Raw genomic sequence first — 139,997 nt, 5'->3', positions numbered from 1 at the left:
ATATCTATGTTCATTTTGAAAAAAGTTCATGTAAGATATGTTTTCTTTCAGCTCTAATCTACGACCACCGATTAGCCAGGACTATACTGAACTTGTTTTGAAAACTTTTTGACTAACAAGCTGAACTAAAATTTTCTTGTACACTGTTTAATCAGTGTACGTCTGTGTAAATAATTGCTGCACGCATGCAATCGGGTAACTGTTACTAAATTTCATCTACATTATGAATGAATGTAAATTGAATGCCTCTATACCTGGACGTACGCATTGTGATTGCAGGTTTTGTCTCGTATAACATGCTTGTATAAAATTTATCAATTTTGGGAGTATAGGTAAATGGCGGGTATTTGAGAAATAATGCATTTAATTTCAATTCAATTTATTTATTACAACCGCTATCTATATTCAATTGGGAGTTTCCAAAAACTTATTCACAGGTATACATGTAGTTGTCTAACTTATGCGATACCTGGTGGCGCCAACATTTAGGCAATCCAACATACAGCGCGGTTTTCATATTGCTAGTGTGAAGGCGTGATTCAATTTTAAATTAAATTTATCGGTACGGTTGGGTGTCTAATCTACTGATCTGCTGAACTATTCGCAGAATAACTGACAATACTATCGAAGTAAGCATATGTATAATATAATATCACTCAATTCTACATGTATTTTATGTTAATTGTTCAACTGGTAGACAAAAACTGTATACGCCGTTACAGGGCAGAATATCTAGAAGTAAAAGTTACGGTATCAAACTCTTTTTATCTGATCAGTTAAAAACGCTTTTTACTTACATATGTTATGAACGGAATATTGATAGAAAATAATCCGCCCGCTGACATGGTGAATTTATTTTGGCACTGTTTGACTGAAAGCTCTCGCAGCTGAAAATATGCGACGAATTGATACATGTACTTACAGATCAAAAATTAGAATATTATCCAGCTTGCATTCAGCAAAACAATTAGTCTTACTGACCTGTCGATTGAAACCTGCGTCAGAAATATCGATCCGATGCAGCATAATGCCAAACTTGTTAGCCTGCGATATGTACAATAATAAGAAAACATGTCTACATCACAATTCAATAACTTTTTGTCAGTAATAACTTCCCAGGTAGACCGGTTTCCTACCTCAGCTGATAGATCGTCACAGCTTGACACGATCAACCAAGATTTAACGATAATTTGCACGAACGCTGAGAAGTGGAAGGCAATAATTATGTAGCGGTTCAGATCATTTTCGTATTGGGTAAATTTTGTCACAGCTAGAACAAACGCATTTTGCATACACAACGGCACCGTGACTAAAAGCGTACAGACCAAGTGAGGCCAAAACGCGCAGTTAAGATCAGTCGCAATATCGCAAAAAGATTTGTGCATTTGCCACAAGAAATTTACATCCGCCAAAATTTTATCCACTTGTGATTTCTGCAATTCACGATATGATCACGTTAATTTATACAGACTACTTGAGATAATCGGAAGAGTAATGAATTGCGCACCATTAGTCGTGGTCGGTTCATAAGCCCCATAAGTTCACGATCCTGTCCCCCTATTAGAGAAAATCGTGAACGCATCAGCACACTCGCATCAAAGATATTTCCCATTTCGTACAAGGCGTTGTTGATTCTCTGGAATCTGATTCGGATCTGGCGAATAAAATCTGACAAAATGATGTCGGCGATCACAAGCTGAATGCGAGACACGATGATCTTCATCGCATAGATAATCCAAGCAATCAGCACACCTGGCGGAGTAGTGTGCCGAGTTGAAAAGGTGAGAATGGTGGTACAAGCGATCATTGCCATGGAGAGGAAAACTTCCAGTCCCGATAGCCAAGGGTGTTGTCCGCCAAGGCATTCGCTTTTCCCGGAAAATTTGAAAGCTTTCATGTCCTCGTCAACGGCAACGAGGCTTACCACCGTTTTGTGTACACTACGCGCTCCTCGCGTTACCCAAACGACCATCAACGTGAGGTTGGAAAAAAACAGAGCAATATCGGCTATGAAGAAACATCCACCGTCATTTGACCCTAGACGAGACAATCGGATGTATTCGGTTGCGATGGTGTAACAATTCAAAACGAAAAGGAACAGTACGAATATCACAGGATGAGCAACCCTCCAACCCCGCCAAACTTGGGCTTCCGGTACTCCGATGAACCACACAAATAAGAAAGACGGCCCCAAGAAATCTTTCACATGAGATATCCTCGCGGTTTCCATCGATAACTTTATACTGAATGGTCTTTATACGAAATATCCCGTGAATTGTTTCCGTTCGCCCGCTTCTTATACGTTCTGTATCTCACCCCCTTTCTCGTATAAGGTGAAACATAGCAATCAAACAGAGTGGTGTGAAACTCTCCTTGACATTGTACACCTTGCTTCTCGTCGAAAAATAATTTCCTAAACAATTATCAGGCCATCCGGGTGAAAATGTGCGGCTTTTTACCACAAGCTCACGTGCTTCTGCTTTCCGCGGGTACTTACTCCACTCGGGCGTGAAACGGCGACACTCTTGCGACACAAATGGCTCTTTGCTTTTCTCTGCATACAAAGAATCCGCTTGAGCTCACGTCACTTGTGAAAGGTTGGTATAATACGCACCGGAAAAAATCGTGAGGCAGAACGCATTCTTTGAACCCCGAAAATCGAGCGGGTTCAATTTGAGAAATTGCCTGACATGCAACCGACCGACTTTTGTATGTATAAAATATGCATACCCCGTATAAACTGGAGCACAGGTACATACGGTCTGATCTCACTGTACCTCGACCTGCTTTACGAACCCAAAACCCTGATGCATATATTTATACCGGTGAAAAATGTCCAGGCAATATGGATGAGACGAGAATAAAGGCGTTCAATAAACGAGCAGATGAAGGCCATTTCTGCGACTAACGCAGGTGTGTAAAAACTATACCCACATCATAAAACGAATAAAATTATACTAGTCTCGGTGATTTGATGTTGAATTCTATTCTTGGCGTATACCGGCTGCCCCAGTTAGTCTACAGTATCCGAAATTCATCCTCCAGTTTAACTGCTCTGGCTGACATCGTGGATCATTATTTATCTACGAAAAATATACGGATCACGGTAGAGCAAAAAAATGGGAGGAGACCAATGTCGTGACGATGGCAGTGACCGAATCGGGAGCGATTTCGCTTTCGATGGACAAGCTCCAAGGCCGTTTCGTTGACTGTACAATCTCTGTTAAATCCATGGATCGAGCTGTGGCATTTTCTACGTGCGCAACGTGCAATTCGGTGATTGTTTGATCGATTTGCTGAATTGTTGAGCTCAGGGACTGATTAGCTTTTCTCTGAAGGAAAATTTCGAACGTCTATACCAAAACCGTAAGAAAAATTCGTGGACTGGGAGTTAAATGTCGTAGAACTACTTAATTATCTACTCTTTTTATAGAACAGATTTTTCCCTGCAGGTCATTTCGTCACGCATTGAATACCACAGCCTTGCCGAAAATTCGATTGCGTTACTAATAAGCAACAGGGGGGCTTTTCGTCACGATTATGTATCACACGTACCGGAGAAATTCGGTGGAATTCGGTGTTACGTAAAGGACTGCAGGTATTATATGAGAAACGCGTTTCCAACGAGATCAGATCAGATCACGTAACACTAATTATCCCCACATGGCGCAGCGGAAAGGAGGGCGATAGAGTTTCGTTCACGAATCTTGCGTGTTTTGAACGAGAAAATACGAAAGTGTCGGATCATGATCTACATATGCAAACACGGCGCGAAGCGTAGAGTGCGCAGTTCTTAAAGCGACTAGATCGGAATTCCAGAATCCTTTCACGACGTTCAAGGTCAAGGTTGCCATAATACTTGCTTCGCATTTCAAATTTGAAAAAAGAAACTTGTATCCTTTTCACACAACGTTCAAATTCCACAGAGGAATCGAATCAGGCTTGGCGAATTACGAAGATCGTGAGGAAGTGATTCACTGGTATTTTCAAAGACGGTGCGCATGGATATACCTGGCGAAGACGAGGTGAAGAGGTGGACTCACGACGATGGGTGTGACCTAATGGTAGCAAGGAGTATATAAGCCGAGCGACTCGACGCGCACCGGGAACAACCGACTTGAAGTGAACCAGAACGGCAGACACCATGGGTCGCCTCATTATAGTGAGTAGAAAAACGGCGAGAGGAGTGATTGAGAAACAAAGAGGTGAAAACCGGGGGCCATCCGCATTTGCGATTTCGTTAGTTTCGCGTTTTTGAACCTTGAGCATAGACGAGAAATTGAATCGCACGGTCACCTGTTATGCGAATAAAACGAACCGATCATGTGTCGATGAAAGTGAACCTTTGTGAACGTGATCGAAGGCTGTGGTCCACGCTCAACGCCCACTCTACTGATCGCTACGGCATTTGCCTTGCCCATTGACTGTATTCCTTTGTTACAGGTATCGTTTGTGCTCTGCACTCTGAGCTCAACCAGGCTGATACACGCGCAGTACCAGCAGCCTTACCAAACCACGACTCCCGTACCCATACTCAAGCAGATTGACAGGTAATCGCCATGTGTAATGTCTCGTACCTGTTATTGTACAGCGCATTTTTGATGCTGGAAGCGATTGCGACATCGTATCGGTGATCTGTGGAAATTTTCATGCTGAAACAAGGATTTTCTTTCCTCAGGCACAACGAGGACGGTAGCTACAGTTACGGGTACGAAGCAGCCGATGGTTCTTTCAAGATAGAATCGAAATATCCCACGGGGGAAGTGTACGGGAAATACGGGTTCGTCGATGATACGGGAAAGGTTCGAGAGGTCGAATACGGCGCCTCTAGACGCGGTTTTGAGCCTGCTGGAACCGACATCAACGTTCCTCCCTCCACCATCCAGGGTAACACTGTCGCCGGTCCCAACGACCCCGAAGACGACGGACAGTACAGGGAGGATCCTTCCGTCTATTATACTGACCCCAAGTACACCAATGGAGAGTACTACAGGCCGATACCGAAGAGGACGAACTACGCGAAACAACCGAATTATGAAGCTCCAGAGGTCTACAATCCAGCGCCGCAAAGGTATGTAAAAACGTTTGAATAAGTTAGGAATTTGGATTCGATGCTGGTGCAGAACGAGCCATGTATTATATGTATAATCGTGATTTTGGTTTTCCTGCCGTAGATACGACACACAGTCTTCTGTCTACAACATCCAGACGAGAAATCATCCCGCTGAACAACAACAATACCAGTCTCAGTATCAGCAACAGGATCATTCGGCGGACTATCGGTACCAGGGACAGGGATCATTTCAGTACCTCAGTGATCGATTCTACAATCAAAAACGTCGCAGCCCACAAACTGTTGGTGCAAATGACAATTATTTTAGCAAATATGTACAAATGGAATGAATAAAAAGATATTTTGCGTAACAATGTAGTTGATACATTATGACCAAGTCGGCCTCGTAACTAAATCTACTGTGGTTGAGGAACCTGAGATTCTAACATGTGTCATTGTTGTTTTAACGAGTAATAGATGCTTCTTGTTGAGATTTCGACAAAATTAGTCGCGAAAAAAGATGTGAAGGGTATTCTTAAAATAAGACCTCAATGCCCTGATTGCAAAAAATCGAGAGGTTTCCTTCGTAACGTTTTCACTGTTGATCCTTCGTTCGTGATTTTGCGACTCTTGGTCCCACGCAATTTTCGGTGAGTTTCCTGGATTCGTACAATACCAACTAGCCATATGATGATTATACGAATTAAATCTAAAACAAAAACTTTGATGCCTCTAAAAGTAAAAGGCTGACTATTTTATTTTAGATGAAAATTTTTCAGATCGTGAAAAATGCTGAATTCTATTGTAACCTACACGTTATTGACGTTGCAAACCTAAGATCAAGTATTTTCGGCTGAAAATATTTGAAAAACAGTACGGGAAACCCCTTTGCATGTTTGGCGAAAATTTTCGCGTTTTGAAAAGTGCTGGAATGAATTAATTGTGGCGCTATTCCGACGTGATTTTGCAAGAGAAATCGATTGGGCGCAGTCACGATACGCTGCGATCAACGCATCGAACGTTACAGCCACAAAACGGAAACCTGAATTTTCGACATTTTTCAGCAGGTGCTTTTTCCTTCGTCGTTTCTCTCCTGTTGATCCCACGCTCTTTTCGCTGCGTTTTCTGAGTTCCTTGGGGTCCAATTGGTCGGGAAAGAGTCATACCAATCAATTCTGAGACCAAAAATTTTCGGCTCGAAAAATGAAGAAAAAGTAAGGCTAACCCCTTTGCATTTTTTGCGAAAATTTTCGCAAATTTGAAAAGTGCTGGAATAAATTCTTTCATGCACTATTCCGACGTAATTTTGAGAGAAAAATCGATTGGGGGCATTTCCAATACGCTGCGATCAACGCATCGAAAGTTACAGCCAAAAAACTAAACCTGTGATTATATGAATCCTTACGTAATGTTTTCGATGTGTTCTTATACTAAAAATATTCATTGCTGTTCCAGGTACAACCCGAGGTGGTTATCGGTGGATGTTCGAGGTGGTTGGCGATTGTTGGTGGTGGTCAGAGGTGGACGAGGAGGAGGACGAACGAAACTGAGTCTCAAAGCCCTGTTGATGTACAAGCAGCTATTCGATAGAAATTATAGTTCATAGTTTACACAGCCCATTGCATGATATTTCATTATAAATACGTATGTTTCAATGTATTGAGGAATAATTTATCAAATATCCAGAGGTCATGTGCAAATAATAAATGAATTGATTCGACCGCAGTTTGATGTATTCATTAGAGCTTTCACAATAAATTTAAGCTTTGTTACTTCTTTTATTTTATTATGGATAATCAAAAACATTTCCGACTATTCGTGCTGTGGAAGCATGGGGATTAAACCAAATGTAGCAAAAGATTAGAAACAGTGTATGTAGAGTACGGGTATTTTTCTAATAATGCAAATAGAATAGAACACCACGCCTTGCGAATTAGCTTTCCAGACAGAGATGAATGATGAATTTTAAGGACTGCATTATCGTTGTTCAATACTCTATGCCTCATGGAAAAAGAAAATCTGTAACGATAAAATTGATGCACGGGATCATCGTTGACTTTAACTTTTGAAATGTCCTACCATTTCCGAACACCTCCAACCATCCTATTTACCTACATTACTAGATTAGCTATGATATGAAAAGAGAAGAATTATTCATTTCGAAATGGGATTCTATTCGACGCGCGCTCGATGTATTCCATAACATTAGTCTTCACAATTATTCCAACAACTTTTCATTTGCTCTCTCGATCTTGAATTTTCATAGGCATAGAATCGAAACGCTGTTTTAGCTGGTCGCAAGTGAAGCATCTGCGTTGGGTGGAGAAGCGGAATTGTTTTTCGAAAAGTATTCGGATGGAAAAAAATTCAGAGTAACTGCAATACATAACGGATGCGCTAATTCTGAACGAGATGAAATGGATGCTTCGTACATGAGACAGTATTTAACGCTGCGTAGTGATTTAAAGACCTAGAAAGGTGATAGGGAGAGAAAGAACGACGCTTCTTAACACTTCGAGTGTATTTGACCACACATTTGAAAGATACGAGCGAAATTTTTCATCATCCAACTGTCGCAGAACGGCAGCGTTATTAGCCGACCCGTTCACTGAAGAATACATCTTCAGTCAACGGCTGACGATCGAAGGGCCTGGCCGCTTGAGTCTGGAATCGGCAGGAGAGATAAGGTGTGTATTTCATGTATGAAATGTGAGAGCTAAAATCATTATACATCATATCGTATCATCATACATCGTACATCATACATCATCATACATAGTATCAAAGTTCGAAACCAGAGTTCGGATGTCGGATGTCCAGAAAGTGACGTCACCAATTCAAAATCAGCTAGTCGAATTCCTCAGTCGGGAAACAACCGCGCAGTAGAGCGGACGGATGAGAGTCGCGCTCCGCAAATCTCGAGTACCGGGTTCTCAACCTCTCGGATCCCGCGCTTCGGGTCCGCTACGTATTTCGAGTACCGGGTTCTCAACCTCCCGGATCTACAATAAATTATTTCAATTCGTTTTTCGCGCAAGCCGAAATTCAGTAGCTGTCAGTCCGCTAATAAAATTTCTCGACTTCCACGATAAGCGCTCCGTGGTTCCTGGTTCATGTTTACAATAAATTATTTCAATTCGTTTTTCGCGCAACCCCAAATTCAGTAGCTGTCAGTCCGCTAATAAAATTTCTAGACTTCCAGGATAAGCGCTCCGTGGCTCCTCGTTCATTTTTACAATAAATTATTTCAATTCGTTTTTCGCGCAACCCCGAATTCGGTAGCTGTCAGTCCGCTAATAAAATTTCTCGACTTCCAGGATAAGCGCTCCGTGGCTCCTCGTTCATTTTTACAATAAATTATTTCAATTCGTTTTTCGCGCAACCCCAAATTCGGTAGCTGTCAGTCCGCTAATAAAATTTCTCGACTTCCACGATAAGCGCTCCGTGGTTCCTGGTTCATGTTTACAATAAATTATTTCAATTCGTTTTTCGCGCAACCCCAAATTCGGTAGCTGTCAGTCCGCTAATAAAATTTCTCGACTTCCAGGATAAGCGCTCCGTGGCTCCTCGTTCATTTTTACAATAAATTATTTCAATTCGTTTTTCGCGCAACCCCAAATTCGGTAGCTGTCAGTCCGCTAATAAAATTTCTAGACTTCCAGGATAAGCGCTCCGTGGCTCCTCGTTCATTTTTACAATAAATTATTTCAATTCGTTTTTCGCGCAAGCCGAAATTCAGTAGCTGTCAGTCCGCTAATAAAATTTCTCGACTTCCACGATAAGCGCTCCGTGGTTCCTGGTTCATGTTTACAATAAATTATTTCAATTCGTTTTTCGCGCAACCCCAAATTCAGTAGCTGTCAGTCCGCTAATAAAATTTCTAGACTTCCAGGATAAGCGCTCCGTGGCTCCTCGTTCATTTTTACAATAAATTATTTCAATTCGTTTTTCGCGCAACCCCGAATTCGGTAGCTGTCAGTCCGCTAATAAAATTTCTCGACTTCCAGGATAAGCGCTCCGTGGCTCCTCGTTCATTTTTACAATAAATTATTTCAATTCGTTTTTCGCGCAACCCCAAATTCGGTAGCTGTCAGTCCGCTAATAAAATTTCTCGACTTCCACGATAAGCGCTCCGTGGTTCCTGGTTCATGTTTACAATAAATTATTTCAATTCGTTTTTCGCGCAACCCCAAATTCGGTAGCTGTCAGTCCGCTAATAAAATTTCTCGACTTCCAGGATAAGCGCTCCGTGGCTCCTCGTTCATTTTTACAATAAATTATTTCAATTCGTTTTTCGCGCAACCCCAAATTCGGTAGCTGTCAGTCCGCTAATAAAATTTCTCGACTTCCACGATAAGCGCTCCGTGGTTCCTGGTTCATGTTTACAATAAATTATTTCAATTCGTTTTTCGCGCAACCCCAAATTCGGTAGCTGTCAGTCCGCTAATAAAATTTCTCGACTTCCAGGATAAGCGCTCCGTGGCTCCTCGTTCATTTTTACAATAAATTATTTCAATTCGTTTTTCGCGCAACCCCAAATTCGGTAGCTGTCAGTCCGCTAATAAAATTTCTAGACTTCCAGGATAAGCGCTCCGTGGCTCCTCGTTCATTTTTACAATAAATTATTCCAATTCGTTTTTCGCGCAACCCCGAATTCGGTAGCTGTCAGTCCGCTAATAAAATTTCTCGACTTCCAGGATAAGCGCTCCGTGGCTCCTCGTTCATTTTTACAATAAATTATTTCAATTCGTTTTTCGCGCAACCCCAAATTCGGTAGCTGTCAGTCCGCTAATAAAATTTCTCGACTTCCACGATAAGCGCTCCGTGGTTCCTGGTTCATGTTTACAATAAATTATTTCAATTCGTTTTTCGCGCAACCCCAAATTCGGTAGCTGTCAGTCCGCTAATAAAATTTCTCGACTTCCACGATAAGCGCTCCGTGGTTCCTGGTTCATTTTTACAATAAATTATTTCAATTCGTTTTTCGCGCAACCCCAAATTCGGTAGCTCTCAGTCCGCTAATAAAATATCTCGACTTCCAGGATAAGCGCTCCGTGGTTCCTGGTTCATGTTTACAATAAATTATTTCAATTCGTTTTTCGCGCAACCCCAAATTCGGTAGCTGTCAGTACGCTAATAAAATTTCTATAACTTTATAATCTTCTCATAATCTTTCTGGTAGATTATATCGATAAAAAAATTATATCAAACCTTACACATTATTTTTGATTTGTTCTCACGCTGAAAATATTTATTAGTATTCGGGGTATAACTCGAGGTGGTTGAAGGTGGTCGGAGGTGGACGAGGAGGAGGACGAGGAGGACGAGGATTTGTGCTGGGTGAGTAAAACACTTTTATAATATTTGATGGCAATTATAATTATATTTCATCTGAAATATTACAAACTTGTCACGTTTACAATAAATTATTTCAATTCATTTGTCGTGCAAGCACATATTCAGTAGCTATGAATAATCTTATACAGTTTATTATATTATTAATTAATTAATTAAATTCTTATAATATTTAATGGCAATTGTAATTATATTTCATCTGAAATATTACAAACTTGTCACGTTTACAATAAATTATTTCAATTCATCTTTCGTGCAAGTACATATTCAGTAGCTACGAATAATCTTGTACAATTTAATATGTTATTAATTAATTGATTAAATACATCAATCCTTACACAATATTTTCGATGTCTTCCTATACTAAAAATATTCATTACTATTCCAGGTATTACCCAAGGTGGTCGGAGGTGGACGAGGAGGAGGACGAGCTGGACGAGGAGGAGGACGAGGTGGACGAGGAGGAGGCGGGGTGGGTCGTGGGAGAGGACCTCTCCTCTCCTCAGAGGAGAGGAGGGGGAGAGGCAGGGAAGGGGGAGAGGTGGGCGGGGAGGGGGAAGGGACGGGAAGGGAAGGGGAGGGGAGGGCGGCGGGGAGGGGGAAGGGAAGGGATGGGAAGGGGCGGGGAGGGGGGTGGGCGGGCGGGCGGGAGGGAGGGAGGGAGGGTGGGAGGGAGGGAGGGAGGGAGGGCGCAGGAGGGGGGGGGGGGGGTGTACTGCTCCATTGACTCTAACGGGCTCGCATTGACATACGTCCTCCGCTCTCTCCCTCCCTCCCTCCCTCCCGCCCGCCCTCCCTCCCTCCCTCCCTCCCTCCCTCCCTCCCTCCCTCCCTCCCTCCCTCCCTCCCACCCGCCCGCCCCCCTCCCGCCACCCTCCCCTCCCCATCCCTTCCCTTCCCTTCCCTTCCCTACTCCCCGCTGCCCTTCCCTTCCCTTCCCTTCCCCCTCCCCACCCACCTCTCCCCCTTCCCTGCCCCCCCCCCCCCCCCCCCCCCCCTCCTCTCCTCTGAGGAGAGGAGAGGTCCTCTCCCACGACCCACCCCGCCTCCTCCTCGTCCACCTCGTCCTCCTCCTCGTCCACCTCCGACCACCTCGGGTGATACCTGGAATAGTAATGAATATTTTTAGTATAGGAACACATCAAAAATATTGTGTAAGGATTAATGTAAATAATCAATTAATTAATAATATAATAAATTGTACAAGATTATTCATAGCTACTGAATATGTGCTTGCAGGAAAAATGAATTGAAATAATTTATTGTAAACGTGACAAGTTTGTAATATTTCAGATGAAATATAATTACAATTGCCATTAAATATTATAAGAATATTATTTGATCAATTGATAATACAATAAATTGTATAAGATTATTCATAGCTACTGAATATGTGCTTGCACGAAAAATGAATTGAAATAATTTATTGTAAACGTGACAAGTTTGTAATATTTCAGATGAAATATAATTACAATTGCCATTAAATATTATAAGAATTTAATTAATTAATTAATAATATAATAAACTGTATAAGATTATTCATAGCTACTGAATATGTGCTTGCACGACAAATGAATTGAAATAATTTATTGTAAACGTGACAAGTTTGTAATATTTCAGATGAAATATAATTATAATTGCCATCAAATATTATAAAAGTGTTTTACTCACCCAGCACAAATCCTCGTCCTCCTCGTCCTTCTCCTCGTCCACCTCCGACCACCTTCAACCACCTCGAGTTATACCCCGAATACTAATAAATATTTTCAGCCTGAGAACAAATCAAAAATAATGTGTAAGGTTTGATATAATTTTTTTATCGATATAATCTACCAGAAAGATTATGAGAAGATTATGAAGTTATAGAAATTTTATTAGCGGACTGACAGCTACCGAATTTGGGGTTGCGCGAAAAACGAATTGAAATAATTTATTGTAAACATGAACCAGGAACCACGGAGCGCTTATCGTGGAAGTCGAGAAATTTTATTAGCGGACTGACAGCTACTGAATTTCGGCTTGCGCGAAAAACGAATTGAAATAATTTATTGTAAAAATGAACGAGGAGCCACGGAGCGCTTATCGTGGAAGTCGAGAAATTTTATTAGCGGACTGACAGCTACCGAATTTGGGGTTGCGCGAAAAACGAATTGAAATAATTTATTGTAAAAATGAACGAGGAGCCACGGAGCGCTTATCGTGGAAGTCGAGAAATTTTATTAGCGGACTGACAGCTACCGAATTTGGGCTTGCGCGAAAAACGAATTGAGATAATTTATTGTAAAAATGAACGAGGAGCCACGGAGCGCTTATCGTGGAAGTCGAGAAATTTTATTAGCGGACTGACAGCTACCGAATTTGGGGTTGCGCGAAAAACGAATTGAAATAATTTATTGTAAACATGAACCAGGAACCACGGAGCGCTTATCGTGGAAGTCGAGAAATTTTATTAGCGGACTGACAGCTACTGAATTTCGGCTTGCGCGAAAAACGAATTGAAATAATTTATTGTAAAAATGAACGAGGAGCCACGGAGCGCTTATCCTGGAAGTCGAGAAATTTTATTAGCGGACCGACAGCTACCGAATTTGGGGTTGCGCGAAAAACGAATTGAAATAATTTATTGTAAAAATGAACGAGGAGCCACGGAGCGCTTATCCTGGAAGTCTAGAAATTTTATTAGCGGACTGACAGCTACCGAATTTGGGGTTGCGCGAAAAACGAATTGAAATAATTTATTGTAAACATGAACCAGGAACCACGGAGCGCTTATCGTGGAAGTCGAGAAATTTTATTAGCGGACTGACAGCTACTGAATTTCGGCTTGCGCGAAAACGAATTGAAATAATTTATTGTAAACATGAACGAGGAACCACGGAGCGCTTATCCTGGAAGTCGAGAAATTTTATTAGCGGACCGACAGCTACCGAATTTGGGGTTGCGCGAAAAACGAATTGAAATAATTTATTGTAAACATGAACGAGGAACCACGGAGCGCTTATCCTGGAAGTCGAGAAATTTTATTAGCGGACCGACAGCTACCGAATTTGGGCTTGCGCGAAAAACGAATTGAAATAATTTATTGTAAACATGAACCAGGAACCACGGAGCGCTTATCGTGGAAGTCGAGAAATTTTATTAGCGGACTGACAGCTACCGAATTTGGGCTTGCGCGAAAACGAATTGAAATAATTTATTGTAAACATGAACGAGGAACCACGGAGCGCTTATCCTGGAAGTCGAGAAATTTTATTAGCGGACCGACAGCTACCGAATTTGGGCTTGCGCGAAAAACGAATTGAAATAATTTATTGTAGATCCGGGAGGTTGAGAACCCGGTACTCGAAATACGTAGCGGACCCGAAGCGCGGGATCCGAGAGGTTGAGAACCCGGTACTCGAGATTTGCGGAGCGCGACTCTCATCCGTCCGCTCTACTGCGCGGTTGTTTCCCGACTGAGGAATTCGACTAGCTGATTTTGAATTGGTGACGTCACTTTCTGGACATCCGACATCCGAACTCTGGTTTCGAACTTTGATACTATGTATGATGATGTATGATGTATGATGTATGATGTATGATGTATGATGATATGATATGATGTATAATGATTTTAGCTTTCACGATTCATACAAGAAATACACACCTTATCTCTCCTGCCGATTCCAGACTCAAGCGGCCAGGCCCTTCGATAGTCAGCCGTTGACTGAAGATGTATTCTTCAGTGAACGGGTCGGCTAATAACGCTGCCGTTCTGCGACAGTTGGATGATGAAAAATTTCGCTCGTATCTTTCAAATGTGTGTTAAAATACACTCGAAGTGTTAAGAAGCGTCGTTCTTTCTCTCCCTATCACCTTTTTAGGTCTTTAAATCACTACGCTGTTTTCGCTGCGTTTTCTGAGTTCCTGAGGGTCCAATAAATCAGGTACGGGTCCCTTGAATCGAATCCGAAACAAAAAATTTTCCGCTCAAAAAATGAAGAAAAAGTAAGGCTAACCCCTTTGCATTTTTGGCGAAAATTTTCGCCATTTTCAAAAGTGCTGGACTAAAATAATTATGGCACTATTCCGACGTAATTTTGCGAGAGAAATCGATTGGGCGCAGTCCCAATACGCTGCGATCAACGCATCGAACGTTACAGCCACAAAACGGAAACCTGAATTTTCAACATTTTTCAGCAGGTGCTTTTTTCCTCGTATCTTCTCTCCCGTTGATCCCACGCTCCTTTTGCTGCGTTTTCCGAGTTCCTTGGGGTCCAATTGGTCGGGAAAGAGTCATACGAATCAATTCTGAGACGAAAAATTTGTTGGTCAAAAAAAAAGGAAGGTTAACCCCTTTGTATTTTTGGCGAAAATTTTCGCGATTTTGAAAAGTTTAGGATTAAATTAATCGTGGCACTAGTCAGACGTAATATTGCGAGAGATTGTTGATTGGGTTCAGTTACAACACGCGGCGCGCAGCTAATGAAGAGTTGCAGCCTCAAAACTGATGACTTCATATTGTAATTCTTTCTGCTGCTGGTCGTTTTTCCATCATTTTCCTGCTGATCGTTCGATGCTCTTACTGCCCCGTTTCCAGATTTTTCGCAATTGAACTAGTCAGACACGAGTCAGACAAATTGAATTTGAGAGGAAATGTTTTTACGTCACCAAAGAACTTAGGTCATCCATTTTGGGTTATCACTAAAAATTCTCGCAAATTTCCAAATATTGACGTCGTACTACGAAAGGAATAGACTAGGCACAGACTCAATTCGCTGCAGGCAACGGTTGAAAATTTATAGCAGAAAAACGACAGACTAGGTTTTGTAATTCTTTGTGCTGCTGGTCTCTTGTTCGACAACTTACCGCTGATGGTCTGATGCTTTTTCAGCCACGGTGCCCGAGTTCCCGAAGGTTCAATTAACCAAAAGAGGGCCATATCAATCGAAACTGAGACTAAAAGTTTTTCGCCCAATCAAAAGTGTGGCTTGAATCAAGAATTGCCGCCGAAAAACGACGATTCTTCTCAGAATATCCTCAGCTGTACGTTCTCTGCTATTCTACACATTTATCCCGCATTCCAGAGGGTCTGATACATCCTCAAGAATTGCAACACAAGCAAGGATTAACTTTTGAACAATAGATCAGAACATACGGCCAATAGACATGAAATTTACGATATGTTTTGGAAAAGGTTGGAAAGAAAAATCACATTTGCATAGCTCGAAGTTCTATTCATTTATTATGCTCTTATTATAGTACAAATGTTTCGGCGTAAGTGTGTAGTAATTCAACATACTGACCAATAGAAATCAAGCGAAAGACATAGAGGCCTGCACGAATTCGATCAAACCTTATGCAAGAAATCTAATCATTATATGTGCAAATAAGTTTTAATATACATTGTCTCAAGTAGGACACGGAAAATACTAAATGAAATACTTACAGTAAAACTTCTCTCAACGGATATCTCCCAACAACGGAGTTATGCTCACAACGAACAGACGAAAAGTCTCCATGAGTACACGTCAATATTGTTCTGAATAGCGGACAATCCTTAATAACGGTCAATATTTTTAGTCACGAAGATATCCGCTGTTTGGAAATTTCACTGTATTGTTACAGTTTTGAAATGTGTTTTAGGTTCTGGCCTGCGTACAGCAACAACACCCCTCTGCAGGAACGATGTGTGATGTTTGGTTTGCATTGAGTTTATTATATCTGACGTGTATTAAAATTAAAAGAACATCGATTTTTACCGTTTTTTTTTCTCGCGTTTCTTCAACTGTTGGTTGTTTCCTGTTTCGGATTTCTTCTCTATACTTTCCAGAATCCAACTGTCTAGAAAAAATGATCTCAATTGATTCTGAAACAAAAAAATTTTCTCGTTGAACACAACAAGGCTTACTCCTTTGGATTTTTGGTGTAAATTTTACCGATCTTGAAGAATGCTAGCGTTCATTCCTTTATGCTCTATATCAACGTAATTTTGCGGGAGGAATCGATTTTACGCTGTCCAGAGTCGCTGCTAGCAGCGGCTTGGAAGATACAGCCAAAAGGCTGATAAATTTTCTAGTACTTCCTTAATTGCTGTGCAACGTCTCGAAGTCACGTCCGTAACAGGTATCGCAAGTCTGCGACCGACAAGTGAATTGCAAATTTTTTTCTAGCAGTAAAAGGATTTCGTTAGTATCCAGGGATAGTCAAGGTTCAACTGCTTATCACATTAATAGGCTAGTGCGTTTTGTCGGGAGGCAAAAAAATCACCCGAGTATTCAAGTGCGACAGGCAATACCGCTTTTGCTTGAGAGTAAGAATTTTGCACCAACTGCTTGTCGGTTTTCTTCCGCGATTTTCACAGTGTATAATATTGCAGCAAAGAAATGTCAGACAATCTGAAAGATTTCTTTGCGGTTTAAATAATCGCGTAACAACATTGTTACAGTTACGCTATAAGTACGAAAGGGGTGGCAACTTAGGCGAATTAACGAACACCGTGCGTGCATATTACATAAAAGCAGAAAGCGGCGCAACGCCTGTTCAAGAAGGCGACTGAGATTCATATGATCAGAATGCTCCGACGTTTCTCCATACATCAAATATATGTTATACTAAATTCAACCAAGTCGCTCTATATAAGTAAATGTCAGGGTTGTCTAGACTTCACGAGGCTATGCTGTGCTGTTAGCTGTACCCCCGAGGCCCGAGGAATCTAACGTGTCAGAAAGGCTGGGCAGGCCTTGCATTCTACAGACAGTACAGGAAGTTTCGCAACTCATGTCTGATCTATAATAGGAAATTTCCAAGAATTCGGCTATTCGCTCGAGCGAAATACACGAATCGTGTAACGTGACCCGAATCATCAGGATCTGTGAAATCTGCCCTAATGGATCTTGTTAAATGGAATAGAAGTGAAAGTAATTCTCAGAAGTACCAAGACACGATTACTTAAAGTTCTCCTCCCTATGCTGATGGAACTTATGACACAAAAGACAACTAGTGCTTCCTCCATTCCTTGTAGAATTGGTAAAAGAATAGCCAGGACTAGAGATTTAAAAAAGCATCCGACTTCGAGATGCTTTTCTACGATGAACAGCGTGGTTACCGTCCAATGTCTATTATCCATTGAAAACAGATTTTTACCCGGTATTAATTTGGGAAAAAAGTCAGAAAGGGGGTTCGATTTATCGAGCTACCGCAAGCCGCGCGCTCTCTCCCCACTCCGGATATGCCGCTGGAGGCGTGGTGGCGTCCTTGCCGCTGGACGAGTCTCTAGGAAACGAATCGAAGTTGCTACACCAAGATCTGCCTTTCATTTTTCTCCTCTCAATGTCACCGCGAGGTCTGCGTCACGGAGGACTGGCCGGGTTGAACTCCCCAACGCGGATATCCAGAGCAAATAAACTCGAGAGGTCTGCAGCTCCGTAATTGCCATACCAGACTGGGACTCGAGTACCTTGAATCGCTGAAGATGAAACCGTTTGGTCAAAGGGTGATAATGAGCTGCCCTAGTGGTTGATTCACTCGGCATAAAATTTTAGCCGATTTTTTGCAGCTCGATGATCTCTCACCACGCCTTGAACAGGATGTACCTACGATCGCAAAATGCACTCTCATGATCCTGATTCCATGCTCATTGTCTGGCGCGTTGTGCTCTGAACCGGCTCGACTTGACTGCGACAAGGGAATGAAGGATATTCCCGACGATTCAATAAAACGAGATTTAATACAAGGATCCAGAATCGCCGAGGTGAAATCGGCCGATTGTTATTCCCTTCGTGCACCAAAGCGTAGGCCCTTCATCTGGACACTGTGCACGAACATTTCAATTTTTACGTAAACCCTTCAGTTACGAAGTCGCATTATAGGTGGAATGTACAATTTGACCAGAGTTCAATTTACACCATAGTATCGCATGGCGAAGCACGACGGAGAAATAAATATGCGGCATGTGTGTATACCCGGAGTGACTTTAGACTCTTATTCTGCAAACCGGAGTAATTCGGATCAAGGTCGTCAACGCTGTTCCTGGCTTGACCAGACCCGTGTTCGACACGTGATTGAAAGGCGGGGCGACAGTGTTTCTAGCGATTTTATTTCCACTCGGTGTATTGTTATTCGAAAAATTCGACGGCGAGTACGTATGATAGTGTGCAGGGAAAAAGTACTTATGGGAAATAACTGACCAGAGCGCCGTCACGAATGTCGCGCTCCGACGATTGCTGCAATTATCATTACGCCAGAGTTCATTAAAACTGACAGCATTGTGCGCATTACTTACGCATTCTGAAGAAAGTCAACAGCGTCAATCCAAGTACCGGTATATGTATAACGTAACTAGGATGTAATCGCATTCAATATTACCACTGGAAAGTGGGGAAAGTCTGGCGCCTTGAAGGTAAAAGTGCCCTATCGATCCACTGGACGGTCGTGTATGCGGAATAAAAATGGCTTTACGCAAAGCCCTTTAACGTCCTTGTCAGTCAGACTGATCAAAATTTCCAGAAAAATCCTATTTGAGAACGCTTGAGACTCTAATTGATAACTCTAATTAAAATGAGTCGAACTCGCAAACTTACAACCGTTCTGCAAATATGCAAATTTCCTGAAACAATATTCATTTATTCATCCTTGCAATAAATACTTTCATTTGATGGTGGTCAATCAGCTGAAACAAGTTGACCAGTCATGATTTGAAGAAGTCAAATTTCTTACTAATGTTCTGATTAGACTAGATCCGAATCCCAGCCAGATCTAATAATCTAATTTTACACCGATCACCCTGGTCCGCCGAAGGAACCGTGACATTCAATGTCGTCAGACCAATCGCACAAAACTCACAATAGATAATTAGCAGCGGTCACGCTCGTCCGGTGGCTGGCGGGCCCCATAGACTCTGAACACTTTTATAGCATTACCGCAAAAACTGGGTTACACTTGCACGCGGAATAATCAAAGTGCAAGTAGAAATGATAGACAGTCATCGGACGTCCATTGTTGCGATAGTCACTGAGGTGTGTCGCGTAGCCACCAAGAGTTTAGCCTCTGTGCCTTCTTTCTGTCGTAACTTCTTTGGTACCGTGGCCAAAGAACGAGTCAGCGCACGGCGCGGCGCTGAAAGACACAAAACATCGATCAAAGAAAGTGTGGGCTTGAATCGGATCTATGTAACAGCTGTAAGGTACCTGCGTTATCTGAGTAGCAAAGAGCGGTTACGTGATATATCCGTCGTGTAATAAGTTCGTGCAGCTTTTAGTTTCGGCAATTGGTTTGGCACGGAGACCCGTTGATGCCCTCCAGGCTACATTCTGCCAAGCAGGCGAGCCGACCTTTGCCCAACGAGCTGCTCAGCTCAGGACTGCATTGTCGAGTCGAGTCAGTCGGTGGAATATCGCCGAGTGTTTTTATCAGCGTCCTTTCTCTTTCTTGGACCGCTAACTCCGCGCCCCGATCAAAGCCAGGCCGCATATCGAAGGCGTAAGATCTGTCTTATGTAAATATAGATCTATCGCCAAAACAGTTTTTTTTTCTATCTTTTTTCTGCGTAACCTTTTTTCGCCATCTCAGAGAAAAAGGAAAACGAAAAATAGCGATAATTTTACCATTTATTTACGAAGCGGACAGGTACCCACCGTGCTCGATTTTCACCTGTTCTACTTTCTTCCATGAATTCTGTACCGGTCGGACGATCAGTCTCTGTCCGCTGTCCATTTTCACGATAGTAATTACGAGCACCAAAACCCGGTGGTGAACCAAAAAATGAAGAAGAACAAACAAGAAGCCATATTATTTAGCGGAGAAACCGGAAACGCCAAGGAGAAAATGAGACCGAAATTACTTAGGGTTGTTCAGGTGGAACAATAACGAACGTAGAGACGCGACGCACTCGAGCCGGAAGTATACGCCTGATATATGCTGCAAGTACCGAAGCGGCTAGTGAACTAAATAAATTGAACGCCTTAAAATCCGGTTTGTTAGATCACTTAGCAAATGGCAGTGACTACGTACCGTCCAAGTGGTTTCTACTCCAGAGGCGACGACCTTACCTTGCAAGAAATTTTTAAACCATGGGGTATAAGGTGGATTGAAAAGCGATAGACGATAAGCGATGGGCGTAAGGTGTGTAGAAAGTGGAAGGTGGCGGCTGAAAAAATTCACCGATTTCAGATCGAGTATAGATTTCACATTCTTCCGTATGCTGATGAATGTCAGGTAACAATAAGCCCTGAGTATATCGATGTCAGGCTGGTCACCGCAGCTGGCAAATTCTTGATAGAAGTTAAAAATAATACCATTAGAAGAAAAAATACATAACCGGTATTTTCTGTACGGTAAAATATTACATGGTGTAATTTTTCCTCTCGCTCTCAGCATCGTCGTTATGATAATAATTGGCTCAAGGATGAACCATCGATGTGAGCAACAACCAGCCGTGATTTTCATCGGGGTCAATTGCGGACCCGAGGTATAATTATTAATTATCACCTCTCGACGGAGTCGAAAAGGTCATAGGAATTAGACGGCTTCCTCGGATACCGAGGAGAAGCATCGATGCCAAGTCATCCGTGTAACCGTCGAAGCTGTTCCTCCTCACCTAGTCAACTAATTACGAACGGTCCACTAGAGATGACTCGGCTTGATTTTAAGGGGGGGAAAAAGGGACATTGCATCGAGATTCGGTACGACGAATTTATTACCCTAGAGCCGGGCAGGTGCGCGAACCAAAATATGGGGCCAAAATTGAGGGCCCGAAGTGTGGTTACGAAGTGACAAAGCGGGCGGACAGCCGGTGCAAAACCGGGAGTCCAACAGCAACAGTGAAAGTCCCCGGAGCCGTCGGGGATGGCGGGAATGGCGGGGTCGAGGGAGAAGTCTAGGGTATATATGAGGGGACCCCGACCGATTGCAGGCTGATACACCAGCCTGGCTGCCAATACACAAAAACACACACATACACTGCAGGCAGACTGGACAGCATGCGGGCCCTTGCAACGGTACGTACCAATTTAGTGTCGCCGGTATATCCATCTCAGCGTGAATTATAATTAATCGCGTGTGCCAACGTCTTACGCTCGCGAGATGTTCGCCGTCTATAATATATATATAACCACCGCGTGTGAGTGTGCAAAATTATTGTGCGGAATATACAGAGCGACGTACGTTCAATATGCTACCGTTCGGAGGACAGTGACGATGTTGGAACGGTTCTGAGACGTTGAGGTGATCGGTATGGGGAATTTTGTTACGAGTGAGAAGAGTAGAAATTCAGACGCTTTGTAATGTTCGATTCTAAAACAACAGGGAATCCAAAATAGTATGACGTACGACGTAGTGCGGTATATCAAGCCTCAACCTCGTGAACAGATGAATTTTCTCTAAAATGATTTCGTTTCTGCCTGTGTGACTTATAAGCGAACTCTTGGTAGTATCGAATTAGTCATACAAGATTCAAATCATTGTTTTAAAAACTTGTTTGCACACCAATTGTTTCTGTTAATTCGATGATCGGTTTCTTTTCTAAATATAATAAGATACCGCGAAATATTGAATTTAAATACCACTGGATTTCAATGACTGAAAAATGGTGTCAATCTGACGTTTTTTCTGAATTGGTCAAAGTTTGTTTAACCCGATCACATCGATTTTCCGATTAATTGAAAATTATCATTAGACGATGATATTGAGGATTTATGGTCCTCGAGTAATGATTGAGCAAACGAGTGATTGAAAGTTAATTTAACACGACGAATCGAGTCCAAGTGTTTCTCTTTGCGTACATATGGGCAAAAACGATAAGTTGTAGTTTACTTCGAATCGGTCGCGGTCTTGCGCACGACCGCAAGCTTACGTAAGTTCGTTCGCTTTTACATTCCGTGCACCGAGTACATGACTCCTACGATTAAATATATTATTTTATCTGGCTACGAAAGCTCCCCGGTTCGTTCGCCGAGTAAGACCCGCAATTGAATGATCACCGCTAGCACCGTGGAACGTAGTATTAACCGTAGTAAAACAAGAGTAAAAGTAACATCGCTATCGCGATGAATAACGGATTAAACGCGGTGAATCAATGACCGGGTGAGGATAAATAAATCAGACTGAATCTCTACGGCGCGCTATAAATCTCTCAATAAATAAATTCAAACGTGTTATCCACTGAGCAAGTTATTCCCGTTGCAGCGTTGAGGTAATAAATAATTCATGACAAAAGACCGTTCCACGACACTTGAATCGACATCGAGTAGGCGTCTCCAGAAAACGATAACCGTTCGTCAAAACCGTTTGCTTGGCAAATTTTTATCGGCAGTTGCCATTATCCCGACAACGGTGCGACGATGGGCTGGATGTACGTATTTTTGGTTACGAAAATTGTCAGCCTCGAATATGGCCTGCAATGCCTCGTACTGACCGCGTGCACGCTGACTATCGGTGGAATAGTTTTAACAAGATTGCAGAGCGTTCGAGGTGCGGGTGAAAAAGCGCGTTTCGCAAGCCAAAAACGGGTAACCTTCAAACTCGAAAATGGGAGTGACCGCAAGAAAGGGGTAAAACACCGTTGACGTCATTAACAAAAAAAAGTAAAATAAACGAAGCCCAATCGCGCGAGGAGAGAAGCTCGGAGTAGCTTTGATAAATTAGCAAGACCCTCTTCTGTCGTCGCGACACGTCTTCGGCCGAACCTGTAAATTTTTACGTGGCAAAAACTTTCCGGGTAAATAAAGAATAGAAAAAAAAAAAAAATAATAAGTTGCACTTAAGAATCCGAAATACGTTCAACCCAAACGGCAGCATGCTGACCCGCCTATGCTGCCCGACGAGCACCAGCATCCCGTGTTTCCTGTGGGAGCTCCTCTCCCCGACGTCGACGATGACGTACTGCCTTTTAGTCCTTGTTTCTTACCTGCTTCTGAAGGGCGGCCGAGACCTTTGGTTCGAAGATCTCGTGTCCGAGCGTCGGAAGCTTGAGGCCTCATGCCCCAGGGCGCAGCAAGGTCGCGACAACTGCGGACTTCCAATAGCTCCGAAAATCTGCTGCCGCACAACGCCTCAGGCGCCGAGCTTTTCAAACTCGATGAAAAACCCTCTACAATCCCCCATGAATCCTGGTCCGCTGGGAAGTGCGCGCGGTCCTCTTTCCATGGCTTCCTCGCAAGGTCATGCGATGACGAAGAACACGTTCTCGAGAAACGCTGACTGCGCTAGCAGCTGTGCCACGAGTCTGAAGTGGTGACAGTGCGATGATAATTGTAGGATTAGCGTTGGTTGAAAATCGATTGGACGACTCGTAGCGTTATTGAAAACTGAAATTCCAAATTGGTGGAAAGTGAAATTTCAAAATCCTAAACTGTTTACAATTGCACGTGTTGGTTTATCAGGTTCAGGTCGCATGAATTATAACGTTTCGATTACGAACGGTTACTTCACTGAAAAGTAAAAAAAAAAGAACAAACGTAGATCATGGAACTACAACTCAAACAATAACCCGTGTCTCATTATTTTTCCAGATAGTGGTGGTGACCTTGGCCGTGGCGTTGGTATCCGGCCAGCAGTACCAGCAGGGTGGAAACGCATACGGCGACGAGTACGCGGACTACGAATCGCCGCGACCGGCGCACCCGACGCCGCGAAGTTACGCAGCAGCGCCGGCGCCTGCGCAAAGAGCATCAGCGCCATCTGCGCCGAAGCCGACGCCAGTTGCGATCCTGAAGCAGATAAACAGACACAACGAGGACGGCTCGTACACCTACGGTTTCGAGGGTGGTGACGGCTCATTCAAGATCGAGACTAAGCTGCCGACAGGCGAGGTCAAGGGCAAGTACGGATTCGTAGACGACACGGGGAAGGTCCGCGTCGTCGAGTACGGAGCGAACAAGTACGGCTTCCAGCCCTCCGGCGAGGGCATCACCGTCGCACCCCCGACCCTCGTCGACGAGACTACGAACAAGGAGGGCCTCCACAACGTCAACACCAACTACCAAGACTACTCCGACTACCAGCAACCCGCTCCCGCTCGGCCCCAGATAAGACCCACCCCCGCCGCCGCCTCCCTTCGCCAGCAGCAGGCCTACGAACGTGCGCAGTTCGCCCCCCAGCCCCAACCCCAACAGCAGTACCGTCCCCAGCCCCAGGCCCCGGTCCAGCAGTACCAACCTCAGCAGGCCCAGACCCAGGCGATCTACGCACCCCAGCAGAACCCTCGGGCCCGTATCCCAACCCATCAAGCCCCCCAGGCCCCCGTCTTCGCCCACGCTGCCCCCGCCCCACTGCCCCAGAGCCGTCAGGAAATCGGCTACGCCACCAGACCCGCCCCCGTCCACCAGGCCCAGGCATACGATGAGCCTGAACCCGCTCGCCCGCAGTTCAACTCTCAGGGCCCCGTTCAGTTCAGCCCCGCACCAGTCTCTGCCCCCAGGCCCCAACCTCAGGCTCGCAGCCAAGGCGGCGGTATCCTCGACCAACTCGCGAGAGACTACGCGCTTCCGCAGGGAGGCGCTGCTCCGCTTCACGACATCAGCTTCGGCTATTACTAGAAACGAAGGACGGGCTCGCGTCGATGAGAGCCAACGGGGAAGCTTCTTTGGAGCTTTGTACGGATGGCGAGGACCCCGCTAACTACTTCTCGCGATCTTGTCACCGAAATACTCGCAGAGCTCGCCCGTCTGTCACTAGGTTATTTTAATGTCTAATTAAATCTAAATAAAGAGAAAACGAACGTATTTTCCGAGTACCAATCATGATCATTATCCTTTTTCTCCCTTTGCAGTTGATAGGAATTAGCATAGCTATACGACAACTTCTATTTGATTCTCCACATATCAATGACTGGATAGTGGGATTAATAAAATGTTGAGAATCCATCACGTGTTAGATCGCTTGTTGGTAAGACTTGCAAAAAGTGTCCTCAGACGTAAAGACACACTGTATCGCAGATATTCTGACTCAGACAAATTTCTAAGACAAGCTATGCGAATTGCACAACGACACCTCTTTGCGTCCAGCTTTCTCACAAGGATAGTCTATACGCGTGTAAAATCTTGGCTTCGTTGCATGCCATGATCGTGTATGTACATACATACAGAACAGTTTGGAGTAATTATATTCTTATCGTATACCGTAATACCGTTTCCCGAATAAAGTATTTTACTACTGAGAATGGGGTGAAATTGAATTACGCAACTGTGACTTTAAGAAGGCTGATTCCTGCGCCATAATATGTATGACTTATTTAATTATTCGCAAACTGAAACGATGCATATGCAAACGGACGTTCCGGTTTCACGCACAAGTTCAGCAGCGGCGAAAGCTGGGAATGTTGTTACGCAGAAAAAGATATAATTCTCAATTCATTTGTATTACTACAGCCTTTTATTCTGAAAACAATTTTTACCAGTTAATGGCGAGCAAAAACTTATCGCAACTCGAACTTATGTCATCGCAGCGCTCCGCGCTGTTTATCCGGCTTGATATGCGCGTTTCGCTCGATCTTAGCTGGTACGGATTATAGAGAATACGAGAAAGGTGTTTGGGTGTGGTCGGCCCGCTGCGAGCTGAGAAATGAACGCGTAAATCTATCTGGCATACTACGCAAACACTTCAAGCTAAACCAGATTACGTTCACCTTCACCGCCCTGGAAATTCTCTCCATTTTATCGTCTGCAGGCACGTTGAGTCGGCCCCTGGTAAAACCACTCTGGTAACCGAAAGAAATGGGGAAATCGAAATTATACCTACTCGTTACGCAACGTATCGACCAAAATAATATGTCCCAAGGCCCTGATTCATTTCATTTCGCAATTTTTGTAGCTATCCGATTTTCGGCATGCTGGATTATGTTCTATTGCAGAATTGGCTTTTTTTTAAATCCATACAAGTTTCGTTTCACCATCAGGGCAGACATGAATTCCCTGGAGGTGAACATTTTCTCAGTAACTCGACCTCTTCAATGCGTCAAGGCATTTTTTCATTCACGTTATTTGACGATCAACATCTGATAACAGTTCTACAGCAACCGACAAATTGCTATTTTTCCCACTACTCGTCCATACTTTTATATTCCTAAGCCCAGCTACGAAAACTCTGCTCAACGATCGGTTGAATTCTATAAAATCTACTTTTTTGAAGCGCGAGATTGGTAAAAAAAATTGAACCATATATAGGAATAAACTTGGGACATAACGACGGTCCAATTACTTTGCTAAAAAATATTTATTGCTTAGCTACCTATTGACAAACTAAAACGAGTTGAAAACAGTTTCGATTTTATTCTTAAAATAGTTACAAATTGGCTCAATCACTAATGCGCTTGCATATAGACAACTGAAGTTACAGTTACGTAGGTTTGGTTGCATCCGCAAAGGAGTATCAACGCCTAAAATTACTGTATTTCGCTAAATGCCTAATGTCTCAAAAAGTGACGCAACGCCGTATTACCGAGCAATAATAGTGCGACTAGGTATATAAGAAATACTGACAAAAAGTTCCCACGACTAAATGTCATTGCACCACGACGAATTTGTGACCTCGAGTAATTTTACCCACCTGTATGTGTATATTTAGAGTTGTTTTAATTTTCAAATACACATATTATGTACACAGGTTTGCCTAAAACCTGAATTATATACCGAATGAACGAAGCTCTCACACTTTGCATCGCCTAAAAGAACGATAATTAACGCCATTCCGGTTCTCATTGGTGTGGGATAAATCGGTTAATTAACAAATTTTTAAGCGTAATATTAAATTGCGAAATTATACTACATGCAACGCAAAGAGTTTGAAAGGCTTCAACTCGATATTACAGATAGAGCAATTTCTCCGTGCAATTTTCTTTTTCATTTTTTGTCGGAATATATAGCTGCGGGAATTTCTCAATTCTGAAATCGAGCCGATGTCGACATACGGGTCGCTCGGAAACGCGTAGTTTGCATACCGGAGAAAGAGTTTTCACAACTTTTACCGTAGAATGCTGAGTTATGAGGTGCGACCATTTTTTCCCTTTCATTCTCTTCTCTTCCTGCATCCTTGGCATCGAGTCAAAGCCTCGTATGGCACGATTCGGCGACTTCGTTTCCGTAAAATTGACACCTCGAGAAACTCGCAAACAGGATCTTCTGATTACCTAATTGCGAGCAGTTGTTAAAAACAATTTTACAAGAATCAGAAAATACGAGAGTACAATTGCTAGCCAGATTGCAGAGAAAGCTTAACCGTATCAGAGAGAAGCGAAATTTTTCTGGCAACCTTGGAATCTGATTTCATCCTGAATTTTTATTCGATTTACGTACCTTTGGAAATTGTTCGCATAATCAAGAATATTCAATTTCAAACTCCTCAATGTTCAGACTTCGAGCCCTGAAGCACTGCGAAAGAAACAGTTTCCCAATTCGCAGAACTTGATCCGAGTAGCCAAAATTCAATAATTCCTGAAATCAACAACGTATTAATGAAAGATAAAAATCAATGAGATAATACGAAAGTAGATATTGATCGCTTCTGATTTTTCCTACTTAATTATTTTACTCACATTATGGATGTTTCCATATTTTCCATCAATCCAATACTTGCTCCACGAGGCATAAGGAATCGATTTCTCATTTTTCGTGGTCAAATCCGAGTACTCAACACCCACGTTCCAAAGCCGAGAACAGGATTGAGTTTTTTCATTCCGCCCATGGATCATAATTCCGGTGTATAAATCTTTCCGTTCGAGGATATTAATCAGATTATCCACGGGCTTCGAACGGCCGTACGGCGCAGAGAGGGAAATGCCGCGTCTCTGAAAGAAGTCCAAATTTAGATCCTAAGCAAGTAAATCAGCGCGTGTGATCTATGCTCGATGAAGGCGGAGGATAGTTTGGATCGAAGAATAGCTGCAGCGTGAGGATTTCAACACCACGGGTGTCCCGCTGTTTGTTATATTATACCGATGCGTAGGAAACTCGTTGAAAGAACATAATAAACAGTTAAGACTGCATGCACTGTGCGATTTGGCAACATACACACATAACACTGCAAGAAATTTCTACTATTTCTGGTTACTACACAGTTCTTGACTGTATTTTCATCTTTTACTTTGACCGAAAAAATTCCGCTCGATGTTCGAAATAAAAATGAATTCTCCACTGTTGATTCGATATTTGTTAGTACAACAATAAATTAACGTTGAGATCTTACTTGAAGAAGAAACAATTATCAAATTAAACGAACGGATTCGATATTAGAATGGCCAAAAAATTTAGTACCGACAACGATATTCACACTAACAATAAATAAATAGTTACTTGTATTAAATTTTGTCGTAATTTCAACAATATTTGAATCAACCACCAATGACGAGTAAAATTTTTTCTCTGCGTGAACAATCCGAGAAGTTAAAAGTCGAAACAAAGACGATCGATGATAAACTATCAGACAAAGTACGTAGACATAAAGCACGCGCTATATTGTATCCTGTTCTGTTATTCAGGTCGATGGGCTGCCGCCCATGATGTAACTCGGATTCTTGGCATCGACTCGTGCGCTCGCATACAAAGGTAAAAAGAGAGAAGAAAAAAAAATAACAATAATAAGAATAAGAAAAACCAGGCCCGGCAGTACGATTAGGCTCTCAGCATATCGTGCCTTCGTTAAAATCGTCAGACCCGGAAGCTCGATTTTCTATCCGGAAATATCGGTTTATAACCGGGTTAAAGAGGCGGGTAAAACCGTGACTCGACCTTTGAACTCCGTCGTTATTCGATCGTAGGCTGTTAGTTTAATACAAATGTTAGTTTAATCCAGAGGTTAGATTCAATAACGAAGAGTGGCTTTGCGTATGTGAACGGGACAGCGACTAAATATATGTCCAAGGCCAGAGGAGGAATCACATCCTGCCAATTAGTCGAAACGGTATTAAAAAAGACAATGAATTATGAGCTTTGGATAACATTCGGACGTCGGTCTGCCGGTGCCTTGAGGCTTTTTCTCATACTCCGCAAGCAATTTTCGACTCCATCAAGCGCGGAATGTGAAATAAGCAGATTCGCACTTCGTTTGAAAGATTAAAGGCGGACTTTGAAAAGGCAAAAAAAAGTGTTCAAACCGTTTCAAATGATTTATTCAAAGATGTTTGATCTGCGTAATTTACACTTTTTGAGCTATTAGAAAAAAAAAAAAAGAAACTAAGGATATCGTTGTATAAGAATGTCAGTGTCACAAACACTTTGACGTGCTTCTCGGAGAGGCGTAGGAGGAGAAAGAGGAAGATCGATGCGGTTGCGGCAGCCGAAGGCGAGGAACAGCTGATCCTGAAAGGTGAATCTGTGAGAGGGAGCATCTCCACATTCATTCACATCGAGTATTCATTGACGGGTCGAAGCGCCGTGATTTGATAGTCGTGTCTATAACGAACTCGGCGTTGTAAAATCAGCTGGCGCACAGTGAAAGCAGCGGCACAAGCGAAGAGCAAGCTCATTGTCAGCTGACGCATCTCCCCGTGTAAATCTGCCCCGGTGGAAGGTGTAATAGAATTTAATCACCAGGTTAGCGGGCGTCTGGTTTCGTAATTTCTTTTGTCTAAAAAAGTAAAAAATTACGTGAACAGCCCAATTACGCGACTGCGAGGTAACGAGTTCGGTTCAGAAGTCGAGTTATACATCACAACCGCGCTTTCCTAATTCTTAGCGAATCCCAAAGTGGCTAATTGACCAATCGTCTTTAAACGATAAGACGACGAATGTCGATCGCTTGAATCTGAAACTCCTTGTATATGCACATGTACACGGAATTCCACGATGTGTAATATAGATAGTTTTGCAAGAAGGTTGACTCAATGTGGGCACGTGAAATGAGACGCTGATACACGCCGCCGCCGATCATACGCGCATGGGATAGTTGTATGAGAAAAAACCTTGAAAGGTCGTAGCTGGTACACTCGGCGCAGATTTACTCCCAGCCCGATGACACGCCTACCACTTTTCTCACGATCCTATCTTCGATACCATTGACACCCGCCTCTATCTGTAACTAATTCAAAAATAACAGCAACATATATTATCAAGGATATTTTAATACGTGCCGGTTAGGACTGAACGATGGAAAATCATCATCATGGCCTTGTCGCCGTTTTTTCGTATCATTATACTATTGTAGTAGTTCAAATATCGTGAGACAACGTGTACGTACTGACATTGTCCATGAGCTGCAGCAATCACTGTAGGTATTTTTATTTTTTATTTTTTGTTCTATTACAGCTCTACAAAATTTGAGCCCGGTCAAATTGAAATAAAATTAGCCCTTATCCCTTCACGTCAGGGTAAAGTTGACCACGGAGAAAGACGACGCCATTCGTAACATTGCGATGTGATTATTTTAACTAGATGAACTGGATTTCGTATTATAGCCTGAAGAAAGAAAATCATAAACTGTCCGAACCTCGTTCCAGTTTCTTGATCACAAGCCATTGACGATACAGTTGTTTATTGCCGACAAACCAGAATAACTCGGTGATTGCCAAATGGCAAAAGAATCGTTGGTCTGGCTTTTATTGCAAGTCACCAGATTCGTTAATTTTTCTCGATAATTGACGATTGTCGTTCTCTCTCGGTATATGTACAGCACATAAATATGACAAATTGTGACAGGCGACCCATAATTCTAAAGACTGATGTCATAGACCCGGAAGCATGACTCGCGTAAAATGTACATTTCAGAAAACAATTACATCTTGTCCCCTCGATCGGGTCTTCAAATTTACCACGACTGGGTGAGAGCCATGCGAATGAATTCCAGCTGCACCTGAACCCACAAAGGAGTGCAATGGTCCTCGTTTGATACCCAAAGCTCGTTCGAGTCGACGCAAGCATTTGGCAATGCGCGTGGATGGGTTTGGCAATGGCCCTGCCATGGCAGTGCGGATGTGTTTGCATGGTTAAAAAACGATGATACAAGCCGGATTACGAGAGGAACGTAAACGCAGAAGGCACAAGCCACGGACAACGGTGCTTGCGAAGGCAGGAAGGTAAGGAAGGCAAGGTACACGAGTGTCGGAGCATTAATACCCCTCCACCTTACCCCACTCGAGGCAAAACGCTCGTGTAAGTTATAAAGGACCAGGTTCGCGACTTCCCGCTTGCACTTACTCAGTGAAACTCTCAGATACCCGTTGCCCGAGCCCATTTAACCACCATGAGGATTATTCTACTGGTGAGTACCCCCGTCTTGGGGTTGAAATTCTTTTCATTTCCCTCGTTATTTCATCTTTTTCATTTTTTTCCTTTATTTCTTCTTCTGTATTTTTCGTTCCCGTTTTGTCTTTGCCTCGGACAATATTGTCGACCATATTCAAGTTTTTCACCAAAATTTATCGTGCCTCGCGACGAGACTTTTGCCGTTATATTTTAAGCTCGAGTTCTAAAACGTTAAACAGCTTAACCTCGTCGCGCCTGTCAGCTGTAATAAACGTGCCAGAAGATTGCCCCTGTTCTTGCCGCTAATTAAAAGCGTCGCCAAATATTTTGTGCTTTATGTACAAAATAAGGGTATGAATGAAATAATATAGAACCGGTTGAGAAATAAACTGTAATACAACCCACGCTGCGAAACTGTTCGCTGTTCTCCATTCGTAATCACGGTCACGAAGGGTACAAGACTTGGTAATTACGCAATCACCTTCCACCTTAACTAATATCATCCATACTCTGGTTTCCATTTGTTGTCGTAATCGAGTGAAAATCGTTAGGCTGAAAGCAGAAACGTCGAGTTTCAAATCGATTGATATTTATAAGCATTCATATAACGCGTCCCATATATAGGTCTGAAAGAAAGTTATACTATGAATTATTTCACGCATAAGAGAACTCGTGATAAATTTAAAACAATTCTTATATCTTATGCAAATTGAATTCGATGTCTAATTGCGCAACTGCGCGGTTAAGTATGTTCGATACAAGTAAGTTGAAATTAAAGAATACATACCAACGAAGTCTGCCACATTTCATCGATTCACCTCTCACTCGATGTAATTTCGCCGATTTAATTTCCCCGGTGAAATATACATCCAGGCCAGACTAATTTTGTTAAATAAGGGAGTTCTTATAGCTGTATAAACAGTTGAAAATTTTCACCGACTCTAAGAGGGTGCACACACCCCGAGTTTGCTGAAATTTGCACCACTTAGAATTAGTTAAAATTATAGCAACACACGTATTATGAACACGTGTCGATCGCAGAAAATCGTCGCGACACATCGGCAAGCTTTTTAACGAGGCCTAGTTTCATCTTAGAAACTAACCACGGAGAAAAGTGAAACATTTTCTGCGAAAGCGAGGCTAATATCAGAAATGCTTTCTTGAATAGCAACCTGCATCGCGACAAATCGACATCAATACCAAGCTGCCTTGTGCCTATCTCGCGACTTTCTTCGCGCCACTGTCAATTCACGCGGTGTTTCACACTGGAAACAATGCTTGTCAAAATCGTTCTCTGGTTAAACACAGCCACTGGTGTTCCCCGATCGATTCTTTCTCCGTTTCGAATCTCTTGTACAGCCCGAGGCTTCAAAGTGATCGGTATTAGATTTCAATCTGTGGGTAAACAGTAGTCGAGGCAATTATTCTTTCATCTGGTAGCTGCTACTACGACATCGTCCGTGTTCCGACAATGGGACAAGTGCACCACAGGCGATCGGTTCCAGTTCGTAAATCTCTTGCCGAGGGCTATAATACGGAGTGTAAATAGTGGTAATTGGCACTCTTGCCGATCAACGATCGCACAGAATCGGGGCTGAACAATCGGTGATTGATTATCATACCAGTCGCAAAAAGATCCGTTTCACATTCGGCACTTTGCGTGATTCAAGGGTGACCTGGAATACAGATTGCAAAAAATCAAGGCTCCAAACAACCGATTGACATAGCAATTAACGATAAATTTCTAAATCGGCGTGGTTTGTAACCTTGAGGCCTTACGTCCGAGAGCATTTCCGTTGAAGGGCTTTGACCCTTTGACCCTTTGGCGTTGTAACCCGGAATTCACACTGTGTATGGTTCGGGTTACCTGAAAATCGGCACGAACTCTGATGCTTGTATTGATCACGGAGTATCGTTTCCAGTCTCAATGACAAGCAGAATTACACCGCAGTAATGCACCTCGGATCACCTTGATTTATATCTCAATCTCTTTTTAACGCGATCCCAGGGTATTTGTTTACTATTCTTCACGCTTCGCAGCCCGCAGCCTCTAATCGAACGGCGATTTTCACGCCATTATAATCGGCCGATCAGGGTTTGCAGCCGGTCCTTTGATTGTTGAGGCACTTTCCTTTGACGCTAAACGCAAACCGCGACAAAAAATCACCGCGGCTTCTCATCTTCGCGGTTTCATCTGCACTTTCCATCGAATTATTGTTAATCAATAGATGGAAAACGATCGGCAATCACGGGGAACGGATCGGCGGCATTGCGCTTGAACTTGACGCGCCGCAATTATAGCAACTTTCGATTCTTCCAAGAAGATAATTTTGGAAAGCCTCATCTTTCGACGAGTCGCATTTCCCATCGATCAAAACCCGAAGTGTTGCTAACTTGATCAACGATCGGTTGTGTCGTAACACCGGCAATGTGACTCAGTACTTGACTCTCGCTTATTATTTTACATACCGACGTGAACTAAATAGCGAGGAGTTATCCGCCTTGAATATATATTCGTACATCGGTTTCACTGTCCTCAAATAATTCCGTCACTTTGACAGCATTGCGATGCATCGCATTTCGTTCGATTTTCAAGCCGCAATCGATCGGTTACGACGGTGAACACGAGCCAACCTTGATCGTGTATTGATCACTGATTTTTCGAGGTCACTGCTGGATCTAACTCGGATCATACTATTTACACAAGATTGTTCTAGACGCTGAACAATTGCGCGAAATACAAGAGGCTTAACGATCATCGCTGGGCCGATCTGCTCGAAGGCGTGTTCGGTCCGTCTATTTCACTTTCATTTTACCGTCCTTGTCGGTCGACACCGAGACCGTATACCTTGGTGCTCCCAACTCTGCCGAGGAATATTCCAGAGCTCATTTATCTCAGATTGGCTACGATCATTTCTTGACCGTAAAAGTGCGCAATGGTCGTCGTGCTTCGATTTTTACTATACATTGCCCAACGTTGGTCACACGAACATGCATTTTGCACGCTTGCTTCAGGCAGTACCCGGTTTAATTATACCTGTAATAAAATCGCCGGACCTCTTTTTCCGTCCTCGATGCATATCCAGCGTTCAATTTTCAGACGATTCCCATACAACGGTCTCCGTATTTACCGGTTACATTTTCCCCGGTTTTACATTCCTCTTACTTCTCCGCCACGTTCCGGTTAGGAAACAATATTAGAAGTGATTGGTTACGTGACTAAACTGAAAGAACGTGTCGTCGAACCCTTCGTTCGAAATCGATGGATATCACCGACTCGCTTTTTCTTCGCGTCAGTTAACAATGAGTTGGGAATATTCCGAAGGTTAGCCTGAGATGACCACGAGCAACGGTCAAGATCTCTTATTTCAAACAGATCAAATTCGACGATAATGGTTCATTGTAATTTGAGCATCGTCATAATTGCGGGTGCTTGTAAAAAAAAAAAAAAAAAAAAACTCGAGGCGACTTGTAAATTGACTTGAATTTAACAAACGACCATTAGTAGTCAAGGAGCCTTTTTTGGCCTCCTTCGTACGTGCCGCAAGGCGTCGATCGAGATTTCGCTCTGTGTACAAAATTTGAGCCTCTGTAATTGGCGGTTACAAATTAGGTGTGTAAACCGCGGGTGATGACTTATCGTCGTTTAATCGCGACCGGTAAATTCTGATCGTTCGGCATCAGTGCCACTTGCACTGTAAAAAATTATCGTTTCGTTTCAAATCCGTACGTACTCCCGCATATCATACTTCAATTCGTACAAATTGCGATCAAGCTCATGAAAATTCACTCAAATTTCATTCCGCAAGAAATTATAATTCGATCATAATTGGATGTTACACTGCGAACGCGATCCGCAGACTGCCACGACGGTTCAAGGCGATCTAGTCCGCCGGATCCGAATCTCACGCCGGTCTCGAGGTGCCCTGCGGATTCGGGTCAGCCGAGCAAAGCGGTTACGCAACTGCGAGGCAAACTGGCGCAGGGCGTTCCCACCGCAGGAAGTATGCGGCCGACATTGCGCGGTCACGATTCTCGTTATTACACGAGTATGAAGAATTGTGGATCGGCCGGGAGTGCCGGTCAGGAATTTTCGCGCTCTCAAAACAGTGATCCTTTCAATTTTCCGCAGGTGATCCCAGTCTGCCTCCTGGTCCTCTCGGAAGCGCGACGCGTTCCGCAGAGCCGACAGCGAGTGGAGGAACGTCAGGTGTACTACGTCGACGAGGATGAGGAGGGTGCGGGGGTGGAGGAGGAAGAATCCCCGGTCGTGTACCAGCCCCGAACCCGGGCGCTTCCGTCGCCACGTTCAAAGGACACGAGCGCCTCGAAACCGCCGCCCGTTCAGACCATCCGCAACTACAACAAGGTGAACGACGACGGCTCCTTCACGTTCGGCTACGAGGCGGCGGACGGTTCGTTCAAGGAGGAAACCCGGGGCACGGACTGCGTGGTGCGCGGAAAGTACGGGTACGTCGATCCGGACGGCAACAAGCGCGAGTTCACTTACGTATCCGGCAACCCCTGCGACCCCAACGCCCCCAAGGACGAGGACGAGGAGCCGGTCCGCGGACAGCCCGAGGACGACGTCTCAGGGCCCGCAAATTACCCCTCCGTCAGACCCGTCCAGCGACCCACGCGCCCCACCTACGCCCCCACGACGCGGGCCCCCACCACCATCTTCCAGACCCAGTACCAGATCAGCGACGACGACGAAAGCCAGGAACTCGAGGACGTCAGGCCCCAACCACCCCAGCGCCGTCCCCCCGTCGTCTCGATTCCTCGCCGGCAGCATTTTACCCAACCACCTGCGACCCCCGTCCCACGTCCAACCGTCTATCAACCGACCACCCCGCGATACCAGGCCCCGACCACCCCCGCCTCTACCATCTATCGCGCCCTTGAGGCGACCACCACCCCAGCCCCCCAGCCTCAGACCTACAGGCCGCAGTTCGTGCCCGCCGTCGCCATCACGCCGAGGCCCCATGCGGCCCAGGTTGCGGCCCAGTACGCCCCCGTTGCGCAGACTGAGAGGCCCGGCGTGATCTACGCCCCTGGGCCCGGGCCCCAGACGGTTCGTCACCGGAGTACCAGCCCCGCACCGATAGGTGGCGACGACTTCGCGGCGGAGATTGAGCGGTACGTCAACACCGTGGGACTCAGTCCCAGACCCGTGAGGCCCACGCAACCCGTCCCGCTGCAGAGCCAAAAACCGAAACAAGCGCAGCGCGCCGACCCCATCTACCAGTCGGAACTGGTCTTTGACCCGGCAACCGGTCAGTACAATACACAACTTTATCAGACCCTGCCGCAGACGGTCGGAGATTTTAGTTTGAGTCACAAGCTGCAACCGTTTGTAGCGCGGCAACAGCTCGCTCAAAGACAGCAGACGGAACAGGAGCCCAGAGCCTCCGCGGCGTCGGTTTACAGGCAAAGAGAACAGCTGCCGCAAACCGCCGCAGCCGCCCCCCAGCCACAGGCCGCCATATTCAGGCAGCAGCAGGCCCAAATTTTTCAACAGTCCCAGCAACTCTACGCCCAGCAACAACGCAGACAGCAGCAGCCTCATCGGTTTCAACTTCTAGAGTCCCAGGAAGGTTCTCAACCCTTTTACTACATCTCGCCGTCCCCGTCAGCTGGTAGCGATTCTTCCTCACTTTCCGCTGGACAGATTGATCAGTTCTTGCGCGGTGCTTCCGCCGGGTTTTAGTCGCGTTCGGGCCGCTTAACTGACGCGTTTTGACAAAATTTCAGTCTTTTTTTTTCTTTCTTTCTTTCTTACATGCAACGGTAGAACTACGTCGGATCTTTAACGTACCGTGAAATAACGATGCATCGACGTCAATCGCTCTCATGCGGAGCGTTCGATGAGTTGAAAACTCTTATATATAACATACACGTTATAAAAATATGATTCTATTTCTCCATTATAATTTTGATACTCTAAACTTTGTGATCTTGATCGCGAAACAGAGTCAAGCTTCGCCGGTAAATATTATCGACGCGAGCCGATCGCGACCTGCGGAAATCGATTTGAAACATTCTCCAGCGATCATCTTTAGCACGATTTATGGAATCAGCCAACGTGATGGAATCCAACGATCGGTGACGAGTGTTTCCGTAAATTCTCGTATAAGGAACAAACGCAGTGAGAGCTCTCACCTGACGCAATGCACGGCTGCGGCAAAGATCACGTTAAAAACCGATTTCCTTGTTACATTACAGGTATAACAGCAACAATTCCGGCAATATATCCGTGTAATCCCGACGTGCGGTAATATAATTTACGCACCGCTAAGCGATAAGAATTCTCACGGGGCGAGAATTAAATCCGAAAAGAATTTGCCGAGTTTTCTATTTTTTTTTTTTATTTTTTTTATTTTTCTTAACAATCCACACAGTTTCTTCTTCCTCCTCTTAATTTCTCGGGATGTTGTTTCGTACACGAAGCTACGTAATACATGCCGAATAGTGGATGTGGGTCACGGTTGTTGCCTCAGGATCATGCACCTCTCTGCAAAAGAATTACGTCCTCTTTCCAAACAATTATAATAGGCGCATACATACTCACAGACTTCCTCTGATCCAATCTCTGGACTCTCGACTTAAAACTAAAAAGCCGAGACGCGTTGGCCGCGATCTTACGCAATATACAATTCGCGTCGCGAACGCTATATGCAAGCCACTCTGCCCGCCTGGCTGCCTTTATTAGCGGACACAGGGGAATAAAGAACCCGCTCTGTGTACCCTATAATACCCACGGTACAAATGCAATCACTTTCATTGGCGTGGCTGCAGCTCGTTAAACAACATTCTAACAACGATTCGCAACCGGCGCTGAACCGTGCCAGCGGCTCAATTCCATGCGAAACGGTGCAGCTGCTGCATTTTCCTTCGAATGAAACGGAACTGCCTTCTCCTGGCGCAAAAACTATCGCTTATTAATCCATCCGTCCATCCATGCATCGATTTTTCTCATTTCTTTTTCTTTCCTTCACTCCCTTACTCGTCGGTTTTATTTTCTCTCTTCATCTCACACGCAGCACCAGACTTTACGGCTTTATTTAATCGACTTTCTATACACCTGTATATATATTATACAAACATGACAAAGCTGATGTAACAATTTCCAACGATGTATACACTTTTGTCATCCGCATACTACATTGTACATAGTTTTTAATTTTTAATAATAGGTCCACCCTAATTCTCTTATACACAGCGTATTATTATTACCATTATTTTTATCATCAGTGATAGTTGATATTTTTAAAAAGAAACGTACGCGAACTTATGGCGAAAACTCGATGATTGTATAGCTTTGAACGAATTTTCGCGTTATGGTGATTAATGTTATTATTATTATTTTTATACTGTTTGTATGTATTACGATCGTAAGTGAATAAAATGTTATTACAAATCTGAGAACACGCGTTATATGTGTGTACGTAACGTACGGAATAATAATTGGTTGATACAGTTCACCATTCGCGCTGTCTTGTCAGTTGGAGGTAAGAAAAAAAATAAAAATTGAGCAAACAAGGTAAGTGAGAGTGTAAACCTGGATTTTAATTGATCCGTTAATTAGCAGTTACTATGTATTAATGCTTTGCAGAAAGAAACGTGTTCCATAATGTACAGATCCTGATTATCGTTTCCATTAAAATAAATTATTTTTCCTCTATCTCATTTTCGCTACCGACGAGCGAAAGTTCGGAGGCGAGTTTCACTCCCTCGCATGATCGCCGCGTTGTCAAAATAGAACGAACGAATCGACAACCGCACGAGTAAAAGGGAAAAACAGTATATCGAGCACCGGGAATCGATAGACGGTATGAACGTGTTCGACGGTGCAGCATAATGCGGAAGTTACTTCCGTGATAACAAGGTAGAAAAATAAGAAAGTCGTCGAGCAAGTTATAGAGCGTGCCGCTAATCTGACACCTAGTCATTTCTTATTAGGGGGCCCACAGGCATCGCTCTGGTTATCGGACGGGGTCCGCTTTCCTCGTCGTTCGAAACAAAAGTGAAACTAGTCATATCCTAATGTCCGAACCGATAAACAAGTTTCGTGAACAATTTGCAGGGGGCGTCATTCTTCGAACAGCCTACGAATCGGATTTCATTACGTTTGCTAATGGACGTCATTTTTCACGTCGTTGTCTTGGCCTAAACACGCCCAATTTAAAACCACTCGAGCAATTACACGGGTTAACGTTTTTCATTTCTGCCAATTCTATTCTGCTCCGGAGAGGCCTGATCGCGTGACCCACTGAAACACCTCGGAGCAATTATGAATTACGTAAAATGGTCGTTGACCAAGGCGAAGCCCGAGTCGCCTCGTAATTCTACGACGAATTCCGGCACGCTTCGCAAAATTATATGTGTATATGTACATGTGGAAGAGAGAGAGTGAAAAATGGTACTGAAATAAAGGAAATTATCGCTAAGCGGCTGTCGATACAGACAAATCGTGTAAAAATTATACAGGAAAATGATTTACGTGTGTTAATTACACATCGTACAAATGGGTCTCGTAACACTTGGTTACCACCCTCGGAAGTACGTTGGCGCTTTTACCTGAAAGAAATTTGCCTCGTTACCCTGCCGCTGCATTAGCGTGTGCATGTGTATCTCGATCCTTGTCTGATTATGTAATTAGCATTTTTCCTGCTATGTAACACCTCTATAATCCCGGTTTCTAGTTGTGTTCAACCAGTTACATGAATTCATGGATCGTTGTTCCCTGCAAAGGAATGTTTATAGAGACAGGCAGATTTTCATTAATTAATCACCGTTTTCACATCTGCACCTGTTTTTCCTTCACAGTGAAATTCTTACCATTTGTTCACACCTGTTAGGCCCGTATTGAAACGGCTACGTGATAATTATTCCGCTCGTCCCACAAGTGAAACAATGGGTCGTCGATCCGGACAGTGAATTTTGTCACCGCAATAAGCTACGTGATTCACAAACTTAATTAGGCCAAAAGATACGGTCGGTATACAAACGAATGTTAATCAATCGTAACGGTTCGTCGTTAGAGTTTCTCCCGGCATTTTGCACGTTTGTATTTAAAAGGTTCAAGTTTGACGAGGCGGTGAAGTCAATAGTAGAAAACTTCTCGTTCGGAGATTGGCCTGCAATGCAAATGTAGAGTGAAAAATTGCGACTTGACAGACTGGGAAGAAAGACAAGATTGTTATGGCTGAAAAGAAGACAAGTTAGATTTCAAATTGGTCTGACACACAAGTTTCGAAGAAGAAAGGGGACTGGTAACTTTTATTTCGAAAGTCAACATAACGGAATGATTAATCCTCACAGTGCTAACACGCGTTGAATCGATGAACTTCAAGTTGATTTCTTTCGCGTTTCACGATCGACTGTTAATTGAAATCTAGTTATTGACCGTGAGATTAGTCTGCTGAATTGAATAAATCAGCTGACCAGTGAGCTGACAATTTGCAACTCATGGAACTCTCCGGTCTATGCGAGAAAGCGAGAAAATCCGATTGCAAATTGAACAGAGCAGTCGAGCTGTTGAGGAAACCTTGACATTGAGGATCTGGCAAATGTAGGCCAATATGCAGCAGCAGGCACGCGTGACTGCAGAAGACTTGGCAAAGTGGTGTATATATGGAAGTTTTGTTGAACCGCATCCACTCAGCGCAATTCCATTGCCAGCGAAAGCTGCACACAACGTTTATACCGACAGTCGTCTGTACTTTCTAAACTTCAGCGTTATTTCGTTTCACGTTTATCTCGTACGCGTGTTATTCCCAAAACGACATCTTTCCTCTAGTTATTTTCTTCCGAGGAACCAACAAGTTGCTATTGCAGTTACCAACAGATATGCGATACAGAACTGGTATCCAGTTCGCAAATGCACGCTCTGCGAATACTTTCTCGTTTGTTGACCTCGGGCATAACTTGTTTTTGCAAATTTACCCTTTGACAAATGATATACATTCGCATAGCGCTTAGCAATTTTCTCAGACTCTGCATAACTCGGTACTGTAATTTTTTTAAATTTCTAATCACGAGAAATTCAACGGACTCTTTTCAAAAATCTTAAAAAACGTGGGTGTCCAAATTATCCGCAAAATTTCCACCTAAGAATTTCAACACTTTAACAGGTACGGGTAGAATTTTTGCAAAAAATTAACAGACATCTTGCATAAAAATAAATTCCAACCGTTCAAAATGTGGGACCTTTCTGACTTGGGCTTGAAAACAAAACTCCCTCAATGATTTATGACCAATAGTTCAAATTTTTCTCACGCTTATCTGAAACCGTTTGAAAGCTGTAAAGATAACCTGTCCCTTTCATTTTCCAGACAAATTTTTTCACCCGGACCTGATTGGAAGGGAATTTTTTTCTTGACTGATGTATCGAGTAGACTTTTTTTTCTGCAACCTTTGCTTCGCTACTCGCATTAGTTGTAACACCTACAGCTACTTTTAACGCAACATCCTTTGGCCGCAGGTAAATGTTGAGCGGAAGTGAATGCTCCTTCTTACGCGACAGGGACAACTAATATGTGCAGTATCCGTGCAGGTGACCCAAATACGTCGTCGAGATCGTCATGTCATATGATCACGTCGTGTGCGTATAAGCATGCTAATCTAAGGAGAATCGGACTCGCCAGATATCGGTCGTAAAAATCACGTACCGTGCAAGAAAGCCTTTCCATACCTACGCGTGCATTGCGATACTCACTGATCGCCGTCTTCGCGAAACGAAAAATTAGCAAGAATTCGATGTTAGTAAGTAATTAATAAAGGAATAAAATTCCCGTGACTGTATTATTTTTCCTATTACTCAAAACCTTAATACACATGGCGTCTTTGCAATTATAAGAGCGCGAATAAATAATTGATACTTTCTGCCAATCAAATTGCAATTATTCAATCGTCAGATCAAGAAATCTAAGAATCGATTTTTCGACAATTGCAAAGAAGGTTTAACGTCAAGACGCCAAAGGCATAATTATTAATTTCATGCGATTTTCACGTTTCTAGTGCCTTACCACTAATTTCCTTACTCTAGGCAACCCAATTGGCACGAATGTAACGCGGGCAGCGATCCACGAGTCACAATATTTATTCATTTGCAAGAGATTATCGGCGTGACGTCATTACTCGCTGTTTTAATGTATCGAATACGTGAAATTTATTCAACTCTTAAGATCTGTGCGTTTTTTTTTCCTTTCGTAGACACTGATGAGCATTAACGATTCCGGTAACTAAATTTCTTGGTGAAAATAATCGGAGGGAGTTCTTATCACGATTAAATTATTCGAAAGATTTTGTGTACAGAAAAATTCATGGGTTGGTAAAAACGATTGGTCCGAAGTCGCTCCGAATTCAAATGAATGGAAGGTTGGTGATTTTCCTGAAGCTCGCAATCAAGCAAAGTCAAATCAAGGTCCGGAGGAACGATTTGTTTCAAAAGTGATTTAATTTTAGGCCGAGGTATTTCTCACCAGATGCAAATTTCTTCGACATTATCTTTATAACGATCGCGATAGCCTTCGGGGACTTTAATTGTTTCGTTTATTTTTATCGCTGTTTCTTAAACACTTCTCCAAATAAAAGAAAAGGAAAGATAATAACAAAAAAAATTAATATTTCTCTCACAGAACACAGTAATAAGTTCATAACTTCAATCACTCTGCGGACTTTAACGCTCTATCCAGTGAAATATTGCAAATTGTGTAAAAAAAAAAAATATCAAACGGAAACTCGAGTCTTTCAACTATTCTTCTGGATATTTGTATCGTTGGGTAATTTAGTAGTCGACATTAACGTTGTATTTGGTAACTTACAGTACACGTTATTCGTCGCATGTAAGTTTGGTGAACTCAGTTGTGACTTACGAGTGGAGAGCGAAGAAGGAAGAGACGGATTCTAGTTCCCAGAGAAACGGGCAGGAATGTCGGCCACCGTATTTGTTTTTTAAGTAGATATGAGGCAGCTCGGTACAAGGCAACGCGAATGAATGCAATTAAATAGGTGTGCCGCCTTCGTACTCCAGTAATAACGCATTTTCTGTGGTTATGATGAAGCTAATAACGAATGCCTTCGTGTATTTGCCCGGAGAATAATTAAAGCTTGCGTAATGCCCGAAGAAATTTAATTGAATTGAAAAAAAAACCTGCAGGATGTAAAAAAAAAAAAAACCCCGCGAGAATATCAAAAGAACTCCGTTCAAGACGATCGATCTTTTTTATTAGCAAATGTTTGCACAAACATCGAAAATCGCGAAGCGATAAATGTTCCAACTTTCGTAAACACTCGACTCGGAAGCATTGATTCATTCTCGTGAGTTTATTCGGAAGGAAAAGAAACCTTAGATCGTTTTCGCCAAGTACCTACCAGAACCTACTGTTACAGAGCTCGCGAAACTGCTTACAACTCGAATAAGGCTCGTGGTAGGTACTGTAATAACAGAGCAAGCATTGTGACGCAGAAAACGTAACATAAATTTCTCCACCGCGGCAAAGAGACATCGACTACTGTAGGAAGTGAAAAAATAGAAGAATAGAAATGGACAATAAGAAGAATGAAAGGAGATCGGACCAGACGACAATTGAACCGTGTGAATAACGTTCTGCAATTAAAAATGTACCACGAAAAATAAACATTCATATGTTGTTGCTATTTTTTTCTCTTCTGTATTTATCTATTACCAAATCTGCTAAGCTTACTCAAGGCACTCACACTTCGGGACTCGAGGAAAAAAAATACATGTGTTTGGAATCGTCAGTTCCGTATGAGAACTCGTTAAAAGCGTAAAAACAACGGGCACAGGAAGTGGGAAAAGAGCAATTTCTCTGTCGTGAAGTATGAAGCGGCCAAAGTCGATAAAGTCGCTGTCCAAACGACATGCCAAAGGAAAATCCGGGGACAATGGCTTGCTTTACGTACTCGAGATACAATTTGTATCATGTATCAAGTGACGGGAGATGCTGCGTATAAGAGTGTGTATCCAGCACGGTACATACGAAGATCAAAAGAGATAACGAAACGCGAAAAGGAAATTGCGTGATATAATAATTGTCGTGTGGGAGTAGCGGCTGAGGTCTGCTAAGGTTCTTTGCTAGGTATAAGAACTACGGCACAATAAGAGTATTGCACACTATGGGAACTATTGTTACAGATTTTAGTCTACTACTGTTCTACTCTGCTATATACAGCGTAGCTTTGACTCCCACGTGGCTTTCACTTGTCCCCATCGCAACCTTTCAGCGTCTAAATCCTCAATTCTGAATTCCTACTTATGTACATTTATTTCACTCTTTCTTCATCCGTTTAATCTCTTTTCACAGGTCTGTATACCGGTCTCTCACCTGGCCCCGCCGCCATTGTATTGTCTCCTTATTATTTTTGGCATCAGCCTTTTTCTTTTCCAGCTTGATCAAACGAATGTTTTATAATATACAACTTTCAAGATGATCGCTCACGGACTATGCGAAATAATCAAATATCGTTCAACGGAAACCTAAATTACAGATCTCACGATAAGAGATCTCGGCACCGATGGATAAGCATCGTACAATCGGTGCTACCGAACAGATCGATCTTGATTAAAACTATGCTCCATGCTAGGACACCTGGGCAATCGTGTAAACGCTTTTAGAAGAAAAAAAAATAATCAAAATACATGATCGTCATCAAGGTTGTGATTCGGACCACGTCGTGAGTCATTTAATGATCAGGTAAAAAGATTTTCGGACAATCTTGAATCTCACAAACTGTTCTAGTCGATATGATTTTCTCACTGGGCGTTGGAAAGCGGACAAGAATTTTTGATACATGTCACACTAAGAATCGAGGCCCAGGTACAAACGAACCGTTGAAGCCAATTTGTTCCCCTCCCATGACGAACAAGTATTTCTTGGTAAAATTTGAACCTCTGGGTGAAAAAGTCGCAGAGAAATACCGCGGTATGGATATGAATTATCAAAAGTGTACGTAACGCGAGAAGATTGGTGGGTTACGTATCACAGAAACTGTAAGAAAGTAACAAAGGTATAGCATTCCAATTGTAAAAGGGTGCACATTACATATTCTGTTTACTTCACTTTCCTGAGCCACGCGTTTTAGGTCAACCAGTTACCCGGCACACACAGCCGTTTCATTGTAATTGGCGAATGTTTGGGGGTCATCAAGGTCGCACAGCTCCACGAAGAGGGGAACGCGTCTCCGGCGAAGCCAGGGTGAACGGTGGCAGCCATTGTGTCACTCTATATAACCAGCTCCGGGAAACTCGGCATCCCATTGTCAACACCAGCCGCATTCGCGGTAACATGGGTTCTACCTGCAAGGTGGGTCTTCCTTGTCGCGTTTCCATCGGCCCTCGATCCTCTCCCAATCATTTTCCATCAACGATTAGATATCCCGGATGTGTCATCGGTCGGCCAGTGATTGACATCCAGTTTCTATAGATTTTTCGTAGAAAGAGATAATCGGTCGCATTGTCGAAAACGTGAAACTCGAGTCGAAATGTGAAGATTCAAGTGTGCCAAATAGTTAAAATTGTAGAATACATAGTAAATGACAGAATTTTTTATTATTTTTTTTTTTTTTCATTCCTGCGACTGTTCCAGTCGAGACGTTTACCGTATACCCAAGTTGAATGACGAACCGTCTTCTCTGTTCCAAGATGACGCCATGGCTAATAGCAATATTTTGCTTGGTGACGGCAAGCTGCACAAACCCGATGGATCAGCAAACGTCCGAGACGAGCAACGACCAGCAGGTGGCGATCCTTAAGCAGATAAGAAAGGTTAACGAGGACGGATCGTACACGTTTGGTTACGAGGCTGGGGATGGTTCCTTCAAGGTAAGTTCGAACGATCATACCTTACAGCATGCCCATCGTCTACCGATCATCGTCACTAATTAACCCCGACAGGTGGAGAGCCGCGATGTTTTAGGCAACATCAAGGGCACCTTTGGCTTCGTCGACGCCGAAGGCGAGATCAAGAGGGTGTCCTACTCCTCGTCGAACGGGACTGGTTTCAAGGCGACCACGGTTCCACCGCTCCAAGAACAGGTCTCGGTTGTCCAGAGCATCCCTCGTCTGAACCTGACCTCGACGTCGACGCGAAAGCCGAACGTCGTTTACGCGACTGAGGCCAGCGCAAGATCTTCGGTGGTCCAGACGATCCCGCGTCTGAGGAAGACGACTACGACCTCGACAACGACGACCAGCACAACGACGACGACCGAGCCACCGTCCTCGAGGCCGACCTACAACGGACACTACATCAGGTCGTCGTCGTCCAGAAACAGGCCCCGTTTCAGCCCGCACCAACGTCCAGCACCACTGGTGGTCGAAGAGGATACGGAAGCGGAGGACGAGGACTCCCAGATAACGCGGCCGGTCGTCGAGGACAAACGAGCCCCTGTTCATCGCAGGATAATATTCGCGAAGAGGCCGATCGAGTCGAGCCACTCACTGCGTCCGATCACGGAGGAGTTCGAGGAGCAGGAGGACGAGGTGAAGATCACTACGGGTAACACCCTGCGGCGCCAGCTCAACGAGGACACGACCAAGACCGACAGCGCGACGGAAGAGGCGGTGGACGAGCACGGGGACGTTTACGGTGGCGCGTTGTCGCTCTCGAGGCCTCTTTTCACGACCTCGACGCCACCCCGAGTGGCCCAGAGGATCGCAGGATCACGAGCCGAGCGGCCCAAGACGATCTACGTGAACCAGAACAACCTGGGCCCCGCGAGGTTCGAACCGAATACAAAATACGAGGGCCTAAGCGCTTACGAAACGCGAGAAAAGGACCTCCAGGACCAGGAAAGGAACGCTCAGCCCCAGCAGCAGGTCCTGTTCAGGGCGCCCGTTCAGCCCAGTCGCGACTACGCAAGGCAGAGCTCAGAGCCGGTCTACGTCAGGGAACATCCGGACCAGCAACAGTACCTGAGAGAAGTTCCACCCGAGGGTATAATCGTCGAGGCTCGAAGGGTGCCCGAAGACGAGGACGCTGCGCCATACGGGCAGCTTCCGCTAAGCAGAATCATATTCCGCCCGCTTCCGAACCAACTTTTTCCCGACACGCAGGAGCAGAGCCAGCCTCGGTACTTGGGGGAGCCGACGGCACCGGAACAAGGACCCAAACCGCGAGTTCATGTCGGACCCAACTTCTTACGGCCCCTGATGAGACCCGTTCCTCGTCCGCTTCCGTATCCGGAGGACGATCAGCAGTCTCCAATTGACGAGACGGACTATTCGCCGGTCCAGGACTACCCCTATAGGGCCCAGAATGTCGCTCCACCCCCGGAACCCCTGCAACCCATAACACCGCCCCTCAGTCGTCGCGACTTTCAGATCCTCCTCCGGCGACTCCTCATCAGTCAGTACGGGGCCCGTGCCCTGGTCCACCCTCGGACCTACCTCGAGGACGCTCTCTACGACCAGCAGACCTTCCCTACTTACCGGAACGACTATCAGGCCCCGGTTCCGCGGCAAAACCTATTTCGAAACGGTTTCGAACAGGCCCCGCAGCCCAACCAGTACGGCGAACGACTCGCCGTCCATCCGGCGTCAGGAAGACGACCGGGGTTGTCGAGGATCCTGAATCCCGTTTACCAATCCGGGAGGTACGAGGATTATCAGGAGCCTGCTGCTGGGTACGGGAAGCGGGTTTACAGACAGAAATTCTACGCTCAGGAGGCGGAGAGTCCTGGAAATGACGAGGAGGTCCTGCCACCGCCGGTCAGAGAGGCCCTTCTGCTCAGGATGCTGCAGCTAGCCATCAACCCCGATCGACCCGTCATGGCGCCGGGTGTAATGGCTGCAGCTACTCCGGCCCCGAATCCCTATCGGTACAGGAAAATGGGACCGGTCAGAAGCGTGCAAATAATAACCGACGACTCCGAGGAGGAGAAGGAACTTGGACAAGGTAAAGGAGGGATGTAGATATTTGGGCCCGTTTTGCAGACCCGCTGTTGGATGTTGCTCGCAGAAATACGGTACAAACAATGGGCCTTGCGAGATACCCGGTTAATTGGATTCGTCGTTAGCTTTGGGGATAATGCCGGGGTCACAAGGCTGGGAGTATGTATAATTTTGAAAGAGTGGAACTAGATCGTAGATGAATACAAACGTGAGAATTTATATAACATTACGTAGATTCGTTATTATAAAAAGTTAGATGTACGCCTATTTATGTAATTTTATTTTTAACGCGATTAAACGTTTTAATTAGTAGAAATATGATTTCTCTTTTGATCACTCGTCAGTCGGAGGTTGAAATTTTTTGACTTCGTTCAGTCTAGACAGCGATCGCATGTATAAGGAATCGATCTGATGCAGGTTCCCGAAATTATAAATTGAGGTTTTGATTTTGAATATTCACCGTCATACCGAGTGTTGCCAGCGTGTATTTTTGCGTTTCATCTTCGTATGTAAATAAATAATAAACGATGATACGTTATTATGCAAACTATTAAATAAATAAAAGTGAAAGATGAGTAAGATAAGGAGACTGGAGTGTGAGAATTAATTTCATAAGACAGCCTCTCGCGAGTGTAACGAACCTCGCACAACCACTTGAGAATAAGAGAGGGAATAATAATTAGGTATGTAGACGGACCGGGGCGTTGTGCATATGCTGTTGACGGTGTATTACGACATTCTACATAACGCCTCCTCCCACCCACGGCCAAGTATAACGAGTGCGTGAAAACGCAAGTGGAGAAAACCGCATCCGTGAGATTTTCACGTACTCGTGTAACCGTCGAAGACAAAGCCGAGATTGTTGCCGCATTGTTGTTACGAATGAACGTAGAATTTTCGAGAGTCGACTGATTGCGAGTTATATATAACTTGGATCGCTTGTATTTTTAGATTATACAGAAATATTTTTACCCTAAAGAAGGAGCGCCGTAGTTCAAGGTTTCGGATGATATTAATCAATCATGAAAAAATTGCGAAGAACATGAGTGTGATTGATCGTGTAAACATTGAAAATATTGATCTATGGAGAGGTTTGACCATTGATAAGGCCTACCAGGTATTCGATCGTTCGCAATTTTTCCATCCAAGTTCTGTGGGAGGAATGATCACATATTTTCCATTTCGCAACCCCCGGCTGTCCTCCGATAGCTGTGAATCTTCCTCCAATTATGTCACAATAAACGTGACAGCTGTAGTTATACTAATTGTAAAGATAGCATCGTACTGCGCGTTTAAGACATTCTTATCAGATCTGCAAGAGTGGACGGGTGGTTACATCGTTTGATCCAGTGCGCGGATAACAAGATTGACAAAACGCGACAGTTGGTGTTGAAAAATGAGGAGATAAAATATTGCTGTATAATATTCGCGGAGGTTTTGAGCTTGCGGGTAAATTTATGGTCGGTAAAAACCGAGTATAACGTACCCTATCCAGACGAGCAGGCGATATGGAATTATAACGGAGTGTCGGACAAGATAGTGAAAGAATAATAACATGCTGATATACTTGTTTCATGAAAAGACTGCGGCAATTGGAAAGCAGTGAAGTAAAATTACCCAAAGAGAAAACGAAATGCGCGTGTAGATGTATACCTAATAAAATTGGTAATTAGAAGTTGTTCAGCGATGTTTAATTAACTCTCTCTCTCTCTCTCTCTCTTTCGTTTTTGTATTTATTTTTATTTTTATTTTTTAATATTTATTTGACAACGGCTCTTTGTTTTTACTCATTAATTTACCTATTTTACTCGACACTTTGTTTATTTTTTTACTGTTTTACTTTTGTTTCATTTTGTTACTGTTTTTTTTTTCACTTCTATTTTGTTTACTTGTTGCGTAATCCTTAGGGGATCGTAGTGTCCGAAGATATATAATAAATTCTTTTCTCTCTCTCTGTCTCTGTCATTAAATACCAGAATTTGACAGAAAGTTGAGCAACCGGTGGTCTGAGATGCGGCGATTTGATACCGCCGTTAGATATGATCAAACTCCGTCAAACTCCATTAAAACGATATTTTTGTATCCCTGCCAACAGTTGACGGTGTTGTTTTACTCCAAATAATAAACTAACTAATACCGCAGGTCATCTGAACGTCAATTTTGTGTATATTATAAAATTCGTGAAGAATTATCGGATGGGACCTGGTGATTCAAAATCGTTTAAATCGTTCTCATTGGTAGCTCGGTAAAATTCTCCACAAAACTTCTCCGTTAAGAGAATGTAGTATACGAGTATATCGCTAAAAAGGAGAATGAATTTTCGAAATTTATACCTTGACAGTCAATTATTCTATAGAATGGAGTTTTTTTTTATTCGAAAGTGCGTAGAACGAACTCCGTCGGAGTATTTTTTATGTTTTTTTTTTTATTTTTTTGATCAGAACCAATTAGTACGAAGCATTGTCACTGAAAATAACGTCAGCCGTATTAGCTGAGCGGCATGTTTGCAGTGCCAACGGTATCGCAAAAACATCTCAAACTGATTCACTTGAAATTTTTCAGAACACCTTGTATTCTCGCATAATTTATCTTCTTGGCGAGTGTCGGAATTTTGTCATTTACAATTTTTTTATTCAACTAGACAAAATAAGACGATTGAAAAATAGATGGGATCGTAACAAAGAAGATAAATAATACAACAATACCGTCTCAAAACTTGAAGTAAATGGGTTTGAAACGTTTTTAGGATATCGCGAGCACCGGAAAACATGTCATCGAGATAAATGGTTCGAGTTACATTTCGACAATGAAATAAAAAAAAAAAAAATTAAAAAAAAAAAGGCCCAGAACTTGCACCGACTCTTTCAACGTTCCGATTCGCGAGCATTTAGCCGAGCGCGGAAGCGCGGCTAGAAGTTCGAGACGAGGGGAGGAACGGAGCAATAAAGGTACAGAAATAGAAGAGCCGGAGAGGCTGTGAGAATCCAAATATCTTTTCAGCGGCAGTTTCCGAGCGTCCATAAGCCCGGCCTCCACGTCCGTCGTTTCCATATTCCTGTTCCTGGTGTGATCAAATGTCGCGCAGAGCGATGCGGTCGTCGCTGAGGAGCCGCGACTCCTCGAGCACGTCGACGGGCCCGGACCCAAGGGAGCGAGTGAAGGACTGCTGCCGCAAGCTGGTGGCCTTCATGTGTACCCAGGTCGGCGTCGGGGGTCTGATAGTCGGGTACGCGGTTGTCGGAGCCTTCGGCTTCATCCACATAGAGACGATGTCCGAGTATCCGGAATTGGTCCGCGTCGCCCAAGCGCGGAACGTCTGCGCGGATGATCTCTGGGTCAAGACGGCTGGCGACAGCCTGGTGAACACGTTGAACAAAACGGCGTTCGAACTGCGGACGAGGGCGGTGCTGAAGGAGTTCGAAAAACAGCTCGTCCACATGGCCCAGGTCAAAAAGTACGACGGTCGCGGGGTCAAGGACGTCTGGACATTCCCGGCTGCCCTGATGTTCTGCATGTCGGTGTTCACGATGATCGGTTACGGGAACATCGTGCCCAGGACGCACCTCGGCCGTTGGGCGACGGTCATGTACGCGGTGATCGGCATCCCTCTTTACATTCTCTACTTCATGAACATGGGCAAGGTCCTCGCCCAGAGCTTTCGGTGGCTTTACAGACGGGCCCACGAGTGCGCCGGGAAGCAGAGAACCGAAGGCGAGCGGATAATCGTACCGTCGACGGCCTGCCTCTGGGTGATTTTCGGCTACGTCTTGGCCGGGTCCGTGACCTTCGCCCAGTGGGAGAACTGGGGATTTCTCGACAGCGTTTACTTCTGCGTTACATCGCTGTGCAAGATCGGTATGGGCGACTTCGTTCCCGGCGTAACCGGCTTCGGATCTCGCGACAGAAGTCACACCTCCAGTCAGACCAAGCTCGTCATAAATTTCGTCTTCCTGCTACTCGGCATGGGCCTGATCGCCATGTGCTACAACCTCATGCGCGAAGACGTGCGTGTCAAGGCGAGGGAACTCAGGGAATTCCTCAAAAGGACGGTCGAGGAGCTTCGCCTCAAGTTCTTGCTCTGCTGCCACTTTCCCGTCAACGAGTAAGCCGTCCAATGCTACCGGACACGTCGGACACTCGATATTTTCAACGGTCTCACTTCCCACGGACGATTGTACACTGTTCGTCGGACCTTTTCGTTTCCTTAGGTTTTTTTTTCTTCAATTTAAAAAAGGTGACTCAAGCTGTGAGTGGAATAAACTCGCTGGTTATAGAAATGTGGACGTGTCGTTGGAAGGATATGGAATTTTAGTGCCTAGGAAAGTTCGGTGCCTGAACACGAACGTGAGAAAACCAAATCCAAGATCGAACAGTCGATGAACGATTTTTTTAAATCTAGAAATATAACTTACATATCATATACCTATATATATATACATATACCTGTATGTATATATTCTTAACGTTTATATAATTTTTTATATACATGTCTAGTGGTACGCAGGTGAAAAACTGTTTCCCTTTTGTTACCGATTGGCTTCACGGAAGTTGCGGTGTATAAATAAATTTTTTCGCATATATAACATAATAAATAAATGAGCTCTGATATTCGCGTGTAAACAAATTAGATAACGTGTTGAGAACTCGCAGAAACGAATTGGAGGACCATTAATCAGCTGCGATACGCGAATGTCAGGTTAGTCGTAAAATGAATATGTACACGTAAGTAGATTTATATTGGAATTACGTATGTGTCGAAGAGCAAGGTCGATTGGAATATGAAGCTCGAGTCGTGTGATCGACGACGAATCAATATGATTCCACAAAAGTCTCAGTTCTGTTTATAAACGATCATTTATCACACGGTTGTGTAAACAAATAACGAGCAGGCTGCAAGACCAGCAAAGCAGCGTGGAAAGTTGGAATTTTTTTTTTTTTTTATTTATTATTGCTTTCACGCGACCCCGTTCGGCTATTTAAATTTATATTTAGTAACTGCAGCTAGAAAACTTCGAACCAGACAAACCAAGTGTGAGCTCGTTAATCTTCGTTACTGGCCAACGTGAGAACTAATTTAAATAAACATCGTTATTCGAAAATTGAGACCCTCTTCTGCACGTAAAGTGTTCCGATAATTATTGTAAAATGGTTTTCACGGAAAATTGGATTCAAAAATCACGAAACGAAATTTGGGCGTAAAGAAATACGGATTTCTCGTTAAGGGTGGGCAGCATTTTCGGTTCCAATCAGTCCTATAATATTTTGAAAAAAATTCACGGCTCAAAGTTAGGGTTCGGTGAGAGTTAAACTGAACTCAAATTTACGAGGGGAGAGACCGGGCCATAAAATCAGGTCTGAATGTCAATTGCAACGGTGTCAATGTCAAGCTATTAACCCAGAACGACCGAGGGAGTAAATCTGACCGCAGGGCCGTGCGCACGAGGCCCGGAGCCCCACTGCAAGTGTGCAAATTAATTGGTTCTTTGGAAAAAAAATAATTCTACTCATGCGTGTAAAGTACAGAAAGCTCGAAAAATTAGATGGGTTTCTTTCCATTTTCAATAAATGAAAAAATGGAAGGGAATATCAGCTGACTGGAAACCACAACAAAATGTCAAAACGACATCATCGGTGCTAAAGTACCTCTATAATAATATATATCTCAAATAATCAGTGCATGTAACATGAGCAATAATCTTTTTTCGGCGGAATAGAAAAAACACACATCTAAACACGTAAATATAAAAATTGGAATATTTCTTTTTTTAAAGCTGTTGACGAGGTCCCCACGATAGGGATGATTTTAGCTTTCCAAATTCTCAATAATTAAAAAAAATTTCGATCACGTTGCCAGGGCCAAGGGGGGGAATGGTACAATTATTGGATACAACTATTGTTCGAGAAATTTTCGCATGGTTAGCCAAAAATGAGCCTGAAGTAAGGATAAAATGTCAATAAAATAAACTCCTAACAGCTGATAGGCACTGTAAGAATAATTGTATCGCAAACGCAAGTTTCGAATCAGTCTAAAGTCAACGAATTTAGAAGTCAAAAATGATTACCAGGTGTCTAAATGTCTTTGCGAATATCCTCTGTACCACGGGGGCTCCTTCAACAGCCTTATAACGTAAAGACCTCCCATTGATCAAGGAATTAAATTTATTTCAGGATGCTTACCCGGTATGCAAACCCTGGCGAAGAGTATACGAAGGAAATTTCTACGAAGAGCTTACATCCTCCGTGAAATTTAGGTAAGTATATATGTTTAGGTGGGATGAAGATGGGGAGGAGAGGGGGAGTTCATAGAGTAGGTACTTGAAAAAGTAAAGTGGGCTGGAAATCGCGCGCGCAGATTCCATGCAGCTGATAAAAAAAGGTCGATTTTCGCCCAAGGCGAACCACCCTTGGTAGCGTAGTTTCCGGTTTCAGATTTAACCACAATTTTTGTGCTTGTCGAGAAACGGCCGAAAGTGATGAAACGCAATTTTTCGGGCGATGCGGGTTATCCACACGATGCTGTTTTGCCTGCTATTTTAATATCGATGAAATACCCTTCGGATTTTCATTTTCGGGCTTCAAGGTCTTGGGCTTCCGGGTAAAAACAGCGGAGATTTTCTCTCGGGATCGGTTCATCGACCGATGAAATTGAACGCAAAATGTTCATCGATAGGTACACCTGTGTAAATAAAGGACAATACTTTTTACGGGTTTGTACTGCGAAATAAAAAAACGAGTCATTTGTTCGGCCGAGATTATATACATACCTGCACGCAAAATTTTTTAATATGCAACAACAAAATAGTCGCGGTCACGAAAATATTTTATTTATATTATTATATTGTGATAAAGAGATATTGGATGCAAACAAAATTTGCAAGGCAAATATTCATTCCTCAGCTATCGAGTATTTCAATTCACACAGCAAATATTCATTACTTTCGAACGTATAAACATCGTTATAATGTGCTTTTAAATCGACCCAATTCAAACCCGCACCTCTAATCTAATAAGTACTATTTACTCTAGACTAATTCAAAGTTATAGAGCGAATGAGTTACTGTGATTCGAGAAATTTGTCTTCTGCAAACTGAAAACAATGTTAAAACAGATACAGCAAATGAACAGCAATCGAATCCAAAGTTATTTTTGTATATTCATTTCAAGGAGACTTTGTACGGATGGTAGGTAAATTTGAAAAAAAATTAAAAAACTAAAAAAAAAACAAAATTGCATTCAAGTACAAAATTCAAAAAGTGCCTTTTACAGGCGTTTTGCCAAAGTGACGGCAAGAAACTGGATTGAAGTAAAGATGAGAAAAAAAAAAAATAAAATAAAGTTCCCTCGTTATTTTGAAAAATGAAAAATTGCCAAACAAAACTACTCCAGATCTTACACCCATACTGCCTTAGCAAATACGTCTAATTTTGTACAGTCGTTGTACGTAATGCGCGAGCAAATAATTTCAAGCTTACGAGTTCCGCACAATGGTCTGAACGTTACGAAAATAGAGAAATCGAAATTTCGTGGTATTTGCTATGGCCGTTAAATTACCAACATTCGCGTGTATTCTCTCGCATCCGATGCTGATACGGCACTTTTTATTCACGACAATTGTAGACAATTATAGCAACTCGATCCGACGTATTAATTAATGAGCCTCTGAACGCGCGCCTTTCGTACAAGTTTCGAGTACAATAAAGATAAAAATTATCACTAGAAAAGTTTTGGAGTTCCGAATGTCGCCATTGCTGTGCCCGCCGTTTAAACGAGATCGAGGTAGCAATTTATATGCCCCGGGCCAACACTTGCCGGCCGAGTCTCACCGACGGACTGACGTTTTTCAATGTAGATCGCCGATGTACGGGGCAATTGGTCAGTGTACAGTACATTATAAGCGCTGTCCGAACGGTGTGCGAGTTTAAATCCAGGGCGAGGAAGTGATCTTCTGCAATATCTATGTGCCCGGCAACGTTATTTGTTCGAGTATCAGTCGCAAACTCGTCGTCCTCCCGGTGGCATCAAATTCATCTCCCACTACCGCATCTGTAAACAACGATTAATTCAACTTCGAATCGAAACTTTTACTCATAATTTCGAAAACAAATCTACAAGGAGAAAATGAAGTTCCTCATCTTTGCCGCCGTATTTCTGCTGGACCGAGGTAAATTTTTTTTAATTACTATCAAACGACGCGCTACGATTATAATATTCTTTAATTACTTTCTTTGCTTATTTTTGTCAATTTTTTTTTATCCCACTTCATACGTAAATCTGAACAAGTTGTCGGCGTTTTTTGATAACTTGATTTTTTATATTTTTTTGTTTTTTTTTTCATTCAAACACACAAGCGGCCGATTTTAGCTTGATTATCTCAATCACGAAAATCAGGTTTCAAATTATGTCAAAAATAAAGTCACTGTTCCGTCAATAAGCTTATCTCGAAATCTCATTTCAAAGTTATTAATTTTTGTGGTTAAAATTTCGCTGTAACGCTCTGCGTAAAACTTATGATATGTAATAAATGAAATTTCTCGAGTCGTTCAAACGTTCAAATCGTTGCTAAGAGTTTCACGGAGCACGGAGTGTGAACCCGACCCGTGACATTACGCTCTAATCAAGAATAATAGCGTTGCATCTTTTTTTCTGCAACATAAACAATAACGCGTAAACACGTCGTTATCGCCGTAATACAATTCTCCAATTGCGCAAGTAAGCGCTTGTTTTGCGAACACGATCGGCAATAATTGGCCGCGATTACGCGAACGGTATAATTTAAATTTCACCACTCTTGTCTATGAGATAATGCGAAAACGCGACAATTTATAATAAGCACGTAGAACAGTGTCTCATTAAATTTTTCATTGAAATTATTTTTGTACTTCCATTGTCGACTCGACCGCGACCAATTGTTTATGTAATAAAAATGCGAAAACGGTCACGTCCTTATCATCATGGCTCCACATAAGAACGTGCCAAAGATACTGTCAGTGCAAAGAGTATCTTAAACGATACAAGACTTCCACCCACGCTGAAAGACTAACAAAATTATACACATTGCATTCTGGCACGCACAACTCGGCGTGAGCTATTATCGAGCTTTTGGTTGGTATTGCACAATTTTGTCCTCCGGGAATTCGTCGAAAATTCGGAACGGAAACTGGGTGTACGAGTCGTCGCCGAAAATAGACGAGGTGGATAAAAGGAGAAAGAAAGGAAGAAGAAAGTCTTAGGAAAGAAAAAAAAAAAAAAAAAAAAGCGTTGACTAAATTCCCTTGAAAAATTCGCACAAAAAGCTTAGATCCGTTTTTTTCACCCCCGGTCTCCAAGTGCCGAAATAATCAAAACCAGCGAGGGAATAAACGACGCCTCCTTATTTCCTTAACACGGTTACAAGCCTCGTTGCGATGGCTTACTTATGTATTAATAACAACAAGGACGCCCCATTGTTATTAATAAATTGTTACGTGCAATCGTGCAATGCAATTCTGCGGAGGTATAAATTGCCGGACAGCACTTGAATGTGGACGATAGTCGGGGACGTTTGCAGCAGGTGAATCTGTAATAACTAAAAAATTGCGAGAAAACATTCCGTTTCGCCAAATTCGTGTTCTGATAACATCGGAGACAAAAATTTGGCGACAATTTGAATAAGCGACAAAATTCCGAGCCTCGTAAATCAACTATTACAGCCTATTCGGGGCAACAGGTGGATTGGGACTTGGCCTTTATACATCTCGGAACTAATCCGTCGGTATTGAAACAGTTTAAACAGGACGGACGATGATATATTGCACGTAAAATAAATTGAGTGACAAGTATCGGCCGTGGCTCGACTTAATATGGCTTTAATAGCCCGCCTTACGACTTATCTCGCTCTCTTCCTGTCCGATAGTCATCGTGACATTTCACGAGCGCGTTCGAGTTGGGCCAAATCATAGCCGTACAGAGGCCGACAAATGTGATCGTTGTGCACACAAGGTACATCAATCGATACGACAGCGTCGAAAAATGACGGGAAGAATACTCGGAGAAACGAAATACCATCGACTTGTTTGTACCGTAAGAGGGTTTTTACGTATAATGATTTGCTGTTTTTGCGCTTTATTGTTAGACGAGTCGTTCGAAGAATGTTACACGCGTCAATTCAAGGTGTGATATCTCACCTGCGGTGTCAAATGCTCATCCGAGATAAGCGTGTTCTTGCGGTCGGTTGACGAATTAAGCTTTCGATCGCCTCGTTCCGTCGAGGATGAAACCAATCGTCGTGTCGCAAAAGTTGACAGTGATAAATATATATATATATATACATATATATATGTAATACGGTGTCTCCTAGCTGTCAATGGAAATTTAAGACTTTTGCAAAACACCGGCGCCTCAATTTCGGAGAAAAAAAACAACTGCGCATTCAGACATTCAGTACATCGTTTTGCCGATTAGAATCAGTACCGCCTTCGAATTATCATGATTATGCAACGATGATTTGCTAGATTGATAAGACTAGCAAGAAGAGTAATGAATAGTTCGTTATTGTTATACAACCGAAAATTCTCGACGAGAATGTTTGATTATTTTCTTTTTTCTGTTCCGTTTTCTTTATCTCGGAGTTTAATTAAATTTTTTTTTTTTTTTGTCTTTTTCATTCGAATCGATCAATTTACCCGTGATTAAAAATTATCAGGACAGGATGTAGATAGCGGAAATAATTCTCTTCCGACGATTCTTGTTCGAGCGATTCAGCAAAACGATCTCGACTCATATTGCGATATGAATTGCAATCAGCATTACATAATTTTGATCTCTCATAAGCGTTGAAGGATCAAGTATCGCCGTCCGATAGAGATTTCAAGCCCTCAGCGAGCTCGGTTATAAATACAGGCTTTGCGCACTTGACTTATAAATGCCCAGTCAGCGAATTAATACACTTATCCGTCAATTTAAATTGTCCAAATAATCTCCGGTACGATCTTCAAGTACAGAGAAGCGGGCCCCCGTGTCTTATAATACACGTCAATTAAACGTACTTGGTCCGGTTAATCCGCTACCGCGATTACACGATAATCCCACCCAATACTCACCGACGATGAGACTAATTAATTGCAAGCTCCGCGCTTATCGTTCCTCGCTAAGTACGCGGTGATCGAAACCTCGATAAATCGAAGGGGATGAAACGTTTCTATTTTTTTCTTTCATCCACGCTCCATCTCATATTATTTTTCATTATAATCGTCAATTCATCGTCGTACAGAATTGGGCATTTATATATAGTCAGGACTTGCGTCATCTCTAAGGGAGTACATATTTCAAGCAGCTGGGATTGCCCGTGATATTAAGTTACATTAAATGTAATTGGTTAGTCCGAGGGGCCGAAGGCATATGCCTTCATGCCTCGTTCATCGACCGGAAATACAAGGCGATAGGGGAAAGGTTATATATCCACTGGATGGCGCTTTGATTTCAGCAACGATCCCATGGGACTTGAGCTTCAGGGAAAGTTCCCTGTGTTTTTATATGGTTGATAGTATCGGTGAATTTTTCAACCTTTATTTTTTATATTCATCGTTCGATTTTTTTTCCTTTTTGCAGACGCGTTCTTCGCTCACGGATCCGACGACTGGAGCTACTGGGGTGAAAACGGTAAGAAATTTTTACTCGTACAATCCTTGTCGTCGGTTCTTGTTATTGATTTTGATGATATTTAAGGTCCCGAACACTGGCCCGGAATTTGCAACACCGGTGAAAATCAATCACCGATCGATATAATCACCGACGATGCCGTGAAAACGGATCTTGGCTCTCTCAAGTTTACGAGATACGATTTCGCCTTCAGCGCCGACGTTGTTAACACCGGCCACTCGAGTGAGTATAATTCCTGCTATTTCGATACGGTTACAAGCGCATTATTTTATAAAAAAAAATTTAAGATACCGCAGGAAGGGAGAATTAAAATAATTATCGATAGACACTGAGCTGAAAATAACTTGTACACGACTCGATTAAATGGGTAAAATTAAACGATTAATCCGAAATTTCGTAAATTACAATTCGAAGTCCTAATGGCGAAAAAGTTTTGTTGATAATTTATAGTTTCATTCGAGATATTTTAGTAATTTCAGGTGAAAATGTTCATTTATCTTTCACCAATTATATCAAATAGGTACTTAGGAATTAAGACAATGATAATAATTCATACTTTAATCACGTAAATTAATAATGCAACGCGTCGTTCATGGGAGTAAAAAACAGAAACCGTTCGCGAGGAAAATTAATCGATTACCGAAACGAAATCTGGAATAAAAAAAGTTCAGTCATATTTTTGTTTTTTCTTCTTCTCTCGATCTATTATTATTTCGTTATTATTCATCTTCAACGGAGCAAATGCCCTTGGAGATCACTCGTGCATGAATTATCTGCTGTCAGATGCAATCTGGCTGAAATTCGGGGCTGGGGTGAATCGGTACAGGAGAGCTTTTCAGAGAACCTTTCTTATCTTGTTTACGAGGCCCAGGTTTGTCGCTTCGTAGATTATTTCGTTTACCTTGTAAAACGGGGGTGAATGCTCGGTAGAAACACATTCGCACACGTAAGATTACGGGGCAAAGATTTCATGGGGTAGATTATTACGGAGGCAGGGAATTTTCACCGACCGTGTACGGCTTTCTGCTCTGTGAGGATTTATTTCAACCGTCAAAAAGGATCGTAACTTTCCCCGCTCGATGTAATTTCGCAAAGCGTTCGCATTAGAGAGGTTTATCCTTAATTTTGGGGATAAAGGAGCGCCAAATTTAGGACTCAAAAAATCTTATCGCTGGGATATCGCGACTTGGGGGCTTTTTAAGTATTAGCTGACGCTAATACAGAGGTTTGCCATTCGGGAAAACGGTATCAAATTCGGGCTCAAAGCCAACACGCTGTCTGTTTAGGAATAATAAAAAAATTTCTTTAAAAGGATGCGTCGATAATACACGAATTTCTCGATAATAATATCCCAGGAAACATAATGTTTATCGCAGGCATTCAAGAAGAAAGACAATATATAATGTATTTAATACATAACGAAACATAATAAATAATTCACCTTTTACAGAACATGTTAATGTGTGTTAAAAATTAACAATAATTAATATTTGATAAAGTGGGAATAAGTTGATCAGGATGTGACTATAAACGGCAAATCTGTCATTCCCGAGTGATGAATCGATTTGCAAATAAACTTTTCAAAAAGCGTTTACAAACAAGCAAACCTCACTAATCGTTCACACTGTGGGTGGTATGGAATAATTTGCAAAACATGTGTCAGCTGATACTTGAGCGGCCCTCCGAGATGCTTTGTCCAAAAATGATGATCCGCGGAAAATTGAAAATTTCTCGGTAACGTTTTTAGTTCAAGTCGGTTTGACGGGGGTACCGATTCACCTGAAAGGCGGAAGTCTACCAACGACTTACGTTCTCGATCAGATGCACTTCCACTGGGGCTCGGAGCACACGATAAACGGCGAACAAGAAGCGCTCGAGCTGCATCTCGTCCACTATTCGAAGGATTACGACAACGTGACGTACGCCTCCGAGTTTGAGAACGGATTAGCGGTGGTGGCAGTATTGTTCGAGGTAAATGAAAAAAATACAGAGAAAAATTGCAAAGTGGGAATTTATACGACGACGAAAATTGGAGGACTTTTTGCCGTTATTGATTATAATCTTGAGACTAAGCGAGACGTTTTTCAGGTGAGCAACGAGGATAACCTCTATCTCGAACAAATTCTGGAAGCTGTGAAAACCGTGTCGTCTCTAAACTCGACGGCAACGACGAAATTGCAGACTAAGCTGATACCCTCCCTTCTGTTGCCGAAAGATCACAGCTCGTATTACAGGTATTACGGTTCGCTGACCACCCCGGAATGCCAAGAGGCAGCTATATGGACCGTGCTGGACAACAAGATGCCAATTTCCGTGTCTCAGGTGAGCGCGTGGCAACGACGAGTCAAAGTTCGCGAATATGGGAAAATACCGGTTTCCCGGATTCCGATAACATGCAACCTTATTACAGAATATCGAAGGGAAAACTTTATCCGAACTTGTTGTTTGAGTAAAAACTTTCCGCCGTCGTCCGATGCAATTTTTCCATCAGAACCGCTGAGAGGATACGAATTCCACCTATGTCACAATGGGAGGAAAAACATTTTTCAAATAAAATCTGTTCTCTTGTTTCAGATCGAGATTTTTCGCAAGGTGGTTAATTCCAACAACGAAACTCTCGCCTATAACAACAGACCGACGCAGGATCTTGGATCAAGAACCGTTTATCATCATTTGGAGGGATATTCGTCGGCGCATAATCTTCAGATTCCGAAAACGTTCCTCGTTATCGTTGGATTTTTCTCGGTGCTGATGCAGGGCGCGAGGTCCCCTTGAAATCGCGAAAGCTACGGCATCGTGTCGAGATGACCGGGTGCAAAAATATATTCCTCGTTATTTGGACTCGCCTTATGCAGCCGCGGCGTAATTTGTATGCTTGGCATATAAATTTTTTTGCAAATTCACTAGGCTTAAGGAAATTTCCGAAATGTGATAATCGTTCGCTTCGCGATGACGATAACGAAAAAACAAACAAACAAAAAAAAAAAAAAAAAAACGTAACAAACAAATGAACAAAATTATATCGCTCCACGGATGGAAAGATTGTTCAGACGAACGGAATTTGTTTGAGATAGGAAATGCTAGCTGCTGTAACGAAAGGAGGACAACGACGTTGGCGCGCGCGTCGAGTGGATTCGAAAGGGCGGAAAGGATCTAAAATTTACAAACGTTGGATCGTTTCACAAGGCGGCGAGAATAACGTATTCAGGCATAAAACGTTTACGCAACTAAAACCGAATATATGTGTTTATAAATGTAATTCGAACGTTAGGCTGAACGCAAATACTGTATTTAAATACGTTATAAGATTTGTAATACATGATGCGTATCGTGAAATACATACAGACAATCGAAAGAAAATTTCTTTTCTCTATTAAATCCTCCGGCTAAATGGTTCCTTATTATTTTCTCAATCACGTTCTATAAACAACAATCGACAGTATCACGAGGCTCGAAACTACGCAGAGAAAATTTTTATCAAAAGAGAAAAAATTTCTTAGTGCTGGGTAAGAACAATTGGTCTGGTCATAGCGTTTCAAGAAACACGGTTCAGCTCAAGTACTAATTTAAGGATAGGAAAAAAACTCACCTAGATGAAAATTATTGTCGTCTGGTTGAAAACACCTTCTCACACGCGGTTAATTTCAGCCGAAGAAGAAAATATGTAAAGCAAAAATCCAATTTAAACATCCTGCGCAAAGCTTGCACGCTAATCAACGATAACGCCGTTCAATCACCGGAGGACTTTATTAACTCGGCAATTGGAATTCCGCTAATAAAGGGCACACTCATTACGGCTATAATTACTATTCAGTGATACTTTAGCTTCGGTTATCCAACAGGAAGCACGCTCGTCCCTTGCGAAAGCGGGGTACGCTTCCCACCGCACAACGATACATCACAACAGGATGTAGGGGTGAGAGACGAGGCTGCAGGTCGCGAAAAGCGGAAGAGAAAAAAATTTACGTCGCGTCAAACTTTCGGGCAAACGCAACGATTCGATTCAATTCAATTCGATTCCGAACAATTTCACACCGTTCGAAATGACAAGAATGAAACGAAAAATTGGTGAAAAAAATGCTTTTCTTTGATTCTTCGCCCGTGTCATTTGTTGATAGTTTTATTTTATTATTTTTCTCTCTCACTGATCCTTAGTGTCCGATTATTGATGAATTTTGGTTTGAATCTGAGGTTTTTTACCCCGATGAATTATTGAATAAACAATCACTGTCGTATTTGTCATTGTAAATGTGGTATCGTTTGTTGCGAAAACTCGAGGAGCGGCGCATTGGTAAACTGACGATCGGATGTAAGATACGCGCGACTTTTGGCGTGTTTCCCGTTCACCGGTCGTTCACAGACTGACAACGAGTAAACTTTCACCACCGAATAATAACAGCAGGCGGAATCAAGGGTTGTACTCGTTTCATCCGAGTTATCGAACGGTTGAATTCCAGTTTGAATTCAAAGACGAGACGCCGGGTGTATTGATCCCACGAGAATACGTAACTCAGTTCCAGAGACACCCCATAAGCCGATCAAGGATCGCATTCCTCGCTTGCAGCGATCTTTCATCTTGAGATTCTCGGGTGACAGCGTGACAAGGATGTTTCCCGCAATTCCTATGCCAAGCATGTTTTTATCGTCGCCTGGGATTATACTCGTCTCCCTGACGTCAAATCGTGGCTTGAATCTTGACTTATGGGATTTTTCCACGCGTAGAGAGACGCGAAGTTTCGCCAACGTATTAGAAAAATTTTTTAATGCAACATTTGCTGTAAATAAATACAAACAACAACGAGTGATTAATTTGGCTCACTTTGAGGCGACCGGTCTTTTAAAAACTTTGCTCTGGGATGCGTTTTTAAACACGTAAAACATTGACAAATTAAATTTCTTATGATTCTTTTTTTCTATTTTATTATTCAAATGACCCAAAAATTACGTTACCGAGAAAGTCCAAAATTTTACTCGATTCCGAGCAAAGAACAGCTCTGCGCCAACTGATACCGAAGTCATTAAAATTCTTACATCCACTCTCGAAATATATATTCTCGTGAAAGCACAACTTGCCATTGACGGTGAGATTGTAATGACTTCCGTTAGTTTCTTATCGTTAGAAAAAAGGAGCACGGAGTTAAAGATTGTGCAAAAATTTATGGTAACAGTTATAAAAATCGATCGGGACTCGTATCCATTTTGTTGAACTTTCATCACGATTGAATTCCAGGATGAATTCGATTCCATGAATTTTATTCAACGAATTTAATTTCACCCTCTTCGGTATCGTATAGCTTGAATCTTGTACAAATCCATTCTAAGAAAAACAAACCTCGACTGTAAACGAATCCGGGTAAGTAAAGCGAAGCTTTCCTTCCATAACAAATTGTCCTCAATCAGAGAGGTCGAAAATATTCGGATCGAACCTTGAACCTTCGAACAAATCAAATTCATTCAAGATCAATTCAAGATCGGATCAACCGTGATGTTTACATTTTGAGGAATAATCAAGGGATGAGTCTTGGCACAGCCAAGATCGAGTCGCTGTCTCGACTCCGTTTTTTGCAAGTTACCTTCGCTCCCGAGATTTTACTAATCAGTTTTTTGAACGCCCTCGACAAAGCCTCGGAAAGGTTGTAATTTCATTCGCTTATTTTACAGGTAACTCGCATTAACCAGCGCCGATACGAACCTTGCAAGGGCCGAAATTCTTATTTAAATTTATAAGTCAATTAAGCTAATAATTTTCAATTTAAAAGTTCGGACATGAAGAAAGCAAGAAAATTCGCTGCGGTAAATAAAATCTTACAAGTACAGAATTTCTACCGTCGCACGGTAAAAATTTTTCACTCGTCAATAATGATAATGTGTTTTGATCGGCGATTTTTAAATTTTTTTCAGAGACGAGCCTTGATTATGTAATCGGAACAATAATAACTATTGTATTCACGTGTGTCGTTATACTTGATCGTAGGATTAGGTACACGTATGATATTATTTCAGTTTACGTACTATTTATACGTATATTGTTTACATTTTACATTGTTTAACAGACAAGAAAAATTTTCTTATTCCACACGAACCATGTACATAAATAACGATTCTTTTTTTTTCTACTTGGATATGATCTCGCGGATGAATAGTTTCAATGGTTTCTAAATATTTCGTTGACAAACAGGGCAGAATACAAAACATATGTATCTATTATATATAATATAACCTAATTCTCTGTTGAAATTCGAGCATATATGATATACAATTACCAATGTATTGACAACTAAGATACACCGACATTTACACGATTTATTCCGAAGCTTCCCGACTTTATTTCAATTCTAATACCGCAATGCTTGTTCAATAGCTGTGAACAAACTAAATCCTAAAATTTCCTAACACGAATATGAGGCAACTACAGATTTGAAACGAAGCCGAGGAGTTTGATGAAAACAAAATGAAAAAAAAAAAAAAAAAAATCCTCCGATCATTGGTTCTCCGGAACAATTTCATTGCTGCGACGCGTGGTCGTCAGCGACTTAATCACTGTGATAAAGCATTTTCTCGGCTAAATATTAAACGGTTTTTACAAGTCGATTATTAGGGTTAAACTATTTCCAAAAATAATTCACATCTTATATTAGCGTTTGAAGAAAATGTATATCCACGGCGTTATTACGTCTATAACATACTTACGTCAAGAGTTTCATACCAAAATATTCAATATACTATATCACTATATAGACTATATTATTACATAACATCGATAAAATATACACGCTTGTAGGTACAATATATAAAAATATACCCCTGCTACGATCCGGATTGAAAACGAGGCCCCAGCATGTGATAGTTTTTCCGTTGATTGTTGCGCCGTTGCTCTTTATTTTCGTTCATATTTTTATTTGTCATTTCTTTTTTTTCTTCTTCTTTTTTTTTCAACATCATCTTCGTATCTTTCGATAAATAAATACACCGCACATTGGTGTATTGGTAGACGACTAAGGTATTTTTTTAGAGATCGATTATCGGAGCATTGATATTTATACAAGTTTGACATAAATTGAAATGATGTATATACGAGAGAAGGAAATATTCTTTATGTTTTTTAAAGTTTTATAACAATGCGCAAATTATTTCACAAACGCGAATCGTATTCTATCAAATACTTGTGTCAAACAACGATTTTTATCCCGATGCGGAATAATCCTGTAAAGTAAAATCTTGTCATGATCAACCGATTTCCGGTGAGTCGGTATACAACGCTAGGGCAGCCTTGGGTTGGTTAAAAGAGCAGCTCGTAGTTCTGACCGAAGAACTGAAGTTCGTTGCTGTATCTCTGGACACCGATCGACGCGATGCCATCGATATTATCTCGATGCTTCCGAGGCACTGCATTTCCTACCGAACAGTAAAAGAAATAGACAAACGTCTAGCGTCGTATTAACGCGACGTTATTTCTCGTTCTTTTCTTTTTATCGACAACAATTACGTACTATTACGACTGCGTATCATAATGAAAGTAAAATTCACAACTCTGTTCACTAATTTCTACACAAAATCTGATACAAAGCATTTTAACGTACTAAAAAATTAACAAAGTTTAAAGAAGAAGCTGCAGATTTTTGGCTAAATTCGATTTCTAAGCTTTCTTTATCGTTATTAACATTTCATGACAGTTGTTAAGCAAGCTTTGGAACTCACGTTCGATCGAACCAATACCGAAGTCACTACCACTATTGCAAACCCATACGAAATCTATATTAAGCAATCAAAAATAAAACTGCTCTACGAATCGCCTCAAAACCATAAGAAATTAACAGAAAAATACGGTTATTCAGTTTAACTCGTTATAGTCGATGTAAACTTTTAAGCGTACAGTTACAACAGTTCTGAATTATTCTAATACACGAAACGAATAATATTGTTCTGAGATAAAATGGGACGTTATAGAACGAAATGTTGCGTAAATGTACAGTAAGCTTTATTTTTGGGGTAATGTTATTCTGCATTTCGTAAATCAAAACGAGATATATGTGTTTATGGTGCGTTTGATATTTATCACTGCACTACTGTTAGTGATCTGAATTGTATGAAGACTGGCCGGTGTGTGTATTCAAACCCCGTTAACTTGTACGTAGATCCCTCGAAAAAAAGAGAAAAATAAAAGAAAAAAAAACAAGCGGTGAAAAGATATGTCTTGCAAAATCGGTCAACTCTGATATTAGGTATTTGGTTAAAATTTAACTTTGTAAAAACCGGATCACGACGGTAAAAAATTTAATCAAAATAGTGCATGAATAAGCCTCTCAAGATTGTCTTCTGTACGTTCACAAAATTACAACAACGGAGCAATTTCTACAAAAGAAAGCAGATATGTTTACGATTTTAGTTTTTGAATTTAATTCATCTTCAATGTGTGTCTGTTTTTTTTTTTTTTTTTTTTTTTTTTAAATTTTTTTTCTCTTATCTTGCAAATAAAATTTCAACGAATCTTTATACACTTGGAAATTCCTTCAGCAATACAAGACTTACATTAACGAGGATGCACGACGCGTCCCAACGATATCCAGTGCTGCGTAAGCGATTTCAGTTTTATAGTGATTCCAAGAGGGTTAAAATCTAGTCAGGCTTTTTTTTTTTACGTATACAACGTCATATATATATGCACACATATATACATATACGTAGGTAGGTCTAAATTCTACAAGCTCTTTTACTATACTACGTACGGAGCATTCTATGCCAACTTGGTTAACATTTTAGGCTGGCTGTCTCAGATCTGATCAACGTTCTTTTATTCATATCGCTCTACCGATATCAGCAACTTAAAACCGTCTCACATTTTTACCGGATTTTTTTCAACGGATATTTATTCATGAATCAGCCGTTTCCGAGAGTAGATTTATCTGTAAAAAACAATATTTGCCTCGCGGTTGTTTTTTTTTTTTATACGGTTCAATTGTTACTGATAATATTTCGTATAGGGAACCCATAAAAAATATTCAATTTCGAACTGAATAGATAAACAATTTACCTGACTCATTCCCCGTGAAAATATTATTTATTAATTATACTCTTTTGCGGGTGGCAAAATGAAATTACACATCGAACACACAATTTCCGAGTTATATGGTTCAGGAAAGCGGAAATGGTCATCAATTTTTCAGCTTTGGATCGAATTTGATTGAAATTCGAAAAGAATGCTGAAAAACAAATGTGATATCGCTGTAAATGTGGAACGATGTTGTGAAAAAAATTCCGAGTCTAGATGGCATAAAATACTTCATATACCAGAATCTCCTTGGGAGGAAAATACTATTTTTCTCAAAAATAATAATCTACCATATGCGAACATTGATACAAAATAATACCCGTGTAAACTGTACGTATATACAATTATTTGAAAATCATATTGTTTTCATCAAATCTCTCTTCTCCACTTGCTACGTCCTACTTCAACTCCGTTGACTTAATTGTTCTGTAATCTTGATTATATTAGTGTGCAAATATCAGTCTACGTAAAAACATTATAAGTTATTATACACATGACGAAGGTACAAAAACACACAAACATGCACCAACACAAAAGTGATTCGGCGGATGAGGAGGGTGTACGCAATGAAATATATTGAAATGTGAAAAAGAATGTCAATTTAACGTACAACGTATCCTGGAGAATGAAGAGTCAAATAAGGAAACAAAAATGTGAACTGAGAGAAATTTTTAGTTCCGGTTACCGCTCGAAAAATACAGTTGTAGGTATAAAATAAAAATTTGTAGTATTTACCGGAAATTCTTAGTATCCGTTACTATTCTTTCCCGTTACGATCACGGTTACTATATTTTCTTGCAATTGTTGCGAAAATTTATTGCTTGTGCAAGAATAAATTAACGTTGAAGCTTTATTTAACTAAAAAAGTAGGAGTAAACCTCACAAACTGATTTTGCGATGCAATTACCAAAAAAGAATCGACAATAGCGCGAAATGTTTACGCGTACCTCGCGTTTCGTAATTCCAACAATATTCAAACAGTTTTTCTAACGATACCAGTGTTACTGAATTTTTCTAGTTACTATGACAAATGAAATTTTTTCTCAGTGTGAACGATCGTGATTTGTGCTCTGATATAATGACTAGACGTAAGTTAAAAACAAGCTACCGGGAATTTATCGGTAAAACAACCTCTTCGACGCCGTTGTCGAGGCCATCCGGATGCCGCGTCAGACGCGGACAGGTCGTCTGACTTCGGTGCTGAGGGCTCCATTGCCTGGCGGATCGTTTGCGTCGGCTACGTTTCGTCAGATGATGAAGCTCGCTTCGGAACCGAGGATGGGCGACCGCGTAGACGTAGGGATCCAGGCAGGAAGCCGTCTTGCAGAAGAGGGCTGGGACCATGCTGGCCAAGGGTGTGACCAGGTGATTCTGCCCGAAGACGCCGAGGAGGGCGACCACGGCGTAGGGACTCCACGAGACGAACCACATCCCGATTATACCGATCACTACGAACGCCAATCTGTCGGATCGCGTCAGCGAGACGAATAAGAAAAGGAAGAGAGGCAAGTCGCTGTTTTATATCGGCCATAAGTTTCAGAATAACTCGGAGGCTTCTAACGGTGTTTTGGTAATCGATTTGGCCAGACTTTGGCAAATTGATTCGAGGTATGAAGAGATAATTTTAGATAGCGTAATAAAAATCCGCTGTCGACTTTTGCAGCCAATAATTCGACGTCAATCTGATCCTACTCATGCGATATAGAAATTCAAAGTAACCGAAAAAATTGTTCTACATTATCGCAGACCGGATAGTTCCGATCAATTTAAAGACTAAAATTTTTACAGTCGTTACTTTCCCCTTCCGTTGTTCGTAGACCGACAAAGAAGGGCAATAATCGCACCTTAGTTCCGTCCGCCTTTTCTCCTCCTCCCGGCAGTGTTTGTTGGAAGTCTCGACGACCTGATCGCCGACATTCAAATGGCGGGCGGCCATAACGACTCGCAGTATCCCGATGTAGCAGAAGGATATTAGGCAGAAGGGCAGGAGCCAGGCTGCGACGAAGAAGCACAAAATGAACGCCTTGACCCTCGGTTCCGGGGTGAGGTAGTCAAAGCTACAGCTGGTCAAATAGCCCTCGGGTTTGTATCTTCCGAGGCTTGGAACGACCAGCGGAAGACCGGCAAATGTCGCCCCGTAGACCCAGGTCAGGGCGACGGTGACCCGAGCTCTGGCGTAAGTCGTCCGCTTGAAAGGTTCCGCGACGACGTTGTACCTGTCATCAAATATCGAGGGTTGATAAACCGGCTATTCCCGTCTTGTCTCGTCCGTAACGATCCTCGCCAAGCCTTGCCAAAAATACAGTGGGTGAATATTTTATCTTATCTTAAAAAATTTTCCACTTTACATTCCTGTTTCGCGAATTTAATCGCCCTTCCCCTTCGTGGATTCCTCCTCGCAGGGCGAAAAATGATCCTGTAGAATTACAGTCGGAAGGGTGAATCGAGCGCGGCTAAATAATGTAATGTATGATGTTTCCGTTCGATGAACAAAGCCGAACAGAGACGGGGAGGGACAAGAAAATACAGATTCCAGATACCGGTATCTCAGGTTCCAGTAAGAGTGTTGTTCGGCAACAATCGGAAACGTGTCTTATCTCACCTGTCCGCAGCGATACTCGCTAAGGTCATGATGGAGACGGTCCCAGTAAGACCGCCGAGAAACCCGTATAATTGACAGGCAAAATTTCCGAGCGCCGGTCCATGGTAGATACTGTTGTAGATAAATATCGGCATTTTGCTGAGTAGCAGAAGATCGCTGACAGCCAAATTCATTACCAGAACGTTGGCGGGAGTCCGCAGGGATCGACATCTGCCAGGTTATACAAAACTTGTTCAAATTTTCGTTACAACTTTATAAATTACACCGGTATTGTCGTGATAAATATTCATTCTCAATTGAAAGAAAGTAAATTCAAATACGAAGAGAAAGATAAAGGGCGGAGAATTTCTTTTTAACAATTTTCCTCAATTTCTTTTCCGATGTTGAAAAATCAGATCCGTTTGATCAGGGTGAATTTGAATATTCGAAATGGTTTGAAACAACGTTTGATCTTGTTCACAGAAGACCTGATACTCGGAAAGTTGATCGTAACATCGAAAGCCGAACTTTGCAAAGCAGCTCGCCGTCGATGTTTCAACGGTAGAAATGGATCTCCTTCGGGAAAAAATGAAGAAGAAAAAAACAAAGCGTAAATATCGCGTTGCCAGAAGTTGTTCAACTTCAAAAAAACCTCGGGATTAAAATCAATGTACCTACTTCCAAGAGTTTCCTTTTCGTAACATTCAAAGGTATCCCGAAATTCCGACTGCGATTTCTGTGCGAATTAAAGTTTTTGGCAATGGTTTGGTATAACAAGAAAAAGAAAAAAAAAAACGGAAATAGGTACTAATGCGTGGAAATCGTTAATCCTTGTACAGCCCTCGGCGTTTTCCAACTTTCAATCAAGCCGTAAACGCTTACGATAGGTTCAGCAAAAAGACAACTTACCTTAAGAACATGTAGATGGCAAACGCATTGCCACAAATGCCGAACACCATAATAATTGCGTAAAGAACAGCCAGAGTGTAATAAGCGGCCGGAGAAGGTGGCGGAAATTTTAGCCAGTGGGTGTTGAAGGATGAGAAATTTTGTGCCAGCCACAGGTGAACCGGCCACGTTGATCTGGTCAATTTGAAGTAATCGACGTCGTCAGGTAGAGTTTTATCAGGGGCGAAACACCCCAATTAAACAGCGAGACACCGAGCACTAGCGATAATCGTTGCGGCGGTGAGGGAAAAAAATAATTTTATCGCGTGTAACTTTAATAAGACATATAATTTATCTGACTTTGGTTTCTATGTTTTATTTTTTCGTTTATTTCACTGTATACCGACTCTCACGACGAGCGTGACTATAAATTTTTTTTCTCAAGAATTCGATGTAACGTAACAAAAGCGAACCAACCGAGGGGAAGAAATGAGAAAAAATACCGTCTCTCTAATACACGGCATTTTTTTCTCCCCACATTTTGAACAAGCTGAGGTCGGTTATAATAATCCTTTACCGTATAGCGAGTAACGATCGGTGGACGCGCGGTGTTTCAAAGAATTTGATAAAAATTCACAGAGTGCGAAAGGCTTGCGAAACATCAAAGCTCACGAACCCCAAAAACTAAACCACGTTGTTCGCTTATCGTGCGTACGAGTGAAATTGATCTCTGGTTTTACGTACAGGCACCTGAGTGCACTTGACCTTTGCTAGTAAAAATGATTCGCCACGTTTCCTCTCGCAGCTTCGAGCATCGAATATACGGTTATACTGTAATTATACTGTAAACAGGGCGGAAATAACAATAAGACTAGTAATAATAACAATGTAAAACTACAGGAGTAACGAAGAATAAGGAGGATCAGGTGTTATGGGATAAAAATTGAAAGAAAAAAAGGAAAAAAGTAAATAAAATAAAAATCATACAACGAATAACGGGTGTATTTATCGAACAATTTCAAATCCTCGTACCTGAAACGGTCAATCACGTCATCGGCACAGTTTATGCTTCCGGCATACTTGTGAGTGCAATTTTCTCTCGTAATCCTGTCCTCGTGAATTCCACGAGTGTTGTTGCGCGACGACGTTGATATTTCAATGGTATCCGTGACGTTGGATTCGACGCGAGGAACGTTGCGCTGCCAAGAGTTGAATTTCTCTTCTGGATTTATACTGTGACTACGATAAATACCGATCTGCAGTCTCTTCTCAAGCCTCGGACGATTTTTCCTATGTTTCTTACCGTTCCACAAATCTTGTGTAAAATTGCCGGTAAAGTTGAGCTTTACGGTGGGAATGAGATGTGTTATCTCGCTTATAAATTCCTCGGCTTTCATATAGATGTTTTCTTTATCTCCGGAAATTCTTTTCGGCAATATCTTCACCGCGTTCAGACACGGGGGAGGATTTTTCGCAGATTCCGGATCGACGGCGGACCAAACGCAGGAAAATTTCAGATTGAAATGCACCTCTTGGAAGCCAGGACTGTCCCCGTAACGATCGCGAAATACAAACGTATCGCTCTTCGCATCGTCGCTTGTGCAAAGCGCTGGACCGACTGACGTCAATGGCATTATTGGCGCTAAATTCAGTATCAGAAGTAACCAAAGCGAAGGCATGGGTGGCTGTTCCTCCTGGCTTCCCACATTCACTTTAGAATTTTACATCGGGTCCGCGGCTCGGCCTTGACCCTCACAAATTGTCTGAAATAAGAAAACAGAATCAATCATTTCGCTGTACGGATTGTAATTTGTTTTTTTCTTTTTTCTTCCGGTTTGAAAACCATTGCCAAACCTTATTCAGAGGACGGATATTCGATAACTGGCAATAACACGGTTGCAAAGAAGTCCCTTCATTGTTTATTATGCTGCGTACTTGGCTGGCAGTGATTCTTGATCGCGAAAAGGTAACTCGATCGTACTGTGATAAATGAAACTTTCTACGAACAGCATCACGGTGCCCAAGGTCAAATTAATACGAGATGCTTCATATAACAATACGCCCTTGTGCGAGCCTTTTGCAAGAGACAAAGAAGTAACTAAATTCTGGGCACTTGTTACCGACGCCCACTTTACACGTTTTTCACCTTTCGCCTAATGGTCTGGATTTAACCTTTACCCTGTATCACGTGGACCTTTGTCTTCGCGTGATTTCTTGTTGTGTGTATATTTTGTAAACTAGAAGGCGCGCGGTCCTCTTTAATGAACATGCATCAACTTTTTAAGAATTTTTGGCGCACTTGAAACATCCAAAATAAGGGTAAGAAGCGAAAGGGCTGGTATGACAGCCAACGTATACCGAAAACCATGTGTCAGGGTAATGGTTAAATTCCCTACGATACCTAATCATGCTGATTTCAAAGGTGATTTCAAAGGTAGGTAAATCTATCGTTGCGCAATATTATAATGCGACTTGAGTAGTTGGAATATGTAAATAAAGTCACTACCTGTAAGCAAATACAATTCATCTCCACAAATGTCGAAGGGGTTATAGAAAATTGGATTGAAGGTATGCGAGTATTCGGAAGGTGACTAAAGCTTTCAAGGGTTATTGGAAATCTCGAGCAAGCAGTTCCAATTAACGGTTTCGATTCAGTGCAAATTTCGTACAGTCGTCGACGACTGGCTTCCAGGCATTCGTTTACTTAAGCGAGGGGTTTTATTGACTCAGGATCTTGCCGTAAGCTGACCAATCCTCCGACGACGAATCGCCAAGCACGAGAATGCTTTTGATCGGAAGGAAAAGTACATCGGTACCGGGAACAATTATGATTTACAAAAAAATTATACGTCGGTGTACGGTTATTATAATTCCGACTTTTATATAACGAACGTTATGCACGGAAAATTGTTCTCAGTTTTCAGAGAGCGCGGCATGCTCGTTAGGTGCGAAAATAACGATCTGAAACAAACTACCTGCTACGTGAAATATAATTCATGTACGAACGATCCTCAAAGTCATCTCAGCGGAATCAATTCAGCGCGAAGTGCTACCTGGGAAATCATAAGCGCTAGAGCACAAATACGAGGACCAATTAGCAATGGAAGCTTTATACCGTTGACTTCGCATCACGCGTTAGACGACAATATACGTACACTGAGAAGAATTTCATTTGTTATAGTAACTATAAAAATTCAGTAAAACTGGTGTCGTTAAAAAAGCTGTTTGAATATTGTTGGAATCGCGAAAAACGAGATACGCGTAACCATTTTGCGCTATTGTCGATCCTTTTTTGGCAATCGCAACGCAAAATCAGTTTCTCAGGTTTACTCTACTTTTTTAGTTAAACAAGGCTTCAACGTTAATTTATTGTTGCACAAGCGTTAAATTTTCGCAGCAGTCGCAAGAAAATCTAGTAACGGTGATCGTAATGAGAAAGAATAGTAACGGATACTAGACTTTCCGGTAACAGCTGGAAAACTAATTTTCATTTTCTACCTAGAACTATATTTTTCGATTGTGGTAAAAAATGAAAATAGTTAAGGACTGAGCGGTAACCGGAACTAAAAATTTCGCTCACTGTAGAATCAGAATGTGACGCGTTTGTTGATTATCCAGAATTGTTTCCGTTCTCCAAAAATCAAGTTCAAACAGCGAATTTCCGGTAGGTAAAATAATATTGCGGAACCTTCCGGAATACTCTCGTGTACATTTTACTTTCTTGATTTGGAATTGGATCTGGGAAATTCTGCAGAATGCTTTGCCGATTTGTTATTAAACTTTCAAGTCCTTCCTTTTCTCGTTTTTCTTATCTTCCTTCCTCTCTTCTTATTACGCAGTTCGTACTCGTTACATCGAATCGGAAATAAAATGAACTTTATCTAATGAGATTACTTCCGATTCTCTTTGACATCAGGAATAAGTCTTCGTGAAAATAAAATCAAAGTTTCTCAGCATCAGGTCGGAATTTTTAACGTTATTAAAACGATGCGTTTTCAGGTAAAATCGTTATTTCCAAATTTCACGGCGCGTGTCTGAAATTGCGAAAACATCATACAGTCTTTGTTTGCAAAACTCAAGTTCAAAGCTGACCATCAATTCGTTTCCAAGATTTCATTACCGACAACGTTACTACTTTACTTTATCCTCGTTAATCGATTCAGAATTTGGGTAACTTAATCACCATTTTGGTAAGCCTATTGTAAGTGTCTTAATACCACTCGGAGTTTGCGTATATTACCTCTATCTTCGTTGAAATAATCATCAGTCACTGTGACAATTTGAAAATTATTCAGGCGATATATTTTACTTTTCAGTATCATCGAACAGCTTACGTGTATCTGAAATTAGTCCCTATTTTATCTATCCATTCGTAAAAGCGGCAATTCCTTATGATCTATAATCTTCTTCTTCGGCCACTTTGACACATCATCGGACAGATACGTACCCACGTCCAAATCTTCTTCGATTTCCGCAGCTGAGAAATTCAACGCTCGATGGATCTGAACCGAGGATAATATCGACTATCGCACAGTCGTTGAGCTTCGACAATAACCTTGAATAATTCAGGGTCGGGACTTTAATTTGGTCTCCTTTGTTCCCCTATCGACGGAAACTCGTCGCTGCACTCTCCTCCGATTTATTGAATAAAATTGCAGAAGGCTTCCGATCGATGAGCGAAGATGCTGTATAATACGGTTCACTATACGTATTTAGATATTTCAACCTCACTGAACGCGCGTCGGTTGGATTCGAATAAAATCTTCTCTGTCAAGAGCAGGGAACATTGTTAGTCCAGATGAGATAATTAGAAATAAAAATCCAGGTCACAACGCGCTGACCTGGAGTGAAATAATTTTCGGCGATTACAGTGGCGAGTTATTTAAACCAAACACCCAGCACAGGGATGAAACATAAACGTGTATCCCCAAACCTTAAAAAAGAAGACAAAAATAAATCGGAGAAAATTAATTCCGACATAATCGATAACTGGGTATCTGAATTATTCGATGAGTTATATTACAGAAAAAAAACGATAGAAATTGGAAACGAGGAGCAGAATGAAATGAAAAAACGAACGCTCCGTCAGCTCTTACGTGATCTTGGTAGTCTTGATCTTAGTGATCAATTCTCTTCGATCGGTGGGATCGATCAAGGCCTAGCTCCAACAACGAAGAACTTAATCACATGAAGAAATTCTACTCACAGGTTATTTAGAACTCGTGCAGCAATGGGTTGTAATCGATGAAATACAATCCGGAGAGACACGACGTTTGCATATATATGTATAGGGCTAATGTTAATCGAATTATTATCCAGAACACGAGCGCGCCGCAGGATGATCATTATTTATTATTTACTAATCACCGACCACCGCGATATGACGAGGTATCGAAGGTACTACCTCATCGGAAATACCGCACGGAAATACGAACCGTGAACTATATCATTGAGAAAACTATTTATAGCGGAGTGAAATACGGTTAGATTGAATCCTTGATCAGCGAGGAAATGTCCTGACACCCACTCTCCGTGTCTGAATAAGGAATGAGGATACGTAACGAGTGCATAAAAATCAGGAGAAATATGCACCATCGGTAACACGTCACGAGGAACATCGGCATGGGATATCAAGTGACTGTGCATATATTACTTTCGAAATCGTTTCAAGTTTCCTGTGAGGCGTAAACAAATTGATTCGCTCAAATGTTACTCGAACAACTTCTGAAACTTGTAAGCCGTGAAACCCTAGGAAGCCTCTCGGCAATCTCCTTCGGTACTTATGGAGCAAAGTTTCAAGAACTGAAAACGGTGTGTACAATTACCAATAAACTCGGAACAAGATTTGAAATGCCGATCGATGCGCAGGTGCCGTGGATAAGAGGAAAATCCCCGGCAAGGTATCGCGATAGAAGGTCAAACAAATCAGAGCCTGTAGGTAAAATGGCTTTGGACCAAACAAGATGTTGGGTAAAGCGAGATTCGACGCCAAGGCCACACATCGCGTGCATCCGAACAAGAGGCTGCAGCCGTTGTTCGAAATAGATATTGGAGGATCAAGTTTTCGTTTCGATTTTCAAGTATACTCAACTTTTGACACTTCGCGCAGGTAATCGATCCAGGGTAGGTATACTTACTCGCAAAGTGGGAATAGTATACTGTAACATTCGCATAAACTCCGGTGGCCAGTTATTCGGCTTCATTAGCTTTCCGCGGTCCTCGTACGTCGAGTTATTACAATATTTAAGAAAGGGTAACGAGGACGAAATATCATCTCCACTGTTAATGTTTAGTTCCATAGAAACTTTACAGAGTTATGGATAAGAGCACGAAGCGATTTCTTTCACATATTTGATCCGAATAGTGACTTTAATAATCTTTCAATCCCGTATATTGGTATCACAATTATCACTAGTATTATATTTTAATAACTTCGGGCGGATAGACAAATCTAAGTTAAATGTACATTTAATCACGTAAGTGTCTCTCCACTTGAAACTTTCACAAAAGATGGCTTTGTAACCCCGAAACGTATGAATTTATCTATCACATCGCACTGATGTTATATTTCACATATATCGAACCATTTGGTTAGAGGACGCCGATAAAGCAGTCAAACAATGCTTTTTCATCCGACTTAAGTCACCAATTTAGAACTCAAACTAAAAACTTATTTTTATCAAACTGAGTTATGGCTCATATTACTCAGGGAAAGTTTAGCTTTTTATTAGTGAAAAAAATGTTTGAAGATCGGTCCAGTAGTTCCAGAGATTACCCTCTACATACAAACAAACAAACAAATCAGAAATTTTTTGCCTTTTTATAATATTAGTATAGATTCAGGAAATTTGACTTTGACTTGCGGATAAACGAAAAAAATTAAAACAACAAATTGTTGCGACTTATTAATTTTAGCCCTGAGCTAAAATATTTCATCAACTCAAAGTTCAATATTAGGTATAGTAATATTTAAAAGACAAATCTCGATATTCCAAAGCTATTCCGACAACTTTTTCTGAATATATGGTCGAAAATAGTGAAAGAATGGCAAAAAAAGTGGAAGAATGCGCCAAAATTAATTTACATAAAAGGACTTTTGGTAAGGATCCGTGAATCGAGTATTGAGGTAAAAAATCGAATACATAAAATGTCGTTTTCTTTTCTCCCCCGGAGAGGGTGGAGGAGGTTATTCAGTTATGGACCACTGAGCAGACGTTTTTCTGACCAAGAAAACGTTTCTGAACGGATAGTTTGACAATTCCGAAACAGGGGTATTTGGCCCCTCTTAACAAGGGATGCCCTTTTTCGCCCGATAAACTTTCCCGAATATTATACCTTGTAACGTTAAACTGCCGTTACCCTCAGTGGAGGACTTACCTCTGACACTTTGGCGCGATTCCCAACTTTAATTAAACAAAAACAAAATATAATCGTAGGGCGTTTTTACACAAAAGTAACGCTACGAGCTAATTCACAAGAGAGAATTGTCGATAAATAGTCGAACGCAATAAATAACGATAATAAAACACGAGAGAAAATTTTCAGAAGAAATCTTGACGAGAGACTGACTGCGAGGGATTATGAGAGGTTTTGTGATATCAGAGATATCAGAAAACACACCGAATACTATAGCAAATATTACAGCGAAATTAAAGATAATATTAAGCGGAAAGATACGGTAACATAGAAAAATAGCCAAGAAAGTACAGAGGATAGCAGAAATATATCAAATAATGATTAGTACGACATCGCTACAAGAAAATAGTAAAATATACGGTCGTATTCGGCGGCTTAAACTACGCTTAGTGTAAGATGTACTCCAAGGAACGCGATTAACGATAAAAATTCATGCACGATAGCGAATAAAACATAATAACCGATACGGTAAATGAAATGTAGCATGCTCTACCGGTACAGGAATTACGAGAACAAAAGATAACGGATAACTCAAAATACGATGGAAATTATGGAATCAGTTTGAGAGGAAATTACGAGAAAATTAGTGAAATTCAGATAAACGAGAGATACAAAGTCGCTCAGCGATACGGTACAAACTGACGAAATCGTGCAGTCACTCGACGGCTTAACGCAACCATGATTCACAAAGATATCGGTATCACACGGTGCAACTAAAAAGATAACTGAGATACGAGAGAAGAATAGATGCCAGCAGCTTCGTAACGCTTGCATATCAGATAGTGATTGGTAGGCAAGGTCATACGGAGAATAATCAGGGTTATCAGGTTTTCCGTCGGTCTCTTAGTGTTCGGGATCGTTGTCGCCACGTGTACCTTGGTTGAATTACAGAATTCGCAGAGAAAGAATCGGTACAACTAGCAATTTACTGCGTAATGAGTATCGAGTTTGCTCCAAGTACAACGTTACAACTTGTAGGTATAATTATAGGACAGCTTTGAACCGCTGATTCCTCCCTTGCTAATATGCAAGTTTCGAGTTTAATTTGTCCCCGTTGTAATTCTCGAGACGGCGATCATATACGTGACTCGAATCCTTCACCTTTATGCGCATTAAATTACACCAGCCGTGATGCTTATCAAAATTAGAAAGATCTCGGCGTTCCGGGGTCAAAATGAACTTCACGAAAGTATCCTTACTTGCTCGAACCCACGCCTGGTATCACGCGGTGTAGGTGAAAATGCGAGATACGATGAGCAATTTGGACTGATTGTGAGCTGCTAAAGGGAGAAAACCGAGAGAGCGGAGAGCCGATAAGCTTCGCAGAGATTTTGATACAGATATAAAGCTATCAGGAGATGGGATATTAGCGTTAAACACACCGGTATCTACTTGGGACGATGCTTCGACAGATTTGTGACTTACATGTTCCGAAGACTCAATATTCGAGTATATAAGAGAACGCGGTTTGACTACCAATGTGTAAAGTATATACATAATGTATAGCCTCCGACCGAAAAGTTCGGTTCGGAAAAGGGTGATAGACGGTTCGGAGGAACTTTTTTTGAAAATAATATTGGACAGTTGGAACGACTGAGCCGACAGAATTCAGTGATTCAATTCCAGCGAAAGATTCAACTGTAAAATACAATCTATATATTCTATTTTATGGTGATTTTCTATCTCTATCTCGCTCGCTCTCTCGTTAACTCCCCCTGTCAAGATACCGGTAATAATTTCGCACACCGAGCAATCACGACGGAAAATACTTTTCAAGCTATTTTTATGCGTTTATAAAAAAATAGGAGGGCGATGGAACTGCCGAATTGCTGTGGAACCGCGAGGTAAATAAAATTCGAATGAATCGGAGTTTATTTTTTAACCCAGTTGCTGACATTTCTCAACTTTTCGTGTACCGCTTGCGCACACGCGGAATGAACGAGGTGCGAACGTGTATATTGGACATTAGGTGTATAAGAGGCACCAACTTAGAGCTATTGAGGAAAAAAGAATCCAAGGAAGAATATCGCCTGAAAACGTAGAGAACGAATGATAGTAGAGACAACGATCACAGCCAATTACTCAGTGTCCAAGCCTCGGTTCCTCAGGTATAATATTCGCATGGCGTCTTCTCAATTATAACTTATCTACACCGACACGTTATAAACGCAAAAGTTAAGCCGTCTATGCGAAGCAGAAATTCAAATAAAAATAAATCAACGAATCCATTTACCCGTACATACGAGTCGGTTCAACCTAAGCCGGAATAAAAAGTCTTAACGATCACAGACGCTCGACACTCTCGTTAAAATCATTCCAAGATATGCATACCGGAGCTAAAAGCGACAAATGACTTTTTTCCATTTCTCCACCGCGAAGACTTACGAGGAGGCGTCTTTTAATTTCCGAAATGCATACCGCGCTGCGGTATATCTGTGAACAGCTGTGGCGTGTCGAGAAAATGAATTAAAAAAAATACTTCGAGTCCATTAAGCTACTCGTACACGTGACACGGCCTGATTAAACAGTTCCTCCCGAGACTGCGATGCAGACGTTTGACACGATTTCGACTTCTGTCACGCATACCGCTGGACGATATCTGGGACAGACGTCAACGACAGTTCCGATTGATCTGCGGAGTGCTTCTTGAGCTTGCCTTGACGCCAAAGGCGCTGAGCAGGCTTGAAAACAAGAGTGCCGAATCAGCACCGAAGACCCTTCGCCAATCAAAAACCGTTCAAACTCTTCAGGAAGAAATTGGCCCAGTTCGCGATTCGCCCTGTTTTAGCCTTGTCTGCAAAAAAAAAATAAAAACTTGCTTTTTTTTCCATGGAAATTGATCAACTTCGACGAGAAACGACGCGTAACCGTATCCGCAATCCGATGGGCGATGTGAACACCGCAGGCTATGTAATTGCAATCTTGTGGTTGAGATAATTGCACAGTAGCTATACGATTAGCGTGTAATATGTGCGAGATGTGAAGTACAACAAACGTACCTTCGCGTTCAATTGCATCGGAATGTATTCTGTTTCAATTAAACACGGACGGTAAGAACTTGGTGACGAATTATGTCGCACAGTCTGTGTAAACACGAGTCAGAGGGAGCAGACGAATGATTGATTAATCCTTGGAACGTTCGCGAGAAGATCTTGAAGAACTGAATTTTAGTTACGATTTAACAAACGGTCATAGAAAATGGTGACAGAGTGAAAAATAAAAAATGAGCAAAGGATTTTTATTTATTTCGACACTCTCGCGTCCAACTCGAAATTATGTAAAATCAAGGACGATATATCCCAGGTACGAAGCGATGAAGCACGTGGCAAAAAACACGACGAGAAAGCTGCGCGGTGCCGACCGAATCACTGGCTGGTTGCGACTGAACATCGAAAGCGGCTTCTGGCTCGAGGGTAGTGCCGATGGTGGTGGTGGTGGTGGTGGTGGTGAAGCGATGAATAGACAGTTTAAAAGTGGGGGGGACGGTGGTGGAATTCCCGATAGAGAAAATTGTGCAGGGGTGAGAGAAGAGGGAATATCACTCTCCGTGCACCTTTGCCTGCCCCAGATTCTCCGCCGTCTATATGAATATGAATACGGATGTGATGGAACGTTGCATCGTGGCTCTGTAATAATAAAGCGACCACGCCGTGAACTCTACACTCCAAGATCGCGAATGGTTGGTCGTAAATTTGAATGCCTGCAGCCACCCTCCGTAATTGACCAGACATTACATTACCGAGGCATCTGCTAATTGCCGATGAAAGTAAAAATCAGGAAAGTGACAGACTTTCGTTGCCTCTGCTTCATGCCCGTTCACCAAACAAGATACCGTGAGAGGTAAAAATCCATGGAGACGACTAAACTTTGTTTTGAAAATCCTCCGACTTTTCCCTTTTCTGCATGATTGAAATTATAATTTTTCCCAAACTTTTTTCTCCGACCGAACGAACTTCCCGATACTTTTTATGGATTTATAAGAATATTGAATAATTGAATAGGTCACGAATAAAAAAGAAATAAACGGTGTCGATGTCTGGCAAGTGTGGAATTTAGTTATTGCACGTAGGTATTCGCATTGTTATAATATCACAATTATCATATTTGTATAAATAAATATTCGAGCGCAGCAAGTCAAGTCAGGGTTTAAAAAACCTCCGAGCGAGCGTGTAAGACTAGTTGAAATTGTCGGTAATGGTTGAGAAATTTATAGATCGCATTAAGCACCACGTTTCGCAAAATTTTAAAGACCACCTGCAAGTGTTTGATAAAAATGCACCACTGGGGTTAGAATGATTTCTTTGCGTGTGCTGCAGTATGAAAGATCAAAACTCATGGAAAGTCCATAATCTCGGGGTTCTCGGCAGCCTTGTAAAATAAAGATCGTTAAGACTGTAGCTTGAGGCGAGCTTCGCTGGTACGCGTGGCTTAATTACAACATCATGTACAGTAATACTTCTTTAAAGTCGAGGTTGTTAAACCAGAAAAGAGATACGTGCAGGATGAAAATTTTTACTGCCGTAACTAACGCGACTTTTTTAAAATCTCACAAAACAAGGGAAGAATGATATTAACGTTAAAATAAATTACACTTAGGATTAATTTCTCCAAGAATAAATAATTTTCTCACTGAGTGCCAACCGCAACTTTAACATTTTTCACAATATCGAAACAGCTTTAATTTGACACAGTATAAATACTTTTTGCCTTCTTGTTATTTAAATTTTTTCTAAGTTGAACGGTCTGCAGACGATGTGTTCATGTTGCCATGTTGTATAAACGCGTGATATACTTCTCTTCACTTAATTACGCATTCCATGTTTCTTGTCGAATTTAATAGAGTTTAATTAATTGAATCTGAATATAAAAATTAACCAGCCCTCCAGCAGCTAGTACACGAGTTAACAGAATCTATGTATGTACATATAATATATATTGCATAAGCCATGAAAATTCTCAGGTAGCATACTTGCCGAAATATTGTCGACCATTGTTTGACTAATGAAAGCAGACGTAATGTCGGCAAAACGATTACGGTTCGCCCGAGACGCGCTAATGAGTATAAATAAGTCAAAAGAAAGGAAGCTGTACCAACCACATGTCGACGAATCTCATAAAAAAAAAAATTTAATACCGTATAAAACTCGCCGTACCGTGAATCTGATGGAGTGAAAAAAATTTGATAATTCTTGAAATTTTAAAGTTTCACTTGACTATTTTTTTTTATAACGAATCAATTTGCAATAAGTCAAAATAAACCCGACTTCAACGTAGAATCCGTAAGCTAAACGATATCGCTCCAAATATAATTAGCTTTGCTGTGATATGCAATGGAATAATTGAAGCATAATCGAAGATATAACGTGAAAATTTTCTTGCTCATTTGCAGGACAACATAAACAGCTGTGATGATCGAAAAATCGCCGCAGTACATTGAAAACCGATCCACCTGAAGAACGACGGTTAATTCACGTCGAAAACACTCGGAGATAAACGTACATTATAAGCAATAGAACGTGTAATTGAAATTCAATCGAGCTGATCAAGTCCCTAACCATTTGCTTCGTCCGACATCCTTATTCTATATAGAGAAATTATTTCGACCATCCTTTTTCGGGCCTGGTCTTGTTCTCCGTTTTGCACGCTTCGAGAAAACTTTGAAGCAAAGCTATTTGTTGCTGAGTCGTTGAAAGCTCGAGCTGACTCAAAGAGGAATGCCGTATACAGTTCAAAGCAGCTTTTCAGCTCCCGTCCTTTATCCGGGCTACTATTCAAAGAATCCGTCGACTTCTTTTCAAGCTACAGATAAATACTTTATTATACATCTAACCACTTTAGCGGGGAATGAAAACTAGGCACTACAGTTTTGGACATAAAAGGAACTTTGGTAATTTTGAAATATCGTTACGCTTCGCAATAAAATAGAAATCGTAAATTTATCTGGGTATAATCCGTTACTATCCAAGATATTTCACATACGTGATATTTTTTTAGAGATATTAACACGTGCAGAGAATATTCGGAACTTTTGCGATCTCTTCATTATCTCATTAGCCAACGTGATTAGTACGGCTTACAATGATTAAAGCCACAAAGCCTCGCTGCGCAACTTCACTGGCAGAAAATGTATTATCCATCTCTGGATTTGAATTTTTAAAAGACAAAAAACAATACGGTACAGCAGTGACGCTAGGATGTGTAATTCATTTCGGTACAGCGAGTACTGATTAATCCGCAACGAAAATCTCCGAATCCTTACGCATATGAATGATAAAATTATGCGTACATCGAAGCACTGCCAGAGGCGAGGTGAATTCTTTTGGTTGCATCATACAGGGTGTGGCCAAAAGAAACGAGACCAATTCAAAAAGTGAATAAAATCCAAACGTATTGACCAACTTTCGAAAACCTTGTTTTTTCTCGAAACTAGAAAATCGAATCTTTCGTTTCGCGTTTGAAAATCTGAAAAATCTTTATTCGTTGTCGTGATAAACGCTTTTGCAAAACAGGTTCTGAAAATGTCGCTGGGAGACTGAAAAGTTTTCGGAAATCGGTCAACGCGTTCGTATTTTATTCACGTTTCAAATTGGTCTCATTTTTTTCTTTTTTATTACTGCCCACCCTGTATATAATACGAATGCAAATCAAGTCTATATTATTACCAATAATTGTAAATCGTAAGTGAAATGGAAGCTGAAAATTTCCATGCGTCATAAAAATGTCCAAATGATCTATCTACGCTTACATAATCTAAAAGATTGATTCTACTTAGCTACTGTGTATACCCATCCTGATACATATAATGACGGGTGATATCTTATACGATTATGCAAAATAGGGAACCTATTGTTAGACTTCGATCTTTCCCGTGCTTTTCTTACGCATCTAATATACAGTAACATGCGCACCGTGAAACGTCCCTATGTATAATTAACCCCAATCAATATTACCAAAAGTTGCGTAATGAGCACCTCGGCGTATAATAATTTCCAGTATTCATCTACCCTGGGTGGGCGAAATTGGGCAAGCAAACGACAGTTTAGCACTTTAAGGAATTATCATCAATCGGATTTCTCCACGAAACGTTTCGCGGCGAAAATGGACAATTTACTTTCCGTCTGTGCTTAAAGGTAAAATGAAACCGTGGTAAATTTCCTTGTGCCTTCTCCCCATTTTCAAATAGAACTTAAAGCTCTGAAAATTCGTAAATAAAATTCAAAATTCATCTATCATATTAACATATTCTCTTAAAAAAATCTAATGACGACCCGAATCCAGAATTGGAACATCTAATAAAACTAGGTAATTTTGCGACGGTTCCAATTTCCATTTTACCCGCAAGTAACCGGAAAATAAAGCTCGCGCAAGCACCCAGGCTCCTACAGTATTCGCAAGCCGTCATTTGGCCGCGAAATAAGCCAAAATGAACGTAGGAAAAAAAAGGCAAATACAGTACTGTGCCGCACGTCAAAATGCTCTTTGCGCCCCCGCAAGATTTCCTGCCTCCGCAAGACAGGACAAGCCAGCGAAATTGCCGTATAAAATACTGCCTGGCCTAATTTTCTGTGTGTAGAAAAAACCTCTCAACATACACAAAGTCGTCGGAAAAATCGTCGTGACGAGCAGGAATATGCTGCGTTTTAATAAATTCGGTGAAAATTCTGGTTGCACAAATTTGGCCCGTGAATCAATTCAATGTGTAATATCGTAATTTGTATAATACGCGTCATGGATACGAATAATGGGTTTCACGCTTCAAGTTTATCTCGACAATTAAACACATCGTCAAAGCGCATTATTTCAACTGGATTACAGAGCACGAAACGTGCTACAATCGGCAAATATTATGTTAGGTATACGAATTTTCTAGACGCGTTTCAATCAGACAATCAATTTACTAATTAGGGTTTCTCAGAACGTCGTCGACAGACGTCTTTTCCTACTCCGTACGGGTATTAAAGAGGGGTTCCGGAAGGGAGTCCCACCCTATAGTCCTGCTGTATGAGCTCATTCAGCAGAAATATAAATAGGCAATTAACACGTGCGAGAAAATCCGTTTCGAACCTTGTACATATATACGCGTTTATCGTTAGGTAAACAGGCCCGAACCCTGAGTAAATAATCCTCAACAGGTACTTGCCGCGTGTATCGATTTGGCATTTTATTTTACAGGTGAACTTTGCGAAACTTATAGCTTGCAGCTACTACCTATCACTTTCAGGCCAACGGCTAACAAGCCGTAAAAAAGAAAACTCAGTGGAATTAATCTCGGAATTAATTAAACTAGGCAAATCAGTCGCGCAGCGACAAACTCGAAGTCTGAACCAACAAGCGAAACCGTTAAACCTTTAGGGTCTTCTATGTACATGGGATTTGGTCATAAATTACACAAAACGTGGGACGTCTCGCTGTGAAGTCGTTCAAGTCGTACGTAGAAACGAGAAAATTCAGTGAAACAGACTTTGATAAATGTTTCGTATTTCTACCGGCATTGTAATTACAAAGAAAAATTCGTGACTTGTCAGACGGTTATAACGATTTCCAGAGAAAACCAGAATCGGAGAATATGCGGGAGTTTCGATAGTACAATGATAGAGAATCGTCGCAGCTCTCTCAAGGAGTCTCTTGACCGTGAAACAAGGTCTCTGAAAGTCCTCGGAGAATCGGAAACCTCCGACAAACCTGAGAGAAATTCGAGAGATGCGTTTAGTTAGGCTGAAGCGCAGGATCAAGGCTTAGCGGCATTGCCTATACCTCGCCCTTACAATTAAGCTGCATGGTGCTCCTCCGCTTTGCCTACCTGCTGTTAATTGTCTCCACTTGATCCACATTCGCGTGTAAATGTGTGGGCGAGAGACCTCGTGCCGTGTCATCCGCGGAGCCAGGTTTCGGCCGCTAATAACTACCGAGTGAGCAATTAAGCGATTTGATTGCACGTTCATGCGTGTATTATTATACGGCTATGGGGCTGTCCATGTGAACTCGTTAAACGAAAAAAATCCTTGATGAAATCAAAAAATTTCACGATCGACCGTTTGCTAAGTTCACGTGAAAAAGCCCCATCTATATGTTTGAAAGTGTGCAGTACAACGTGATATGAAGTCAAACGAGCGAAAAAACACCCGCCACAATTTTCAATGCAGTTAATTTTCACGAATCAAGAAGGTTGAGCAGTTGAGAATCAATATTGCGTAATTTTTTTCACGTATTATTAATATTTATAAAATTATTAAATTTTCAAGCTACAATCATTCTTCTAGATGTCAGTAAAAATAAATAAATGAAGAGACAAAAATTATGAACACGAGTTTCAATGTCGGTTTTTCACTTCGTAAATGGCTCTGAAATAATAAAAAATTTGGTAAACTCGTTCAATTCCACTCCATTGTGGCTTATTGTGTTTCGAAAACTGTTTCATACAAATTTACCGAAACAGATGTTGTTTTCTCGCAATAGTCCATACAGTGTTGCTATCTTATTTTTTTTCTTTTTTTTTATGACCAATTTTATATATCGTTGCAGTGTTGAAAAAATAAATATTTAACGATACCAACGTCATAAAACCAAATTAACAGTGGAATTGCGGCGAATTGTTAACATTACAAAATTTTTCACCAATAATTTGATAAACACTCAACGTGCAATCATCTCGTTGTAAATTAGCAACAAAGTATGAACTTTAAACTGACGAACCTCCTAAAGCATGTCATTTCATTTTAGTATTTTCGTTATTACACGTCTCTTTACTCCGAGTCCGTTTCGTGTTTAACTTATCCAAGACCCGAGGTAAAGAAATACCAGACGGATAAAAAGAAATGAAATATGACTGTCATACTTTTCAAGGGAAATGTAAGGGTAAAAAAAAAAAAAAAATAATACAGAATCACAAGGATGACTTGGCTCGGCGAGCTATCGCAGTATGTAATTATTTCCAAACAATCAGATGATAGCCATGTGGCTATGTAACTACCTATGATAATAAAAATTGCGGACTATGAAGGCGGATCAGATAAGGAAAAACAAATGCCCACTCATTTGACAGTAATATCGTTATTTTCAAAGACCCCCCCCCCCCCCCCTCCTCCTCCTGTTTTTAGAGAAACGTGTTAAAAATTGCAAACAATCGTTGTTTTCTCAAGAAGAATTATTCGGCTCGGAAAAAATATTATTTTGTTAATTTGAAATTTGAACGAAAGCATCAACCTTCGTGCTTACTCCAATCACGTGTGACTCGTTTTATCACTTATTACTGTGCGTACTTTACCTTGGTCCAAGAAACTACTTCGACAATTTTTTTCAAAAATAACGCGTTCAATTTTTTTTTTAACCACTTGTAAAACGTGAAGCGATACTTTCCTCTTTAAGCAGCGAATACGAAGTTTGCGAAGTACCGCATCCCCGCGACTCGTTCAAGTAGAGTGATGACGTATAGCTAGAGTAGGTATGCACCCTATTCGTAGGTGAAAAACGTCGCGAATAATTCTAATGATGCGCGGCATGTATAATCTCTCAACTATTTTCACAATTTACCCGAGAAATGGAAATAAAGATGCAAACTTTCCGGTACGAAGTGTACCCGAATAATCCATATAAATTATACATAAGGGGATATATACGCCGAGTATAAAGTTCTCAAAATTCTACGTCTGCATCGGCGAAGGTGTCACTTATAAAGTCAAGTCTTCGTTAGTCGAATATGTTCGTATACCGGCTCCTATCCACTCGCACACTCCTATATAATTTGCATAATCAATGAACGCGTACGAATGAGAGTGCACATGTTGCGTACTACTTTTGTACAGTGAATTAAGGTGGGAGGTCTTCGATCCGATAAAATGTCATCTTTCTCAACAATTCGGTGGGAAAGGAGAAAAATTGGATGAATGTACAGAAAATACCTCGTAAAATACGTATCGAAGGGAAACTCTGAAGGGACGATATCAACGGAACTGTCATCCTTACATAAAGAGATCAATTTCAGCTAAACACACCAGCGCATGCCATGGCTTATCTAACGCTAATAAATCTCAATACTTTCGATCGGATTATGCGTGTACAGTCACTACATATGATCCATGTATTACCTAACAAGCCTGGCCTTTACGGCGAAGCCAATATGCTTCCCAGAGGTATAATCGCCAACCCATGACCGCTAAGCATAGAGAATAAGAGCAAACAACTTTTTGTATTATGCAGGTAACGATCGATAATCTATGACCATAGGTATAATAACTTGTTATGAAATATTTACGGAATGGAAATAAGAGCATAGATCGTTTGCCGATGAGACGACTCACGGAATTCGTGTATTTTTTTTTTCTCACAATTTATGAGATGAGATTACAAATATAATATTTTTCCTGCCGTATTGCGAACAAAATTGAAACAAATTACCACAAGCTGATATGGAACTAAAAACAAATCTGTTTGGTTGGTTACTCGAAACTCTTAATTACAAGCCTGATTCCTGCCGAGTTGTACTTTTTTATACATTAAGAAATAAACCTCTGTACAATTAAGGCCGCTGCGCCTCATTTTATATTAAAATCTCATGAAGCACACAATAAACTATAAACATTAATATCTGGCTGCAGGGAGAATCACGGTATTCAAAGCACTTCGTGAATCATGCAACCGACAGTGTTTGTTATCAAAAAATTAGAACACAGCTGTCGACAAGCTTCAAATACAAAGGCAAGCAAATGTAATCAAGCTCGGAAAAATAATATACAAATAATTACCTCTCACTGTTGCACGTGAACGATCAATTACCACCATTGGACTGTATAAGCGATGCACTTTGGATATTCACTCTCTAAATTATTTCCAACGTCACACAATAGTTCGGGAAAGTTTACCGTTCATCGGTTCGCGAATATATCTGGGCTTAAACATCGGGAATCGGCAATGTTGCTGAACAAAAGACGAATAAAATGGTGAATTGGTCGAATGGTTAAAGTTTCGATGAAAATTGGGTTAGATAAGATTTCGCACAACCTGCGGAAATTGAACACGCGCGCTAGTTTTATTTGATTCGAGAATGATTGACAGACCGAACTCTACTAAATTAACACAACGGAGAAATAAATGAACATCGCAAACCGACAAGCTCGCCGTCGCGCAGCAGACTCGACACTGACAACAACTCGACAGTACCGTGAGCCATTCTAGTATTTACAAACATTGCGTTCGGTGTAGAATGCCATGTGCTCGGAAAATAGACTCGTACTGACCTTACGGATCTCCAAGTTCAATTACTCAACGGCACCGAATGAAAACAATAATCTCGGAAGAGTTTTGCAATATTATCAGTACTTTATTGTTAATAGATTATCAAACGAAAAACTATTAAGTACCGTAGATTATACAAGTTTAAAATGAACATTATATCTTATATAGAGATTAGAAAAGGGAATAGCTTGTTGCTAATTCTATCTGTTATATCAAATAATGCACATACACTTATGTATCTACAATTAGCTATGCTCATAGTAATAAAATTATCTCTTAGTTTTCAGCGTTGATATGAATCGTCCATGAATCGAAATCATCTGATAGTCATTTCGTTTTTTATATAGTACTTACAATGAAAAATAACTAATCCGACATAATAAATAGACATTTGATGCTGACGGATGATTGATTGAAGACGATTTTGTACTTTACTAAAAAAAAAAAACGTCCGCAAATGTGACATGAGTAATCAAAAGAAGTTTGCAGAAGTATGACAAACCGACAGTCCGGTAGTTTTCTAAAACCCTGTTTTTGCTTCCTTAGTCATAATACATGAAGATATCTCAAAAATGTACAAGAGTAATTTTTTAAACAAAACCAATATTTTTCTCGACGCTAGACTGATCAAAAATAAAAGTCATAAACTTTTCCGCACATCCGATATGCAAAACCGGGAACAAATTCTTATACGCAGGTCATAAATATTATAGTTTCTTGGTTAATAAATTAAAACGTCAAGGTAATCAGAAAATGAAAGGTAACGTGCCTGGAGCGGGGGCGAGGCGTGAGGTCGACGTTGTTTTTGGACTCCGGGATGCTGAGCGCGGGGTGGACAGCAATTTATTCGGCGAAGCTCTGCGCAGTGTACCGATAGTCTTTACGTGTTTCCTAGTAGGCTTCATTGGGGTTTTAATTCGAGTAGAAGTACTCGCTTGAAGATTTGAACTTTTTAGTACTGTTCGCGGCAAAATCGAGCTACGCAGCTCTTCTTTGTCCATTAGATGGTCCTGAAATTCATCGTATCCCGACATGCTCGTGCCCGAAGTGGAAGGTGTTTGATTAATCGCACGATTTTCGTTATCCTTAAGGACGCTCTTATCTCCGCGAGGGAATATTCTCCTTGAAACCTGAAAATTAGGAACATGTACAATGTTTAAAATGCTGGAATATTTCTTTTTTACCAAGTTGAAAACGCAGAGATGCATGTTTCTTTGCAGATGCAAACTATATAAAATAAATCTCTCTCACCCTTCCGCGTTTAATTTTTGATGCACTGACTGTCTTTTTGTTTGAATCGCTACTTCGATAACCTCTTTTTCGGGAGGGATTGAAAGGTGTTAGATCACCCTGCTGTTTCCTCTGCGTAGAATTCGCAGGAGATGGACGCCGTATACTCATGGCTGACGGTGTGCGTTTGGAAACGCTCAAAGGTGTTTTTTTTATAGTTGTAGGGTGGTCTCTTGCCTGCTTCTGTAAATTTTATTCCCAGGACATTTACGTAAATAAGTATTAACGACGACTTTGATTAATGAAAACGAATGTACTTAAGGAAAGTTTTTTATCTGTATTATACCACAATTGCTTTCTTAAACGAATGACGGGTATATACTAGCTTACTTACTCTAGCTATACTCATAGTTTGTTTAGCTGCGATGTATTCTGCCCAAGATCTTTTCAATGCTTCGGCCAATGGTACTCCATGTGTGGTAAACGGTTTCCCGTTCTTCGACTGGTAATCTTCAAGCAAACCTTCCAATTCTTTCTCAATCTTGGGTAGTTTCTGAACGCATAAAAATTGAATTGTAAATCCGACTGAACACTGCTTTAATTCATTAAAATATGATTCTGTAAGATTATTATCACAGGTAGATGATATTATTGCAAAGTTTGTCACAAGTATGAAAACAGTATGAACAAAGAATGACAAATTCTCGGCTTTGTTCAAATTAATGCAAAATTATCAGTACAAAGCATTGTCTTCGGAAAGGATATTTAATTTATCAAATTTACTTCTTGTATAAATACCTTTTGAATGACTTTACGCTCTTTTTCTTCTGCAAGCAGCTGACCACCTCGATTCTGATAACGATTCGGATCATTTGCACGCTGTTCCAAATTAGCAATTTGCTGCCACATGTTATCTCGTTCCTCAAGAAGTTCAAATATTACTCTACAAAAAAAACCATTACTTATTAAGGGCAGATCGTTTTCGTATATGGCGAATAGTACAAAAATTGAGAAAAACAATACCTGTTATCTTCGTAGTATTTGCGTAACGTCTCAGCCTCAATTTCATGAAGGATAAGTAGGTCCTCCGTAAAAGTTTGATATGTAAAGGGTTTGAAAGCTCGACGTTCCTCGTCGCCAATTTGACATTGATCCCACAATGCTTCGATTTGGCAGCGCAGTTTTACTACGTACTCTGCAATATTCTCACTTCGCTTCTGTTTGCATCTTTTGATTTCGTCGTCAAACTGAAAGTTCACCAAAAATTGGCTAGACACGATACTTGACAACACGTAACAGTTAAGTGATACTGATTAAAATCTGAAAGAAAAACTCACAGCTTTTAGGGTAATGACAGTATATCCTTTATTTCTATCCAGAAATTCTTGACATTTTTCAGACGGCTCCTCCAGATATTTCCACAAATCTTGTAGTTGCTCTCGTTTTTCCTCTGCTTCTTGCTTCGCATTTATGAGCATTTTCTTCAAATTATCATGAAATTCTCTTAATTTCGTCATATTGACGGTGGAGTACACAAAATTTTCCCCATTGTAAACTTGGCTTTCAAAGCCACTCTCAGGTGTAAGACGCAATTCATCCATTATATCGATTATACCGTTTCGGGCATCTTTGAATGTTCCTTCCAAGCGCGTCTACAATTAAAAGACAAGAAGTAAAGAAAACCAAAAAAATTAGTTGTTCAAATCAAACTATTATAGAACAATTCAAAAACAAATATTACTGAAATAACTGCGACTAAAATATCATATCCAGTATTCACCTTTTCAGCTTCAATTCTGTCCAAATATAATTTGAAACTCTTCAATTCAGTTTCACTTGGTATTTCTGTCACCATTCCAATAGGTTCAGACCCAAGAACCTTGCAAACATCTAGTTCCTGAAAATGAGTTATTAACAATATCATAAATTATTTACATTAAATGGACATTTATCCCACACTTTAAGACCCAATCATCAGCAGGTAAATGACGGATTTTCAATTTTTTATTGTGAATTTTGACTACAAAAAACCTTTTTTAGAAGCTCCTTGGTAGAGTTCAACCTCTGTTGTTTAACTGACCGTAACCTTTGTAGATGATGTTGAATCTTTGTTCTTATGTCATATAGTGATAAGTTTTCGTATCCATCAACTCTGACTTCAATTTGTAGATCCTACAATATGGTAGACGTTAAAATGGCAAAAACTAGTCAATATGACTATGCATTTTTTTACAGGATTGAGGAGAATCAGTAAAGTTTGAAGGTAAATGGTAATTCAAATTGGGTATAATTAAATGACTGTAGTTGATATATAACTATTGTTAATAAAACGATTGATAAAACTGCAACAAAACGAAAACAAATGTATAATACTGAATAATTGAACCTTTTTAAGGCTAACTGCCTCACTCATCAGCCGGTCCACTTCCTGCGCCAGCGATGATCTTCTTTCTTGCATTTCACCAAGCATGGCATTTTTCAGATCCTGTTGTATGATCCACCCGTTAAAAATTAGCACTAATACTTAAAACTATACTTTGGCTCGCATTCGAGTACTTTTTTTTACCTGCATACATAAATAACCGAAAACACAGGTAATATCAAACATCATTTTAAATGTAAGTTATCAATGAAGTGACAATATTTCAGGGCGGTGGATGGTAGACACGTTAAATGTAAAGTATTACCTCAACATGGTCGAAGACCTGCTTCAAGTAAATTTCCTTAGTTTCAAGAGGAGAGCCCATCTCATCCCAAATATTTGTGACCTTAGCCATAAAATCCCTAATTGATTCAGAGATCTTTTGTGCCACTGGCTCCCTAAAAATATAAGTTGTACTTCAATGTTGTGGTAAAAAATAATCAACGACACATGAAATATCATCAACTACTTGTTGTTTGAAAAACGATTGAACCCAAAGATAGGATCAAAACTTGGCTACATCACAGGCAGGATTAATCAAGAAGATTGACTACAAAATTGCAGAAGATTTTAATATGGATGCGTTGCAAATGGATCGGTGAAAAATAAAATTTCAATTCCTGGACAGTGGTGTGATAAGAAAGTTTCATTGCTCAAGTTCAGACCTCTATGAAGAAAGCCAGTCCATTTTTTAAATTCAAACTTCTTTCAGTGCGGATAATTTGCTTATAGTCTGCTCATTCACTTTTTGTATTATCAAAAATGCACCCCCCCAAATTTATGAAAGTAGAGCTTACCCAGGATTCATAAGACCGATATTCGCTTTCCTTATTTTTAATTTTATTATGTATTGCAAGAAAACATCCTGCTTGACCAAAATGGCAACTATAGTAGAGAGTACGTTTTAAAATGATAGACAATCCCAAAGAAGTGACGAGCAGTAATATTTTTCGGTGAAACATGTTTCTAGTGACATTATGCAAACCAACTAATCTAAATTAGTTAAACTTCATTTACTGGAAGGTCTGGTTCATTTCTAACAATCAGCAATCAATCTGAACCACAATGATTACCCAAATTGATTGACTTATATTTTACTTTTGTACAAAATACCTTCGTTTGTAATAAAAAGGTTTCAAATGAGTTTACTTTTCAATTGTGTGTTCTCTTTTCCACATTTCCAAGCAACACCCTAACTAATATTTTGGCAAACCGGAGCTGTTTCACCTTAATTTCACCTTGGTTCGTCAAATACGATTACCACATACAGTGGAAGAATTATCATGCTACCATGTGAGAATCAAAACAAACTACAAAAGATAAGTTGGTCTTGAATCATACATTCCAACTAATCCCGTAATTGTGATTTTGTTTTTATTGTGGCGTCGCGGCATACACCTGTAGCCTCTGCAAACATTTATCGGCAAAGGGCCATGACAAGATCCCTTAAGGATGCATAACATTAAAAACATGATAAACTGATAAATATTTTAATCAAAACGAATAAATCAACGAAATATTTTCTCGTATCAATTTCGTATTGTTTTTACGAGAGTAAATCCAGCCATCGCACAGACAAGTCTAGCGTCCAAACTCCTTGAAATTGTCTAAACTTTGATGCAGCGGTCTCGGAACTTTTTTAGGCGCAAGGACGTATTCCCGAAATGTTTGTCATGAGGGTTGAATCTTAATTAATGCATTGAATGATTTAAAAAGTTCTAAAAAGGTCTGAACGACACATTTTGTCCGTATTGAAGCTGGCTGGTAAAGGCGACAACGAACTTTACTCACCAAAGTGGAGAATCTTCCATTTTTTCTGATCTTGATCAGAAGAATAAAATTAAAACAATATTATTAAGTAATAGAATATATCTTTTAAAATAACTGTCAACAGTATAAAATATCGAATAATTCCTTTAACATTTATATATTAACGCGATCCGTTGAAGCAGTGAGCCCACATTTCACCGTTACTACTGGCAGTCAACGCTGCTGGTTACCAAAGCTGCTCTGCATGGCGTACATGGAAACGTATTTCTTTTGAATTTACCTAAAACTTCTCGATTGGTTAACTTCCGAGCCTTCCCAAAGTAATCATTTTTCGTGATGCGTTCCTGAAACCTTCGTCTCTCGATCTGTCGTGGAATAACCAGCAACTAAAGTACGATGAATAGCTGATTTCGTCTGTTAATTTACCACCAGATGCCGCTAGTATGGGCTCTTCCTTGTGGGGTGCTTTCACACAGTATCACATATTTGCAGGAAAGAAAACTTTTAGATAACGTAAAGTGAATTAAACCCAATGAAAAAGTACCATTTCTCAATTTTGATACAGCATTATATCAATTCTAGCCATATTACAGCCCAAATAATCGAATGCAAACATAGACTATACCCGTAAGCTATGCTGTCATCTAGTGTTCCATTTCTGATATGGAGTTATGGAAGATACATTCTTAAGTCAAGGCGTGTGGAATAACTAGACAAAAATCTGGCGCACGATTGGTCAATCCTTAAGTTTATTCCTTAAATTTCAGACTTTCATTACTTGTTGCAGCACAAGTTCAATGCCGATGCACTGATTCGCTAAAAATGACCTCACGTTGTAACTGATTGGTTGAATCTGACGCAAGAGATAAATAGAAGATATCAAAAGGCTTTGGAGTCTCGTGACGTGGTGTATTTGATACGAAAGTCTTCGGCAGTACGGTGTCATCATCGTTTTTAGTAACGGAGAGAGGAGGAAGCCCGACCGGCCGTGACGCCGAAAGTTGTGATTAAATAGTTAAAAAAAACGGCAATCTCTCATTCAATCTCCGTGAAAGAGCCTTTAAGTCCTGTTACTAGGCTGTAACTAACAATTTGCCATTGCAAAGGAGGGTAAGCAATATTAATTCTTTACCATATTGTAACATATTTAACGTAATTGAAATGTTCCGTTGTTACATAACACGTCCTCGTACATTACAAATGAAATACAGATTTCGGGCTGAAGTATTTACAAAAGACTTATTATTTTACCTAATTTTTTTCTATTCTATCTATATATAACGTACGTATACGTATATAACAGAATGCATATATGTATATTAGTCACGATTTTACGCCCGTATAACATTTGCCGTAGATATTTTTTTAGATCGGATGATTATATAAGCCATTTATGGTTGTAATAGGTTTTTAATGATAGGGCGTGGTTGTTACCTTGTATAATATTCAAAATTAGCATTTTCTGTACACTTTTAACCTCGGACGTGCAGTGATGAATCATTCGTAGTATACCGCTAACTGGAGTAGGTTCCATATTTCTACTAAACAATGAAGTTTTTGCAGACGTTGTATTACCGGATGATATAACGAATGCGTTGATAATCATCTAAAAATATGTGTAATTACAGGCTTTCAGAATCCCTCCTATTCCCGAGCAACCAGAAGGCAGCAACATTTCATTAGAGGAAGCGGGTGAATTTTCAGTGAGTTCTAGCATAAACAGCTTTTATAACCATTAATGGAATATTTGAGTCTATGATATTGTTTTAAAATTCTATTAATAATACCATTATTTTTTCACCAGCTAGTTACACGACAAACTAAAATGTAAAACCTGTATGTAATTTATATGCTTTTAAATAAAAAAGTATATATATTTAGTCACATTGAACAGTTTCATTTGATTGGTGATTCAATATTATTGAGGTCAGATTGGAAAGTTTAAAAACAATATTTCGAACATTGCATTTCTGTAAACTTTGAATAATTTAAAAGAATGAGGATTCTTAGTTAGAGAAATATACAGAGCAATTACTTTTGCAACAAGTAACTACAGTTTTAATAAATATTAGCAATTTGAATACTTTCAGCTACCACAATCATGGAATCCGTTGCTAAAGAAGTCATCTGCTATTCGTGGCGTGAGATCCAGCGGAATAAACAAATCCCGATGCTCTTTGCAAAAGATGGAAAATTCATGTTTAAAACAGGAAACTTATCCATTACTGAGCCCGGTGATGGAATCAGAATTGCTACTCGAGCCCTGGCCCCCCCTAAAGAATTCCAAAGGCAGTACTCCCATGGTTTCTACCCCCTCGTTTTGGAAAGAAGATTTTCAGGACTTAAGCGACTGGTGCGTGGACCCGCAAAGTATAAGCCGGTTCAATATACCACGTTCTCCTCAAGGACAACGCGATTATCCTATAGGTGAAGATATTAAGACGAAGATTTCAGGTAAGTCAATAATATTCCTCATTGATTAATTAAGCGACAATAGATGAAATAAGATCAAGATAATCACAGCCTGCCTCTGTCATTGCAGGTGTGAAAGATAATTATTACAATTTATCTAATATAAAATCAGAATTTGGAGAAAGCACGGAAATAAGTGACAGCTGGACTGTAAAAAATAACATCGAATCTGCAGAGATGTCCTTCGGAGGGTCTCAGCCCTTGGGGCAAGACCAATTTAATACCACAATGGACATATCAAATGTTTGGATGGATTTGACACCAGCAACGAATACATATGAACAGCAAGCCGCAAATAGTACAAAGTTTATTCCAAACATAAACAAAAGCATACCAGATTCAAGCTTTGAAATGAACGGAGAAAACTTCGATAACTGGTTTCCAATAACCACAAATGTTGGCGACTTTCCATGCAACGATTTAGTAAACATCAATCAACCCAACTATAATCCTACGACCTTAGACAATTATCAATCAACTTCTGCTAATTCCACTGTTGAAGAACAAGAAACGCAACTACTGGCAGATAATTTATTAACAGATCTTGAATTTCAATCATTCGATCTGTTAACATATGTTTGCGAAGTAAGTTATTTTATATTATTGCAAATTATAAACTTCCGACATTTTGGCTTTATTTTGTTAAACAATATCATTTAAGTCTAAAATAAACTGTATACTTATTGCTTTTACTTTTTGTTTGTTAATTTAGGAAAACGGACAATCACTCATGAACAAATCAGAAACCACCGTATCAGAAATTGTCGAACCATCCCAAGTTGTGAATACTAACAAACGCAAGTCGAGCAAAGAAAATAAATCCATTCATGTCAAAGCAAAAACTGAACCTGTTGTACCACCGCTCAAGATTAGTTTAAAAGCCACAAAATCGCCAATAAAAAAACGAAGGATATCTAAAGATGTAGATCAAGAAAGTGGAAATTACACAGATACTGACTCAGATTCACAGACATCAGATTATAGCTACAGAGAATTACGAGAAAAAAATAACAAAGCTTCAAGAAAGTCTAGAATCAACAAAAAAGTGAAAGAAGCAGAAATGATGAAGAAAGCAAACGATTTGGAGAAAGCCAACGCAATTTTGAAAATGAAAGCAAAAGAATTGGAAAAACTAGTAATAGCCATGCGGGAAACGTTGCTGCAACTTGCATTGAAGAAGGAATCTTAAAAGTCTCAGTACTGGACAATACGTAATAAAAACACGTGTGAGTTATCCAAATTTTACGAGGGAGAAAATTGAAAAAGAAAAAAAAATTATACATATATATACATATATATATACACATATAAACGTGACTTGCCATGATTTAGTTTTAATAAAAGGGTTTATGAGTTAATTATGGTTCAAATAACATTAAATGATAATCCGAGAATAATCTTACTAACACAGTGTAAAATCTCAGTAAAAACACAAAATTTTGGCACACTAAAAGCAATAAATTGCTTGTCTGTATATCAATTCACATGCCACATTTATTAGCTATAAATAAATACCTAGTTTTATCAATCAATTATTCAAAATCAGATTCGTGCAACATTTAAGTTAGTACATGATCAAACAAAATTAGATGTGCAATTATACATACGGCACTCACTTTTACACATATGCAAATTTTGTAAAATTACAAAAAAAAAACTACATGATTTTATGGGTACTGGTTGTTTTAATGTGTTTAACATCACAATTTATCATGTATTCGTATTAACAAGTTACAATAAAAAATATTGCACCTAAGACCAGAATTTTTATCATCCGTCTAATTTTCAACCAATCCTATCACAATTTTAGGTAGCTAAAACTCTTGGTATATTCTTTGTGACATAATGTATTGAGGACAAACTAAATTTATAATTTGCATTTAATTTCATTCAAAATCAGCAGTGTGATTATCAAAATGATTCACAAAATAATTCCTGTATTAGGTTATTGAGAACAGGAATTCTCTTATTCGAATACAAGGTCGTGATTGAAGTTAGGATAATCTTCGAGGGATGTATAATTCTACCTGAACATACCTTTTAATCACGAGGAACTGTCGTCGTTTATTGCATCATCATCTTGTAATAGAATTATAGGTAGATATTTTTGAAGTGTTTGAACAGTAAAATACATATCTGGGTTCGCCTGAAAATGAATAGTGCGTATTACATGACTGAGGATTTTAGACATAATACAACTGTACTGTAAGTAACAATTGTAATTATAGGTCAAGTGAGCAGTCAAAAAACTGTTAAATGTTAACAGGGTCTTTAAAAATTCTTCCTTGATCTGCAGATATGCAACTCCCATTCAAGACTTACCAATAACATTCCCTTGTTAAATTTTCTTGCATCAAATTGCACGTTTTCATATGCAAACGACAAGTTGAATAGTTTACAATCTGCTGAAAGTTTCTCAACATCTCTATACATCAATATTTCTTGTAATTTTAGACCAGGAAACGTTAAGAGCTTACTGTTATATGCTGCGCTCATTATTTGAAACGTGTCCCTAAAAACAGATCATATTAACCTGATCTGTTTGGTACAATTTGTAATCTCATTAAGCACTGAAGCACAAGTACCTTCTCAAAAGCCGCAAATTACTTAGAACACCGAATTTTAACAAAAGTGGAAGTTTTTGTATCAGTCTTAAGGTTCGGACATAATTTTTCAAAAACCACGCAAGAGATATCTTCATGGCCAGCTTTACGTTCTTGCCCCTGCACATATAATAGTTCCATATAATCCAGAAGTAGCATTGTATCATCTTAGTAATTACAATCTTGTAATTCACCTGTACTTATGAGGAAGCGATATGCCTCTTCCTAGAGCCGAGGAATTACCGAGATGTAACAGCACATACAAAGCTTCCATTTGAGATCGGTTATTACCTATTGAAAGTCTTTCGATATTTTCTTCAAAATTAGGATTACACATCGAGGATTGTTCTTCAAGTTCATCATAAAGTACTAGCAGTTGTTTAAGACACTCTAGAAGGTGCTGACTATTTATCTTCGTATCAAATAGAGATATGTTTTTTTCACATAGTCTGAAAACTAATTTTATTAAAATTAACTGGCAAGAAAGTGTTCGTCTCTTTACCTTTGGCCTGCGTAAACATGAAATCGAACAATTGGCTCTAGGATTTGAACACTTTGAGGTCCTCGTATTCTTTGAATAACAACTTCCTGTCTGATAGCTCTCAGTCGATCAAATACAAAATCATAAATCATTACCCAGTCATAATCGACTCGCGTAACAACACTGCAAAAAAATTTGTTATGTAGCATGCGCGAGCTATGAATTTATGAAAATCCTTGTCAGATGGCTTACTTAGTGAACAAATATCTTATAGTCGATAAAAGCACAGAAGCCGGTCGAAGTTCGCTTGTATCTGGCATGAGCTGTCCTGCTGCAGGTCGACTGAAGCATTTCACAATCTTTGAAGGATCTGCTTTTGGTCGTTTTAGATGTTTTGTTTTCTCGTCAACTTCGAAGACATGCAGTAAGCCTTCTCTTTCTCTCCTGAGTAAGAATCAGTTGAATATCCACAAATTTTGATACATAAATTAATAAAAATAACTGAAGTGAGGTTTCCCTCTGGTCTTCTTCACTGATGCCGGAATAAAAATATTCAAATATACACACAACTTACATCCATCTCTCTTTCTCAGGGCACATAAATAAACACGTCCCAACTATAAAGTCAGACATCACTGTTTAGTTACACGCTCTCTAAATAAACAAGGAGATACGATCGATAGTTTTAGACTAACTCAACCGAACGAACCGAACTAAACTGACGTTTCGACCGACAACAATCGCACGAATGAAGTGATGGGCTGAATGCTGGCGGCACGATGTAGCTTTGTCACGTGACCACCCACGTGATCTACGCTACGATGTATACAAGTACTATCATTGGTACTACTAGTCAGGTGCATCCATTCAGCAATAGCTGTGTCATGTTAGGTTAGGTACTCAACCAATCGAATTACAGGATAGCACGACTCTCCCAATGAGAGCTTCGGCTGCTGGGACTGCCGCTTACTCACTGCTGGATGTGTGTATCGACACAGGTTACGTTTCCCAAGCGTAGCACAGCGAGTAGCGGGTTTAAAGATAAACAATGACTGGAAAGTGATGATTGTATTGTGTATACAAAATCTGGAACGACATAAAGGTGTAAAATGGCATCAAATCGCAGCACACGTGAAGTATTATTATCCCTTGTCGATGACATGGAATTAATAGCCAAGTAAGTATTTTCACCAGTGCTAAAAAGAGTCCGAGATTTCATACGTCGAATAAAATGGTCGGAAAAATTAAAGTAAAACGCAAAGTACGCTCGTCGTTATGTTAATTATTCACAGACCTCAAATTTCATACCTGTATTTTTATTCTCTGCAGAGAACTGATCGAGAATACGATAGCGCAGAAGCATTTGAAACTATCCAGCAGCGAGCACGCTCAACTGACAGAGTTATTAGTTGCCAAAGACAATGAGCTCAAGTCAACTTTAAAACTGGCATCGGAACAGGCAACAATAAACCAGAAAATGGATTCATTAAAAGAAGAGGTTGAGAGGCAGGATCAAGACATTCAACAATTACAACGTCAGTTGAAAGAAGCAGAGCAAATACTTGCCACTGCTATATACCAGGCTAAACAAAAACTCCAGTCCATATCTCGGGCCAATAAAAGGCCTGTTCCTTCTGAAGAACTCATTAAATTTGCTCATAGGATTAGCGCATCTAATGCTGTTTGTGCTCCATTAACGTGGCAGCAAGGCGATCCACGCCGACCGTATCCAACAGGTGAATACGATAGATTTATGCAGTAATGTTCCAAATGCTTATTTCAAATAATAAACTTTACACAGAAACATTTTTCTTGCTCATCAGATTATCAATCTTACACTTTTGGAATTACCTTTTTGGTTGAGTCGAATAACTTCAAAAATATTTCACAGCGATATCATTTCCCTTTCTCTTAGTGTATGTTAATTATTTCATGCCTCCTAGATATTGAGATGAGGCTGGGTGTTCTGGGGCGACTCAGCGATCTTCCACTGAACGGACAAATGATCGGATCTCATCCCGGTATTCCAGCCGAATTGCATCGAGCTGGACATCCAGCAGGTGGTGAGAATATATTAGTAGCTTATTCGATTTATCATTACTCTTCTATGCGATTCAATTCCAAATCATTTGGAGAAGTTATCCAATATATTGTTTGCTACTGGTTAGTCTTATCAAAAGAATATCGCCATTGACTTTGAAAATATACTGGAGAAGATATTTCAATGAAAAAAAAAGTTCATCTACTCAAAGTCATCGCAGCGATTTCTTGAAAGTAACTCAAAATAAATCATTTCAGAGCCTCCAGTATCTCAGGCGAATCAATTTGCCTGGCACCCGTCAGGAGAAATCCACATGTCCGTAGGTGGACAAGGTAGCGTAGCAATGAATACTCATAAACAAGAAACGGAAGACGTTGAAGTAATGTCAACAGATTCATCCAGCAGTTCCTCGAGTGATTCTCAATGAACAGTAAATATTTCATTCTTCATACCCAACTCACGAATGAAAACATTTATGATAAGGAAAAAGGTTTGAATGTTTTAATATGATTTTCAAACCATATTAATCATTATAATCATTCTTAAGTATAACTCGACGAAGTATTTCTCATATACTTTATAAGAACAGGAATCTTAATTTAATTTAAACGTTTCTCTTTACTAATTGTACAATTAAATTCAACTGCTTAGTCATATGTATGCTGTTGTATCAATAAGTAAAATAAAATATTTTATTGAAATTAATTCCAGCTTAAACCCATTACTCACCTCTACAAGTTATTTAAAACTCTCTTAGTAAAATAAGTCGAAAAAGTTTTTTTCCAGAGCTGTGGATTATATTCTCTAGAAGTTCGTGTTCTTAGTGCACGACTTGATTAATTTTCAAAAAATGTCATTGGAAAGATGTAGACAAATATCTGGGTCATGTTTGTAGGGCAAGTCTGTGTTAGGAATACAATTATTGGGGTATGTAAAGCCTTGAGCTTACTCCTGGCTTATGTGGTACGTAGAAATGAGATCAGCGCTCTCAGCAATTTGTACCAGACTTTAAAAACTGATTCCAGTGAGGCATTCAGAGGTGTATTTACTTTTTATTTTCACTCTGAGGATATCTTTCAAGTAAAGTAGTTAGTCAACCAATTTTGTGAATAATACTTTGTCATCTATTTTCTCAAATGCGTCTGCGTATTGATATATAGTGAAAGTGACTGGAATTAGCTGATTTGATATCGGTCGTAATGGAATATTACTCACATTAGGTTGACATCACAGTTCTAATCGTGTAAAGGGAAGCACAAAAACTGCTCCTAATCCTCAAGCCCTGTAAGTGAAACATTCTCCAATGGCCCACATTCCGGTTTGTTCGAGAGTCAGTCGTCCCTCTTCTATCCCAACTACAGTGTACATAAAGAATGGTAATTTCATACTTGCTAGAAGTTTTGATAATCGCTCACCAAGTCCAAGTGTATAATTATACTGCACAGTAATACAATCGTACGCTAATAAAAGTCCTATGACTGGAATATTAATATGTGTAGCCCAGGATTAAAATAAATTGTGTAACAATTTTGAACAAAGATCAACCGGATTGTACCATCAAAAGTTTGTTAATAATTCGAGTTACTTGAAAGTTGAAAAGTCACTACGTGAATTGCATAGGCATTCTAATCGTTGTATGTTTTTCCAGAATTTGGGAACATTCGTTAAACTCGGCTACATCATGCTGATTGTTACACTAATTTTGATGTTCTGGTCTGCGATGGTCAGAATGCACGAAATCCAGGTGCAATATCCGCCGTGTTTTTTTAACCCGCTCTGCACCTGTTCCAAAGCGATTCCTGATCTAGGCATCGTATCTTGTCACAACGTGCCAATGCCTCGAATCCCTCAACCCATTAACTCTTCAAAAGTGTTTATACTCAAACTAGAAAACAATGGATTGCACTTTTTGCAACCACAATTTTTAATTCATACGGGTGTGTATACAAAATCAGTGTAACCCGGCTACTATTGAAGATATTATTCAGCAAGATATCATATTTCAGGTCTATACAAACTCCAGATCAAGCACAATCTTTTGTCAGATATACCAGATGATGCATTTGTGGGGCTTGAGAGATCATTATGGGAGCTAGAGTTGCCATATAATCACCTAATTCACGTGCCTAGCAGATCTTTTAGACATTTGCAAAGATTACGACAGCTGGATTTAACAGGTAATCAGTCAGGATTCACGTAATCTCAATAAGTGAAACATTTATCATTAAATTAATCAACATAACTAATTTCGTTTTTACTAAGATTTTAAAGAATGATCTAATTTTGTAGGCAATCGGATATCTGAAATAACACCTGATAATTGGCGAGGTCTCAACACGTCGCTTCAAACCCTTAGACTGGGCAAAAATTTCATAGACAGACTTCCAGCGAATGCATTCAGTGGCCTGTCGGCCTTGGAAGTTTTAGATCTTCATGGAAATAGCCTGTTAGAAATTGATGCAACGGTGTTCAAAGATGGAATTGATTTTCTCACGCACCTTTATCTGAATGATAATCAACTGAATAATGTGCCGTATGCACAGCTCTCCACCTTAAAACACTTGCGATACTTGGATCTTAGTCACAATAGAATATCAAGGATGTTAAATCCACAGATTGAAAATGAGATTCGTGGGATGCAAATGTCTTTGGATGAACTACGCTTGGATTACAATCAAATTAACAACCTTCTACCAGGCGCGTTTCAGCATTTTCGTAGAGTTAACAAAACGTACCTTGACGGTAATCCACTCACTATCATACAGGTATATTCTTTTCACTTGTGAAATAATTTATTATAAATGATTTAATTGTTCTTAATCCTTTCTTTTATCTCATAGGAAGGAGCGTTCAAAGATTCAAAAATGCGTGAACTCTACTTAGGCGATTGTGATCTGATGGAGGTATCGAGTCCTGTCTTCATGGGATTAGAACCTTCTTTAGAACTACTTGATTTAACTGGAAACAACATTACGGAACTTCCTGTTCACTTGTTCAGAGATTTTGACTATCTGAGAACCTTTATGTTCAGGGAAAACAAAGTTGATGCACTTACGCAAGGTAAGATCCAATATCCTTTGAAACTATGTGGAAAGTGTTAGTGAATCTGTATCAATTAATTTTCATCTATCTGTCAGGTGAAGATTTCAACGATTTTCAATATTCGTTATACAACTTGGATTTAAGCGGCAAGAAAAATCGCATAATATCTTTACAAAGTTTGAAGGAAATGAGAAATCTACGCTTCATATCTTTGTCCCGAATGCCTAAGTCTACATTGTCACCGGAAGACTTCTTAGACTTTGGAATGGATTTAAAAGAACTCAGAATAATTCAAAGCAATTTGGATACAATCAAAAATCATGCGTTTAAGCATGTTCGAGGAATAAAATATCTCGATTTTTCGGAAAACTCAATTTTGACTATTGAGGATGACGCATTTGCCGAAGTGGGTAAAAACATTCAAAGTCAAACCGTCAACTCATATGGTTTACTTTACAATGTATCATTTTATTTTCACAGGTAGGGCATTCGCTTCTAACGCTCCAAATTTCACATGGCCTCTCTTCGTCGGTTACAAATCTTCCAGCAAACCCACTGAAATCTTTGACGAACCTACAGCACCTTGATTTTAGCAATAATAGAATACAAAATATGCCTGAAACAGCTTTTCATTTCTTGAAAAGAATTAGGCGTATTGATTTGCAAGATAATACAATACAAAGTATACAAAAGGGTACATTCCAGGTAAAATGAAAAATTATTATTTTTAAAAACTATTGAAGACTTAATTCAAAGTCCAATTTTCATTATAAGGAAAGCTTTCGGACTATTGACGTAATTGGTAACTAAATAGTGATTTCTATCAGTTGAGCGAAATTGGGTTCATTTTTTTCAGGGTGACATTCATTCTATCCTTGATGAAATAAACTTGGCGTTCAATGAAATCAAATTCATCGGCAGTAACAGTTTCGTAGATCTACCTTCCCTGACATTTCTAAATTTACAAGATAATTCCATTGATAAAATTGAACGGCGGGCATTCATTAATATGAACCGATTGAAATACATCAATCTTCGGGGTAACAAAATCAAGGATATAACAGATGAAGCATTTCAGGTATTCTATTTGCAATGTTAAATTCCGCAATAATTTTTATTATAAATGTTGCTCATGATGGGATTTTTCTTTTTCTCAGAACTTGCCTGATCTTGAATTAATGGATTTGGCTTACAACCAATTACATGAACTAGATTTCATGTCTTTTGATCAAGTAGGGACGCTATCGTCGTTCAAAGTGAATGCTAGCTACAATAAAATTCAAAAACTGTGGATCAACAGTACGACTTTCACACCACAAACTAATAGTAAGTATTATTATGTATTAGAGAATAATTACATACCCTTGAAATCAAAATCGTGCTTTTTTTGCAGTCGGAGGAATTATACAATCGAACATAAAAGTTCTCGATTTGAGTCACAACAACATCTCTGACATAATGAGGTACTATTTCAGACCCGTTGAATTTTCACTCACGCATCTATACCTGAGTCATAACAAATTACTAAATGTTACTCAGCATGTCTTTGGAAATATGCCACACCTTCAATGGCTCGATTTAAATTTTAATGACTTGATGGACATAAACTTCGACTGCTTCAAAAATACAAGAAACCTCCAGGTTTGAAATGCAAAAAAACGTATCTGAAGTAGCTCGATTTTTTCTAATAAAATCAAATACATGTGAAATTCACCAACATTCATTAATAAAATAGAGATGTTTTATGGCGTAATAAAATAATTCAGCAACATATCTCATTTAGATTCTACTGATGGCTTGGAACGAGATCACCGAGATTCCTGTGGAATCGTTTCGATCCCTAAAGAAATTGCGCATAGTAGATTTGTCACACAATAAATTGCGAGCATTGCCAGATAATTTATTCACCGAAGGAAACCTAGAGAGTTTAGATTTGTCTCACAATCAATTCATGCGACTCCCAATGAAGAGTATGTCTCCGTCTGCTGCTGCATCCTTGTCCAAACTCGATATGTCGTGGAACGTATTAGCTGGACTGCACAATACCGATGCTATATTCAGATTTAGGGTAGGTGAAATATCCATTACGATATTACTTATGCCGAACTGCTATATTTAGACATTTTACTTAATATTCCCAGGATATGACTTGGTTGGATTTATCATACAACAGGCTAGTGAGGCTTGATGATGGAGTATTCTCAGAGTTGGCCATGTTATCTTACCTCGATTTGAGTCATAATAAAGAAATAATTTTGGAATCTCATGGCAAAAGTTTTCACGGTTTAGAAGACACGTTACTGACTCTTGGACTTAGTAACATGTCCCTGTACATGGTAAGTTCACAACTACATCATTGTACAGATGATGATTGCTTACAGGAATAGGAAATTTCCCAACGTTCACAATCAAAGATATTACAAAATACGATTATTTCTGCCGCTCACTTTGAGTTTTGTTGAAAAATTTTCGTTTCTCATTTATGGTCTTCAAAAAAAGACATAAAATTATTGATTTAAATAGGTAATGCTTCTTGTATGGTTGGTATTGTATGATTGGAGTCTAGATTAAGTACATTAAATATAATCAATGATGCTAAGGTTCCAGAACTGCCGCTTCGTCGTTTGAGGACACTGTATTTGGCACATAACAAACTTTCATCTATACAGTCAGATATGGCTGCCAACATGACGTCGCTCCGCCACTTGGATCTTAGTTACAACGAACTGTCTACTGTCCCACTGATAACTCACACACTTCCTGAGCTTAGGTCTCTAAATCTTGCTGGAAATCCTATCACTAGCATTACGAATACAAGTTTCTTGGGTCTCGCCGATAGCCTTGAAGAGCTTGAAATCCGAAGACTACCTCTCGATGTGTTTGAAGTAAGTAATTTTAATTTGTTTCAAGTCAAACAATTCAGCGTATCTTACCAAATCTACATTCGTAACTGAATTTGTTTCTATAGGCAGGAGCATTGTGTAAAGCATCCAAACTTCGCAACTTACACATAACAGTGTTTAAGAAAGTGAAGAATTTTAATTTACCTAACATATTAAATTACAATCATGGTCTTCGAAGTTTACATGTTGAGGTAAGCAACAATACTGTACCACTTAGCTTGTAATAATGAAAAAATAACTAAAATTGATTACAAAAAGGAATCTTAAGTATAGATATGAAACAGTAAAGGTATGCTTTTCGGATTCTAGGTTGATCACGACATTAACTTAGAAAAAGAAATGAGGGGCACATTCCCAGCCAAGCTGTACAATATGACTCTTAGCGGTAAAGCTCTGACAACGATACATAAGGATATATTTCAGGTAAGTATCTCATATTGAACTAGTAATATTTTCCTGTAATATGTAGCCATCATATTAGTTCCGTTGTCATTATTATTATTATTATTATTTTAATTCCTTGTGCAATAGCTTAATTTTTTTTCAGGGTATTCGAAACTCACAACTACACTTTACACTACATAATACAAGCGTCAAAATAGTCCCTCGTGAATTATTCACTAACACAGGGAGTGTAAGAAACATATCAATTGATTTCCATAATAATCATATTGGATCTATCGGAAACCCATCGTCTGGCCATAAACCGGGTATACCAGGAAAAACTTTCCTCACAAAGCTTAGATTATCTGGAAGTCATCTGAATTGTGATTGTGAAATTGGGTGAGTGATCAAAAAATACATGACTTTTAAATTGTCTTGCTCGATACAATTTACACCTTACTCAACATTATTATCAGGTGGATCGAGATGTGGCAGCGAAAGCAGAGGCAATATTACGAAGATGAGTGCGGCACATATACTGATCATATTTCTGAACCTGACGAAAATGACAAATATAATTGCTGGGATAATGGTTGGGACGACGATCTTCGTGAGACGTTTTGCCTGAATAAAAATAATATCTCTCTCCTGGAAGCACTCAAAACTGATCTTGAATGTGGCTGGGGATCAGCTAATGCACCAATTTTAACTAATGCCGTAGTGGTCTTTTCAATCCTTATGGTGAATGTGTTCTGAATTCTAAATCTTAATAGATTATTTTAATGCACTAACATCATGATAGACAGTAATCGTATTAGCAAAACTTTACACTTCAGACCCACTCCGATGAGAACCATTATTCATTTCCATTTAAAAAATCAAACAATACCCAGTACCAATAATCAACTAACAGCATTTTGGACAGTGAAACCAAATCATTCATGTATTATAATAATGATCTAAAATAAATATGTCGTGCGTAAAAATTAGATCTAGACATTGATATTGTATCGGACTAAACAAATTTTTATTAGCGGACAAACGATTTAATTTTAACTTATAATTTACCTCCAAACGATTTTGAAATAATGCGTGAAATATGCGTACTGCTCGGTAATCAAACATATATATTATAAAAACAAAAAAAAACCCCAAAAAAAAAAGTCCGATATTTTAAATATTAGCTTTTCAGCACAATGTTACCGCCATAATAAATGATTGTTTTAAAATATTATTTCAGAAATAGAAAATATAACATTCACGAATTGTTTTCGTCAGCGTTGATAGTTGAGGAATTATACATTGACTTTGATACAATTACAATAAAGTTAATATGCCATACAATTAAATTATATCGCAATGGGTGTATTCTTTTTTCATATAATTACAAATATATAAATGTATATTAACAAATTGCTTAATAAAACTGTCACAAAATATATGTATAACAATAAAAAAAACCTGAGATGGCGCGAACAAAATACAAAAGATATAGTTTTTTTCAAATACCTCACCCCAGGCTCCTAATTCCTAAATTTGATCCTAGTTTAACTGAGCAACATGATTTTCGTTAGAATCTCAATAACCATGTATATAATCGGAGTGATAATGAAACCAAATATGAACATAAGACAAATATAAATTGTTAGTAGCTGTAATCCAAGAACTAAATATTTGACTAATATCTGTTGTTTGTCTGGAGTATAGATGATGTTGATTACTTTGTCCAGAACAAATCGCAAGATATACAAAAACACCTGGAATTAAAAAATTATATACGATGATCAGTTTCAAAGCAAGAGTTTGGATGATAAAATACTAAGGAAAACAACATAACGATACTCATGTTCATTTACTTCAGCAACTGGGGCAATGTTGACTATGATATAGAATAGAGCAAGCAAAGCCCGGCCTGTCGTTTGACCCATCACGCTTATCAGTGCAGCGAAGGAATACTCTGTTCGCGGAGTGCCATGGGTTTCTTGATATCCAGCCAAATAATCGCGAATATTAAACAACAGATTTTGCTCTCGGTCTTTGGCTAATTCCTCTTGTAGACTTTCTGGAAGAATGGTTGTTTCAAATTTTTACTAGTAATGAAAAAAATTAACATCTTCACCTGTTACGTCCGCATAACCAGTGTTCCAACCGCTGTAACGATGTGAATTCGACATGCTATATAAATTTCTGCATTTCCAGTCAGCAGTACTTATTTTGCAAGAAGGCACCTTCGGCTGCACGTGTCCTTGCACTTTCCAAGCTTCGTTGTCTTTCCAATCGCCCGATTTATCGTGTTCCTGACAAAGTGTATTCAATACTTTCGAGGAGATCACATCATTTTCAGAATTTGATATAGATACGTGATTAGTTTCCGTATCAAAAAGGTCCTCAGGCAAAACCTGTGCAACAGTAATAAAAGTATGATTTATATTGCTTAGTTTTTATGCTCAGAAATGCGTTAGATATGCGGAAATGACTATAGTTTTACATTTGTTTACGTTATTAAATCGAAATTTATTTTGCATTATGTTCACCTTATCGGATCGTTTATGTCTGTTCATTTTTAATAGATATTCGAGAGTACGTTGTTGCTTTTGACGTTCTGCCACTTTTGACGGGGTGGCCAAAATTGGTCCAATAGGACAATCTTCATCAGCCGTTAAAGACTCGTTTCCATACATAGTCATAATTTATATCAATCACTAAGATCAGTTAAATTCTACTCACGATCAATTGGCGAACAGTAATTTACTTGTACAAGACTGAATCAGAATCATTTTTCAGACATAACAGAAACGAGATATTCTGGATTGAGGAGTGAAACACTTGAATTCACTAATGATGTTTTTCTGTTAGCAGTTTCAGATTGTAGAAATTTGATCATATTATCTCTACAGGATGTGCAGTAAGATTGCATATTCAGTATTGTAAGACTGATTGGATAGCAGGCGGGATGTGCTGTTAACCGTAATGGTAAATGTGATTGTCGATAGCTGGCAAATATACACAAATTGATATTCACTTTAATTAAATATATCTATATACATTATAGGTACATCCTGGTATATAAATTGAATTACTGTACAACAGTAGAGTTAAAACACTTTCAATACTGTTCACAAAAATACATGATACAAATGAGTTACAATTATGTAAACATACAACATTCATTTACAACCGTACACAGGATGAGCTTGCAATTAGGACAATGTATTTTGCTAATGTTCGTTTTTTGCCTCGTTCCACACAGCCCCTGGGATAGTTTTATTATATGTACTATTGAAAAACATGACAATATTTAACACTTTTATATTGTAATCACATTAATTCTTTCACTATTTTCTTTTTCTTTTTCTTTTTCTTTTTCTTTTTTAATTTCAATTTCAACATCATCAACGAGCATTACTTGCGTTGCAAGTTTTTTATCTGCCTATATCAGTGATCTTGATGGACAAATTTGTTGTTGATGAAATTTCTCAAGTAATTAACAATATTGTTTCTTTCGCAAAGTATTAGCAAGTAAACGTCACGATAGAACGCTGGCATTGAAAATTAATGCTGTATACTTCAAAATAATGTAAATTAATGCTGTATACTTAAAAATAATGTAAATTAATGTTACATACATAAAAATAATGTTTGTTCCATTATATTAACGTGACGACTCCGTTGAAGTACGCTTTCATTGTTCATTTACTAAAATAAAATCATCTCAAATTGCCCGAAAGTAAATTAAATCTGTACAATTTAATTAAAAATCACATTTTCTTAATACTGTTTGAAATAAATGTTGAACATTATAATAGGGTGAAAGCGAGTACAAATTTTCGTACTAAACTTTGTGCAAATAATACGTAACTCGAAATCAGCTGCGTAAGTAAGATTAAGAAACTGATCTTTCATATATGCTATAAATATTACAACTACAAGTGAGTAATTTAATATAAACGTTGAGATAACCGTAGTTAAAAATATCGTATAAAACGTCCAAGAATTTTCATTCCGATTTCTGTTCAAGAAATTTTTATTTAACAGCTACGGTGAATTTTCACTAGTGAAAACCGTCAATTTTCTATTGACAATTCAAAGCTCTACATGGCTCTACCGATCCACCTAATTGTATCTAATTAAATTTTATACAGTTTTGATGGACTTTGGTCGGTTTTTTTAAAAGATTCTTTTAACCAGGCCGACTTTTTTGAATGTATAGATTACAATGAATGAATCAAATAACGTATCAGTTCTTCCGAAAGTTACACTATAACTAAATATTTACAATGATAACCATTTTCAGTGCTGTCCTTATCGTTAGAAGCACTGTTGTAACAAAATTATAATTAATCAATTTTACACTTAGCATTATTTACAGAAAATCCGTAATTTGAATGATTAAGAAATGCAGTAACAGTATAAAACTAAATTCACAAGTTCATTCAAATATGTTTTCAAGCAGCATGTGAATCTTATGATAAATGTAATTTAAACTGGGATTTTTATCTTAAAAATATATTGAGTTGATCCCTGTTTTTAGTATTTATCGGAGAGTACCATCCAGTAATTCAGTAATTTATAAGAACTTATTTAGAGTAAACGCATTCTGCATATTCAATTTCGTACTTTCCCAGAGCTAAGGACAGAATCTCTTAAATTGCAAATACCTTTTCTCTCTGCCTCAAAGTACGTGTTAAAAGTATTAGCGATGGTTAAAAGTTCAAAAATTCACTAGCTAAAGTAAATTAAAATCAGGACGAGTTAACTGGCCTCGTTGTTGTATGATACTGTCCAATTCTACGTGTATTTAACAGGGACCTTATTGTACATTCTAATGTAAAAACAAGAATTTAGAACACTTATAATAACTTTGATAGAAAAAACCTTAAACGGAATATTGCACTTATCCAATGTCTGTAACAACAATTTTTTCTCATTTAATCTATTGGTTATTATTTACAATTCAAGCAGTGACTAATAAATCTGCCTCATTTTTCAATTGAAGTATATAATTTAATGCATTTATAAGAGGTGCCCTAAATTTGTACTCGGCGAAAAAATAAAAATTCTTAAAATTGTAAATAATTGAAATACATTCTGTCATTCTCAACATTATTTATGCGGAGCGTGGTAGACGGCTGTTTATTAGATGAATCGAATCTTTTCACATGCGATTTACACCGAGTAGTTGAACAATACGAAACAATCAGTTCTGTCAATAATAACAAATGTTAGACAAGATGATTATCAATATGTATATTTTTTTTTTGTATTTTTTTTTTAAACTTTTTTTAGTTTTGCTTTGTTCACATGTATGAATTGGAAAACAGTAACGGAGTTAACCACATAAAAATATCAGTCTCCCCTGATATCGTGTGCTGTATTACATTGATACAAATATAATTGTTCGTTATACCTTTAATTTTGTTGGCTTTGTCAAACGAGTAACTTTAGTAAATACTTTTTCCTATGCATCGAAAACTGTGTGTATTAATTCAAATTGGAAACTTTTTACATCAGTTTTTTCCATCATTGAATCCATTAAGCAATATGCTTTTGTAAGAATGAATGTTATTTATGCTAATTTTTACATCAACGCCTTTGTGAAAAGAAGATCTCTGTGCTTGGTACGTATGTGGGAGCGTAACGTGTCAATTCGGCTGTACGTGGCTGGACAGTAAGGGCACAGTGATCGTTGAGCCGTGTGGATATGGAAATGATGCCATCGGTTGGTTACCTGTTTCCCGCATGCTCTGCAACGCCAGAGAGTTGGACTGCTCACGGATACAGCGAACATCTCGTGATAAGTAAGTCCAGCCGTAATGGTTGGGAGTGGACCTGAAAACCCCCAACTTTCTAATGTATTTTTGTTCATCAATCTATTAGTAATTTTACTCTTTCGAAAATTTCACCTCACAGAATACAGATAATACCATGTGAAGAGAAAAATATTTTTATATATATATATATATATATCTATATGCATTTCAGAAAACTCATTCAGTTTTACACCATGCACAGTTTTATCTCACTTACATCACTGCCGAACACACCATTCAAACAAATCGATTCTCTCATATTCACGGTCATTCATATTTTACAATTGTAGCATCGATTTTTATGCATCGCAAGCGTGAAAGAATACCACTGGAACTATAGGTACATACATGCCAACAAGTATTGACGATTTATTCAATCAATTGAATACAATTTTTCTATCTTAATTTTTATTTTACTCAATGTAAAAATGGAAGTAAGATGGTCGTGAATCTTACGTTTGAAGAATGATCTCACTCACGTCAACTTTTATCATTACATTAGTCATTACATTATTTTTGAATGCTTTTGAATATAAATATATTACATATCATTAGAGCCTCTATGTTCCTTTCACAATCAGTCACTACACGTTTACATTCCACTTAATGCGGATTATTAACATGGAATGAGAATATAATAACTTAATAGCATAACACTAACAGTATAAAATCAACTTATGATAAATAAGTTTATACTATGTTATTGCTGCTAAGAAAGAGCCTAGCTTAACAATTTTATCAGTCTGATTTTTTTCTATAACGCGCACAACTGTGAAAGAAGATGGCATATTGTAAAAAACGTTAGTATTATGCAATACTAATGATATTATCCACCTAGTTCCCTACTAACAATGATCGGTGAATTGGAATAAAATATTCTTTGGTACACCAAATCAATTAAATTGAACGACTTGCGTTGATTATTACAATATAAACATACTACTGGAGAAAACATCAAAATTAGTCATCTTGTAGGGTGGAAATAATTTTTCCCCAAGTAATTTTTCTTCCTTCTATTTGATCGATTTGATCACGTTAATTACGTTTAGCGCCAAATGCTTGAGTTTTCGAAATCAGTTAAAACGCAGGTTCATAAGTTGGGCACTTTTATCACACTTGAAGCATTCGAGTTTAACTAGAAATGAATCTTTTCACAACTGAAAATATATAATAGATATGGAAATATAATACGTGCCATAAATACTTTGAGTAAAAAGCGAAAGACTTAATTCTGAATTCGAATATTTCCTGACGTCACAAAGTATCTAATTCGAAATATGTCAAAACGATTGTATACAATTGAGTAAGTTAAATTATACAACCTACGTTTAGATTAATCTTGTGAACGTTAGAACTTCTGCAATATATATGTATATATATATGCAAAGTTAAATTATATAACTTGCCTTAACATTCCTTAATCTCAATATGAAATAATATGCGCTCGGTGCCCTACTTGTTTTTCTTAATTTGCTCCCAGGCTAATTGTTAGGAGGTAGTAGAAACATGGAGAAGATATGTTCTCTGTTGTGAAAGAAGTTCCTTGCTAGCTTGATTGAATTAATATAGCTGAAAGTATTTTCGATGTTATTGTACGTGAGCATGTTTGGCACGTGTGTGTGTCAGCAAAGTGTCGCTACGCGTATAAACAGCTGGGCATAGCTGACAGGCATATTTCCCTGGATAATGAACGTAGTAATGGTTTCGCACGTTAGTAACGACCTTACCACACAAGGAACATCGTCTCCTCTCGTCTGAGTTACTCACTCTCTCAAATATCTGAGATATCCTCCAGTTTTTAAGCTCTGAAACAATAGAAAAGTCAGTGTGAAATTTTCATACAGTTAGCAGGATAATGGGCGTATCAGATTTGTCATTACCTATACTTATATTCCATTCATACTTGCATGTTCTTCAAAACGGCACATTTCTAAGAACAAAAATCATGGCATGGCATTGTTCTTTCGTAAAAATGAATCACACAAAAGCCATCTTGGTACTTGTAGATGATTTTTATTGATACTTGTTATCATTACAAACTTATAAATAATCCTCACCAATCTATTCAGTACTGACTAAATTGATACGGAAGACTTAAGTTATTTAAAGAAGAAGAATATTAACACAGACCTACGAAGAAAGTGTCAGACGAGAAGCGACTCTTCGAAGGTTTGTGCTAATATTTCATGTATTATTTGGTACTTGCAGAGTATAAATAATCTACAGCTTTAATGCTTCGTCCTAACGTGCAATTTTAAATGATCAAATCTCGAGTTAATTTTATTGCATATAGGACAAGTGAACTGTACTGGATTATGAAACTGATTATGATGCCATTTGTTGCGAACCGTTTTGCCACACGTTGTACAAACGTAGAGGGTGGGAGCGTCTGTGTAAGGTTTGGGGAGCTTGAAAAACAACTGCGTTTGGTCAGCAACGCGTAGATACGAGCCGGTCACCCTTCTCCCCAGCCCTGCAAGCAATACTTTTACAAAATCGTCTGGGGTCCGAATCCACAATATCGCATAGATAAAACACACTTTAAATCTTAATTAACTGTACTACCTATTAAATGATTTGAAAAAAAAAGTTTTAGATCAATTGTAAACGCATTAGATCTACAAGAGCTGGAAAATAAAACAAACCGTTAACACACAATTATGTTTAATCAAAAAATTAGTAGAAATACATTAAATGCACATGTGGTTAATTTTTTTTCATCCATATTATCTACATTATAATTAAAATGTATAATGTATAATATAACATAAGAATTATGTTAGAATAATAATAATATATATATATATTTTTTTAAAAATATATATATATATTTTTTTGTAATAAAATCGGTTATTCTTAGTTTAATATATTTTATCTGCATGGTCAGAAATATGTGCCTATTGTACGTTTCGAGCCAAAGTTATATAATGATTTATGTATAGTAAAACGATGTTCGTTATTCTGTTATATGTAATAAAAGATTTGATAAATGGTTTAAGGTTTACTAGGGTATGGTACAATAGTATAAATGTAGCGTAGTAGCTCTAAACTTTCAGCAGTTCGTTTATGTTATGTGTAGTGCCGCAGTGTGCCGCTGCTGCTGTCAAATTGCAATACAGCACGTGTCCGGTAAGTAACTGTAATTGTCATTGATTTTTAATAGAAGGCGACAGAGTAATTTTTAGACATAAATAAACGAACGAAAAAAATAAGTGTGAAAAAAAACAAAAAAAAAAAAAATCAAGTAAAGATTCCTTTCTGCTACTGCGTTAGAAAATGCAAATATGGTCTCGGCAAATGATTATTCAGATTAAGAAATGTTCCATGGAACGCAGAAGAAATCAAACAATTCGTTCTGATATTGCAGTAACAGATTTTCAATGAAAATTCTTTTGCGCCGTGGAATAGTCCTAGACGCGAGATATACAACTTCCCCGAAAATAACATAATAATTGTATATATATATATATATATAATAATATGAAGATATATTATAATTAATTGTAATTTGTATATATTATTATATAAAGAGATATTAATAATAGTATTTTTTTTTTTTTTATTTAATATAATAATGTACAAGGAGCTAGGTGTTATCACTCAACAAGATGTCTACGCATTAAAATGAAACATTAACGTACCCTTATCCTATCAGCTAAGCCTAGTCCCTAGGTTACACCTATCCTATTTAACTACACTCATAATGTTCTCTTGCACAGCCATAGTTTCTTTTTCTTCGCACTATCGTAGCTTGTCTTGTGGTAATTCAATTTTAATCCGTCATTAACTATTTAACATCTTTCTACCTAGGTAATACTCTCTTTCCTTACGTTCCCCTTTCCATTTCCCCCGACCCCTGTCGTAGTATCACATTTCCTATGTACACAAAACGCTAATAATTTCAAATTTCAAGAACTCGACGAGCCTCTGCTCGGTTCCTTTCTTGTATTTTTAGTTTTTTTTTTCTTCTCCTTTTTTTTTACTTTGACAATTGAAAACTTAATATAGTTATTGAGAAATAACCCCTCGCTCCATACTATCGCAATATTGCACGATTTCTTTAAATTCTTCTCAATTTCAATAAGGTGTTAGCACCAATCTATTATATCACAATGTTCCACTCCACACCACGCAGTTGTAAATATATAAATACCTATATGTAGTAGTAATTTTAATCAATAAGAAGTTTCAATAACAGCCAAGGAGCCTGCGATAGTGCAAGCTGTTTGTTTTGTGAAATCTGTGCCGAGTATTTTTTGAAAAACATTAATTTCCTTTAAATTTAAACCTTCGAAGTTAACATTACGGGAAAATGAATTATGAATCGTTCGAGCGAACTATCTCAAGTGATTTTTCGTTGCGAAAAAGTTATGAACTTCAGATAGTACTGACGAGTGCTGACAAATAAATCGCAGTGACATGTATGTAGTATGAAACATAATCTTTGTTTTTTCTTATTAGTTTTTCTTTCCTCGCGAGAAAAAAATATCAAACAAACAACATACGGATCAGAATAAGTGGTTAATTCTTCGTTATTCCAGGGAAAAAAAAAAAAAAAAAAATTAGAAAAAAATAATATAATAACAATAATAATAAATTCATTTTAGCTAAACACCCGGCGGATATTTGGTAAGCTGAAGTATGAGCTACTGTAGAACATCTACAGCCTTGTATTCGATCGTATCTTTGAAACAATAATAAAGAACCAGCGGCTGGTCTGCCAGGGGTAGGCCTACGGTGCACCTTGACATTTTTCACTGTTAATAAATTAATATGTGTAGCCGTATACATGCTCTCATCAAACAGTAATAGAATATATAAAATCATAAAACAGTAAAACAATATTAAATAAATTATCAATATATTATTATACTTAATAATCTGCATAATATATTAATATTCTAGATATATATTAAATTATAGGTATGTGTGTAGCCGTAACTATGCAAAGTGCTATTTTTAGAGAACATGATAGAATAATCGAGAAACAAAACAGAAAAAAAAGAGAGAGAAAAAAGAAACATATCGAAGGTAAGATAAATAGTTACAGACCAGTTTTAACGTGGCCCTTTGAATAGCTATTCGACTGTGTATTTGTCATCGTTACAATATAGGTCGTTATATGATACGTGTTTTGATGTGAATAGAATAAAAAAAAAAAAACTAAAAAAAAAAAAAAAACAAAACGGGAAGAATAGGATTGCACCTCAACCAATTAAATATCAATGTGCAATGATGTTGTGAATATCTAACCACCCCTTGGATAAATTGTGTTTTAACGTTACTATCTCCAACCAATGTAGAATATAACAGTAGATTATATAAAGTATAAAATATAGTACTATAAATCATCCAATACAATAATAATAAAAATTTTTTTTTTTTTCTTGCCTACAGATTTAAGTCCCAATCGTGGAATGTCTCATAATTTCCACTATTTGCTGCATTATAGTTTGCGGTGTGCAGTTTTATCATTATATAGACTTTAGGTGTTTTGTAACAAGTAACGTTTTGTAGTCAAAGTTCATATTAGAGAAAAAGAAATTAATTTTCTTTACAGACATATTAGTTATTTTATGCTATTTTCATTATTTTTTTTCTTTTTTTTTTTTTATACATATCAAAATTGGCGACATGTAGGACAGAATTTTCGTTGTGGATTAGTAATTTCATTTTTTTTTTTTCCGTCTTTACATTTAGGGTGTAGTATATGTATTTTTAATATTGCTATTGAATGGAAATTATTGTTTCACAATCTAATATGAAATTCAACTAAAAACTTTCAACAACTAGATGACTTCACCCTGCAAATCGAATGAATTAGTTTATACGATTTTATTTTTTAATATTATTATTATTGTTTTTTTTTTCATCGTTTTCCGTCATTTTATTTAATATTAATAATTTTTTTTCCTGGCTGCCAACTTGCCAATGCTACTCAGCAGCAACTAAGGGAGGAATTGGCACCACATTTGCTCCCAATTATGTATAGTTTTCAATTGCCATGACTTTTGGACCAAAACTAAGGCTGCCCTCCTTGTCCTATACATTGTCCTTAGATCTTACCTCAACAATTAATTGTGTTTTTTTTCCACTATTTTTTTTTTTTTTTTTTGTAAGCGTAGAACCTATAGATTTGGTGTTCAAAATGATGAAACAATCTTTTTTTTCCTAGAGCGTCTAGGAAAGAGTGTTCATACTATCATTGTTCGCAGCGAGTGCCAAGGAACCAGCCATGAAATCATTAAGATCAATCTTTCTCGCTTCGGGATGTTTAAATTTAAAATGTGTGCGCAAATTGTCACTACGAGTATACGTGGCACGACAGAGAGGGCACTCAAACCTGCCAGGGAAGTGGACGTGGTAGTGGTTCCTGATGTGCGTCACCACCTTGCCGCACAGCTTGCACCTGTGAAGGTTGCAGCCGCCTGGCACCCGGTCAAACGTCAGCCGCATGTGCCAGGCTTTTGAACCTGCAACATCAACACAAGACAAGTCACTCAATTGCACCTTCCCCACCTATGCTCGCTAGATTTTTTTTTTTCTTTATACTGCATTGATCTAGTCTATTACTCATTTATGCGGACGAGCCAACTGTTACCTCTCAATTAACGATATGTTATAATTAAAAACAACATAGATATGTACAGAAAAAAAAACGACCGACAGTATCCCGTTGCATTCATCAAAGTTCTCTCAAATTATTCCTTGCGTAATGTCAATGGTTCAATTGTGAAAAAATTATCGTCAACATGGCGATTGAAGCTCGTCGAATTCTATGGGTATTATCCATAGGAATAATATTGCTTGTACAAAATAGTATGTAACATCTTTCGCAACAGTGACGATGTCAATGAATTTATGTGTCGACCACTGTCGCATAAATGCAATGTCAATTAAACTAGATCAATTGTCCTGATTAATGTAGACCTGATACATAAGTTAGTTTAGCCACTGATCATTTGTGGTATCGTAACCTGAAGTAATACTTATTATTCATGACAGCACACTAAATCTCGGTAGTTGACATCTTGATCATTTTGAATGGTAACAGTTTATATTCATATACATAAATGTATGCATATATACACGCGCATACACACACACATGTATATATATATACATTATGTATAAATATATACACGTATATGTATGTATAGGTGTATGTTTATATATATATATATATATAAACATACGTATATATACACACACAAAATTGGGAACGATAAGAGTACCTTTGTTAAAGTAGGATCCTTTTGTTAGATTTATTAGATTTTCATTAAGTGTCAGTTGCATGTAATTACTTGTGAGAGCGACAGATAGGGAAGAGATAGAATAGAAAGATAGACGGGGGAATACATCGTTATAAAATGGTGATTGTTATTTTCATTTGATTTAAAATCAGAAAGATCGGCTTGTAACACCTAACTATTGGGAACATGTAATTCAGTTTTTATCAAACCCTTCCGTCCTTTACCACCCCCTCCCATCCCCGACCTTCCACCCCACCAACAAAGACATACCTGTTATATAAAGTAAAATTATCATTTATTTCACAAATAGCAAGTACAAAAATATTACAATTTACATTATAATATTCTATCGTCTAAACATTAATAGCTAAATATAAATTATGGCTTCAAAAGCAAAAAGTTAAATACTTAACGAACTATGTAATCTGTATGGCACATGAGGGGTACAATAATGATTAATGCGTAATGGAGATTCTCTCATTGAATACAAGCTACTATGTTGTAGACTGAAATACCTCCTATATGGAATATAATATTAGATCTATTAGGTGCACATACTAGCAAAAAAAATATGCTGCCTCGTGTCACACTCGTTTCTACAGTTTTCAATTCACGTCCGGTGAAATATGAATAAATCATACATAATGGGTCGAAATTCGAAAACCTCGACAAAATACTAGCTGACCGTTGAAGGGGGGCAAAAGAGGTACCTTAACAGGTAACAATGGGGGTTTTCTTAACTTGAACCTACAAGTTAGCATTTGGTAAGACTATGCTCATCGACGCCAAGTATAAGTGGTGATCTATGTTCGAGGCGGGCGAAATAGCGTTTAACAGCACAGAAAGTGTAAATGAAATTGGTGTCTTCCTGACATGTTGCGCAAAGATCACGAGAATAGTATTATAGATGGACTGATATTAGTGCATACGCCTTTGGTTAATACGCAAACAAGCATCGAGATATAAACGACATACTTGTATTACTTACGAAGCTAGAATAATGCTCTAAGCGAAAAATTTGTCAAATAATTAATTTGCGAGTTATTTATTCTAGATAAATGACGAATGTTTACTTCTAATGTGTGCCTTAAGATTGTCACTTCGAGTGAATACAGTATTGCAAAATGGACACTGGCAATTCTGCGATTGATGGGATCGAATGTGGTGCCAACGATTACTGACTGATTTGCCGCACTGCCGACAGCTGTATAATTGAGGACTGGATTCACCGGGTATTGGAATGAACATGTTATACCCGTTAGTTGCCTCTGGCCCTCTCATTACCCATGTATCCCGGGGTCGCGAGGGAGGAGGCATCCAGCAGGAAAGCCGGAGCTCCGTTGGTTGAGTTAGAGGGGAAATCCCCTCCTCTCTCTTCAGTGAGACATCACTGGCCAACACTGGAACAGAGAGAGAGAGAGAGAAGGAGAGATCCCCCTTAGCCCTTGACAACACATAATCTTTACAATCTCACCACTCACATTCACTTCCATCAATCATTCACTTACTTATTCGATATCCTTGACCTTCTTATCGAGTAGCGATTCTCAATTAACGTTAATATTCCTTAATTCAAATTTAGTCACACACATATCTTAATTATCTATAATATTAAAATATACTTTAGGATTATTGGGAATACTAGGACCTATGTCTTGTGAGTACGATTCAATGTCCGTTTTGCCAATGTCAGTCTTAAGAAATACCTTTCTACTCAACTTTTTCGTCTTATAAATTTCTTTCCTATCCCTGCCGTTCATATCAAATAGCCAAAAATATTTTTCTTGGATTCCATAAATATTGTTCTAAAGGTAGTCTTGCTCAGGGCAAACATATAGTTGCGTGACAATGTCCTAGTATTCGCGTATAATAAGAATGAAAAAAAGTACAGTAAAATTGAACGGCAATTTAGGAAATGTATTAATTGTTGCCCAGCAAAATTCTCCGAATTTTTAATAATCTTTGACAAAATAATTCGAATATGTGAAATTTAACTCAGCCAAAGAATGTGTTGCTACTAACTATTTGTATGTTGGGATGTTTACGTTTAATGTGATCCTTTAGATTATCTAATCTTGTCCTATGACAGCCACACATTGGGCAGACATAGTTCCCTGGATTATGCGTCAAATAATGATTCCGTAGATTCGATACGATTCTCCCACATATTTTACATTTACTCGTATATGTATGCGGTAGTTTTTCATAAAAATCAGACACATTTACTTTCTCTATATCCGATATCGGCACACTTTCAATGCTTGGAGGAGTAAAAAATGTCGAATCTGTAAATAGAGAAAAGCGAGGGTAAAAATGACCATCTAAATAGAAGAGATTTGCGAAGGAACGTACTTGATCAGACATGCATTTATCTAGGTATGTACTGTTATGAATTATATGTATTAAAGATTACATATTGATTAGTCTTGTACTAAAAGGCACCACAAGAAAGCCTAAAAACCTGTTTACATTAGCCCATGGGCTTGAGACTAGTTACAATGACTTAATTGAGCCACAATAATAATGACTCTAAATTCATATTCAGTCTTCGACGTTTTTCACAACCTTTTCGTATAATACTGTTTCCCTAAATAAATCACTAAAATGGCAATTACAACAATGGCAAATATATATTAATTATGAGTGGGATGGGCTGAGGGAGGGGAGGGTCTTTTGGATTCTGGGAAGGGAATATAATATCGTGTACGTGAGTCTTTAAATTGTATATAAATATATATGTATATATTATTTTTATTTTATTTCGTTCAGTTTTTTTCTTTTAGCGATTAGGTATTGACGCCTTGTATTTAGGTGAGATAGTCCGCGTTATCTTTTCCTAAAAAATGTTTCGTATCCAAAGGCATGAACGGCGAGGGATGATTTCCCTCTCGAATTCCATGTTTCAGCTTAATATGTCTCTTTAGATTGTCGGATCTGGTCAATGATATCAAGCATATGCGACACTGATATTTGTCAGGGTTATGTGATTTCATGTGCTTTTTAACGTTGGCCACAGTTTTTCCACACATCTTACAACATTCCAAACCAAGGTGTGTGTCAATTTTATAATTGTCATATTTTACGTCCTTTTCTTTTTTGCTAGTTCCTGTCGATCCTGGAATACAAGATCCCTTTTGAATCTTTAATATAACATTACAATTGAATCTAACAAAGTCCAGGCTCTACAATTATTTATTATTATTATTATCAATATTATTATTATCATTTGTTTCAAGTATAGAAATACATTTAATCAATTGAAACAACATACCGAACCTACTTTAGCAAATATATTATATAAGCACACACCTACTTGTAAAGGTAAATTAAAAAAGAATACCAAATAGCAATACTTTTATGCTTACGTTTCTCAAACATCGTAAATTGCCAACTGACGACGTCATTTCATCTTCGGCTCTTCTACTTATTTCACACACTACAATTGTCAAGACTGTTGCTAAATAGAACGCAAACGCATCACGACAGTGAATATACATTTTTTTTTTTTTTATTCTGTATCGTTCAGCTTTTTTTTATTTCATTTTTTTTTTTTCTGCACTCGCATTTTAAAAAACGCATTTCATCCTTGAAATCGACAGTGTCAAATGGTAACACCATGCAGCAGCAAATGAACAGCATATAAGATATGAGAATGATGATCGAGTTCGCTAGGTACTTGTTGTAGACACGGTAAGGAATGCAAGAGAGTAGAATACAGACATGCACCGAAAACCCCAATTTATACCGAAGTATCAAGTCAGCAATTGATCTCTGCATACATACATCCACACACACATCACACGAACCTACTGCATAGACACGCACACATTCCTATGTCTTCAGGTACAGGAGGTTGTTTCAAAGGATCTATTACACATTGCAACATCTTCAACGTCGCGGTAAAGACCAAGCGTAAGAAACTATTTTCATCAAACAACAATATAATCAATGATAGTATTCTATTCAGGGAAGTATTGTATAAGTATCGACATATGCTGACAGATGCAACTTTCGTAGATACAAAAATCATAAATACCAAAGTGAGTAAAGTAAAAAAAAAACAGATAAAAACAAAACTGATTGCCGGTTATAATGATCAACAGCACTGTAATTCTTTATTTCCACTTAATATTTACATTTCTTCGAAAGTTGTCTATCAAAATATGAGGAGACTTACATAATCCTTCGATGAGAAAGAAACAAGTAAACATGTTATACTCTTGCTTTCCTCCTTTCGTAGCACTGGGTCTCCTTGAACGCTTGAAAATGGAGTGGTTAGATACCTTCGAAGAACACCTTGTACTCGTATTTGACACAGCAGTAATCAACAGAATCATCAAACTTACTTAGCAACCCACACGCTATATCGAAATTTCGCAAGTATGGTCCATTTGCTTATAGTTTTAACAAACGAAAATTGTTAGGTGCTGTCATGATAACACACTTGCATAATTCTAATACACTGAATCAGCAAATGCACAATACCATCACCACAATACTAAAGTTTACACAATAACCTGGATCCTATAATATACATTTGGCTACTCACGTCATTCGAAATCGAGGGATACTTTTACATTATATCATATTATTTGGAAGTTTAATTTTAGTAAGCATGCATAGTAGTCCCACGATTTCTTTTCATCTAACATATTTCCCATCGCAACCAGCTACCGAATAAATCATATAACAAATATCCAAATAAAATCCAGTCTCATACATGTAAATTCTGTCATAGTAAACAGATATAATAAATATCAGATAATTTACGCAATAAGAGAAAACCGTCACAGAAATAAGATCTGATTTTTTAGAGCCAATTGAGTTGTTAAATTTCGTAACTGGTATAAATAAAACATAAAATCTAAGGTTTAAAGTTCTTTTACGTTTCCTCAAAGTTGTACACACGAGTTTTTGTAAATTTTATTCAAGTATAATTAATGCATACTACTGGGTAAAATGTGTGTTATCAAATATTTTACTCATTGAGTTTCTCTGAGAAAGGGATTTGCTTTTCATTAATAGCGTAGGAAATATGTTAGATCATGATAAAATGTTATTTTAATGAGTTCAGATCTTACCATCAAGTCCGTCAAGAATTTCATGTGGGTTGTGGTGTTCAGATGGTTCTGTTCCTGGTACGCCGTCATTGAGGGTACCTGTGGTTGGCCCTCCATCCTCTCCTAAGAGACTTACAGGATGTCCCTGTGCATGACAATGAGGCAATTATTTAGTGTCATATTGAAAATGGCTGTTACTATTTAGGGTATATAAACAGCTTGAATTTTCTTGCAACTATTGTTACAAGGATCTTTACCAATGGTGGAATTGATGCCAATCACTGTTCAGCCAATGTATAATACCCATTTCTTATATTCAGCATTATACTTTTGATAAGACATGACAAATTTTTCTGTGGATGTAATAAAATTCTTGCTGTTGTTTGACGAAAATGAAAAAAACCTAGTCAGGAGTTGGTGGTGTTTGGAAAAATTTTCTGTATTATAACAATAATTCAATTATTAAAATACTTTTTATCCAGTGAACAATAATTACATGTGGATAATGATACTGTTCAACAATAGTAACAAATAAAAAAATAAACATTTTTTTTATATAAAAATGCCATATTAATTATTAACATAAACGTGACATTATTATAAATTAAGCATAATTTCAACAGTTCAAAAAATATAATAAAAACTTTAATAACTTGCCCCCATATAAACATTTTTTCTTATTTCATGATAATTATATGTTATAAAAATATTTCTGGAAGGCGTCTATTCAGACTTATATTGAAAATCGAAATTTGCGAGATATTCAAAGTATGTCTTGGCACGTAAGCAAATATCTGAGTAATGATTTAATGAAATAAATGTTGCCTCTGCAGTACTGATAAGTTCCAATTTCCGTATGACATCTACTTTGAATCACAGATCAATGAATGTCTTAAGATACTTTTACGTAGCTTTACTGTACACTGCAACAATAATATCACAAAAATTTCTAAAAATAGATTTGATATTCAAGAAATTATTTTTATTGTTACCAAGAGTACTTGTATTAAACTGACCAATGCACTCTCGTTGAGATATTAGTAGAAAATATTCAGATCTACAAGAAGTCAAAATGACAGAGCGTGCTGGATCATACATCACAATATTGGAAAATACTACGACAATATATTTTAGCTACAGAGCGCGTCGCAATAAAATTAAAACAAAGACCCAACCAATATCATATTGATATCTACATAATTTAGTAATGGTGTGTCTTTAACCTGAGTTTTCATAACAAATACATTAAAACCTTTTCATAAAACGTAACAAATAATATCCTGTTAAAATTATGAAGCCGTTCGAGCCACAGTTAGGAATGTTAATGGATATGAGGAAATTTGTATTATCGACATATTTAGCTGGTTATTTCAAGTGACGATAATAGTAATCAGCCTTCGATTCCGCCTCTTTTGCAACGCATAAATTGTGTGCCTTACATTTATCGTGATGATTGATAATCTCGAGCCTAAAATTTCCATTCCCAGCTGCGAAGGATGTACGAATTTCTGGAATAGTTTCGCTCCACTTTCTGCAATACTTGCAGTACATTGTATGCAATTTCTCATCGTACTGTAACCAATGAAATATTTCCAACCAGCCTGGCCTAAATTTGCCTACTCGTCTCCCTGAATGAGAACGAAATAACAATTCGCTTGGACTTGACCGAGGCATTAACAATTCCCGTCGCAGGATATCTGAACCAAAATTCATTACAGAATTAAAATCATCCTGCGATTTAGTGCTTACTGGGCTAACTTGTGAAGCAAAATTGTGAGATTGCTCAGGCTCAGCTTTTATCGCGTAACGAGACTTAATCGGATAAGATTGTTCATGGGGTGATACATAATTTTTCGTCATTTTTTCTTTCTTTCCATGGTTACTGAATAGGGCTTCTGGCGCTCTGACTGAAAGGTAGCCCCCAGCCATGATGGCTGTTTTGAGCGAGACATGCTTCAGAAGGAAGTTACGATTGCTAGGATCAACTTGCGCGTTCTGACCATCCATGGTATTCTCACTCTTCCCATCACTTTGAACCTCCCACGCCATATTAGTCTGTCAACAGAGAAGGAAAGGACATGTGTTTAATAAACACATCTAATACTTTGAAATTTTTTTTGCAAAGAAGTTTTTTTTTTCTTTTCTGAACTTAACAATCCCTTCCTTCAAATGTTTCATTTGACCAATGTAAGAATCGGCAATTAGCGGGCAGATTATTTGTGCCTAGATAGATTTTCATTCAGGGAACAGTAACAAAACCATGTATTGAATGATAAACGCACCTTTAATTGAATGATAAAAATTGATATAAAAAAAAAAAGCAATCGAAATTGTAAGTACATATCTAAAAGAGAAGTTCTTTCCTTGGAGCAACATTATAACATTTAAACATATATTTATGCTCTGCACACCCATGAACAATCTCGTATTAGCTGAAATCATACAATCATATCCATGTATAGATGTCTCAGAATAATAATTTCCTTGCAGTTTAGAGAACAAACGAATACCTGAATAAACCCTCAAATGATAGTAACTCCTTAATTCAACATAAGTGAGCCATGTACAGTTGTTTTATCATGAAAATGCCAAGATTTCTGGCAATTGATGGAGTATAATATATTGCACTAGAAATATTTACCATCCGTACAAAGTATCTGAATAGAGAGTGGACTTTTGTGATTAAACAGTCTGTGCCCTCACTCGAGAATACTGATCTTTTCACTTCGCGATTCACTTGGCGATCGATTAATGCGATGTACTTTTCTCAATTCTACACACAATGGCCATATGAACGGATTCGTATGGCGTTGCAAAAGAGCTGAATGTAAATTTTACGATTCTGCTACGAATAGAATGGGTTTGAAAAAAATTGCGAGTGAATAAAAACTTCTAACTCTAGTTCGCCCAACTGCTCTTTGATTCTAAAATATTCATTCGGTAATGGTTTATAGTCTAACTCTTTGAAGGAAAAGAGGTACTACCTCATCTATAATAAAAATGAACTTTCTGTATCGTTTGACTAAAGTCTAATAAATGTCAAATGATAATTTTTGCAACCTGAATCCCACGCATCCGTGTTCAGGCTTCTTCGCCATAACTGTGCAATACGAATTATTGCACGAAATTATTATAAGGCCTGGTGAATGTCAGTACAAAATTATGTTAATGATATTCGCTAACAGAAAACTTGTACGACATGCACGTGACATGCAAATGTTCGCTTTAAAGGTTTATTAAAAAATCAAATAACCTGTTCAATATTGAGATTGAGCATTTTAACAACGTGTCAAATCTGGATTTAACATTAAGGCATCGCACGATGAAGTACGTGAAACGATGGCAAGAAAAACCAGCTGTAAAGTTCAGGCGATAAGCACTCTTACATCAAGTATAACAATATTTATTAATGGGAATGCGTTTTAATGCTGAATATGAGTTGTTGAGTTCATAGCAAGGGAGAATAGTGAAATGAAATACATTTTCTATTTATAAGAGTTTCAAATATCAAACTGCTCGAACATTTTCAATTGTTGGAAAAGTTTCATAGTCTTGAGGAAAACAATAATGAAATTTAGCATTGGTATCGCTGTTAACAATATATGCCTTTTAACTGATGATAGTAATGAAAAATGCAACAAACAAACATTATTACTTACGGGAAGTGTGATGTTTTCGGGAAATTCAGATAGGTGGTGATCAATTTCTTGTTTTATAGGAGGCTGAGGCTGAGACGACGGAGTGATGGGTCTTCCACCATCCTCCACATCACTCCCCATTGTATTATTTAATTTCGGAATAATTGGGGGACTTGATTTGTAACTACATTGAGACGAAGTCTGAAATTGAAAAACTTGCTATATTAATCGAGTTCCTTTGCAATTGACAGCAGGTTTGAAGAAATAGACAAACGTATTAGAATCGCTACTTTTCGCATATACTTGTCCCGAAGGTTCCAGCTTGTTTTTTACATTTCACTTAGTTTCGACAAATGAAGATAGTTTTTTTAACAAATCAATTCATTGGCATCAAATGTCGATATAAAAATATGAGGGTAATTTGAAAAAATTTTCATTTCATACTCATACTAGTCAAATAATATAATAGAGAATATTTTCACGCATGTGAATATATTTTAACTAATCTTATCTGAAGAGTAGCACTAAGACATGAATAATGAGGTAATTTGAAATTACATGAGATTACATTCATCTCAATTTTTTTTTTTTTTTTTTTATTACAACTTCAAGCAGATGTGATGAAATGCAAAAGTTCAATACCAGATATAGCATCGATACGCGCATTAATTTGATGTCGCTATCAAAAGTTGCAGGAAATACCTTCTGGTTGTAGAATTATTTCGATATTTAATCAAATTGAATTCAAGAATAGATTTTTCAAAAATTATATTCATATAATTTTCAATTAGTCAATTTTTAGAAAATTTTAAAAGTAACTTCATTCGTTGTCTGATTTTTTATTAAACTTAAGCAGATAATCTTATCATATATGGCCAATGGTTAATGTTACACGTGGCTCAATGATTTTAAAACTGTGCCAATCATGTTTGCACAAGATCGACGATCCGAAACGAAGAATTGAATACAAGCATATGGAATTTTCACTGCAAATATTACATGTCTGCTACTTCGCACTCGAATCAGGAATTTAATTTAAATAAAAAAAAAAAGTATCTTGCAGAGTAAAAATAGTACCTTTTCTATATTATTCATCATATTTGTAGGATTTTGGTTTTTTTTTTCAATCTATTATTTCGTGCGTAGTAAAATCAAACCTTTAATCAGCTTCAAACTGAATTTATTATGTTGAAAAAGCAAAATGAATAAGAAATAAAATATCATCAACATTGACTTACTTGAGAATCAGACAAAAATCTTTCGCTCGGAGGCCCGGTGAGAGAGACATCGTAATTTGTAGAAATCTTTCGTTTCCTTTTTTCTGGATGGGATTGAAGATTCGGCGATTCGGTGTGCCTCGTACTGGTCTGGGTCTCGGGTTCGGGCGATGGACTTTTTTCTTCAGTTTTATTATTTACACTATTATCAGTGAGTCCCCTAATTTGCAAAGCTTCCGCAGTCTTGAGGAACATCGGTAACAAATGTTGACTAACATTAACTTCGCCCTTGTACATGAAGTGCAGCAAAGCCTTCATCTCCGTGTCGTTAACATCCTTTAGAAATATTATCGGATGAGGATGAGTGTTCTGTAGAAATATGTTCTCAAAGTACGGACTACACGCCGATAGTATAGTTTGGTGGGCTTTAAAAGTTTCGCCTACGCAGGCCAACGTAACGTCGCAGAGCGCTTCGCGTGCGAGTAAAGAGCTTAAGACGTCTGTCAGGTTGGCAGGATGGTTGTTCCACCGGAGGCAATACTGTTGGTCCATGTTGTCTATCTCCAGTCCCAACCCTACAATCAAACTAACTGCGCTAAACTTCCTTGCCCTGCTTCTGTTTGTTTGTTGTTTTTTTTTCTGTTTCTTTCTTTAGAGAGAAAAAAAAAAGAGAGAAACACAAGATAAAACAACAATCCAAGAAAAAAAAAGCAAGAATTTGGTTTATGTATGTACTTAGTATGTGTACAGAGTTCTTTGGTGGTAAAAACAAGACAGAGAAAAAAGATGAAACCAAGCGACTTATCCAGTCAACCCTTGCACTCTGTAGTATCAATACTAAAAACTAGAAAAACTCGATAGCCACTCACTCCACAATATCTAGTTCTTCCACACTGTGCAAACGTGCCACATTGCAATATAACTGTAAAACCCTTCAGGGTTCAGGAAATTACTACACGTGTCAAAAACATTTTTGCAACTCGACCTCGAGTTTACGCGGTACGCGATTGCGAATTCCTTCAAATGCCACTAGTCAGCCTATCGACGAGGTTAGAGTGGAAATTGCGTCGCAATATACACCACCCACAAATATGTTAATTCGTATATTTCGGAGTAAATGTTTTCGACAATGTCACTATTCGCGAAGCTTGGTCGCCATTGTCGCCAGTGCATTTCTGGTACGCTCATTCGCGAAAAATTTTTGATTCGTATTGTCGTTTTCAACTATACGCCGTATACAGATAAGACATTTATGTTACGAATACGTGTATGCGGTAGAGGCAATTCCAGTTGTGTATTAAGAAATATCGAAGGTTTGTTGATATACGGAGAATTACTCACCTTTTGCAAACTTTTTGCCATTACAACGCCACCCGACCCTTAACATCCACTGCCATATCAATCTACTAATGCCTACGGCCTTATTTTTAAAATACTTTTGACCTTCGTGCATCTGCCGAACCAGCCAGTGGAAAGGGCGCTAAAATTCAAACGCCGCATTTGACGCGACATCCCGATTCGTGACAACGAGTCGTCAGAATTTTTACGGGACATTATCGATTTGTATCCCGTTTCTTTTTATTGTTTAATAAATACATCCTCGCATCATTTCTCTTTGTATTTCCACCGTTTGAACGTGGGATTAATGATTTAGAGTAATTTAACAACGTACTCGGGATTCATATCAACTTCAATTCGTACAATTTCAGGTATTAATTAATCAATAATTCAATTTCAAGTAAATAATCTTCTGATCTTCGTTGATGATCTTCGTTGTTGATCTCTTCCGTGATGAGTTATCGTTAAATTAAATTACAGAATATTATTGTATAACTTTCAACAATCTTTTTTCATTAATATACACGTTGCGCTGAATATATTTTCAGTATCTTCCAACGTGACTTGTTGAAAATAATATTCAGGTTGAGATATATTTTTGTTTTCATATATTTTTTTTTTTTTCCATCAACGATATTTTTTGAGCAAGATATCATAACCCAGTGAAAACGATGCGACAGTTGCGAAATACACGTGCAAACACAAATTCCATTGAAACATACAAATTGTATGTTGTATAGGTATTGAAATTTACGTAAATAGGAAAAATTCGATAGTCACATGAATATGACCTAAACGTCAATTGCAAAATCGAACAATGGGTGAAAATGTTTACTTTTTTCTGTCTTTTCTTTCGTTTCGTTCGAAGAATACTTCTGACACTGCAGATTAAAGAAACCGTAGATCGATGTCCAGCGTTCCGGGACTCAAAATTGTCTCGAAAAACTAGTATATGTAAACATTTATATGCATAATAAAGTAAGCAACGCACGCCGTTTGCGAAGAGCGCATTGTTACCTGGTTTACTCAAATTCATGGACATGAAATTTTTGGCGGCCGGTTAAAGCCGCGACCCTTTTATGATGAACGCCGGTCTTGAAATTGGCGGCAACCTGGTTGTCGTACTGGAAACCCTCTTCAGTGTTGAATCTTCCGTGATGATTTAATTTTTTTATTAAAAAATTTGTTTTTTTTTTTTTTAATTCTAAAAGAAATTGTTCATACGAAATATTTATTTATCAACAAATGTCGCACTATTTGATTTTGCAGTTCTTTTCACAATTTTACATTATCAATATTAACATAAATTTATCGCGTTATTGTCGGGTTCCCGTTACGATAGATATTATTTTTGTTTCGAAAGAACGACGCAATCGGCATAACTACAACAATAACTATTATTATGATTATTAATTGATTACATCACTCGAACAAAACTCGACCCGTACCGCATTTAAAATACTACGATCATGAAATTCGAAAATTAGGGCTTGCTCAAATAACAGCCAGGATCACAAGCCTCGGCTGTATGCGATAACGATCGTGAATAAAATTTGAAATTCGGTGCACGTAGACATGGTGATGCACTTGCGGATAAACTTGGTAAAATGAGTGAGTGCAAGCTCTGGAAGTCGGGCAGGGTGCGTCGGGCAGAGTATATCCGGATATCGGTTGATACGCGACGGACGGGGTTGCGCACGAAGTGCACGCCGCGGAATGATGCAGGGATGTGTTGGCTGCAGCCGCACATCCCCTCTAATGAATGCACCAGGCATGTGCGAAGGATTTTATGTCCACCACCTCCACCGCGGCCGCCACCCTCCGGCCCACCCGGCCGAACCAACCCCTACCAGCACGGCACCTTATTATATACATATATTATATATATTTCAAGAATGTTTCGTTTCAGAAGTCGATCATCGCACTGCATATCACGACACGCAACGAAAATATTTCTGCAACATAACAGAAGCGTACAAATTATGTCAACGTGCTCGGAATATATGTTAGAAATATATTTGTACAAATTTTTGAGAGAGCTTATCCGAACATTTCAAAATCTTCCGGATATTGTATAAAAATTTGATATCCTGCCTATTTTTGGCGATATTTTTCGTACGTTTAATACGTTACACCGCGATTCAAATATCTCGTACATATATGTGTATGTATGCATATGTATCGAAAGTTATGAAAATTTTACACTGTATTTTAAATATTTTGCCAGTTATTCCAGAACGTTTTGAACGCGTTTATATACATAGCGATATATAGGCATGTAGTTGAGAAAAATTTCAAAAATGATATGACAAATTTTTTGTCAAACCTCTCATGTTTCTGAAATGTTTTCGAAATATTACGCGACTTGGGAACGATCTGCCGAACCAAAATTAAGGCGCCAACAATGATCTAACTCTCGACGGATTCCGCCAGTTGTATCCCTACGCTCTACGCCCTGCGATCTGAACTCGAGCAGAAAATCTAGCGCCGGTAAACGATCATATGTATATAGCACGGTATACACCCCTCGCAACGCCCTAGCCGCCGCCGTTGCCTTGGTACGTAGTTGTTGCCTTGGTAGCTGCCCGTGACGTTACGAGGTGTTCGGCTAAGTGAAGCTTGAATCTCCCGCAAAAGCTCGCGGCGCTCGTGCTGCGTGCAGCTGTTCGAAACGCCGGGCGCCCTAACCTAAAATCATGAAGTTTCGAACCCCACGCATCGCTTTGCGCATCCGATCGTGTCTTCGTGTTTGATTGTGGTCGAAGAGGGTGGAGGGGATGTCTGTAACAAAAGGGTGAGCTGTGCCCGTCATCGCGCGATATGCGACCCTTCAAACACGCCCTGCTGTCTGAGGTCGGGTTGATTATTGATGCATAATTATACGATTGAGTAAATTACCGCGATTGTCGGTTTTAGGGTAACCCTTGAACGGATCATTACAGTTGAATTTCCATTCTTCGTAGAAGAATTTTGACGTTGTGTAGAATCGGGTCTATTCTGCATCATGGACTTGTAGATTCTATTACATACGAAGTTATACGTTCTGCAAACAACCGCCGATTTTACCATATTACCGACAGAGCAGGCAAGCTTTTTTACAAAATTTTGTAGCAAACGTCAGGTAATTCGTGTTCTGTTCGGAGATAGGCTAAACTTGGTTTAAACTTCGATAAACGTTGGAGGAATCGGGCCTAAGCATCAAGAGGACGGATTCAAACTCCACGGGCACCTGTATATCATTTACGTATATATCCCCCGTTATACACACATCGACGTCGGTCGACTTCTGCCGAAACTGATCCTGCAACAGTTGATCTTCAGCCACGCTTCTAGTGTTATATACTTAAGTATTGCATAGGAGATTGGTACATGCCTTCATGTTCACGTTTACAGCGCGTTCCTCGATACCGATAACTGTGGTACTCCGACTTTCGTCTTCCGACTTGAGGTATATATTTGTATCCGCCATCCAGTTCAATGGTGGATATTATTTTTTTCTTATCTTTCACTTTATTTTCACATCAATTTTGTAAAATGTTTTCTCCCTTTTATTTGCCTTGTAGAACTACATCGCTGATTGCCCTTTGCGAGCAAATTGTATAAAAGAGAATTATGAGAGGGAGGGAAAAAAAGGATTTTAATTTGTTGCTTGATTGACTGAAACGTATATCACACGTACGTTGTGCAGCCTAGCTTGCTAAAGTCGGTACACATAATAATGTATGCATACGTGTTTCATCACTTTGACGTACCGTTCGTACATAGGTGTATATACGTTCACGATCAACATCGATTAGGTACCTTTAGAGCTCGCTTTAGAGTTCTAGGGCTGTGAATTGCTGTGGGCGGTACTGCCTGGGCAGAGCTGGGTTGACGACAAAAATATTTATTTTCTTTTACTAGCTTTTACCACGAAACCTTGAGAAATATTTTTGTTATTTTTCAACCGTACTGTGTACGGAAAATTTTGTAGGCCGGGTGAATCCCGTAATTATGTGTACATCGATGCGCGCAATAATTCATTGCAGAATTTCTCGCAAATATCAATTAACTCTG

At 39.3% G+C, this 139,997-nt stretch overlaps 15 protein-coding genes and 2 long non-coding RNA genes across 51 annotated transcripts; 9 read left to right on the top strand and 8 right to left on the bottom strand.

Annotated features, from left to right (window-relative positions):
• Positions 1–430: 430 nt before the first annotated feature.
• On the bottom strand, positions 431–2,942 carry LOC124182050. 2 transcript variants are annotated; one of them, XM_046568847.1, is made up of 6 exons: positions 2,498–2,942; positions 1,753–2,037; positions 1,137–1,270; positions 982–1,044; positions 798–887; positions 431–732 (listed from the first exon to the last, which is right to left on the bottom strand). In XM_046568847.1, the coding sequence occupies exons 2-6, from the start codon at positions 1,970–1,972 to the stop codon at positions 679–681; spliced, it is 561 nt and encodes a 186-aa protein (XP_046424803.1). In that variant the 5' UTR covers positions 1,973–2,037; positions 2,498–2,942; the 3' UTR covers positions 431–678. The 2 variants fall into 2 exon arrangements, with proteins under 2 accessions (XP_046424803.1, XP_046424794.1); XM_046568838.1 differs by lacking the exon at positions 2,498–2,942 and having other exon boundaries at positions 1,137–1,433; positions 1,508–1,790.
• A 1,071-nt stretch (positions 2,943–4,013) lies between these two features.
• On the top strand, positions 4,014–5,424 carry LOC124182042. The gene is made up of 4 exons (XM_046568829.1): positions 4,014–4,162; positions 4,444–4,550; positions 4,679–5,071; positions 5,175–5,424. The coding sequence occupies exons 1-4, from the start codon at positions 4,145–4,147 to the stop codon at positions 5,401–5,403; spliced, it is 747 nt and encodes a 248-aa protein (XP_046424785.1). The 5' UTR covers positions 4,014–4,144; the 3' UTR covers positions 5,404–5,424.
• Positions 5,425–15,631: 10,207 nt separating this feature from the next.
• Positions 15,632–40,922, bottom strand: LOC124177153. Its single transcript, XR_006869590.1, has 6 exons — positions 40,399–40,922; positions 40,138–40,303; positions 27,915–28,166; positions 27,676–27,813; positions 27,348–27,509; positions 15,632–16,256 (listed from the first exon to the last, which is right to left on the bottom strand). It is a non-coding gene; the product is annotated as an uncharacterized LOC124177153 (long non-coding RNA).
• LOC124175523 (altered inheritance of mitochondria protein 3-like) lies at positions 21,231–25,107 on the top strand. The gene is made up of 2 exons (XM_046556229.1): positions 21,231–21,384; positions 23,896–25,107. The coding sequence occupies exons 1-2, from the start codon at positions 21,367–21,369 to the stop codon at positions 24,919–24,921; spliced, it is 1,044 nt and encodes a 347-aa protein (XP_046412185.1). The 5' UTR covers positions 21,231–21,366; the 3' UTR covers positions 24,922–25,107.
• On the top strand, positions 31,482–38,982 carry LOC124184493 (proteoglycan 4-like). Of its 3 annotated transcripts, none has more exons than XM_046553745.1 (3): positions 31,482–31,573; positions 35,690–36,833; positions 36,929–38,982. In XM_046553745.1, the coding sequence occupies exons 1-3, from the start codon at positions 31,556–31,558 to the stop codon at positions 37,198–37,200; spliced, it is 1,434 nt and encodes a 477-aa protein (XP_046409701.1). In that variant the 5' UTR covers positions 31,482–31,555; the 3' UTR covers positions 37,201–38,982. The 3 variants fall into 3 exon arrangements, with proteins under 3 accessions (XP_046409701.1, XP_046436278.1, XP_046434355.1); XM_046580322.1 differs by having other exon boundaries at positions 36,918–38,982; XM_046578399.1 differs by having other exon boundaries at positions 35,690–38,982.
• A 4,323-nt stretch (positions 40,923–45,245) lies between the features above and the next one.
• LOC124177556 lies at positions 45,246–46,558 on the bottom strand. The gene is made up of 3 exons (XR_006869658.1): positions 46,426–46,558; positions 46,183–46,330; positions 45,246–46,001 (listed from the first exon to the last, which is right to left on the bottom strand). It is a non-coding gene; the product is annotated as an uncharacterized LOC124177556 (long non-coding RNA).
• Positions 45,850–49,063, top strand: LOC124174320 (proteoglycan 4-like). 2 transcript variants are annotated; one of them, XM_046565905.1, is made up of 3 exons: positions 45,850–45,887; positions 46,226–46,405; positions 46,478–49,063. In XM_046565905.1, exons 1-3 carry the CDS (start codon positions 45,870–45,872, stop codon positions 48,494–48,496), a joined length of 2,217 nt encoding a protein of 738 aa, XP_046421861.1. In that variant the 5' UTR covers positions 45,850–45,869; the 3' UTR covers positions 48,497–49,063. The 2 variants fall into 2 exon arrangements, with proteins under 2 accessions (XP_046421861.1, XP_046413478.1); XM_046557522.1 differs by lacking the exon at positions 45,850–45,887 and having other exon boundaries at positions 46,199–46,405.
• A 2,414-nt stretch (positions 49,064–51,477) lies between these two features.
• Positions 51,478–56,439, top strand: LOC124174927 (TWiK family of potassium channels protein 7-like). The gene is made up of 3 exons (XM_046555011.1): positions 51,478–52,577; positions 54,644–54,726; positions 56,325–56,439. Exons 1-2 carry the CDS (start codon positions 51,550–51,552, stop codon positions 54,717–54,719), a joined length of 1,104 nt encoding a protein of 367 aa, XP_046410967.1. The 5' UTR covers positions 51,478–51,549; the 3' UTR covers positions 54,720–54,726; positions 56,325–56,439.
• Positions 56,440–56,498: 59 nt separating this feature from the next.
• Positions 56,499–63,085, top strand: LOC124176166 (carbonic anhydrase 1-like). Of its 2 annotated transcripts, none has more exons than XM_046557523.1 (6): positions 56,499–56,636; positions 60,062–60,112; positions 60,179–60,334; positions 61,860–62,083; positions 62,201–62,434; positions 62,687–63,085. In XM_046557523.1, exons 1-6 carry the CDS (start codon positions 56,594–56,596, stop codon positions 62,885–62,887), a joined length of 909 nt encoding a protein of 302 aa, XP_046413479.1. In that variant the 5' UTR covers positions 56,499–56,593; the 3' UTR covers positions 62,888–63,085. The 2 variants fall into 2 exon arrangements, with proteins under 2 accessions (XP_046413479.1, XP_046414341.1); XM_046558385.1 differs by lacking the exon at positions 56,499–56,636 and adding an exon at positions 59,166–59,965.
• Positions 63,086–66,958: 3,873 nt separating this feature from the next.
• On the bottom strand, positions 66,959–92,230 carry LOC124184085 (opsin-2-like). 13 transcript variants are annotated; one of them, XM_046573557.1, is made up of 9 exons: positions 77,727–77,796; positions 77,078–77,397; positions 74,485–74,610; positions 73,663–74,393; positions 72,652–72,825; positions 71,764–71,973; positions 71,006–71,377; positions 70,293–70,623; positions 66,959–67,507 (listed from the first exon to the last, which is right to left on the bottom strand). In XM_046573557.1, the coding sequence occupies exons 4-9, from the start codon at positions 74,307–74,309 to the stop codon at positions 67,340–67,342; spliced, it is 1,902 nt and encodes a 633-aa protein (XP_046429513.1). In that variant the 5' UTR covers positions 74,310–74,393; positions 74,485–74,610; positions 77,078–77,397; positions 77,727–77,796; the 3' UTR covers positions 66,959–67,339. The 13 variants fall into 13 exon arrangements, with proteins under 13 accessions (XP_046429513.1, XP_046429484.1, XP_046429473.1 ...); XM_046573528.1 differs by lacking the exons at positions 77,078–77,397; positions 77,727–77,796 and adding an exon at positions 83,046–83,413 and having other exon boundaries at positions 74,485–74,704; XM_046573517.1 differs by lacking the exons at positions 77,078–77,397; positions 77,727–77,796 and adding an exon at positions 83,046–83,413 and having other exon boundaries at positions 74,485–74,629.
• Positions 92,231–92,967: 737 nt separating this feature from the next.
• Positions 92,968–98,067, bottom strand: LOC124184071 (protein regulator of cytokinesis 1-like). 4 transcript variants are annotated; one of them, XM_046573466.1, is made up of 11 exons: positions 97,980–98,067; positions 96,195–96,327; positions 95,894–95,992; positions 95,539–95,679; positions 95,288–95,404; positions 94,845–95,159; positions 94,531–94,754; positions 94,306–94,450; positions 93,902–94,060; positions 93,529–93,750; positions 92,968–93,407 (listed from the first exon to the last, which is right to left on the bottom strand). In XM_046573466.1, exons 2-11 carry the CDS (start codon positions 96,282–96,284, stop codon positions 93,024–93,026), a joined length of 1,896 nt encoding a protein of 631 aa, XP_046429422.1. In that variant the 5' UTR covers positions 96,285–96,327; positions 97,980–98,067; the 3' UTR covers positions 92,968–93,023. The 4 variants fall into 4 exon arrangements, with proteins under 4 accessions (XP_046429422.1, XP_046429412.1, XP_046429441.1 ...); XM_046573456.1 differs by lacking the exon at positions 97,980–98,067 and adding an exon at positions 97,721–97,956; XM_046573485.1 differs by lacking the exon at positions 97,980–98,067 and adding an exon at positions 97,721–97,956 and having other exon boundaries at positions 94,845–94,967.
• A 541-nt stretch (positions 98,068–98,608) lies between these two features.
• LOC124184226 lies at positions 98,609–101,927 on the top strand. The gene is made up of 5 exons (XM_046573691.1): positions 98,609–98,809; positions 99,328–99,402; positions 99,790–100,153; positions 100,242–100,756; positions 100,884–101,927. The coding sequence occupies exons 3-5, from the start codon at positions 99,886–99,888 to the stop codon at positions 101,358–101,360; spliced, it is 1,260 nt and encodes a 419-aa protein (XP_046429647.1). The 5' UTR covers positions 98,609–98,809; positions 99,328–99,402; positions 99,790–99,885; the 3' UTR covers positions 101,361–101,927.
• LOC124184232 (germinal-center associated nuclear protein) lies at positions 99,075–104,021 on the bottom strand. Its single transcript, XM_046573705.1, has 8 exons — positions 103,830–104,021; positions 103,508–103,699; positions 103,277–103,438; positions 102,969–103,223; positions 102,757–102,894; positions 102,494–102,683; positions 102,209–102,317; positions 99,075–99,305 (listed from the first exon to the last, which is right to left on the bottom strand). Exons 1-7 carry the CDS (start codon positions 103,886–103,888, stop codon positions 102,216–102,218), a joined length of 1,098 nt encoding a protein of 365 aa, XP_046429661.1. The 5' UTR covers positions 103,889–104,021; the 3' UTR covers positions 99,075–99,305; positions 102,209–102,215.
• Positions 104,022–104,204: 183 nt separating this feature from the next.
• Positions 104,205–105,954, top strand: LOC124184241 (mediator of RNA polymerase II transcription subunit 4). 2 transcript variants are annotated; one of them, XM_046573745.1, is made up of 4 exons: positions 104,205–104,432; positions 104,585–104,991; positions 105,199–105,315; positions 105,554–105,954. In XM_046573745.1, the coding sequence occupies exons 1-4, from the start codon at positions 104,365–104,367 to the stop codon at positions 105,721–105,723; spliced, it is 762 nt and encodes a 253-aa protein (XP_046429701.1). In that variant the 5' UTR covers positions 104,205–104,364; the 3' UTR covers positions 105,724–105,954. The 2 variants fall into 2 exon arrangements, with proteins under 2 accessions (XP_046429701.1, XP_046429690.1); XM_046573734.1 differs by having other exon boundaries at positions 104,208–104,432; positions 105,199–105,318.
• A 649-nt stretch (positions 105,955–106,603) lies between these two features.
• On the top strand, positions 106,604–112,777 carry LOC124184056 (chaoptin). The gene is made up of 17 exons (XM_046573430.1): positions 106,604–106,672; positions 106,945–107,233; positions 107,303–107,473; positions 107,586–108,061; positions 108,137–108,356; positions 108,434–108,744; positions 108,819–109,043; positions 109,195–109,416; positions 109,496–109,664; positions 109,732–109,979; positions 110,122–110,406; positions 110,480–110,674; positions 110,939–111,223; positions 111,307–111,432; positions 111,551–111,664; positions 111,789–112,024; positions 112,102–112,777. Exons 1-17 carry the CDS (start codon positions 106,670–106,672, stop codon positions 112,379–112,381), a joined length of 3,855 nt encoding a protein of 1,284 aa, XP_046429386.1. The 5' UTR covers positions 106,604–106,669; the 3' UTR covers positions 112,382–112,777.
• A 173-nt stretch (positions 112,778–112,950) lies between these two features.
• Positions 112,951–114,449, bottom strand: LOC124184236. The gene is made up of 4 exons (XM_046573719.1): positions 114,160–114,449; positions 113,745–114,024; positions 113,482–113,687; positions 112,951–113,382 (listed from the first exon to the last, which is right to left on the bottom strand). Exons 1-4 carry the CDS (start codon positions 114,310–114,312, stop codon positions 113,173–113,175), a joined length of 849 nt encoding a protein of 282 aa, XP_046429675.1. The 5' UTR covers positions 114,313–114,449; the 3' UTR covers positions 112,951–113,172.
• Positions 114,450–116,173: 1,724 nt separating this feature from the next.
• LOC124184167 (protein abrupt) lies at positions 116,174–137,701 on the bottom strand. Of its 14 annotated transcripts, none has more exons than XM_046573670.1 (6): positions 135,945–136,492; positions 134,625–135,193; positions 133,408–133,587; positions 129,770–129,893; positions 123,779–123,908; positions 119,742–119,920 (listed from the first exon to the last, which is right to left on the bottom strand). In XM_046573670.1, the coding sequence occupies exons 1-6, from the start codon at positions 136,054–136,056 to the stop codon at positions 119,866–119,868; spliced, it is 1,170 nt and encodes a 389-aa protein (XP_046429626.1). In that variant the 5' UTR covers positions 136,057–136,492; the 3' UTR covers positions 119,742–119,865. The 14 variants fall into 14 exon arrangements, with proteins under 14 accessions (XP_046429598.1, XP_046429616.1, XP_046429605.1 ...); XM_046573679.1 differs by having other exon boundaries at positions 119,742–119,908; positions 135,945–136,491; XM_046573642.1 differs by lacking the exons at positions 119,742–119,920; positions 123,779–123,908 and adding an exon at positions 116,174–117,454 and having other exon boundaries at positions 135,945–136,518.
• Positions 137,702–139,997: the final 2,296 nt, after the last annotated feature.

The sequence above is a fragment of the Neodiprion fabricii genome, chromosome 1 (assembly GCF_021155785.1).
Source record: "Neodiprion fabricii isolate iyNeoFabr1 chromosome 1, iyNeoFabr1.1, whole genome shotgun sequence".
NCBI classification, from domain to species: domain Eukaryota; kingdom Metazoa; phylum Arthropoda; class Insecta; order Hymenoptera; family Diprionidae; genus Neodiprion; species Neodiprion fabricii.
Note: the sequence above shows the minus strand (reverse complement) of the source record. Positions and strands in the feature narration are given on the sequence as shown.

What these genes read in the sequence shown, in the direction of transcription:
- LOC124182050 (XM_046568838.1), bottom strand. Translation starts at nt 1,723, where the DNA reads ATGAAGATCATCGTGTCTCGCATTCAGCTTGTGATCGCCGACATCATT. An exon ending in TGAACCGACCACGACTAATG is followed by an intron (nt 1,434 to 1,507) that starts GTGCGCAATTCA and finishes CGTGAATTGCAG; the next exon opens with AAATCACAAGTGGATAAAAT. An exon ending in ATATTCCGTTCATAACATAT is followed by an intron (nt 733 to 797) that starts GTAAGTAAAAAG and finishes TTTTACTTCTAG; the next exon opens with ATATTCTGCCCTGTAACGGC.
- LOC124182042 (XM_046568829.1), top strand. An exon ending in ATACTCAAGCAGATTGACAG is followed by an intron (nt 4,551 to 4,678) that starts GTAATCGCCATG and finishes TTCTTTCCTCAG; the next exon opens with GCACAACGAGGACGGTAGCT. An exon ending in TACAATCCAGCGCCGCAAAG is followed by an intron (nt 5,072 to 5,174) that starts GTATGTAAAAAC and finishes TTCCTGCCGTAG; the next exon opens with ATACGACACACAGTCTTCTG.
- LOC124174320 (XM_046557522.1), top strand. Translation starts at nt 46,199, where the DNA reads ATGACGAACCGTCTTCTCTGTTCCAAGATGACGCCATGGCTAATAGCA. An exon ending in CTGGGGATGGTTCCTTCAAG is followed by an intron (nt 46,406 to 46,477) that starts GTAAGTTCGAAC and finishes TAACCCCGACAG; the next exon opens with GTGGAGAGCCGCGATGTTTT.
- LOC124174927 (XM_046555011.1), top strand. Translation starts at nt 51,550, where the DNA reads ATGTCGCGCAGAGCGATGCGGTCGTCGCTGAGGAGCCGCGACTCCTCG. An exon ending in TGCCACTTTCCCGTCAACGA is followed by an intron (nt 52,578 to 54,643) that starts GTAAGCCGTCCA and finishes AATTTATTTCAG; the next exon opens with GATGCTTACCCGGTATGCAA.
- LOC124176166 (XM_046557523.1), top strand. Translation starts at nt 56,594, where the DNA reads ATGAAGTTCCTCATCTTTGCCGCCGTATTTCTGCTGGACCGAG. An exon ending in CGTATTTCTGCTGGACCGAG is followed by an intron (nt 56,637 to 60,061) that starts GTAAATTTTTTT and finishes TCCTTTTTGCAG; the next exon opens with ACGCGTTCTTCGCTCACGGA. An exon ending in TGGTGGCAGTATTGTTCGAG is followed by an intron (nt 62,084 to 62,200) that starts GTAAATGAAAAA and finishes GACGTTTTTCAG; the next exon opens with GTGAGCAACGAGGATAACCT.
- LOC124184085 (XM_046573508.1), bottom strand. Translation starts at nt 74,309, where the DNA reads ATGCCTTCGCTTTGGTTACTTCTGATACTGAATTTAGCGCCAATAATG. An exon ending in GACGTGATTGACCGTTTCAG is followed by an intron (nt 72,826 to 73,662) that starts GTACGAGGATTT and finishes CAAATTGACCAG; the next exon opens with ATCAACGTGGCCGGTTCACC. An exon ending in AAAAGGCGGACGGAACTAAG is followed by an intron (nt 70,624 to 71,005) that starts GTGCGATTATTG and finishes GCGATCCGACAG; the next exon opens with ATTGGCGTTCGTAGTGATCG.
- LOC124184071 (XM_046573456.1), bottom strand. Translation starts at nt 97,740, where the DNA reads ATGGAAGATTCTCCACTTTG. An exon ending in ACAGAATTGAAGCTGAAAAG is followed by an intron (nt 95,160 to 95,287) that starts GTGAATACTGGA and finishes TTTTAATTGTAG; the next exon opens with ACGCGCTTGGAAGGAACATT. An exon ending in CAAAAATTAAACGCGGAAGG is followed by an intron (nt 93,408 to 93,528) that starts GTGAGAGAGATT and finishes CCTAATTTTCAG; the next exon opens with GTTTCAAGGAGAATATTCCC.
- LOC124184226 (XM_046573691.1), top strand. Translation starts at nt 99,886, where the DNA reads ATGGAAAATTCATGTTTAAAACAGGAAACTTATCCATTACTGAGCCCG. An exon ending in TATTAAGACGAAGATTTCAG is followed by an intron (nt 100,154 to 100,241) that starts GTAAGTCAATAA and finishes CTGTCATTGCAG; the next exon opens with GTGTGAAAGATAATTATTAC. An exon ending in TGTTAACATATGTTTGCGAA is followed by an intron (nt 100,757 to 100,883) that starts GTAAGTTATTTT and finishes TTGTTAATTTAG; the next exon opens with GAAAACGGACAATCACTCAT.
- LOC124184232 (XM_046573705.1), bottom strand. Translation starts at nt 103,888, where the DNA reads ATGTCTGACTTTATAGTTGGGACGTGTTTATTTATGTGCCCTGAGAAA. An exon ending in CCTGAGAAAGAGAGATGGAT is followed by an intron (nt 103,700 to 103,829) that starts GTAAGTTGTGTG and finishes ATTCTTACTCAG; the next exon opens with GAGAGAAAGAGAAGGCTTAC. An exon ending in TCGCTTCCTCATAAGTACAG is followed by an intron (nt 102,895 to 102,968) that starts GTGAATTACAAG and finishes TTATATGTGCAG; the next exon opens with GGGCAAGAACGTAAAGCTGG.
- LOC124184241 (XM_046573734.1), top strand. Translation starts at nt 104,365, where the DNA reads ATGGCATCAAATCGCAGCACACGTGAAGTATTATTATCCCTTGTCGAT. An exon ending in GACATGGAATTAATAGCCAA is followed by an intron (nt 104,433 to 104,584) that starts GTAAGTATTTTC and finishes TATTCTCTGCAG; the next exon opens with AGAACTGATCGAGAATACGA. An exon ending in AGCTGGACATCCAGCAGGTG is followed by an intron (nt 105,319 to 105,553) that starts GTGAGAATATAT and finishes AAATCATTTCAG; the next exon opens with AGCCTCCAGTATCTCAGGCG.
- LOC124184056 (XM_046573430.1), top strand. An exon ending in TAACAGATGAAGCATTTCAG is followed by an intron (nt 109,417 to 109,495) that starts GTATTCTATTTG and finishes TCTTTTTCTCAG; the next exon opens with AACTTGCCTGATCTTGAATT. An exon ending in ATGCTATATTCAGATTTAGG is followed by an intron (nt 110,407 to 110,479) that starts GTAGGTGAAATA and finishes TAATATTCCCAG; the next exon opens with GATATGACTTGGTTGGATTT.
- LOC124184236 (XM_046573719.1), bottom strand. Translation starts at nt 114,312, where the DNA reads ATGACTATGTATGGAAACGAGTCTTTAACGGCTGATGAAGATTGTCCT. An exon ending in TGGTTATGCGGACGTAACAG is followed by an intron (nt 113,688 to 113,744) that starts GTGAAGATGTTA and finishes CCATTCTTCCAG; the next exon opens with AAAGTCTACAAGAGGAATTA. An exon ending in ACATTGCCCCAGTTGCTGAA is followed by an intron (nt 113,383 to 113,481) that starts GTAAATGAACAT and finishes TTTTAATTCCAG; the next exon opens with GTGTTTTTGTATATCTTGCG.
- LOC124184167 (XM_046573565.1), bottom strand. Translation starts at nt 136,056, where the DNA reads ATGCACGAAGGTCAAAAGTATTTTAAAAATAAGGCCGTAGGCATTAGT. An exon ending in GATTTTTGTCTGATTCTCAA is followed by an intron (nt 133,588 to 134,624) that starts GTAAGTCAATGT and finishes TTTCAATTTCAG; the next exon opens with ACTTCGTCTCAATGTAGTTA. An exon ending in CCGAAAACATCACACTTCCC is followed by an intron (nt 131,804 to 133,407) that starts GTAAGTAATAAT and finishes CTCTGTTGACAG; the next exon opens with ACTAATATGGCGTGGGAGGT.